Genomic DNA, 136156 nt, shown 5'->3' with positions numbered 1-136156 from the left:
GAGGAACCGCAGGCCTCTGGGCATGCAGTCTGCTTCCAGGGAACTCAGGCCGGCGGGTGCCTCTGGCCCCACAGCTTCCCCAGCCGTGCCCCACGGCTGCCCCGCAAGTGCTCCCCGAGGAACCGCAGGCCTCTGGGTCACATCTGCCCCACAAGCGCTGCCCCAGCGCAGCCCCACGGCTGCCCCTCCAGTGCTCCCCGAGGAACCGCAGGCCTCTGGGCCTGCCGTCTCCCCCCAGGGAAGACAGACCCGTGGGTGCCCCTGGCCCCACAGCTGCCCCGCAGTGCCCCACAGCTGCTCCGCAGGTGCTCCCCGAGGAACAGCAGGCCTTGGGCCTGCCGTCTCCACCCAGGAAAGACAGGCCTGCGGGTGCCCCTGGCCCCACAGCTGCCCCGCAGGGCCCCACGGCTGCCCCGCAAGTGCTCCCCGAGGAACAGCATGCCTTGGGCCTGCCGTCTCCCCCCAGGGAAGACAGACCTGCCGGTGCCCCTGGCCCCGCAGCTGCCCCGCAGTGCCCCACAGCTGCTCCGCAGGTGCTCCCTGAGGAACCGCAGGCCTTGGGCCTGCCGTCTCCCCTCAGGAAAGACAGGCCTGCGGGTGCCCCTGGCCCCACAGCTTCCCCACCAGTGCCCCACAGCAGCCTTGCAAGTGCTCCCCGAGGAACAGCAGGCCTCTGTGTCACATCTGCCCCACAAGTGCTGCCCCGCGGCTGCCCCGCGGCTGCCCTGCAAGTGCTCCCCGAGGAACCACAGGCCTCTGTGTCACATCTGCCCCACAAGTGCTGCCCCGCGGCTGCCCCACGGCTGCCCCTCCAGTGCTCCCCGAGGAACCGCAGGCCTCTGGGCCTGCCGTCTGCCCCCAGGGAAGACAGACCCGTGGGTGCCCTTGGCCCCACAGCTGCCCCGCAGGGCCCCACGGCTGCCCCGCAAGTGCTCCCCGAGGAACAGCAGGCCTTGGGCCTGCCGTCTCCCCCCAGGGAAGGCAGGCCTGCGGGTGCCCCTGGCCCCACAGCTGCCCCGCAGTGCCCCGCGGCTGCCCCGCAAGTGCTCCCCGAGGAGCCGCAGGCCTCTGGGTCACAGCTGCCCCTCAAGTACTGCCCCAGTGCTGCCCCACGGCTGCTCCGCAAGTGCTCCCCGAGGAACAGCATGCCTTGGGCCTGCCGTCTCCCCCGAGGAAAGAGAGGCCTGCGGGTGCCCCTGGCCCCACACCTGCCCCTCCAGTGCTCCCTGAGGAACAGCGGGCCTCTGGGTCACATCTGCCCCACAAGTGCTGCCCCACAGCTGCCCTGCAAGTGCTCCCCGAGGAACCGCAGGCCTCTGGGCCTGCCGTCTCCCCCCAGGGAAGACAGGCCTGCGGGTGCCCGTCGCCACACAGCTGCCCCGCAAGTGCTCCCCGAGGAACCGCAGGCCTCTGGGTCACATCTGCCCCACAAGTACTGTCCCAGAGCAGCCCCAGGGCTGCCCCGCAAGTGCTCCCCGAGGACCCGCAGGCCTCTGGGCCTGCCGTCTCCCCCCAGGGAAGACAGGCCTGCGGGTGCCCCTGGCCCCGCAGCTGCCCCTCCAGTGCTCCCTGAGGAACAGCGGGCCTCTGGGTCACATCTGCCCCACAAGTGCTGCCCCACAGCTGCCCCGCAAGTGCTCCCCGAGGAGCCGCAGGCCTCTGGGCCTGCAGTCTGCCCCCAGGGAACCCAGGCCTGCGGGTGCCTCTGGCCCCACAGCTTCCCAAACAGTGCCCCACGGCTGATCCGCAAGTGCTCCCCGAGGAACAGCAGGCCTCTGGGTCACAGCTGCCCCGCAAGTGCTGCCCCACGGCTGCCCCTCCAGCGCTCCCCGAGGAACCGCAGGCCTCTGGGCCTGCCGTCTCCCCCCAGGGAAGACAGGCCTGCGGGTGCCCCTGGCCCCACAGCTGCCCCGCAGTGCCCCACGGCTGCCCCGCAAGTGCTCCCCGAGGAACCGCAGGCCTCTGGGCCTGCCGTCTCCCCCCAGGGAAGACAGGCCTGCGGGTGCCCGTCGCCACACAGCTGCCCCGCAAGTGCTCCCCGAGGAACCGCAGGCCTCTGGGTCACATCTGCCCCACAAGTACTGTCCCAGAGCAGCCCCAGGGCTGCCCCGCAAGTGCTCCCCGAGGACCCGCAGGCCTCTGGGCCTGCCGTCTCCCCCCAGGGAAGACAGGCCTGCGGGTGCCCCTGGCCCCGCAGCTGCCCCTCCAGTGCTCCCTGAGGAACAGCGGGCCTCCGGGTCACATCTGCCCCACAAGTGCTGCCCCACAGCTGCCCCGCAAGTGCTCCCCGAGGAGCCGCAGGCCTCTGGGCCTGCAGTCTGCCCCCAGGGAACCCAGGCCTGCGGGTGCCTCTGGCCCCACAGCTTCCCAAACAGTGCCCCACGGCTGATCCGCAAGTGCTCCCCGAGGAACTGCAGGCCTCTGGGTCACAGCTGCCCCGCAAGTGCTGCCCCACGGCTGCCCCTCCAGCGCTCCCCGAGGAACCGCAGGCCTCTGGGCCTGCCGTCTCCCCCCAGGGAAGAGAGGCCTGCGGGTGCCCCTGGCCCCACAGCTGCCCCGCAGTGCCCCACGGCTGCCCCGCAAGTGCTCCCCGAGGAACCGCAGGCCTCTGGGTCACATCTGCCCCACGACTACCGGTCCAGCGCTGCCCCACGGCTGCCCTGCAGCTGCTCCTCAGGGAATAGTGGGACTCTGGGCCTGCCTTCTCCCCCCAGGGAAGGCAGGCCTGCGGGTGCCCCGGCCCCACAGCTGCCCCGCAGAGCCCCACGGCTGCCCCGCAAGTGCTCCCCGAGGAACAGCAGGCCTCTGGGTCACATCTGCCCCACAAGTACTGCCCCAGCCCTGCCCCACGGCTGCCCTGCAGGTGCTCCCCAGGGAATAGCGGGTCTGTGGGCCTGCCCTCTCCCCCCAGGGAAGACAGGCCTGCGGGTGCCGCTGGCACCACAGCTGCCCCACAAACGCCTCACGGCTGCCCCAGCTGTGCCCCCCGGCTGCCCCGCAAGTGCTCCCCAAGGCACCCAGGCATCTGGGTCACATCTGCCCCACACCAACTGCGCGCACACCGTGGCACTTGCACACGGCTGCACCATCTCCCCCGGCCCTTCCCATTCCCCCCTTCGCCTCTCACCCCCCCCCCCCAGCAGGCCTCTCCCCCAGCCCCAAAGCCGCGTCTGCCGCCGCACGCACACGTGCACACAACACCCACCCCACCCCCTCCAACGGGCCCGAACCTCTCGCGTGCGGCAGACGCAGACGCAGACGCAGACAGAGCGTCTCCCCCCAAGCCCTGCCGCCGCCACCGAATTACCACCCACCGCCCCGCCACACCCCGCTGTCCCCCTTCCCCCCCCCTCCCCCGCCTCTCTTCACCACCCGGTTCACTGCGAATCCGGCCGCCCCCTCCCCACGCTGCCCTCGTGCAGGTTTGCCACCCACCCCCCCCACCCCCCCCCCCCCCGGCAAGGACGGCGGGAGACTTTAGGACCCAGCGGAGTCCCTGCCGGCTCCGTGCCCGGGCGGGTTAAGGGATTCCCGGTGGCGAGCGGGGATCTAACCCCGGCTGCCGAGTCTCTACCCTGCCGCGCCCCTGCCCGTGCCCGTGCCCCGGCGCTCCCGCCTTCCTTTCTCAGCCGCTCGCTCGCTCGCTCGCTCGCTCTCTCTGCTGCGCGCCTGCCCGCCCCTGCCGCGGCTGGAGAACCCACTGAAACCCACCCCCCCCGCCCCCAGCACACACAACGCCGCCCCCCCCCCACCTTACCGACCCAAAACCTACTCCGAAAAGAGGCACCGCGTGCCTGCCGCCCTCTCCCCGGCCCACCTCTGCGCCGTGATCCCCGCCCGCTCGCCGCCCGCTCTCGCCTGCCTCCGCACCGGCACCCCTTCCCCGCCGCTGCCGCTTGCCGGGCAGTGGTCTGCTCGCGCGCCCGCGCAGGGCGCGAAGCCGCGGACCGCCACGCCCCACCCCCACCCCCGCCCCCGACCTGATCCGGCTCAGGGTGGCGGCTCTGCCGGTGGCGCTTAAATCACGAACGAAAAAAAGGTAAAACTTATTTTTTCGCCCCCCCCCCATCCCCCCCCTTGCCCGACAGCCCCCCGCCCCCCGCCCGGACGATCCGGGTCAGGCTGGCGGCTATGCCAGTGACGCTGCAACCGTGAACGAAAAAAAGATCAAAATACACAGCTTTTTCTCAAGAGTAACGTAATCCAGATCGACATCTATGAAATCACTGACATTTCCATGTCATTTACATGAGAGGGAAGAAGTTACCAGCAGGAAGAGATCTCTCCTTCTTGGAAAGGAATTCCGGCCTTTATTTTCAGAAGAAAGAACTGTCTCCTCTGCATTAGGCCTTGCCTCCTCTAATCTTTGTGCTCTTTCAAGACGAGTAATTTCATTGCACAGCACTACGTCTGTGCACCAAGGGCCATCACTAGTGCTCTCCCGGCCAAAGTCACGTGTTATTGAGCCAAAAATGCAAGCGATTCCATAGCCAAACAGGGCATTAACAGTTTCTATTATGCCACACAGGCGCATTGGTATAAACTCATAAACAACGGGGCACATTTTCACAATTCACACAGTCTGCGTTCAAACAAATTAGATTGCGCTCTCCACTGCACATATACTACAATTTATGAAATTGTGCAGCATTCGCAGAATGGTTCTGTGACTACCGTCACTAGAAATTCAAAAACAGTGACGCAGTTGTCCACGTTACAGAAACGCTTCTCTTTTGGCTGTTCAAAACCCCCCCTTAAATGTCCACAGCTTACAGACAAATCAAGTCTTCCGTAAAAACTGTGTTAGTTTCCAATGCAAAATTAACAAAACTTACTAAAAACGGTAGACAGCTAAAGCGCTTCTTCTCAGTGTCCTGAAGAAGACCAATACTACAACGTCATCTTGAGGCTGATAAGGTACTCTCCTTTTATCTTCCAAAATGGGAACTACTCTTTACAGGATGGTATCAAAATATACACACATTTTAAAGTTAAAATTAATACTTTAAATTAGTAGAAATTTTATTAAAGTCTTGTTCAAATTACAAGTGCTAGCCAGATACAGATGACAGTATAAGATGTAAAAGTACAAAGAAAATGCTTTTTTAAGTATTTGACGAGAATATTCATATACCTTAGTAATCTGGGCCGCAGAAATAGATGCAGAAGAGTCACCAATCTGTTCACGAGAAAAGAAACACATATTCAAGTTCTACAATCAAAACACGGCAATAGCTAACCTCTACTGTAGTCCCAAAGCCTGCACTATAGCCTCTGACTGTCACTGAAAGCGGCATTTGTATTTGTTCAAAGCAAAGCCCAGACCTACGACAGCTTAAGAGCGTGGTTAATGCGGTTAATGAGAAGAAACTACAATTACCAAACCCGTTTGAGATCAACTTACTGCTCCGGAATATCTCAGAGAGGGACCCTTCTCAAATGCTCACGACTGCTTAAAAGTCAAAGGGGTAAGGGAGCTGTCAGTTTTCAGCTAAAAAGCATGTAGAAAATATATTTAAGTTTATTCAAGAAGGAAGCAGCACTACAGGAAACTTCAGTGTAGTTTGAAAATTAATCAGTTCGTGTCTCATCATTTAGAAATGCACACGGTTACACTTTGATGAAGACAGCAGGTGCCTGTCAAAATAAAGCACCGGCATATCAGCCCCGAAACGTGAACTCTGCCTCTCCTGTCACTACGTTTAAAAATGCCAAACTCACCATACCCCACAAAACCCAAATAAGAACACCAGTCCAAAACATCAGCCATAAAAGTAACACACCACCTAGTCTAGAAAAAAATTTACTGCTCCACTTATTGAAATAAAGGTGTTTACCAGGACGGAGCAGTCTACAGAAACAGAAAACTGATTTCTTGTATTTTATTAGACCGCAAGCCATACTACCCAAATCAGTTTGGGAAGTGTGAGAAATTAGTCTAGTCCGCCAATGAGTCGCTTTTTGTAAAATATAAAAGCTTACAATGTGTAAGCCAAGGTGTGCTGGCTTTGTGGAGCTCCCCCCAGCCCCCACCGCTGCGCAGACACGAAATAAACACCCGTCTCCACTCCGTGTGTGGCTCAGCTCTTCGCACACCCAGATTTGGGCCAACACCTTCAGGCTCCGTCTGCCACTCTTTTTCCCATGCGCAAAACAGGCCCGTGCTCTCTCACGGCAGGCACAATCACCACCGCTTTGCAGTTTTTCAGAGAGTGGGAAGGTGCTCTGTTGGAGTCTAGCATTAAACAGTCCTGTACTGACCAGGAACTGAAACATAACGCTTCATAAACTATTAAGTAGTTCCTGCATTTTTTTAGGAAGCAGTTATTATATGGCCTGCAGGCAACAGTCTGATTTCTTAAAGGTGGCGATAGCACTCCTTTCTACTAAACAGTTATCAAACGCAGGCGATAGATAATTCGTGTACTAGTTAGTACATCTGCCCAACAGCCATCTTCCTCTTCCAATGATCCTACATTCTCGTGACTTTTTTCCCCTCTAAATTTCTACTGAGGTATTTCCTGCCAGTCCCTCAAATCAATCACGCAGAAGAAACTTGTACACAGCCCTAAGGTAATACTGCAGAAGAACTGGGGGGACAAAATCCAAACCCAACCAGCCAACCCAACCCTCAAAAACCAAGAACTGACAGTAAATTTATTAACTCCCATTTCAAACACAAGACTAGACAGAAACTAACATGAAGCACGTGGGAAAGGGCACCAAAAATAGGAGGAAAAGGCTAGTCTCACTGCTGGAACGTTACGTGTAAATTACAGCCGTTTCCTAAAATCTGATTGTTTGGCTGAACTAAACATTCAGCCAGGACGGATCACAGTTGTGCCTGACGGTGCTATAACAATGGGCCCGGCGCTGCGTTTCTGCAGCCTTTAAGGACAAGCCCTTACTAGAAATCCTCGCAGTTACCAAAACAGTAATACTAAACCAAAACGGAGGCACTTTCTTGCTTTGGCTGTAGTAACAGTAGGACAGCAGCGCAAATTTGGACGTATAGAATGACAGCTAATACAAGAGCAAGACAAGGAAGAAATACTCAAAGTAAAACCTTTTGTGCGTCCTGTTCAAAAAAAACATGACTAATTTTAATTTTGCTGCTTTACTGTTCAACAGTAATTGGCAAGCTTTTTGGTGATTTATTCCTCCCACACTAAGATCCAGGTTCGTCTTTGAAATACATGCAGAAATACAGGTATTTAAAAAACCAAATCAAAACAAAAAGCCCACGCTTTGAACCAAGAGTGAGTTAGCTTTAAGAATAAAGTTAATTGTGTCTCCAACACCAGAAGCACCCGAGGCTGCAGTGCTTTTACAGGGAGAGAGAGAGAGAGGATTTGTAAAGAGCGATGCAAGGCTTCCACCCTCCCCATGGCTACCCACAACCCAAATCAGGTCCAGGCAGAGCAAACTAGAAGGGAACATTTCTGCTTCATCTTTCATTTACTTTAAGTAGTTCTAGCTAACGCTGAGGCTTCCCTCCCACTCCGGGAGTTTTCCTTTTCTTGGAGACATCTGTGCTAGCGGATGGCGAGATGCTACTTAGAAACGTGACACAGACACGCCAGGGAAGACGAGAGGCTAAAAGAACGTTAACCTGCTTTTGGAACATGTGATTTGTGTTTATGCACATGCTAGTAAACAACAAGAAAAATAACCCTTTTCAAGAAATAAAAACTCGACTGAATTAGATGAAATACTATAAACATGGTTTACATAAATGCATAAAATTAACTCCTTGGATCACTGGGCCAGTAAACTAACTCAAACTCACAATGCGAGGCATTCATGCATTCATGGCCAAAAAGGAATTCGAACCACTCGGTGACAGAATTACAGGTGTCAGATTAAGACGTAGCGTTTTTAGACCTACATACAAAAAATTTACAATTTTAAGTTGATTGGATACTATTCCATGAGGATCAGAGGCTGCATTCTTCACAGAACACAGAGCCAGAGTTCATCTGTTTCTAGATTTAGCTGATCCTAACAGCTTATCAAGGCATCAGATCCAGTGGTCCAGGGTCAGTGGAATGCCTCACACCGTAGCAGTGAAGTACTTAAAATAAAGATGAAAAATAAAAACCACCAAATAGTGATTTTTATACTGTAAGGACTATTTTGAAATGTGTAGTTACGCACAGCAGTCAACCCAAGTGGCAAATCAAGATCTAGACCATCACCAGTCAAGTATTTCCTTGTGTTAATTATATTTTAGCAGCCGAATGACAGTGTTTTCAAACCCGAAGAAAAATGCTGCTCTTTTTCCAAACGTAAAAAAAGAAAAAAGGGTGAGACTGTGATTTTACATACCGCTTTTGATGTTTCACTCACTGGCTCAGTTTGACTTCTAGAAGAAGAAAGAAAGGTGATCAGAATTTAAAATAAAGCACTTGTACCCAGCAAAAAGCAGCAAAAACAGATTATAAGAATGGATTGTCAAAACATTATGTTCGGATAGTCTACTGAATGTGGAAATTTATTCATATACATAAACTGTTCTCTCTTGTACACTCAGTGCAAAGAAAAAAAAACCAAATGACATTTCACCTTTGTCACAAATTACTCCAAGACTTACAGATACAGAACACAACAGCACAAGAGGAAGTCCTCAGGTATTTTGTCTCTGCTACCTAAGTATCAAAACCATCATGTCTGTACTATATTTTGTGTTCTTAAATAATCAACCATCAAAACAGGAAGGTAACGTTAGCCAGTCTGTATATCCCTAGTATGACAAATAGGGCCATACACAGTACTTTAATTTCTAAGCAAGAACAGTGATGGTCTAGACACTTCAAAGCGCACCTTTACTGAAGCGAACCAAAAATCAGTCATCCGACAAAGACATAACAAAAACGTCAGCAGCAGAGTCTTTACAAGAGCGTTTCTTTGTGGAAGCCCAAGCACTGTGCTCAGACGGCTACCATATTTAGCCACTAAACGTGTTACATATGCTATGTGGATTCAAAATAGTACTAGAAATGTCACCTGACAGCAGTTTCTAGAATTTTGTTCAACTGAGGAGTCCCGTGACAAAAGAAAATAGCGGCCTTGATTGCCAGAATTTGTTTTAAGATGATCCTGAAAATGCTACAATATTTTAGGAACTATTTATTACATTTGAAAACTTGCTGAGATTCCACATACTCATTGATCGGTATCGCAGAGGCAATTCAAAGGCTGCTGTGGAATTCACGTGCAAAGAGAAAGGCTCGCGCTTCCTGCCACTGCTAGACCACCACCAGGCTCACAATTACAGCCACACAGCTCCCGAAGGGGAGCAAGTACAAGGAAACACTGTCAATGACCACCCAATGGTTTCTTCATCCATTTACCTCGAAGAACATACTACAAGGTGAGTAACACATTTTTGAAGGCCTCTCCACCAGTACAGCATACGTTCTTCATTCCCAAACTTTAGCCGCTCTGCCAGTGGCTTCTGCAATGTTTCCAGCGGGAGGAGCAGAAAGCTCATCTGCCTGGTGAATTGTCAATGCTAGAACAGCAGTGCCGTTCTTCCCTTATCCCCACATACAGGTATTTACCTGATCTTTGAAGCTAGCAGCATCTATCCTCTCATTGCGGGGCAGCATTACAATACCAGGAGAGGGTGCCGGAGGAAACGGAGGATGCACGGACAACGCAGCACTAAGCATACATATTTTAATTAACCCCCAGTGTTTGGAAGCACAACTCTGTGGCCTCCAGAATTACTAGGGAGTACCTGAAAGCACTGCAACAACTACGGCAGTAACATGCCCAAAGCTGACATGCAGAGCCACATAAATTCAGGGGGTTTGGCTTGCAGACACTTCACGAGTACCAGGATGCTGCTGTACTGTTGGTGCGAGACACAACAGTATCATCGTACTCGCACAAAAGGCTTTAGGACACTGTTCTTTTTCTCTTGCCTTAAACGGACATTGTCTTTAGGAAACTACTAGGAATCCTTTATGAATGAAACTTCTTGGTTGCATTGTTTGCCAGCTGGCAACCCTGGGTCTTTCCTCTATAGCTAGTACGCAAAAAACCCAGATTTGGGCCGTAAGAATACCCTCCAGCCCAAGTGCAAGAAATAGTCAAACACTGAGACTCAGGCTCTTCTGAGATGGGAACAAATCCTAAGATTACACTACAATGTGTAAAAGCAACACATAAAATAAGGAATTTCTCCATATGGAGATCCATGTAGAGACCATGGGTCTCAGAACAATCAGCCCCAAGAACAAACCCAACAGAGTCACCTTAAAAGTTGTAATTGATGGAGTTTGAACCCCATGTCCCAACAGGACTAAAAATGTCAGCCTGCTTTGGGGCAGATACATTAAAATCTAGCCCAGGACAACAAAAATTAACAGCAGCTTTAACAAGAAAGATACAAGCTGAAAGCCCTGTAAGCTAATATAAATTTAAAAAGTTAACACACCAAAACCCCTAACAAAGAATACAACGGTTCGTGGATACTTACCTAACAGATGTTTTGCTGGTAGCTTTAACTCCTCCAACAGGGATTCTTCTGACAATCACCGATGAGTTCTTAGGAATCAGGGCATTGTCATCGGTGTATGCTGAAAACAAAAGAAATACAGAAAAAAACCCTAGTCCGTTCATAAGGATTAAGTATTAAGTATAAATACGTAATTCCACAGCACTTCAGAGAATCCCCTGACAGATAGAAAGTCTGTCTAGCTTGCCCTGCAACAAAACAGGCACCGAGCTAAAGCATGAAAACGCCATTGCTTCCAGAGCTGTTAACTCAAACAATTCACCTAATGCCACCAGTGCTCAAGACTGAGGGAACGCAGAAGAGACCCTGCCGTCTCTGCCTATTTCTTGGAGCTTCTTCCACCAACAACCACACTTCTCGGCCTCTCAGTGCTTTACATTTGAATGGAGCCAAAACTGGCAGTGCTAGAATTTGCATCACAGAACTTTTGGCCTTTTTTGAGCTTGCTTTCACAAGTAGGCACAATTGGCTCAAACTAAAGTGGCGTCTCCCCTCTGAAGCTAATCATCTCCTTTGAATTAAACGTGAAGGGACGTTAATTCTTTCAATTCCCTTCTTGCAGAGCAGAGAGACTCAAACAAAACTACATACGAAGACAGCCTCTAAAAGCCTTTAGAAAACAGTGTGTGCCTGAAGCTACCCGTGCTTTGCCTTGGCTTACACCATGTCAGTCTTTTGAAACGGAGGAAAGCCTTCTGACCTTTTACATACGACCCAAAAAAACCTGCCCTTACTACCTGAGACACTTGGACTGAGCAAGCTTAAAATGCAAAGACTTTCCCATGAGAATGGTTTTATATTGTACTTACACCAGCTGGATATGAGTAACTCTTTTAAAGTGCTACCAGCAGCCATTCCCTGTAATCTGCCTACGGTTTCAAATGCTAAAAGCCCTTAGCTTTGCAGAACGATGGTCTGAAAACCAAAGGTACTGGATATCAAGCCAAGCTCTGTCAGGGAGATTTTGCTCAGGGATCAGACACAAAATAGGAATAGTTCACAATTTAGGCATCATTTTTCAGTATATTCTTCCTATGGGCATGACTTCCTTTGGAGTTAGCGGGAGTTTGTTTTGAAGACATCGCATCACAGCATTACTAAAACCGTCAAGCGCATGCTGTAACACTGAACTCGAGCAAGTTCCGAGCTGCAGAGACAGTCTTAGAAGAGCACTCCTCTTCCTTAAAACTAATCACCCAAGAGCAGTTCAGAGTCCCATTTTTGGTTTTGTACTTTTTTGTCTTTTGCCTGATAAGCAGAATAGCACATTCTCCAAGGGGCTTGAGACAGAATGGTACAGGCAGGAAAGAGTACTCAAGAAACCCTAGTTCTGGAGTTTACCGTTCTACCACGATATTGTGAGAACATCTATGATAAGAAATTCAGATCAAATTAAAAGGAGGCAAGTCTAAATGCACTCTTCTTGAGTATGGGCTTTTTGAAGGGAATTCTGCCCTTACAGAACACGCCTCTGGAGTAAACGTGGAAGAGGACATCCCCCCACCCCCTGTGTAAAATAGGTCCCAACCATCCCTTTGCCTTCCTGGCATCTCTAAAAGCATCATCTCATATTTTTCCACTGATCTTTAAAATCCTGTTTACTTTTACCTCATATTAGCTTTGCTTCTAGTACTAGATTTCCATTGTGAAAAGTAACAGTCACTGAACTGTAAAAGCTTGGAGTACTCAGAAGAATCTGAACAAGGAGGCCATCTTCACTCAACCTTCACTTTGTTCTTTCCAAGATCATTTCAACATTTTGTCAGGACTGCTGCACAGACAAAGGTATAAAATGCAATACTGTATGTCCACACATAGGAATTCCAAACATCCCACTTAGGCAGAAAATCCTGGTCTGTTTTTTTTTCCCTTTTTCTTCTGAAGGTGAGTTTAAGCATCTACATCTGACGAATAACAACTGCAAGTCACGGTTATGCATATAAACCCAAAAGTTGGCATTCATACATATTACACCAAAACGTATTCCCTAGCTGTGCTCTGAAAACCACTGGGGTATTTTTGTGTTTTCGCATGGAAAACACCCTTACCTTCACTATGTATCTGTGCAAAACCAGTATCTTATGAAACACAACAAATTTATTGATGAACTGGGTGCGGAGAGCACAGCCCCGCAGCTCGGGGACATTGCTCCTCTTCAGGAACAGAGGGGAAGGCTCTGGGACACAAAGGATGCCAGGACACGCTCCAGAAAGAAGATCAGCGCCAGTCCCCCCACCTGAGTGCAAAGAAATAGTTGCACCCCAACAAAATAGTTAAGAAAAGAACCCCAAGCCAAACCCACAGCACAGCATCCCCCTCTACAACGGTTTCAGCGGTAGTTACAACCGCTGCACAGCTGCAGGCTGATGGCCCTCCTGGCCCTGTCACAGGACTCTCACTGACAGCAGTTACCAAGGCCCTTTGGGAAGGCTGCACTGTGCGTCACCTTCACGGAAGAGGACCTGCTGCTTCCCTGTGGCTGCCTTTAGCAGCAGAGCCCTCTGGTTCTCCAGCCCACACTTTCCCACCTTGGATGCAGGAGGCACTGGCTTTCAGCCGCTCCTTTAACAGCTGCCTTTGCTGTGCTCCTCTGCTGTCTCCCTTCCCACCGCATCAGTCAGGGTGGGCTTCTTGTCATTCCAGACCGAGCCCCCAGCACATGCTAAAGAAACAACAATTAGCAAATAGGAACTCTACCCATAGCGCATACCTGGACAGCCTATCAAGGTGTAATAGCTCATCCTACCCTTCCCAAGGTAGAGAACAGCCTATACTTTGATCCCGTATCTACCTACTGTACCATCTGTCCTAAAGTTCAAATCGTAATTACCTTTGCAAGAGGATGGCTGTTGAGGAGAAGTGGGCAGTAAACCATCAACGGTTGGAAAAAAGTAGCCAAGCAAGTGGCAAAGGAAGGAGCCGAGTTATCCCGAAGGCCAGCTCAGCCCAACAAAGCTCAGGGAGCTTTGGTCCTCTCTGTCTCCTTTGTAAAGCGAGAAATGGCGCTTTCACCATCAAGCTCCTGTGGGATAGAAGGCAAACTTTTGATGCAGCAGCTGTGTCCTGCCGCGTAGGCTCTGAACTAGCCCTGCTGAAAAAGCTGACCAGCGCACTGGGCTACAAAGAAAAAGCTCCTCTGTAAAGATGGCTTCTGAGACACGCGCAAGAGAACTTGACCAGCAGTGAGCTCACCTGTGCAAGCGGGTCTGTTGTTACAAGAAACCAGACAGAAACAAGGTGAAAGCCACCAAGGTGCAACGAAAGAGGGCAAACTCAGCTACTAAATATGAATGAAGCGTGCTTGCAAAGCGGGTCACGTCAACAACTCCTCCAAAGTGAATGGTAACAGGCGACCTCATGGCCAAAGCCGATAGGTTTCCTAGACTGTAACAATGCATATGTGAATCGCCTTAGGGTGGCACATAAGGGAGCAAGAATTGTAACACGGGGTCCTTCTCGGGCTCCCAGCCGAGAGGCGCCTTTACCGCCAGCAATAAAAAGGGGGTTTAGCCAATGTGTACGTCTGCTGCCTTCTTCCCTGTACCCACGCATGAACTAGAAGAGAACTGCAAGCGTTTTACCGTTTCTGTAGAAGTTCAGGTCAACATTTAAACAGCCAAAGCTCTGAAGAGTTACGCTGACCCTTACTTAGGCACTTACTTTGTCTCCTTTTGAGAGATAACTAAGCACATTCCCTCCTAGCCACAGTCCAGCATCCAGAAGCATCCAGAACACGCAGACAAACCTCCACCATTTTTTCAGCAATGTTTCAAGTCATGCGATACTTAGCCCAGGACTTCACCAAATGTCACTAAACTCGGAGACTTTGACCCAGCCAGCCATGGCCACGGGGCTTCAGCTCACCATTTCTGTGTCAGAGCCATCAGACAGATGACCCCGTCCTCCTTGAGACACCCCTTGGGGCAGCCGTACCGGGTGCTGCGTGGCTGGATATGGCCTTTGCTCCATGGGGAGGCGCTTCCTGGGAGCAGGATCTCTCACTGGGGCACTGGGAAGCCCTCCTGAGGCCTGCATGCCTGAGAGACGGCTCTGCACTGCTCCCTCGCTCACTAAAACCAGGGGCGGAGGAAGGCTGCCCTGGTGGCCTCCAAAGGAATCAGCTCCCCTGGGCTCCTCTGCGGCCACTGGGCACCTTTGCTGTCAGGAGGCTCTCAGCGCTGCTCTGCCATCGGCCGTCGCCTCCCTGCAGGATGCTCTCCAGCACATGCTACATCTCTGCTTGGTCTCCCTGGGGGGCAAAGATCGAAAGGGAGAGATGGGGTTTGCCTGGCCCCCATTCCCAGGGTGCCACAAGAGAGAGCTGCCACCCCCAAACCGCTGTGTGATGCAGACGCCACACACGAGCTGCAGACATGGGTCAGGACAGCTTTGGGGAGCAGGAGAGCCATTCTGCGGTGCCCTCAGAGCTGGCAGAAAGCAGAGCTGCAGACAACGGGGGGGAAGCCCAGGGCAGCCAACGGCAGGGTGCGGCACCTGCAGAAATGCCCGGCTCCTGCAGCCTCGGCCCCGGGGCTGCAGCTCGGGGCTGGCACCGGCTGGGGCTTTGCTGGGAAAAACCAGGCGAGAGTCACCCTGACGTCCCACACACGTACCTCGTGCCGGGACCTGCCAACCCGTCCCTCTGCCCAGCGCCGCCACAGGATGCAGAAAGCAGCGCTGCTGGCCCTGGTGTGGTCCTGAGCCATGTCTCAGCAGACGAGTCCTTAACCAGCATCTCTTGCCCTCCATCTCTTGCCCGCTCCTCACCAGCACTTCTCCTCCCTCCCCTCCCTGACCAGCTCCCCTCTGCTCTCCCTGGCCCTCTGGCCCTTCCCGCCCCTCTCCCCCAACCCCGCCGCCCTCTCCCCACCTTCTCTCCCTCCCAGCCGTGCTCCAGGGCCTGGCCCTGGGCCAGGGCAGCCCCGGGGAGGCGGCCATGTTTCCCGCGGGGTCAGAGGGCAGGAGGGGGCGCCCCGGGGCACGCTGGGAGTTGTGGACCCGGCAGGAGGCTCCCGGCGGCCATCTTGTGTCGGCTGAGGGGAGGCTGGCACAGGCCGACAGGACAGATCTGCAGAGCCGGGAGCTGTGGTGAGTCCTGGGCCCTTGGGCTCCTGTCAGCCCTTTTCTGCCTCCCTGTTCCTCCCTGCCCTTCCCCTTTCCCTCTGGGTCCTGTTTTTCGCCTCCCTGTACCTCCCTTCCTCTCTCCTGCTGTGCTCTGCTCCCTGTCCGCCCTTTCTCTTTTCTCCAAGCCCCTCTCTCTCTCTGTCATCCTTCCTCTCCCTCTACTTTCCCCGTCACCCTTCTTTCCTGCTCCCTGGGCCTCTTGGTTTCTCTTTCTCTCCTCTGCACAGAGGCCCCAGGCTGAGTGTGCAGCTCGCACCGTGCAGTGGGGTCAAACCCATGTGGCTACTGGACAGACCTCTCTCTCCCTGCTGAGCACAGAGTAACTAGGATTGGGGTTTTTTTAGCCGCCTCAATTAAGCGACTCCAGTTAGATAGGATGAACCCCGGCTTCAAAGTTTTACTCTGGTTTTTTTTGTTTACTCTGGGACCAGTTAATGAAGATATGCCACTACTATGTACTGGTAAACAGTGGGTTCACTCATTTGTCTTCCTGTTATGTCCACAATGAACAAACAGGCTCTGTTAAGACTAGCTATATAACATGAGCTTGACAAACTATCTTGTTTAGTCACTGTGAACCAAATCATGCTTGCTTTACTTCCAGGATTGTCCCCCCAATCATTCTGCTTGCATGAGAGGCCCTTCAGATGAGCTTCTGTTTTTGCATTTTCCCTGGGCTATGCCATTAGCTGGGATTTGATTGTTAAGTAGAAGATTAATGTCAGGCAATTTTAACACGTAATCTGATCTGGAATACTTGTTTACTGGAATTGTTTACCCAATAGTAGATCGTGGAGAAGATCAAGTCATTTATTGTTGTATTCAAAAAAAAAAAAAAAGGTTCTGAATGTGAATTGAAAACCGTTTTCTATATTTACTTACCTTTCTGTTCTGATGTATTTACTGATGCCTGTCTTTATTCCCAGTCATGGAATTCATAGAGTCGGTTCTGTGTGAGTAGCACGCAGTCAGTTTGGTTTGAACTAAGCCGTGTGCACAGCACTAGCTTAAGGTTTGGACCCAGAAATGTGCACTCTTGTGGGCCTTGTGTCAAATCATCTATTTGTGCACAGAAATAAACCACACAAAATTATTTTCTAAGAAATTTCAGGCTGCCCTTAGTTTCACCTTTGCCTCTTCTCCGCTAACCAGCATTATTTTCCCTGCTACACGGTACACAAGGAGTTACATTCTGGGTAAGAGCTAGAGTCAGGGGGATTTGTGTTTTCATTGCTGTTTTGCCATCAGAGGGCTGCTGAGAGTCATGGTCACTGTCTTTTCAATCTTCTCAACCTCTCCTCTTCTGGGGAGGAGCAAGTAAGCGAGCCAGTATCAGGATGTCGTTTTAAGGGAAGAAGCTTAGTTGAAGACAAGAGGATGTATTTACACCGAGACTGATACAGGCCCTTTTCTGTGCCTTCATTAACTTCAACAAAGTCTGAGCTGAGCGGAACAGAGCATGTGCCTCTCATGTTCCTGCACAGGGGCTATAGGGTAGAAATGCATGGAGTTCACAGCACCAGGAGGGACAGTGCCTCACAAGAGAGTGGGATTTTCCTGAAAAGGGAGGAACGAGCTGAGAAAATAAATAAAAGTGGAGGGAAGGATGGGGCTACTCCTGCAAAAAACCTTTCCCTTTTGTCAGATCTACGGGTGCAAGTAAACAAAACCCAAATCCTTTGGCAAGTTGGAAGACACCTTGTGACCTTTCACTTCCACAAGTTTTATGCAGAGTTTTGACTTACTTAGGGGGTGGATGATGAGAGGGAGTAGACAGCTGAGATAAAATTTAATTTACTTATTAATTACTTGCTAAACTTTGTGTCAATTAAGAAATAGCGCTGTTGTGAAGACAGAGGGGTCTTGTGGCCAGAGAGGAGACTGCTAAACTAGGTTGATAGTCTCTCCCAATCGGTCTTCCTTGTCCGTTTCTCCTTTTCACTGATTTCTTTGACTCTTCCTTGTGCTACTTCCCTCTTCTTAAAGCAAGGATAATTTGAATTCATATTCTTGCAATGCCGGTACCTCTTTCTGTGATGTTCTTCAGTGGAAGGGTTTGAGGCAAGTGACAAATACCAACACGAAAAGTATATATGCAGTGGTGTTATGCACATGCCTGGAATATTGTTGCCATTTCTGTCATGATAGGTACTAGATATGGGGAGTGTGTGTTGCCAAGATCATATGCATAGTTAGCATCTTATATTTTGCCTGTAACCAATCATCTGTCCTAGGAGAGTATTGCCTGGACCTTTCCAGTGCGTCTCTAATTGTGGTGTTTAAAGCCTGGATAGCTCTCTGTTGGAACGGGAGCCATCACTGGCAGAGCAATCACTACCTTTGTTCGATATTATTTGCGCTTGACATTAGGATGAAGGGAATTTGTTTGGAATTTCTCGCCAGCTGGTTGTGTTAGAAGTGTGGACAGCTGTAATGTGGTGGTGCAAGCATAAGAAACTGAGAAGTTGTTTTGTTTGTTATAGCAACTGCGTGAGCTGATGGCTGAGCACAAGCCTCCTATAGATAAGATGAACAAAACTGGGCCTCAGTTGCGGGAGCTGAGCCCAGGGGAAGGTTTTTCTATCCAAGAGGAATATGTGGCAGCTGACACCCTTTAGAGTAAAATTAAGGAAGAAGTCAAAAAGCGCGCACTGGCACTGGATGAAGCCATTTCTCAGTGTACCCAGGTATCAATTGAAGTTTAAAGTATAATTGGGTTCATTCAAATGGAAAGATACGCAGACATTGTCATCTTACATGTCTGTATCAAGACTAAATTTCTGTTTTCTCTGTATTTTTCAACCTAAAGGCCTGTGAATGTTCGTATCACTGCTTATGGCCTTGATTTTTCTATTTCTTGAGGGGTTATAATTTGATATATTAGTATTAAGACTGCTGCAGTTGAAAAATGGTATTGCTTCTTAATTTTGAAGTAAAAAAAAAGGAACATTTGGTCTAAAAATGTGGGATTTTATTTTCACTTTATTCTTTTTTCTCTTGCTGGTCCGTTACTAGCTGATGCTTCCTTTGTATATGGATGTCACTGTTGATCAGTTAACTTGAATACAGTCGTGTCTCGACCTTGGCAGCTTTAGTTACAGTCCGTTACCAACGGAACCAGAGGGTAGTTTGGCAGCGGTACCAGCATTTGGTCTTCGTTGCAGACCCACAAGAACTTAACGTAACGTGTGCTTAAGCTGTTATGTAAAAGTATTGCGAGCAAAATTAGACCTCACAAAATGTTGTCGTGAGCATAAAATTCAGATCACGTCCATAAAAGCCGCCCATCTTAGATTCATCAGCCTATGCAGTGAACCTCGGCAGAGGATTGTTAGGTATCACGTTTTGGAGACTTTTAAATATTGAGTTAATTGTCATTAAACCCAAGCTGAAATTCTTTTACTCAACCCCAAGCTGAAATTCTTTTACTCAACCCCAAATTCAGAAAAGAGCTCAGTAAAACTGTACATGAACCCATACAAAAACCGGAATAAAAATGGTTTGTTCTATACCGCTCCTTTGATAGGAAGCTCCCCCTTTTCTGTGTTCACTGGAAATTAAGTGCTATATTCTGCTCAGGTCCAAAATACTAACTAAAGAAATACACCTTAAAGTTCTCATCAAGTCGACATTCTAAATCATTTTTGTCGTAGGTCATTGTACTTCATGTCATATTCCTAGCCCCTACGGACTGAGTTTAAGAAGCTAAGGAAGAGAAGTGACATATTATCCTGCTTTTGAACTTGTTATAGACATTATGTTTTACTTTAGTCATTCTAAACACCTTCCTTATTCACACCTCTGAAAGATGCATGGAGCTGCACATTTGAAAATCAAGATATTTACTTAGCATTGGAGTCCCTGCTTTGTATGCGGTAGACGTTAACATGTTGTACTGGCTAAGTACAGAAAGCAAGAATAAAAATGCATTCTTTGGTAACAGGTAGAGTATAATCAGATGTTGAGAAAATGCTTAATTATTTACGCAATACATTAAGGTTCATTTTCTGTACATTAAGGTATACGCAGATGGCAAAGCAAAACATTGTAACGCCCGGAATGTAATTTTATATAATCTTTTTTTTTATCAAGATACATAAATATATATTATTAGGGCTCTGCACTACGATGGTTTACGTCAGTGTTTGTCTAGACAGTCCTGGAAGAAGAATTATTTAACTCTTCAGGTTTTAAATTATTTTAAGTTGCACTCCGCATCAAAGGTACCACATAACCTATGGAGCCATGTTACATGTTAACCTATGGAATCATGTTAGAGAGCTGTAATTGAGTTTCTGGACACCTCCCTGGGCTCAGTCAACTGTGGGTCAACATAACACACGCCGTTGTGTGCTTTTAGTTGCAGAAAGTAACGTTCCTTTACTGCAGTAACAAGCATCGCCTGGGCACTAACAAACATCTTTTTGAATGACCCTACATATCGAATCTTAACCAGTGGTTCTATGCCAGTATATTGGTCCTGATATGAAAAAGTATGCATATACTACTCAGGTAAACAGCTTGCTAAAATGATGAAATGGCTCATGAAAGAGCCGATGAGTCATGGCTCTCCATCTTCAGATGGAATGTCTCAGGACTGAAACCAGACTTCATAGTAAAATTCTTCCATCTGAGAGGAAGTACCATTTTGCAAGGTCATTTTTGTAATTTAGATATTGAAAGAGGGGAAGAACCACGAAGGGCAGTATTGCAAGTGGCACATACATATGTTGGCTAGAGATGTTAAATATGTTAATTTTAAAGTAGCTTTTTCCAAGAGAATTTCAAATGCCATTTTTCAGTTGTTTTTTTTTTTCCTAATTTCTCTGCCACTTTTTTCTGTCCTTTACCACCCTACCAGTTTCATGACAAGACAGATCCAACTCTTGAGAGTCTGAAGGGCATAGTTGAACGTCTGAGGCAGCCACCTTCAATCTCAGCAGAGGTTGAGAAGATTAAAGAGCAAATCAGTGAAAATAAGAACGTGTCAGTGGATCTGGAAAGACTTCAGCTGGTGTATGAGACGCTTAAACAGAGAGGGAAGGAAATGATTGCTCGCTCAGAAGGAGTCGATAAGGATATATCTGCTAAAGGTAATAGAGGGAGGAAAGTTTCATGTAGTGGAAATGCAGCAAGCTGCAGCATATAAAAATCTTCATTTCTGATGACCACTGATCCGGGGATTGTGTTCTCCTGGAGAAGCTGGAGATGATGTATAAAAGCAAAGTATTTGTTTAAAATAATTCATCGTGGATATGACCGTTGTTTTATTTTTTAGGGTTATGGTGGTTGTTTCCACTTAAGATTATAAGGAGTGCTGTAAGGAAACAATTTTACAGTCTAAATTTTAAAAGATACCCATATGTTTCTGCTGTAGAACTGTAGGGAGATTTATGGCCAAGAATCGTTTGCCAAGGTAGTAATCTAGTTCCTCTGTTGTTTAGCTGTTCAAGATAAACTAGACCAAATGGTCCTCATTTGGGAAGACATCTGGAGCTTGACTGAGGAGAGGGAGGCCAAATTGTTGGATGTAATGAAACTAGCCGCGAAGTTATGGTGTAGTCACGTGGCTCTTGCAGCTACTATTAAAGATACTCAGGAGCTCACTGGAGAACTGGAGGGACCTGGAGTTGACCCATCTGTAGTCAAGCAAGAGCAAGAAGATGCTGAGGTCAGTAGAAAGTATTTTGTTGACTTATTTTATTTACAGTATGCGGAGAAAAGACAGAATTACTATGAAATACCACAGGAGGCTATTTTTTTAGAAACCAAGAGGGATAATTGTGTAGAAATTTACACTAGTGATATCTCAAGAGTCTGTGGTAAATAACGTGTACCAGTTCTGAATTGCAATGAGCATGCAACATGTGCCTGTCCTTATATTTGCATATCTGCTTACAAACGTGTATATAATAAGCACGTCACTGAGACTTTTAAAAGTTATACGTACTTTAGATTCCCTGAGTAATAGGGAACATCTAAATGAAAGGTGTACGCATGTATCCTGCTCTATGTATTATGCTTTAAGCCTGTAATTATTCATGCTGATAGTTAAAGATTTGAGGGTTGACTGACAACCTCTGAAAAAGAAATCACTCTGATTAAAGAAATCTAATTGAAAACTTCCTGTTTATTTTTTTTCATCTCATGCAAAATGACATCATAAGCCATTGTTGTAATTTAGACTGGTGTCAGTTGATTTCACTCTGACCCTGCAAAAGGATGATTGTGTTTGAAGCGTCAGATTGTGAGTCCAAGGGACTTTAAAGAAACCACAGGCCGAATCCTGCCATGTCCTCTCTTGAAAACAAGCTGTACATCGATTATTAAAGTTAGTGTTAGCGGCATTGAATTTTTTTCTCTTTGTAGGCTGCTAAAGAAGAAACTGATGGACTACAAGAGGAACTAGCAACAGTTCTGAGCCTTGGCTCTGAGCTTAGAGCTGCTTGTGGAGAGCCTGACAAACCTGTTGTCAACAAGAGTATAGATGAGGTATGGGAAATATCCCATCCCCTCCCTGCCCCCAACAAATTTTGAAAATAAACTTTTTGTGGCAAATGTAAGATACCCCTGAAGCTTTTATGATAACATAAGGTTTGCTTTTCAAGTAAATGGATCTTGGCTCGTATTAGTTTAGAATGTATAGAGAATTTTATTTTACTGATTTATGGGTTAAAAGTTCTGTAAAAGACAGAAAGGTTTTTTGTGAAAGAGTCACTGATTAATGTAACAGATGGCTTCTTTTTTGCAATAGGGGTGCTAGAATAAATTTGAAACGTGTCTGGTTTATGCCAAGTGCAACATCTTGACTGAGACAATCCTGCTTGGATGACTACAGAGTACTGACAATTTCTCCAGTGTTCAGCAGTGTATGTTTCTTTTAAGCTACCTTTTTGATAAGGATGCAGTTCCAAATGATTTAATAATACTATTTCCCATATTGACTGTAATCCGTAGGTTAAGAAAACTATTCAATAATCAGTATTGAATTTTACAGCTTTTGTCATCCAGAACGTCGAGTGTGTTCTGAAGGAAAGTAACTATGCAGTGATAAGGAGAACAAGAGTTTTAACATGGAATTAATATGAACTATTCATGCTTAGTTTATTGGTGTTATTGATGAGTGAATAATTAGCGAACGCACATTATACAGCAGTAACATTCTTTTGTCCACTGGAGTAAACTTCACCTATTTGCAGCTGAATTCTGCCTGGGATGCCTTAAGCAAAACACGGAAAGAACGGGCAGATAAGCTTGTTGAAGCTCTGCAGGCAGCTGTTCCGTACCAAGATGGACTGCAGGTAAGATGGTGTGATACACCTAACCCAATCTTGAGTCAATAGGATTTGATGTGGTTGTAGTCAAAAATGTTACGTGATTGGGAAGGTGACACGTGTCACTGATTCTAGCGACTATTTTCTTCAGTAGGCAGATATTTTTTCTCGGGCTTGGTTGGGTTGGAGGTTTTTCTTCCATTAAAGACTAAATCTGTTTGGGTTGTTTTCTTCATGTAGTTGTTCATATACTCCTCTATGTATAGATTCGAAATTGATGTCCCCTTTATTGGTAAGACACAAGTTTAGAGTAATCCTGCTCACATTTTCTGGTGGTAGTCGGTACTTAACATAATAGGCGAGTTGAAGGTGTGACATGTTTACATGATCTGAAAGGAATAGAATACAGGTCCGTATACTCACTTGCTGCTGTTTTCTTTGAGTGGAGGACAGTGAAAGAACTTCAATTTTATTCCACCTTTTTTATAAGTCAAATATTTCAGTTTGACTATTTTAAGCCCAAAATATTAATGTAATGTTACTGGACCACTACCCGAATTCTTAGCGTAATAATACTAAGAATATAGACATACTGGACCATCATACTAACTCTTACCGTAATTTATCCAATCACAATACTTTGGAAGATGATTCACTTTTCAAATGGGTAGGTGAACTTTCCAGCAGTTTTTTAAGATATCTTTTCTCTATATGTGCTGTATTTTATTTCATTTTTTTGCCTATTCTTTGCAAGTTTTGGCTGAGTGGCAGGCCTCATGTCTTTTGTCAGTGAACAGCTGGAAAATGAAAACATTTGAAAAGTTTTCACGGTCAGATTTTGCAAAACTCTCTTTTTGCCCAGTGGAATTACTGTCTTTCTTGGTTCATTAGATCTTTAAAAACAGTTTCACATGACACTGAGGGCAGTTGCTTGTGTGTTCAGTGCAGACCAAGCAGCAGAACACATCTTAATAACAATGCAACATCTTGTTTTCCGGTGCGCCCTGGCTATGTATTTTTCTCCAAGTTCTCTTATTTTCATACTGCACAGAGGTCGACTTGTAGGGTTACATTAGGAACATTGCCGTTGCTTTAAGAGCTTTGTATTTCCTGGGGCTGCACGTTGTACCTCCTGCAAGCTTGGTACTTTGTAAAAGAACTGTATTTAACTGCCGTCTTACGCTCATTTCAATAGACACTATTAAAAGTATTGTGGGCAGATTGTTAGCTACAGCTGCCTCACCCTGTTGAGCGTGTTGGGGGCGTTAGTTCTCCTTTTGCCAAGGAGCTGTGTAGCAGTGGGCAGCTCTGAGAAGCCGTCCTAAGCCCTTCTCCGTAATGAATCACAGATAACAGGCAGGAGGAAAAAGGGCCTGGCAGAGGTGTTTCTTCCTCTATGTAATTAATTGCCCAGAGTGCTATAGGTGTTCTTAATCTTTAACTGGAGTGTTCTTGAGGTTGTTCTGCATTATATCAGGAGTAAAAGAAGTACCCACAAAGCCTCAGAACTGGGGAGACTTCGTTTGTTTTTTGAAGTTCCAACTGCCTTATCCTGAGGAGATTCAGTCACGCTCAGGTGTTGGCCATCACTGTCTAATCTGTACTGAATGGGTCGTGTTCCATCTTCCTGATACAGATAGCGTTATCCTTCAACAGAAGTTCTTTTGTCATCATCATTTAAAGTGTGTTATCATTTAGCTGCCACCTTCCATCTTTGCTCCGAAGGAGTGCAGAACAGAGTTTGTCTTGTATTTACCTTCCAGAAGTAGAGTACTAGTCAGCATGAATAGTACTGGCAGGATATTGCTGCTAATAGGAGTTCAGTCTTGCAGCATGTACATTCTCGTAACCATTACGTGGAATACTTCAGTTAATACTTGATCCCCTGTATTGCAAAAAACCCTAGGTTCCGCTGAAGCAAGCGGTTTGGTTTGGTTTTGTTTTGTTTTTCAAAGCGCACAGCAATCTTGTTCTCTGGAGTAAAAAATTCTGGTATTTTACTTGTAATGGCACTCCTTGGCTTTCACAGGCTGTAAGGTTATTATGTGCAGGCTTCTTCTGCTGTGACTTTTACGTGTTCTGGTTTCTACCGTGAACAGCTTCCTTGAGGCTCCGAAAGAATGCCTCCACAGCTTCACTTCTGCAATTATAGGCTTTATCTAAATGCTCACGCAGATCACAACATTCCCAGTACATTAGTAAGGTGAAAATCAAAATTTCAGGGTAACTTAGACCTGGCGAATTCCACAGGCGAATTCCATGGACTGGTCGTTGGGACTATATGGCCTTCTCGGAGCTGTTCTTCAACTAGCTGATGAAGGTGGCGCAACTTTTCGCGTGACAAGGGCCACTGTTCCACCCAAACAGGGTTATTAGATTTCCAGGTTAAGTTTAAGGTGGCTTGCACCTCAGTGGCCCCTAAGACAAATGTGACCCAATCTGTATTCCCCATTGGCTCATACGGTCTCAGCCCCATAAAGTAATTGGCGTAGTTAACACAAAAGGATGGACTGAGGCAACACGATTTTCGGGCCCCTGGGTCTGAATTATGTGTTTGCTCTGTAAAGGCAAAGCATTCCCGCCAATGCCCATTAATGCCTTCCCCATTTGTACTAACGGCCAGTTCACAGGCCATCTGTCTTTAGAGATGACTCTGACATCCGCTCCGGTGTCCGGAATACCGCTCATGCAAACAGGATCTTTCCTTGCATCGTTAATGTGCACTGCATCAACGGTCGGCCAGCACTGACGGATTGCGTCCGTAGTATCTGTGGGTTCCTGGCTGAGCCAAAGCCTCGGTTCCCCCTTTGTGTTTGAACAACTTTCGGGGGACAGGCACCAAAATACAGCAATTGGGCTATCCTGGAGCCGCAGGGTATTGTGCAGAGCGGTGCTGGGGTCCATTTAGTCTCGCAGGGTATAACACAGAGTAATTTACCAGGGCATGCAATAACATATAGGAAAAACACAAAAACATATCTCTATGGTACTGCTTTGAATCAGGTGTCCTATTTCTCTTTTTCTGCTGCTTTCTCGTAGCGCGTATGGCATACTTTTGTGCTAATGTGGCACATTCCCCGTCTAATTGTTCCTGTTTGGGTTTCTCTTTTCCTTTTTTCTTTTTTTTTCTTTTTTTCTTTTTTTCTTTTTTTTCTCTTTTTTCTTTTTTTTCTTTTGTTTTCTTTTTTCTTTTTTTTTTTCTTTCTTTTTTTTTTCATCACTTACGACTGACATAAAAGTTTGCCTTTGCAACAAGAGCTCACCCTGAAGTTCCTCATTTTCCTACAGAGCATCCTATAGATTTTGGCTCAGCTCCTTCTCCTGATCAACCATGATCTTATAGACAAACAACGAACAGCCAGCCATACGCCCTGCATGGGCGAGCCGTTCCCAAGAGCGTAAGCGTGTCGGCTGGTGAAAACTCCACCAATATTTCAGGACTTCCATCGGTTCTACGGCCCACCCTGGTCTATCTACCTGGGGCAACCTTGTCCACCTTCGTGGCTCTGGCCCAAAGTTTAACCCCTCCTGCGTCCCACATTTTTATACTAAAAATAGCGATTGCACTGACACCATCGCAATTAACAGAGACCCATTTCAGTATCTTTTTTAAGGTCTGGAGGCTCGTATATACGTGATGTTTCCGCAAGAGTCCCTCCATTAGCCCTAGTCCCGATTTTTCTTCTGAAGATTTGTTACTCCCCATAACTCCCCACAGCTCACCTCTCGTGACGAGATGATTGAAGCCGGCTCCTGCTTCCTTTCAGCAGCACTTAAGTTCTGTGGGGCTCGCCACTGGTCAAACCTCGTTAATCGCTCTGTCTCACACAGGGCACCATTTGTGGGAATTAGGCATGGACTCCGTTCGGTGCACAAACGAAATCGCTTTATTTTAGGCAGCAGCCTCCTTAAATACCCTCTGCAACAGAGCTAGCAATTTCCCACTGCTACATCCTTATCATGTGATTACACAGCACATAGCACACATACCACATACCATACATGGTGTAAACCAAGACAAGCTAGTCATCTTTAGCAACCCGGCTGGCCTTCAGCGCTCTCTCCTTTTCTTCCTCTTATCATGGCCCAGGTGCTGTGTAGCTAGGGCTTGTTTACTTATCCCACGGTTTGCCGCCAGTGAGAGCGATGAGAACTCCAGGGCTCGTTCCGGGTGCCGCGTCCGCAGGTCCTTCGGCATCCACAATTAGTAGCCACAACTTCAAAGACTCCATTGTCAATGGTGAGGAGGGTGAGTGTTCCACCACCCAGGTCAAACCCAGGATGTTCTTCTCGACCTCGCTCTTGTCCAGTCCATAAGCAATGGCAGCAGCGGTTGGCTCATTGATGATTCTCATCACATTCAGCCCAGCAAAGGTACCAGCATCCTTTGTAGCCTGACGCTGAGCATCATTGAAGTGGGCTGGCACAGTAACAACAGCATGGGTAACTTTCTTCCCCAGGTAAGCCTCTGCAGTTTCCTTCATCTTTGTCAGGACCATAGCAGAAATTTCTTCAAGAGCAAAGATTTTTGTCTGTCCACCTCCAACATCGACTTGAATATGGGGCTTGGCTTTCTGCTCAACAGCCTTGAACGGCAGGTACTCAATGTCCTGCTGCACAGAAGGGCCATTCCAGGTGCAGCCGATGAGCCACTTGGCATCAAACACAGTGTTCTCGGGTTTGGATGTAAGCTGGTTCTTGGTGGCGTCCCCGATCAAGTGCTCCCCATCGGGCGTGAATGCCACGTAGGATAGGACGGCGTGATACGGTTCCCCTGGTCGTTGGAGATGATTTCCAGCCGGCCATTCTTGAAGATGCCCACACAGGCAGGAGTAGGTGGTGCCCAGGTCGATGCCCACCACCGTGCCCACATCCTCCTCCTCCTCGTCGTCCGCCCACACGGCACCCAACAGCAGCAGCACCAACAGGAGGTGCCTCATGCCGACCGCTCGCCTGCACCGTCCGCCACCGACCAACCGCAGGAGATGAGAACTAAGTGGCTTGCAAATAGGAGGAAAAGAACTTTTTCCTCTGATTCCCAGGGCAAGAGCCCAAACTCAGCATTGTCTCTGGGCTAAGAGATACTGCACAGGGGGTTGCACCTGGTCACAGAGGAGAGCAAAGCAGGAAGCAGGTTCAACCAGGAGCTAAGATTTTAACAGGACAGAAAGCTTCCTCGCTTTCTTTCTGAGGACTATGAAAAGTGGTGTCACCTAGACTGCGTCCTCCCATGCTCCCAACCTCCCTACGGTGTTTCTGCTTTCCATGGCTCCCCAGAGCACCTTCCTTCGCTGCAGCACCAGAACCCCTCAGAAGTAAACGCAGGGAGCAGCGCAGCACAGGTGAGACATGGCACGGCAGGAGCGACCCCAGACACTGAGGCTGGGCTCAGCCTAAGAGAGGGACTCATCACAGTGGTTAATTCTGCAGCAGTCACACTCTTCAGAGGGTAGGAGCAATTAAAGTTATTTTCGAGGAGGAACGGAGAAAAACGACTGTTTTAAGAAAAGAAGAGGAACGCTCCAGCAGCACTGGGACAACCAAAGAGGCCTCTTTTTAAGCCCCTTCCCTGCTGGTGTCCTGTAACGTCTCTTCGTCTCTTTTGTTTGCTTGGAACTGCCTTAGCTGGAAATGCTGCCCGGTCTCAACTCCATTTGTGAACTGATTATGGTTGAGGGCTCTCTTATTCAGATCTGTAGAAACAGAGCTCATACTCAAGAAGATGGCTCATGGCATTATTTCCAATGAGAAAGAAATCAAAATAGAGTGCAAAGCTTTCTTCTCCCGTTTCATGTCACAAATTAACACGGTTTGTATCACTTAGGGGCAACTTTGAATTTAGAATTTAGGATAAATAGTACTCAACACGACGAGTGGCCTCAACGTTTCAGAGAACTTCCACACATTTGCACAGATTTACTGAGGTGTAACTAAACTGAAATCAAGTCCTAGTTTTTAAAGTAAGAAAGGCGCATTTTTGACTTTTTTTTGGTCTTTCTTTCTGAGACAAAGAGAGAAGGATTGGGGGGGCTGAAAACTACAAGGTTATTTCTATGTTTGGTCCTAGTTTCCTGTCATAACTCATTTTAAAGCTGTAAATTATTTTCTTTCTTAAAAATAGTTACTGGTAAACATCTTGGTACCATCCATGACAACGAATTTGCCAGCAGGGAAGGAGGTGGGTGGTGATTTTAGTGATTTTTGAGTGTATTCAGCAAAAATCCCGTGCTGGAATGGCTTCTGTGAGCCACCGGTCACCACTTTAGGCGCTCAGCATCACACCTCCCTTAAAATACCCCCAATTCTATTCAGATAACGCAGCAGGAATGGGTTTGGTGGTAATTAACACTATTGGTAACAGACTTGGTAAAGGTTCCAGGGGCCTGTTGGTGGAATTTATGGGAAATACTTAACCTGTTAATCACTTTGGAGTTGCGGTTAAAGTTCCTCCTAAACCCACGACCTGATTTGATTGTGCGACATTGTTTGGGGTATAAACTTAATCAAAGCGTTAAAAACGCGCAATTCAAAATACTTGAGGATGGCAAGAAAGGCTAAAGGATGGTCTTGGCGGAATGATTTACCTCTCGGGTGGTTTTTTTGATACCTTCCGGGCAGAATGGCCAGGGATTTGGGGGGTTTTGGCTGATGAAAGACTAAAATGTGCGCCCAGCCATTGGAAGAAGAGCAAACTCTGGGAAAAGCGGGGACAAGGGAACCCCTGTTGAGGAGTCAGCGTGTGGTTGGTGCAAGGCCCAGGCTGCGTAGGCCCTTGCAGCTGACGTTGACCTTGTCCCAGTGGCTCGGCCAGTCCTCAATGGCAGGTTTTTTGAGCCAAAGTTGGCTAGAAATGTGCCGAAATGCCCGGCGAAGCGCTGTCATGGAGCGTTGCCGGCCTCCTACGTTCTACACAACATTCTGAAGAACTTGGTGCTCGGTGGTGGTAGCTTTTGCATCTGGCTGATCTTCTTGGAGCTGAGCCGGGCTGGGCCGGGGCGCTCCGGAAGCTGAGGGGGCCGGGGGAGAACGGCAGCCGCCTGGAAATGAATGCGGGGCGGTCTGGGGGGAAAGCGTGGCTCGGCGGACGGGTGGTGGGTCAGGCCGGGCCGGGCCCGCGGGGCTCCCGCGAGCACGTGGTGAGGCAGCTGGAGCGCGTCAAGGTGAGTGGGCGGCCCCGAGGGGTGGTGGGGTGGGGCGGGAGGGCCCTGAGTGGGGCTGGGGGCACGGGGGGCCTGAGCGGGGGGCCTTGGCGGGTGTGAGGGGGGTGGCTGGGCCCGGCTCCCCGCGGGGTGCCTATGTCCTGGGGGGTTTGGGGTGCTGTGGGGTGGCTGCGCTCCCTCAGTGTTGCCCAGGGGGGCTGCAGAGGGGCTGAGGAAGCAGAGGGGGGAGCTGGTTTGGGGCCTGCCAGGGAGAGCGGGACTCCTGCTGGCGGGGCTGGCAAAGGGGCTGGCGTGGCTGGTTTGGGGGCTGAGAAAGAGAGGGAGTTGTGTGGCTTTGGGCTGAGGAAGAGGGCTCGAGATGAAATCCGCGCCAGGCCCCTTCTCTCTGCGGGGAGGGTCCGTCCTGGTCCCGCTGCCGAGGTCAGAGGTGGGGTGGGGGCCCCCCAGCTCGTCCCCCTTGGCTGGGACGATCATCAGCCAGATCGTGTCCTCCATCACGGCCTCCCTGCGCTTCGATGGGGCCCTCAGTGTCAACCTGGCGGAGTTCCAGACCAAGCTGGTGCCATACCCTCGCACCCACGTCCCATGGGCTGCCTACGCCCCCATCATCTCGGCCAAGAAGGCTTATCATGAGCAGCTGTTGGTGGCCGAGATCACCAACGCCTGCTTGGAGCCGGCCAACCAGATGGTGAAGTGTGACCCGCGGCACGGCAAGTACATGGCGTGCTGCCTGCTGTACCACGGGGACGTGGTGCCCAAGGATGTCAAGGCCGCCATCGCCACCATCAAAAGCAAGCGTAGCATCCAGTTTGTGGACTGGTGCCCCACCGGTTTCAAGGTGGGCATCAACTACCAGCCGCCGACGGTGGTGCCCGGGGGGCACCTGGCCAAGGTGCAGCGCGCTGTGTGTGTGCTGAGCAACACCACGGGCATTGCCGAGGCCTGGGCCCTCCTGGACCACAACTTTGACGTGATGTATGCCAAGAAATATTTGTCATTTTTTGGTGGTAGAAACGCGGCGGCCGTGCCGCTTCGTTTCTTCAGAATTCCACATTTTGGATAGATTTTTGGGGAGGAAAGCGCTTTCTGCTTAAAATAGAGAAATAATACAGTTTTTCTTTCAAGGTCTGGTTCTCCCAGTCGAACTAAAGTGGTTTTTTTCGACCGTTTAGTTTTCAGAGTCCACCCGGGTGGGGTTGGGCTGGTAAAACGCGGTACCTCTGTCGCAAAAAACTCTAATTCTTTTGCCGCCCGCAGCTGTTTCAAGCTATTTTTCATCTGATTTACAGGCCCTTTGCAGCACAAAGAAGAGGCACCGCGTCATGCCCAACGAAAATCCAAAGCCGGGGAGTCGAGAAGCGCAACAGCGACGGCAGCTCCTCCACCGATCCCAGTCCTTTCTGGTGCTGGGACGGCAGCGCCGGAGACCCGGGTTTTTTCCCCTGCGGCGAGTGTGGAAGGTCAGCTCTTCATTTTTCTTCTAAATCCCGTCTGTTTTGAGACTCAAAAACGACCCGGGGGGGGCAGAGGGGGAGGGCTGCTTGAGGATTCCCCTTGCCCTGGGGCCGCTTGGCGGTTTTATTTGGCTTTCAACCCCAAAAAATCAGTGTTTTCAGAGTCGGGGAGGCCCTCCACCGAGTCCTGAGGTTCAGACCGGCCCCTCCTTGCGCAAGAATCACAGCGTTTCTCCATTTTGACCAAAAAACCCTCGAGCTTCGTAGGGATTTGCAGCCTGAGGCTTCCCCACTCCACTCACTCATGCCAAGCAAAATGCCTCGAGTTTCAATTCAACCTCATTTTAAGCGATCGCACAATTAATTCTAATATTTTAATCCCCCACGATCTGCCTTGTTGAGCCACCAACGTCCAAAATTCTGTCAAACTATGCAGCAAAGCATAAGAATTCCCAAAAGTAGGAATAACGAAGCTTGGTCTAACAAATTTAACAAAAAAAAAAAAAAAAAGACTTAAAAATCCCTGTCTTTTCTAACTTTCAGGGTGTTTGAGAAGATCCAGGGGCGAAACGCCCACATAAAACTCCATCGCCCACAAGATGTTTAAAAGGTCCCCGGGAGCGTTTTTAAAGGGTGGCGAAGCCACAAACCCCCCGCATTCCGCTGACCTCCTCCCGTAACACCCGGGAACTGACACCAAACCAACCACGAGGCCAGTTTTTACCGTTTCTCTTAAAAAACCCCACCTTTTTCTCCGCATCTGGGCAGCGGCTGGGCTTTGAGGATTCGAGAACACGCTGTCGCCCCCGCTCTAAAAAGAGAGGGAATAGGGGAAATCGTCCCAAAACGTTCATCATATCTAACAACGTTTTTCCCTGATGGTCGTGTGCAGCGTTTAAGATGTGGACTGCAGCACCCTTTTGATAGAGATAAGGTTAGTTTTCACGTGTGGTTTTTTGTTTACTTATTAAATTTGGTTCATCAGTTTTAAAGTTCTTGCCCAGCTCTAGCTCTTTGCGCGATAATTCAATGATTTAAAACTCGTTCCGCTGGTTCTGGGGCAGCAGAATTGGGGTGGTTAAAGCTGTTGGGTGGCCATGAGGTGTCTCGATCATATGTAAAGCACCCGTTGCGTGTTTATTTTATTAATTGGTGCTTATTTGCATAAATTAACGTGGCGGTTGGGAGGGAGCATGGAGGGTTCGATTAGTTGAAGGAAGGAAATGGGAAGAAAGGTGTCTTGTCTCTACTGACAGTATAAAAAAGGCTGATTTTTTTTGTTTCCGGGCCACCACATTCATGAATGTCTTTGTTTAATTTTTGTAGAATATTCACGTCCAGTAGAAAAAAAAAAATCTATAGGTTGGTTCCGTTTTTCTCTTGAAAGGCCCAATGCTCAGGTCTGGGCCTCCACAAACTCCTTTCCCCAAAGCAGAAGGCGGGTGGGAACGTTCTCCTTTGGCTTCTCAAGGCTTGTATTTTTAAAAATAGACCTCAGAGTAACGTTTTTCTCTTGCCCTTAACGATTCCAAAGGGAAACCGGCTGCCTCCCGAAATCGAAGACAGGCCTCCCAGTGAGGCCGGAGTCAGCGGCAGCCCTGCCAGCTGGGAGGACTGGGAGTTTTTAACCAAAAGAACCTGGGGGCTGTTTCCTTTTCAAAAAAGAAAAGGAGGTGGGAAGTTGCAGCGCTGAGTGATTTTCTAATTCCATAGAAAGGGATGAGTTTTGAGCAGTTTGGCTCCGGAGGCAGGGTGAGAAAGCGAGTGCCAGGAGGCAGCGGCGTGTTCACGCCTCCTCGCTGCCAAAGAGATGCCGAAACCGCAGGAATTTGGCAAAATAGTTGGCGTCCCAAATCCCTGCCACGGGTCTGGATTTAAACCCCCGCCGACCCCCGGAATGGCTGGGCATGGAGATTCCTGCTCCGCGCCTCGTTGCTGTTCCTGATTGATTCTAAAATATGCAAGTTTTGGTGCAAGAAGAGCATTTGGTCCAGGTTCTCCGGCGCCAGGACGGCTCACCGATACTCCAGGCCGCTCTGGCTGGCGGCGAAGGCCTGCTTGGGCGAGACTGCGGTGGCTGGGATGGGCAGGTCCTGCCGGCTCAGCCGCCCCGCCATTCCCCCTCTGCCCACCTCTTCTCTCCCCGGCTCTCCATCCCCCGGCCCCCACGGCGGAGGAGCAGGCGAGGGGGGCATGTGGGGGTTACGCGGAGTTCCCCCAAAAGAGGCGGCTCACGGCCCCAAAATGTCTGGAAGTTGGGCGGGGGGTGTGGTGGTTAAAAACCGTTCAAACCTGCACAAAAGACGGCATGCTGGGATCCAGGCCCTCAACGTGCCGCATTCATCCCTGCAGTGTTTGTTCTTCTTTTTGGAGATGTACTGAGTATTTTGGGGTTGAGTAAGTGAGTATTTATTTTAGAAATGAGAAAGCCCGCAGGGTAAGACTATGGAGGAGGGAAATTTCAGACAATATATTAACAACAAGAACTTTTAAAATTATTCCTGTGTCTTTTTTTCTGCTTTTTTCTAGCAAAATGTTTTGAAATTTGATAGGCTTGTGTTACCATCAGAAGACTTACAAAATTGAAACAAATGCATTCACCACCTCTGTCAAAACCTTAACTGCTTCTCTCTGTTCATGTGTCATATGCCATCAATTAACCTCAGGTGCTTGAGCTAATTAGAAGAAGGTAGCATTATTCTTTCTTTAGATGCATTGAAATACACACAACGAATGCGAAAAGGTTCATGTCAAGCAGCCTGTTAAAAGTGGTGGTTGTTGTTGTTGTAGTTTTACATTTGGGCTACGTCGCCTACTAACCGCTAAAGGAACGTTCAAAACTTCACGTCATGAAAATTGTCCATAGTGACTCAGAGCAGTATTTCAGATTGCCAGTGAATGTTGCTGTGATGATCGTATTCTCAGCTGTGTGTTACCTAAAGCCAGACCTTATCTGCAGTAGTGACAATTGGGAAAAAACTTTTTTCTTTTTTTTTCCCCCTGCGTAGGGAACACCAATTGAAGGAAGTAACCTCAGAGTGCCAGGATATGTGTCAGGGAAGGGATTCCACTCTGGAGAGGGCAGCGGCATCCTGTCAACAGCAGCTGCCAGAGTTAGAGCTTGGTTTGCAGGTGAGTGTCTGCACTTCAGAGTTTGATCTTGTTGCATGAAAAGGGGCCAAGCGGTTTTGGCAGAACATAAACCCCCTTGCATTCTAACACTCCTCACTGAGGTGGGAGGCCAGGTGTGGCTAGGTTTAAATTCTGAGTGATGCCCAATTCAGCACTATCAGTCCAATCGCGTTTGATATGTATTAAACTATTATGATTTGGATACACTAATAGTGGACTGCACCTTCAGTCTAGTCGTGCTCCTGAACTAGCACGGCCTCTCTCGAGTCTTTGGTCGCGTTCAGTGAGAAACCGAAATAACCAGCTACTTAGACAGTGCAGTTTATTTAAACTCTGGCTCTGAGGACAGCCTCGGCGAGGAGCCCACCGAGGGGCTCAGACAGCCACCCCTGAAACCAAAAAAGGGGTTGGACTTGATGGACCTTTAAAGGTCTCCTCCATCCCAAACCATTCTGTGATTCTATGGTTTTCCAAGCCAGCAAGAGCCCGTTCCCCAGCCCCGAATGCTCATCGTTCATCACCACCCAACAGCGGTGAGGGCAGCTCCCAGAAGGGTGGGATGGGGGCTGCTGGGACCCCCAATTTCACTGGGATGGGTCTTCTGCAGACCTTCAGGAGAACCTCAGCGTGGCCTGGGCACATGGGGGCAGCCGTGTGTCAGCCGAGGGTGCCAGCTCAGAGGGTTTCCTCACCTGAGCTGCCGGTGGCTGTGCCAAGAGACACATGGCTCATGACGGGAGAAGCAGGATGCGACCCCAAAGCCATCGTGTGCTCAGGTAGACCTCTCTCCTTGTGTCCTTCCAGGCAGCAGTCGGTGACGACAGGGGACGAGACTGCCAAAGAGCAGGCTGTGACTGGCCAACAAAAGGGCAAACGCGTGTCCAAAGGCAGAGCAGCAAAGAAGAACCCAGAGCAGGCAGCGAAAACCCTGAGCTCTGGAGGAGGACAAGTGTCGTGGTTTAGCCTCAGACGGCAACAAAGAACCACGTGCCGCTCGCTCACGCCTTCCTAATACAGGAAGAATCGTAAGAAAAGACAAGACTCTTGGGTTGAGACAAAGCCAGTTTAACAGGACAGCAAAGGGAACAGGCAAACAACAACAACAACAACAACAACAACAACACGGATAGGGGAATATACAAACGCGATTACGGAACCGCCGCTCGCCGGCCGGACCCGGGACGCCCCAGCCCGCTTTTAAGCAGCAACTTCCTGCCCCCTCCCCCGGCAGCTCAGGGTGGGCGTGGCTCACATGGCATGGAATACCAGGGAAAATTAACCCTATCCCCACCGGAACCAGGACAACAAGGAAGAGGAAGACAAGGAGGAGAAGGAGGAGGACAAGCAGAAAAAGAAGGAGCAGGAGGAGAAGGAGCAGGAGGAGAAACAGTGGGGAAAATCCTTGCGGAACGCGCAGTGATGAAGAAGGTGAAGGCCAAGCCAGGAAGCGAAGCCTCGACCTTCGTAACACCCGTCTCAGCAAGCTCTGAGGCCAGCCTGGGCGAGGAGCCCACCGAGGGGCTCGGACAGCCACTGCTGAGACCCAAAAAAACAAATAAATGAGGTGGAGTCCTGAGGAATCCTGGACAGTGCTGGAATACCCCAAATACCTCTGAGTTTGGCCCAACCAATGGCCGAGGGGACCAGCTCAACACCACCCCGGCACTGAAGAAATGCTCCCTGGGCTGGGGAGACCCTCTTTGGAATCATTAGGAAAGAGCTGAATAAAAACATAGGAGAGACGTGTCAGAAGAGCGTCGACTTTTTTAATTGCTCACAGCTGGAACGGGGAAGAAGGGTTTTACAGTTGGCCATGGCTCTGAGATCAGCCCAGCCTGGTCCTGGAAGCGGGGGGCCACCTGAGGGACCTTTTCCATGGCCGCTACGGAAAGGAACCTGATTTTGGGGGCACGAGTGAACAAGCGGGCACTTGGAGCCATGTGGGGAAGATGTGGGTGTCCCTGGAGGAGGAAGCAGAGGACGTTAAGTACCCTTTACCATAAGTTGTCCTATACCTGTTGTTAAGTAACACAATGCACACCTCACCATTTGCCATAATTTGTTGTATACCTAACCAATTATCGTGGACTTGTTAAGACCTATACTAACCATTTTGGTAAGCCAATAAATGTTTCTATATGGACCTTGAGATTTATCTCACCTTAGTCCGCACCGTTGAGAATTTACGAATCTGAAGTCACTTACCCCCCTCTTTACTGGGAGTGGGATGTGACAGTGGTCTAACAAGTGCTGAGCCGGGGGAGACAATTGTGCGCCTCACTCTTTTGGCAAGGCTCCTCTTTCTGTGCTCCAGGACACTGCTGGCCGACTTTGCTACCACTTTGCATGGTGGGCCCATGGTTTGCCTTCTGTCCCCCAGCACCACCAGGGCCTTCTCTGCAGAGCTACTCCCCAGCCAGGAAGTCCACAGGCCCTGCAACTGCAGGCTGCCAGGCTGGGCCAGCTGCAGCGTCTGGCCTTTGTCCTTCTTGTACCTGATGAAGCTCCTGACAGGACAGTCACCCCACCTGTCAGGTTTCCCCTCAGTGGCATCCCTAAGACATAGGAACGGTCCTCCCCATTTAGTGCCATCGACAAATGTCGGGAGAGTTGCCTCCTCCGGGTCACGCGTGCAGGTGTTAAACTGCACAGAGCCCAGCAGAGTCCCCTCTGCAGCCCCCCAACGCCCCAGTATGTCCCAGTGGCCTCAAGGTAGGGGATGAGCCCTTCGCCACTGCTCCCTCAGCCTGATCATGCAACTGCTGTTTTACCCATCTCTTTCTCTGCCCATCCAGGCTGTAATACCCTACCTTGGCTAAAAGAGTATTGAGGGAGATCATGCAAAGCGTTTTGCTGAAGCTGACCCACGCTATCACAGAATGGTAGGGGTTGGAAGGGGCCGCTAGAGATCATCTCTAGTCCAACCTCCCTGACAAAACGTAGGTTCACCTGCAGGAGGTTGCACAGCATTGTGTCCAGGCGGGTTTGGAAGATCTCCAGAGAAGGAGACTCCACCACCTCTCTGGGCAGCCTCTACCAGCGCTGTCACCATCCCTCCCACATTGCAGCTTCCTTCAGAGCCGTGACGCTGCGCCCTCTCAAAGCAGCCCACCTAGGTCCATCCCATCTGTCCGCCTTTGGCCCTTCTGCCCTTGCAGCGCTCTAGGATAACCTTTGGGACGTCCTTAGCTGTCCCCTCCCAGATCTTCTGGGGTTTCCTCACTGTTCTGCTCCTTTCAGAGCAGGAGGAAAGGGCAGGACCTTTTCACAGCTCTCTCTGCAGGACGTGGCGCTGGGCACGGAGGGCTCTCCAGAGGACAGCAGCTGCTCCGCAAAAGCCAGCCCAGCCAGCGAAGGTGGGCAGGTGCACAGGCGGCATCTGCAGGCTGGCCAGGCAGAAGGCAACGTGACTGCCGGGTGCCCTGTCAGCCACGTGACCCTGTGCCGCACAAGGTGCGGGAACGGAACAAAGAGAAGCAGTTCATAGAAGCAGTCCAACAAGCAGGTGAAAAAGTACCTAATTGGTCAAAAGTCCTAGAATGTAGAATGTTTTCACCACGGGTGACCCTGCTCCCCATAGATAGCTGGACTGAGCGGTGCCACCGGCAGGTAGCTCTGGATGGCCCCGCGAATCCCTGGGAATGGAGGGAAACGCTCAGCATAGTACTGCCCTCTTTCTGCCTCCTTCTGGATGCTGCTTGCGGGTTCACGGTGGGTCTCCTCAGCGTCAGCTACCGGAGATTCTGCGTAAGCCTTTGGGCAAGGGCGTTTCCCGCAGCTCAGTGCTCTCCTTTCTCCCTCCTCCAGGCAGCCGCATCTGTCACCGCAGCTCCGGAGGACTTTGTGAGACCTGAGCAGCTGGATGGCACAAACTGCTTTAAATGCAGCCAGTAAGACGATCACTAAGGACATGTTAATACTAGATCCTGTCTTAAGGTTTTGCATGCGATGGAGCATGAGTTAGCTGTTCCCGTAGGTTGCACGCACAATAATGAGACGCACCTTTTTTAAAATATGGTATGGTGGTACTGAATAATCTTAAAATAGCGTAAGGATGTGTGAGACGTGAAAGGTTGTCTGGCTTTCTGGGGGGAAAAAAGGGTGCGTTTCACGGGCGCCTTCCGGCATGTGTCTCTGTGCTTGTTTTCAAGGTGTTACAAGATGGTTGCCGCCTCCAAGAGGTTCACATTCCATCGTGTGCCCAAGGTTCTCACACTGTGCCGGAAAAGGTTTGGAGGTTTCACCTGCAGGAAGATCAGAAAGGTGCGTACAGACTTGGAGCGCAGCTTTCTCTTCCTGGAAAGCAGTGCACTCTTTCTCAAGCTTTTCCTGTTGAGTTTTGTGTGTTCCCTCCTGGAGAGAGGAGAGTTCCCGTGGGAAGACAAGCATGCACTCTGCTGTGATGGAGCTGCTTTGGCCGAGAACAGTTTCCTGCCGCCCAAGCCATACATGTTGCTTTAGGGAAAATCCGGGGATCGTTTCTCAGCCCTCTTGGTCTCTCTGCAGGTTGTGAAGTATCCCGAGTGCTTGGATCATCGCCCATACTTCGCCCATACTTCGCCCATACTTCGCCCAGGGCTACAGTGGGTGGCCTCCTGCCTCTTTCCCAGAGAAATAAGCATCTCCTTGACCCCGTGCTGCCCTGTCTGCGCCGGGAGCTGGAGGCAGTATTTCGGGAACAGTGGTGGCTGGCAACAGGAGCAGAAAGCCAGATCCTGCAGGCCCTGTGCTTCTGCGGGCTGGAGGAGGAGGCCATGGTCCAGCAGATTTAGGCTGGCCTGCAGGAACATGCGGCGCCACTGGTCCATGGCCTCGTCGATGTCATCGTGCAGCAGTGCAGCAAGGAGGCCCGAAGGATGCTGCGCACCCTTGCTGCTGGGGAGGAGGAGGACAACGGCCATGCGGCCAGCCCCAGCCCCACCAGCCCCAGCCCCACCAGCTCCAGCAGCTCCCCAGAGACTCCTGCCCCACAGCTGGCCTCCTCCAGCAGCCCTGCGGACTCCGGCGTGGAGGAGCACCCCAGCATATCACAAGCCACTCTGCACAGGGCTCCCGGCTGCCCCCCATCTGCCCCCATCCCTGCGGAGCAGGGGCACCGTCAGGAGGAGCCAGGGGAGGCGACGGTGGCAGGTCCCTCTGCCCAGGGCGGCAGCCGCAGCCCCTCCACTCCCAGCTGGAGCAGGAACCACTTGCCCGGGGGGCCCCGGTGCCCCCAACAGAGGAAGGCCCTCAGCCTTCCGGACTCTCCCCAGCCCTGCAAGAGGCCACGCCATCAGCGCCACTAGCGGAGCTCCAGCAACCCTCCCTTCCCCAGAGAGGAAAATAACCCATTTCCACAACACAATCTCTGCGTGCTGCTTTCTGCCCCTTCTCCTGCTGCCTCTCCCTGTCCCCACTGCAGGTGGCACCAGTCTGCTGGAGGGCACGGCCACGGGCCCCCACAGTCCCCGGGCCATGTTGCCGGTGCCTTCTTCCTACACAAATCTTGCTGCAGCCGCGCAGCTGCAGCGCAGCCGGTGCCGAGGGAGAGCGGGAAGCAGGGGAAGCTGCTTTGGCCGCAGATCCCACGCCCTCAGCCTCCATCCACACCCTCTCTCTGCACCTGAAATGCCTTACGTCTGGGGACACTAACCACAGACCGAGGCTGGATGGCACTGGCTGAGGAAGGCAGGACCCGCTTCACGTGCCCCGCCATTATGCACATCATGCAGAAACCTTGCTGACGACCTGAAGAGGGAGGGATGGAGGGAGGGAGGGAGGGTAGGAGGGAAACAAGCTTCTCAGGGCAGCAAAATATCCATAGCAACGGGAAACCTCATGGAGATCTTGAAGTTAGAAGAACAGTCTCCACTGCTCTTCTCGCGAGCTGCCAATGTCCCAACAAGCCCGGGACATTTTAATGCATAGAAGACCTTCTTCAGAGGGACGCTGAACTAACAGAAGGTTTCTGTGCAATACGCAAAAAGAGTTTAACTTGCAGAAATAGGGAACGAGACCCGTGGTGAGAAAGAGGCGCCTTTCTGGGGATGAACCCACCCTGAAGATGGGAGAAGCGGTTTCTAGGCTTGAGTGTTCAAAGAACACCCGCTTTGGGGCTTTCCAAAGAAGGGCTGCTTTTCTCCCAAATCAAATCCCAGAGACTGGGAAGCCTTGGGAAGTGCCCAAGAGATTTGCAAGGAGATGGTCCCAAAAGTACTCACGCTGTGGGCTGTGCTCACGAGAGAGCAGGTGGTTGGCCAGAGCGGGGTGTACGTCAGGCACTGCAGCACGCAGGTGAGGAAGCACGTATTGCCCAGGCTGTGGAGTGCCGCTCCAGCTCCCTGTCTTTCTGCCAGTCCATGCAAGTCTTCTCCGGGGGAAGGAGGATCCTTTGCGGGGGAGCCACTCCCTCGGGAGTGACTGCAGGGGAATGACATTTGAGAAGCGATGAGACCCCAGTGGGACTTTCACTCCTTTCCGCTCTTCTGGCACCTCCCTCACAGGCTAACGTGACCGTAAGTGTTCCGGTGGAAAACAAAGCAAGCGGTGGGTCGAGCTCTGAAGTGCAGACACTCACCTGCAAACCGAGCTCTAACTCTGGCAGCTGCTGTTGACAGGATGCCGCTGCCCTCTCCAGAGTGGAATCCCTTCCCTGACACATATCCTGGCACTCTGAGGTTACTTCCTTCAATTGGTGTTCCCTACGCAGGGGGAAAAAAAAAGAAAAAAGTTTTTTCCCAATTGTCACTACTGCAGATAAGGTCTGGCTTTAGGTAACACACAGCTGAGAATACGATCATCACAGCAACATTCACTGGCAATCTGAAATACTGCTCTGAGTCACTATGGACAATTTTCATGACGTGAAGTTTTGAACGTTCCTTTAGCGGTTAGTAGGCGACGTAGCCCAAATGTAAAACTACAACAACAACAACCACCACTTTTAACAGGCTGCTTGACATGAACCTTTTTGCATTCTTTGTGTGTATTTCAATGCATCTAAAGAAAGAATAATGCTACCTTCTTCTAATTAGCTCAAGCACCTGAGGTTAATTGATGGCATATGACACATGAACAGAGAGAAGCAGTTAAGGTTTTGACAGAGGTGGTGAATGCATTTGTTTCAATTTTGTAAGTCTTCTGACGGTAAAACAAGCCTATCAAATTTCAAAACATTTTGCTAGAAAAAAGCAGAAAAAAAGACACAGGAATAATTTTAAAAGTTCTTGTTGTTAATATATTGTCTGAAATTTCCCTCCTCCATAGTCTTACCCTGCGGGCTTTCTCATTTCTAAAATAAATACTCACTTACTCAACCCCAAAATACTCAGTACATCTCCAAAAAGAAGAACAAACACTGCAGGGATGAATGCGGCACGTTGAGGGCCTGGATCCCAGCATGCCGTCTTTTGTGCAGGTTTGAACGGTTTTTAACCACCACACCCCCTGCCCAACTTCCAGACATTTTGGGGCCGTGAGCCGCCTCTTTTGGGGGAACTCCGCGTAACCCCCACATGCCCCCCTCGCCTGCTCCTCCCCCGTGGGGGCCGGGGGATGGAGAGCCGGGGAGAGAAGAGGTGGGCGGAGGGGGAATGGCGGGGGCGGCTGAGCCGGCAGGACCTGCCCATCCCAGCCACCGCTGTCTCGCCCAAGCAGGCCTTCGCCGCCAGCCAGAGCGGCCTGGAGTATCGGTGAGCCGTCCTGGCGCCGGAGAACCTGGACCAAACGCTCTTCTTGCACCAAAACTTGCATATTTTAGAATCAATCAGGAACAGCAACGAGGCGCGGAGCAGGAATCTCCATGCCCAGCCATTCCGGGGGTCGGCGGGGGTTTAAATCCAGACCCGTGGCAGGGATTTGGGACGCCAACTATTTTGCCAAATTCCTGCGGTTTCGGCATCTCTTTGGCAGCGAGGAGGCGTGAACACGCTGCTGCCTCCTGGCACTCGCTCTCTCACCCTGCCTCTGGAGCCAAACTGCTCAAAACTCATCCCTTTCTATGGAATTAGAAAATCACTCAGCGCTGCAACTTCCCACCTCCTTTCCTTTTTTGAAAAGGAAACAGCCCCCAGGTTTTTTTGGTTAAAAACTCCCAGTCCTCCCAGCTGGCAGGGCTGCCGCTGACTCCGGCCTCACTGGGAGGCCCGTCTTCGATTTCGGGAGGCAGCCGGTTTCCCTTTGAAATCGTTAAGGGCTAGAGAAAAACGTTACTCTGAGGTTTATTTTTAAAAATACAAGCCTTGAGAAGCCAAAGGAGAACGTTCCCACCCGCCTGCTGCTTTGGGGAAAGGAGTTTGTGGAGGCCCAGACCTGAGCATTGGGCCTTTCAGGAGAAAAACGGAACCAAACTATAGATTTTTTTTTTTCTACTGGACGTGAATATTCTGCAAAACTTAAACAAACTCATTCATGAATCTGGTGGCCCGGAAACAAAAAAAATCAGCCTTTTTTATACTGTCAGTAGAGACAAGACACCTTTCTTCCCATTTCCTTCCTTCAACTAATCGAACCCTCCATGCTCCCTCCCAACCGCCACGTTAATTTATGCAAATAAGCACCAATTAATAAAATAAACACGCAACGGGTGCTTTACATATGATCGAGACACCTCATGGCCACCCAACAGCTTTAACCACCCCAATTCTGCTGCCCCAGAACCAGTGGAACGAGTTTTAAATCATTGAATTATCGCGCAAAGAGCTAGAGCTGGGCAAGAACTTTAAAACTGACGAACCAAATTTAATAAGTAAACAAAAAACCACACGTGAAAACTAACCTTATCTCTATCAAAAGGGTGCTGCAGTCCACATCTTAAACGCTGCACACGACCATCAGGGAAAAACGTTGTTAGATATGATGAACGTTTTGGGACGATTTCCCCTATTCCCTCTCTTTTTAGAGCGGGGGCGACAGCGTGTTCTCGAATCCTCAAAGCCCAGCCGCTGCCCAGATGCGGAGAAAAAGGTGGGGTTTTTTAAGAGAAACAGTAAAAACTGGCCTCGTGGTTGGTTTGGTGTCAGTTCCCGGGTGTTACGGGAGGAGGTCAGCGGAATGCGGGGGGTTTGTGGCTTCGCCACCCTTTAAAAACGCTCCCGGGGACCTTTTAAACATCTTGTGGGCGATGGAGTCTCATGTGGGCGTTTCACCCCTGGATCTTCTCAAACACCCTGAAAGTTAGAAAAGACAGGGATTTTTTAGTCTTTTCTTTTTTTTTTAAAATTTGTTAGACCAAGCTTCGTTATTCCTACATTTGGGAATTCTTATGCTTTGCTGCATAGTTTGACAGAATTTTGGACGTTGGTGGTTCAACAAGGCAGATCGTGGGGGATTAAAATATTAGAATTAATTGTGCGATCGCTTAAAACGATTATTAGAATCGTTAATTGTTATTAACGAATATTAGAATCGTTAATCGTTAATTGATATTAGAATTAATTGTGCGATCGCTAAAACCAGGAGCCATTTAATAAGGGAAACGCGGCAGTAAACTATCTGAGGGGCACATCGACGAGGATTCTCTCCCCCAGCGCACAAGCAAGCTGAAGTGTTTGAAGCAGACGTTTTGTGGATGTGCTACAGCGACAGAAGGAACCCAGCATTTAGTATTCCTCCCCTTCCTCCTCTCTCTCCCCTTCCACTGAATCCACCCCCAGCTCCTCATAATCCTTCTCCAGGGCAGCCGTGTCCTCCCGGGCCTCTGAGAGCTCCCCCTCCTCCATGCCCTCCCCCACGTACCAGTGCACGAACACCCGCTTGGCATACATCACGTCAAAGTTGTGGTCCAGGAGGGCCCAGGCCTCGGCAATGCCCGTGGTGTTGCTCAGCACACACACAGCGCGCTGCACCTTGGCCAGGTGCCCCCCGGGCACCACCGTGGGCGGCTGGTAGTTGATGCCCACCTTGAAACCGGTGGGGCACCAGTCCACAAACTGGATGCTACGCTTGCTTTTGATGGTGGCGATGGCGGCCTTGACATCCTTGGGCACCACGTCCCCGCGGTACAGCAGGCAGCATGGCATGTACTTGCCATGCCGCGGGTCACACTTCACCACCTGGTTGGCCAGCTCCAAGCAGGCTTTGGTGATCTCGGCCACCAACAGCTGCTCATGATAAGCCGCCTTGGCCGAGATGACGGGGGCGTAGGCAGCCAGTGGGACGTGGGTGTGAGGGTATGGCACCAGCTTGGTCTGGAACTCCGCCAGGTTGACACTGAGGGCCCCATCGAAGCGCAGGGAGGCCGTGATGGAAGACACGATCTGGCTGACGATCGTCCCAGCCAAGGGGGACGAGCTGGGGGACCCCCACCCCACCTCTGCCCTCGGCAGCGGGGCCAGGACGGACCCTCCCCGCAGAGAGAAGGGGCCTGGCGCGGATTTCATCTCGAGCCCTCTTCCTCAGCCCAAAGCCACACAACTCCCTCTCTTTCTCAGCCCCCAAACCAGCCACGCCAGCCCCTTTGCCAGCCCCGCCAGCAGGAGTCCCGCTCTCCCTGGCAGGCCCCAAACCAGCTCCCCCCTCTGCTTCCTCAGCCCCTCTGCAGCCCCCCTGGGCAACACTGAGGGAGCGCAGCCACCCCACAGCACCCCAAACCCCCCAGGACATAGGCACCCCGCGGGGAGACGGGCCCAGCCACCCCCCTCACACCCGCCAAGGCCCCCCCTCAGGCCCCCCGTGCCCCCAGCCCCACTCAGGGCCCTCCCGCCCCACTCCACCACCCCTCGGGGCCGCCCACTCACCTTGACGCGCTCCAGCTGCCTCACCACGTGCTCGCGGGAGCCCCGCAGTCCCGGCCCGACCCACCACCCGTCCGCCGAGCCACGCTTTCCCCCCAGACCGCCCTGCATTCATTTCTAGGCGGCTGCCGTTCTCGCCCGGCCCCCTCAGCTTCCGGAGCGCCCCGGCCCGGCCACGACGGGCACCCATTGGCCACCGCCGCCCCACCGCCCGCCCCTTCCTCCTTGGGCAGCCCCGCTCCACTGGTCCGTCGCTGCCGTCAATCCCCGCTGTGCCCCACCCCCACTGAGACGATCCGACCAATTGGAGGGCGCGCAGGGACCCGACCAATGGGAGGGCGCCGTGGCGATCCCAGCAATGGGAGCGAGTTCCGGGGGGTGGGGGGTGTCTGCGCATGCGCAGTGCAGCCGTACGGCAGGCGGGCGCCTTCCACGCGCTGTCTGGAGACACGGGGATTTTGAGGCCTGAATAGCGCTTTCTAAAGAAATCTTTCCACGGTCTTTTCCTAGCCTGAACTCCTTCACCTAAGAAAAAAATCATAGGATCCGTAGAGAGAGAAACAGGCTTTCTTTGCCTTTTAGGAACCGCCTACGGCACAGGCGTTGCCCCTTCTGTATCTATTCACAGCCAGATCTCTCAGAGAACACAAATGGGCTGTTTACACTTCTACGGAATAGCTGCTAAACAGAGGCACATCTCTTTACGCTGAGATGTTGACACTGAGGATACAGAACAGCTAATTAGACTGGCTCTCTGTTTAGACGTAGGTTCTGACGCTGGAATAGCTCTTTATAAATGCGGCTTTTCCAAATCTTTTCCTAGCCTGAGCTCCTTGACAGCGTCCAGAATCAGAGCATCCTTAGAGAGAGCTTGTTATTTGCTGGGGGGCACGGCCATGGGACCCACACAGTCCCCGGGCCATGTTGCCGGTGCCTTCTTCCTACACAAATCCTGCTGCAGCCGCGCACCTGCAGTGCAGCTGGTGCCGAGGGAGAGCGGGCAGCAGGGGAAGCTGCTTTGGCCGCAGATCCCACGCCCTCAGCCTCCATCCACACCCTCTCCCTGCCCAGCTGCCGGCACTTGTGCTCTGCTTTCTCTCCACTCTCTCTGACATCAGCCAGGCCAACCTCGCTACAGGGAGGGCTGTTGATAAGGCACAGACATTGGGCAGAGTTCAAGGAAGAGTTCACTTGGAAGAGTTCAAGGCCAGGTTGGACGGGGTTGGGACCAACCTCATCTAGCAGAAGGTCTCCTGGCCAGTGGCGGGGATTGGACTAGATGGACCTTCAAAGGTCCCTTCCAACCTCAAACCATTCCATGAATCTATGATGGGAAGGGTTCAAGGTCGGGTTGGATGGGGCTTGGAGCATCCTGGTCTGGTTGAAGATCTCCCTGTTCGTTGAAGGGGGAAGGGGAGGGTTGGGCTTGATGGACCTTTAAAGGTCTCCTCCATCCCAAACCATTCTGTGATTCTATGGTTTTCCAAGCCAGCAAGAGCCCGTTCCCTAGTCCCGAACGCTCATCGTTCATCACCACCCAACAGCGGTGAGGGCAGCGCCCAGAGGGGTGGGATGGGGGCTGCTGGGACCCCCAATTTCACTGGGATGGGTCTTCTGCAGACCTTCAGGAGAACCCCAGCGTGGCCTGGGCACATGGGGGCAGCCGTGTGTCAGCCGAGGGTGCCAGCTCAGAGGGTTTCCTCACCTGAGCTGCCGGTGGCTGTGCCAAGAGACACGTGGCTCATGACGGGAGAAGCAGGATGCGACCCCAAAGCCATCGTGTGCTCAGGTAGACCTCTCTCCTTGTGTCCTTCCAGGCAGCAGTCGGTGACAACAGAGGACGACTCTGCCAAAGAGCAGGCTGTGACTGGCCAACAAAAGGGCAAACGCGTGTCCAAAGGCAGAGCAGCAAAGAAGAACCCAGAGCAGGCAGCGAAAACCCTGAGCTCTGGAGGAGGACAAGGAGGAGAAGGAGGAAAAGAAGGAGGAGAAGGAGGAGAAGGAGCAGGAGGAGAAACAGTGGAGAAAATCCTTGTGGAACACGCAGTGATGAAGAAGGTGAAGGCCAAGCCAGGAAGCGAAGCCATGACCTTCGTAACACCCATCTAAGTGAGCTCTGAGACCAGCCTGGGCAAGGAGCCCACCGAGGGGCTCGGACAGCCACTGCTGAGACCCAAAAAAACAAATAAATGAGGTGGAGTCCTGAGGAATCCTGGACAGTGCTGGAATACCCCAAATACCTCTGAGTTTGGCCCAACCAATGGCCGAGGGGACCAGCTCAACACCACCCCGGCACTGAAGAAATGCTCCCTGGGCTGGGGAGACCCTCTTTGGAATCATTAGGAAAGAGCTGAATAAAAACATAGGAGAGATGTGTCAGAAGAGCGTCGACTTTTTTAATTGCTCACAGCTGGAACGGGGAAGAAGGGTTTTACAGTTGGCCATGGCTCTGAGATCAGCCCAGCCTGGTCCTGGAAGCGGGGGGGCCACCTGAGGGACCTTTTCCATGGCCGCTACGGAAAGGAACCTGATTTTGGGGGCAAGAGTGAACGAGCGGGCACTTGGAGCCATGTGGGGAAGATGTGGGTGTCCCTGGAGGAGGAAGCAGAGGATGAGAGGCCTGGAGGGCACCTACCTGCAGGGGCAGTGGAGAGCACCCGAGCTTCCAGCCAGGGCCAGAAGGGACCAGGGAAGGAGACAGAGCAAGGCTGAGCGCCTGGTTGAACCTCATGAGGTTGGCACGGAGCCACTTCTGCAGCCTGCCCAGGTCCCTCGCGATGGTGTCCCCTCCCTTGGGCGTGTCACGCCTCCACTCATCCCGGTGTCCTAAGGAGGTCCTTATTCCAACAGCTGACTGTTTTCCGTTATTCTCCTGCCCAGCACCAGCACCACCGTTAGAAGACTGGCTTCATCTTCCTGAAAACCTCCCCACAGGGACTAGCAGGTCACTATGAGGTTCCCAAGGCCACCTTTTCTGCAGCTTCAACAAGGCCCTTTCACTCAAGTTCTCCTCCCAGGCAAGTGCCCCAGCCCCTGAGCATTCAAAGGACTCTCCACTGAACTCGCTCCCACTTACACCCATCTTCCTTGCTCTGGTGACTTCTCTCTGCTCTGACCAGTAGCCCAGCAGCCACCCAGCTGCTCCCTCCCTCCTTCCCTTCCCCAGTGGAGGCCCAACAATTAACACAGTAGCGTACAGATGGTTGTAAGGGACGGACTGTAAATTCCCTGACGAGGGGCAGGAGGCCCTCCAAGCCTTCAATGGAATGCCTCAAACACTCGCAAGGAAATAAATAATGCAGGCCTGGCCTTCAAAGAACTGATAAGGCTCACACTTCTGGCGCCTGAAAGTGTGGGAGAACTGTCTTGTGAAGACAGGATAGCTCTGCCACTCGTGTGGTGAGCTTGCTAGTTCTCAGTTCTCAAGGCCATTGTGTCCGATGAGTGACCTTTGCTTCATTATCCGCGAAATGCATATGAAAGCGCACTCCCCTGCATATGCTAATGAAGATTATAGAGATCATGCTAAACGTGTATGAGTATGGCACTCGTCTCTCCACCCAAATGATGGCACACGTCACCTGGGAAAAGGGAGAAACCTGAGACGAGGCTGTCCTCAGCAAGGGGGGGTGGACCATGCTAATTCAGCAAACATAAAAGGGGAAATAAGTGCCCCTAGGGGGAACAAAGAAGAAACAATAGAAGAAGATAGTGCCTGGGAAGATTCTTCCCAAGAAAGAAGATTATGCCTGGGAAGAATCCTTGAAAAAGACGCTGGAACCAGGACTGGCGCTCTCTTTATCTCTGTCTTTTTCTCCATCTTTTCCTTTCTCTATCCCTCAGTTTCTCTTTTCTCTTAGAATTGTTAAGTAACGGTTAGACGACCTTAAGTGGGACCTTAAGTACCCTTTACCATAAGTTGTCCTATACCTGTTGTTAAGTAACACAATGCACACCTCACCACTTGCCATAATTTGTTGTATACCTAACCAATTATCGTGGACTTGTTAAGACCTATACTAACCATTTTGGTAAGCCAATAAATGTTTCTATATGGACCTTGAGATTTATCTCACCTTAGTCCGCACCGTTGAGAATTTACGAATCTGAAGTCACTTACCCCGCTCTTTACTGGGAGTGGGATGTGACAGTGGTCTAACGAGTGCTGAGCCGGGGGAGACAATTGTGCGCCTCACTCTTTTGGCAAGGCTCCTCTTTCTGTGCTCCAGGACACTGCTGGCCGACTTTGCTACCACTTTGCATGGTGGGCCCATGGTTTGCCTTCTGTCCCCCAGCACCACCAGGGCCTTCTCTGCAGAGCTACTCCCCAGCCAGGAAGTCCACAGGCCCTGCAACTGCAGGCTGCCAGGCTGGGCCAGCTGCAGCGTCTGGCCTTTGTCCTTCTTGTACCTGATGAAGCTCCTGACAGGACAGTCACCCCACCTGTCAGGTTTCCCCTCAGTGGCATCCCTAAGACATAGGAACGGTCCTCCCCATTTAGTGCCATCGACAAACGCCGGGAGAGTTGCCTCCTCCGGGTCACGCGTGCAGGTGTTAAACTGCACAGAGCCCAGCAGAGTCCCCTCTGCAGCCCCCCAACGCCCCAGTATGTCCCAGTGGCCTCAAGGTAGGGGATGAGCCCTTCGCCACTGCTCCCTCAGCCTGATCATGCAACTGCTGTTTTACCCATCTCTTTCTCTGCCCATCCAGGCTGTAATACCCTACCTTGGCTAAAAGAGTATTGAGGGAGATCATGCAAAGCGTTTTGCTGAAGCTGACCCACGCTATCACAGAATGGTAGGGGTTGGAAGGGGCCGCTAGAGATCATCTCTAGTCCAACCTCCCTGACAAAACGTAGGTTCACCTGCAGGAGGTTGCACAGCATTGTGTCCAGGCGGGTTTGGAAGATCTCCAGAGAAGGAGACTCCACCACCTCTCTGGGCAGCCTCTACCAGCGCTGTCACCATCCCTCCCACATTGCAGCTTCCTTCAGAGCCGTGACGCTGCGCCCTCTCAAAGCAGCCCACCTAGGTCCATCCCATCTGTCCGCCTTTGGCCCTTCTGCCCTTGCAGCGCTCTAGGATAACCTTTGGGACATCCTTAGCTGTCCCCTCCCAGAGCTTCTGGGGTTTCCTCACTGTTCTGCTCCTTTCAGAGCAGGAGGAAAGGGCAGGACCTTTTCACAGCTCTCTCTGCAGGACGTGGCGCTGGGCACGGAGGGCTCTCCAGAGGACAGCAGCTGCTCCGCAAAAGCCAGCCCAGCCAGCGAAGGTGGGCAGGTGCACAGGCGGCATCTGCAGGCTGGCCAGGCAGAAGGCAACGTGACTGCCGGGTGCCCTGTCAGCCACGTGACCCTGTGCCGCACAAGGTGCGGGAACGGAACAAAGAGAAGCAGTTCATAGAAGCAGTCCAACAAGCAGGTGAAAAAGTACCTAATTGGTCAAAAGTCCTAGAATGTAGAATGTTTTCACCACGGGTGACCCTGCTCCCCATAGATAGCTGGACTGAGCGGTCCCACCGGCAGGTAGCTCTGGATGGCCCTGCGAATCCCTGGGAATGGAGGGAAACGCTCAGCATAGTACTGCCCTCTTTCTGCCTCCTTCTGGATGCTGCTTGCGGGTTCACGGTGGGTCTCCTCAGCGTCAGCTACCGGAGATTCTGCGTAAGCCTTTGGGCAAGGGCGTTTCCCGCAGCTCAGTGCTCTCCTTTCTCCCTCCTCCAGGCAGCCGCATCTGTCACCGCAGCTCCGGAGGACTTTGTGAGACCTGAGCAGCTGGATGGCACAAACTGCTTTAAATGCAGCCAGTAAGACGATCACTAAGGACATGTTAATACTAGATCCTGTCTTAAGGTTTTGCATGCGATGGAGCATGAGTTAGCTGTTCCCGTAGGTTGCACGCACAATAATGAGACGCACCTTTTTTAAAATATGGTATGGTGGTACTGAATAATCTTAAAATAGCGTAAGGATGTGTGAGACGTGAAAGGTTGTCTGGCTTTCTGGGGGGAAAAAAGGGTGCGTTTCACGGGCGCCTTCCGGCATGTGTCTCTGTGCTTGTTTTCAAGGTGTTACAAGATGGTTGCCGCCTCCAAGAGGTTCACATTCCATCGTGTGCCCAAGGTTCTCACACTGTGCCGGAAAAGGTTTGGAGGTTTCACCTGCAGGAAGATCAGAAAGGTGCGTACAGACTTGGAGCGCAGCCTTCTCTTCCTGGAAAGCAGTGCACTCTTTCTCAAGCTTTTCCTGTTGAGTTTTGTGTGTTCCCTCCTGGAGAGAGGAGAGTTCCCGTGGGAAGACAAGCATGCACTCTGCTGTGATGGAGCTGCTTTGGCCGAGAACAGTTTCCTGCCGCCCAAGCCATACATGTTGCTTTAGGGAAAATCCGGGGATCGTTTCTCAGCCCTCTTGGTCTCTCTGCAGGTTGTGAAGTATCCCGAGTGCTTGGATCATCGCCCATACTTCGCCCATACTTCGCCCATACTTTGCCCAGGGCTACAGTGGGTGGCCTCCTGCCTCCTTCCCAGAGAAATAAGCATCTCCTTGACCCCGTGCTGCCCTGTCTGCGCCGGGAGCTGGAGGCAGTATTTCGGGAACAGTGGTGGCTGGCAACAGGAGCAGAAAGCCAGATCCTGCAGGCCCTGTGCTTCTGCGGGCTGGAGGAGGAGGCCATGGTCCAGCAGATTTAGGCTGGCCTGCAGGAACATGCGGCGCCACTGGTCCATGGCCTCGTCGATGTCATCGTGCAGCAGTGCAGCGAGGAGGCCCGAATGATGCTGTGCACCCTTGCTGCTGGGGAGGAGGAGGACAACGGCCATGCGGCCAGCCCCAGCCCCACCAGCCCCAGCCCCACCAGCTCCAGCAGCTCCCCAGCTCCAGCAGCTCCCCAGAGCTCCCCACTGCTCTTCGCGCGAGCTGCCAATGTCCCAACAAGCCCGGGACATTTTAATGCATTGAAGACCTTCTTCAGAGGGACGCTGAACTGACAGAAGGTTTCTGTGCAATACACAAAGAGAGTTTAACTTGCAGAAATAGGGAACGAGACCCGTGGCTAGAAAGAGGCGCCTTTCTGGGGATGAACCCACCCTGAAGATGGGAGAAGCGGTTTCTAGGCTTGAGTGTTCAAAGAACACCCGCTTCGGGGCTCTCCATAGAAGGGCTGCTTTTCTCCCAAATCAAATCCCAGAGACTGGGAAGCCTTGGGAAGTGCCCAAGAGATTTGCAAGGAGATGGTCCCAAAAGTACTCACGCTGTGGGCTGCGCTCACGAGAGAGCAGGTGGTTGGCCAGAGCGGGGTGTACGTCAGGCACTGCAGCACGCAGGTGAGGAAGCACGTATTGCCCAGGCTGTGGAGTGCCGCTCCAGCTCCCTGTCTTTCTGCCAGTCCATGCAAGTCTTCTCCGGGGGAAGGAGGATCCTTTGCGGGGGAGCCACTCCCTTGGGAGTGACTGCAGGGGAATGACATTTGAGAAGCGATGAGACCCCAGTGGGACTTTCACTCCTTTCCGCTCTTCTGGCACCTCCCTCACAGGCTAACGTGACCGTAAGTGTTCCGGTGGAAAACAAAGCAAGCGGTGGGTCGAGCTCTGAAGTGCAGACACTCACCTGCAAACCGAGCTCTAACTCTGGCAGCTGCTGTTGACAGGATGCCGCTGCCCTCTCCAGAGTGGAATCCCTTCCCTGACACATATCCTGGCACTCTGAGGTTACTTCCTTCAATTGGTGTTCCCTACGCAGGGGGAAAAAAAAAGAAAAAAGTTTTTTCCCAATTGTCACTACTGCAGATAAGGTCTGGCTTTAGGTAACACACAGCTGAGAATACGATCATCACAGCAACATTCACTGGCAATCTGAAATACTGCTCTGAGTCACTATGGACAATTTTCATGACGTGAAGTTTTGAACGTTCCTTTAGCGGTTAGTAGGCGACGTAGCCCAAATGTAAAACTACAACAACAACAACCACCTCTTTTAAAAGGCTGCTTGACATGAACCTTTTCGCATTCTTTGTGTGTATTTCAATGCATCTAAAGAAAGAATAATGCTACCTTCTTCTAATTAGCTCAAGCACCTGAGGTTAATTGATGGCATATGACACATGAACAGAGAGAAGCAGTTAAGGTTTTGACAGAGGTGGTGAATGCATTTGTTTCAATTTTGTAAGTCTTCTGACGGTAACACAAGCCTATCAAATTTCAAAACATTTTGCTAGAAAAAAGCAGAAAAAAAGACACAGGAATAATTTTAAAAGTTCTTGTTGTTAATATATTGTCTGAAATTTCCCTCCTCCATAGTCTTACCCTGCGGGCTTTCTCATTTCTAAAATAAATACTCACTTACTCAACCCCAAAATACTCAGTACATCTCCAAAAAGAAGAACAAACACTGCAGGGATGAATGCGGCACGTTGAGGGCCTGGATCCCAGCATGCCGTCTTTTGTGCAGGTTTGAACGGTTTTTAACCACCACACCCCCCGCCCAACTTCCAGACATTTTGGGGCCGTGAGCCGCCTCTTTTGGGGGAACTCCGCGTAACCCCCACATGCCCCCCTCGCCTGCTCCTCCGCCGTGGGGGCCGGGGGATGGAGAGCCGGGGAGAGAAGAGGTGGGCAGAGGGGGAATGGCGGGGCGGCTGAGCCGGCAGGACCTGCCCATCCCAGCCACTGCCGTCTCCCCCAAGCAGGCCTTCGCCGCCAGCCAGAGCGGCCTGGAGTATCGGCGAGCCGTCCTGGCGCCGGAGAACCTGGACCAAACGCTCTTCTTGCACCAAAACTTGCATATTTTAGAATCAATCAGGAACAGCAATGAGGCGCGGAGCAGGAATCTCCATGCCCAGCCATTCCGGGGGTCGGCAGGGGTTTAAATCCAGACCCGTGGCAGGGATTTGGGACGCCAACTATTTTGCCAAATTCCTGCGGTTTCGGCATCTCTTTGGCAGCGAGGAGGCGTGAACACGCTGCTGCCTCCTGGTACTCGCTCTCTCACCCTGCCTCCGGAGCCAAACTGCTCAAAACTCATCCCTTTCTATGGAATTAAAAAATCACTCAGCGCTGCAACTTCCCACCTCCTTTCCTTTTTTGAAAAGGAAACAGCCCCCAGGTTTTTTTGGTTAAAAACTCCCAGTCCTCCCAGCTGGCAGGGCTGCTGCTCACTCCGGCCTCACTGGGAGGCCCGTCTTCGATTTCGGGAGGCAGCCGGTTTCCCTTTGAAATCGTTAAGGGCTAGAGAAAAACGTTACTCTGAGGTCTATTTTTAAAAATACAAGCCTTGAGAAGCCAAAGGAGAACGTTCCCACCCGCCTGCTGCTTTGGGGAAAGGAGTTTGTGGAGGCCCAGACCTGAGCATTGGGCCTTTCAGGAGAAAAACGGAACCAAACTATAGATTTTTTTTTTTCTACTGGACGTGAATATTCTGCAAAACTTAAACAAACTCATTCATGAATCTGGTGGCCCGGAAACAAAAAAAATCAGCCTTTTTTATACTGTCAGTAGAGACAAGACACCTTTCTTCCCATTTCCTTCCTTCAACTAATCGAACCCTCCATGCTCCCTCCCAACCGCCATGTTAATTTATGCAAATAAGCACCAATTAATAAAATAAACACGCAACGGGTGCTTTACATATGATCGAGACACCTCATGGCCACCCAACAGCTTTAACCACCCCAATTCTGCTGCCCCAGAAGCAGCGGAACGAGTTTTAAATCATTGAATTATCGCGCAAAGAGCTAGAGCGGGGCAAGAACTTTAAAACTGACGAACCAAATTTAATAAGTAAACAAAAAACCACACGTGAAAACTAACCTTATCTCTATCAAAAGGGTGCTGCAGTCCACATCTTAAACGCTGCACACGACCATCAGGGAAAAACGTTGTTAGATATGATGAACGTTTTGGGGCGATTTCCCCTATTCCCTCTCTTTTTAGAGCGGGGGCGACAGCGTGTTCTCGAATCCTCAAAGCCCAGCCGCTGCCCAGATGCGGAGAAAAAGGTGGGGTTTTTTAAGAGAAACGGTAAAAACTGGCCTCGTGGTTGGTTTGGTGTCAGTTCCCGGGTGTTACAGGAGGAGGTCAGCGGAATGCGGGGGGTTTGTGGCTTCGCCACCCTTTAAAAACGCTCCCGGGGACCTTTTAAACATCTTGTGGGCGATGGAGTTTTATGTGGGCGTTTTGCCCCTGGATCTTCTCAAACACCCTGAAAGTTAGAAAAGACAGGGATTTTTAAGTCTTTTTTTTTTTTTTTTGTTAAATTTGTTAGACCAAGCTTCGTTATTCCTACTTTTGGGAATTCTTATGCTTTGCTGCATAGTTTGACAGAATTTTGGACGTTGGTGGTTGAACAAGGCAGATCGTGGGGGATTAAAATAGTAGAATTAATTGTGCGATCGCTTAAAACGAGGTTGAATTGAAACTCGAGGCATTTTGCTCGGCGTGAGTGAGTGGAGTGGGGAAGCCTCAGGCTGCAAATCCCTACGAAGCTCGAGGGTTTTTTGGTCAAAATGGAGAAACGCTGTGATTGTTGCGCAAGGAGGGGCCGGTCTGAACCTCAGGGCTCGGTGGAGGGCCTCCCCGACTCTGAAAACACTGATTTTTTGGGGTTGAAAGTCAAATAAAACCGCCAAGCGGCCCCAGGGCAAGGGGAATCCTCAAGCGGCCCTCCCCCTCTGCCCCCCCCGGGTCGTTTTCGAGCCTCAAAACAGCCGGGATTTAGAAGAAAAATGAAGAGCTGACCTTCCACACTCGCCGCAGGGGAAAAAACCCGGGTCTCCGGCGCTGCCGTCCCAGCACCAGAAAGGACCGGGATCGATGGAGGAGCTGCCGTCGCTGTTGCGCTCCTCTTCTTGACTCCCTGGCTTTGGATTTTCGTTGGGCATGACGCGGTGCCTCTTCTTTGTGCTGCAAAGGGCCTGTAAATCAGATGAAAAATAGCTTGAAACAGCTGCGGGCGGCAAAAGAATTAGAGTTTTTTGCGACAGAGGTACTGCGTTTTACCAGCCCAACCCCACCCGGGTGGACTCTGAAAACTAAACGGTCGAAAAAAACCACTTTAGTTCGACTGGGAGAACCAGACCTTGGAAGAAAAACTGTATTATTTCTCTATTTTAAGCAGAAAGCGCTTTCCTCCCCAAAAATCTATCCAAAATGTGGAATTCCGAAGAAACGAAGCGGCGCGGCCGCCCCGTTTCTACCACCAAAAAATAACAAATATTTCTGTGAACCAAATCCGCTGTTGAGACACGGTTTTAGTCTGCATCTGCTGGGAGGAAAACCAGGAGCCACTTCATAAGGGAAACGCGGCAGTAAAATATCCAAGGGGCAAATTGACGAGGATTCTCTCCCCCAGCGCACAAGCAAGCTGAAGTGTTTGAAGCAGATGTTTTGTGGATGTGCTACAGCGACAGAAGGAACCCAGCATTTAGTATTCCTCCCCTTCCTCCTCTCTCTCCCCTTCCACTGAATCCACCCCCAGCTCCTCATAATCCTTCTCCAGGGCAGCCATGTCCTCCCGGGCCTCTGAGAGCTCCCCCTCCTCCATGCCCTCCCCCACGTACCAGTGCACGAACACCCGCTTGGCATACATCACGTCAAAGTTGTGGTCCAGGAGGGCCCAGGCCTCGGCAATGCCCGTGGTGTTGCTCAGCACACACACAGCGCGCTGCACCTTGGCCAGGTGCCCCCCGGGCACCACCGTGGGCGGCTGGTAGTTGATGCCCACCTTGAAACCTGTGGGGCACCAGTCCACAAACTGGATGCTACGCTTGCTTTTGATGGTGGCGATGGCGTCGTTGACATCCTTGGGCACCACGTCCCCGCGGTACAGCAGGCAGCACGCCATGTACTTGCCGTGCCGCGGGTCACACTTCACCATCTGGTTGGCCGGCTCCAAGCAGGCGTTGGTGATCTCGGCCACCAACAGCTGCTCATGATAAGCCTTCTTGGCCGAGATGACGGGGGCGTAGGCAGCCAGTGGGACGTGGGTGTGAGGGTATGGCACCAGCTTGGTCTGGAACTCCGCCAGGTTGACACTGAGGGCCCCATCGAAGCGCAGGGAGGCCGTGATGGAGGACACGATCTGGCTGACGATCGTCCCAGCCAAGGGGGACGAGCTGGGGGACCCCCACCCCACCTCTGCCCTCGGCAGCGGGGCCAGGACGGACCCTCCCCGCAGAGAGAAGGGGCCTGGCGCGGATTTCATCTCGAGCCCTCTTCCTCAGCCCAAAGCCACACAACTCCCTCTCTTTCTCAGCCCCCAAACCAGCCACGCCAGCCCCTTTGCCAGCCCCGCCAGCAGGAGTCCCGCTCTCCCTGGCAGACCCCACACCAGCTCCCCCTCTCTGCTGCCTCAGCCCCTCTGCAGCCGCCCTGGCCAACACTGAGGGACCGCAGCCACCCCACAGCACCCCAAACCCCCCAGGACATAGGCACCCCGCGGGGAGCCGGGCCCAGCCACCCCCCTCACACCCGCCAAGGCCCCCCCTTGGGCCCCCCGTGCCCCCAGCCCCATTCAGGGCCCTCCCGCCCCACCCCACCACCCCTCGGGGCCGCCCACTCACCTTGACGCGCTCCAGCTGCCTCACCACGTGCTCGCGGGAGCCCCGCGGGCCCGGCCCGGCCTGACCCACCACCCGTCCGCCGAGCCACGCTTTCCCCCCAGACCACCCCGCATTCATTTCCAGGCGGTCGCCGTTCTCCCCCTGCCCCCTCAGCTTCCGGAGCGCCCCGGCCCGGCCACGACGGGCACCCATTGGCCGCCGCCGCCCCACCGCCCGCCCCTTCCTCCTTGGGCATCCCCGCTCCACTGGTCCGTCGCTGCCGTCAGTCCCCGCTGTGCCCCACCCCCGCTGAGACGATCCGACCAATTGGCGGGCGCGCAGGGACCCGACCAATGGGAGGGCGCCGTGGCGATCCCAGCAATGGGAGCGAGTTCCGGGGGGTGGGGGGTGTCTGCGCATGCGCAGTGCAGCCGTACGGCAGGCGGGCGCCTTCCACGCGCTGTCTGGAGAGACGGGGATTTTGAGGCCTGAATAGCGCTTTCTAAAGAAATCTTTCCACGGTCTTTTCCTAGCCTGAACTCCTTCACCTGAGAAAAAAATCATAGGATCCGTAGAGAGAGAAACAGGCTTTCTTTGCCTTTTAGGAACCGCCTACGGCACAGGCGTTGCCCCTTCTGTATCTATTCACAGCCAGATCTCTCAGAGAACACAAATGGGCTGTTTACACTTCTACAGAATAGCTGCTAAACAGAGGCACATCTCTTTACGCTGAGATGTTGACACTGAGGATACAGAACAGCTAATTAGACTGGCTCTCTGTTTAGACGTAGGTTCTGACGCTGGAATAGCTCTTTATAAATGCGGCTTTTCCAAATCTTTTCCTAGCCTGAGCTCCTTGACAGCGTCCAGAATCAGAGCATCCTTAGAGAGAGCTTGTTATTTGCTGGGGGGCACGGCCATGGGACCCACACAGTCCCCGGGCCATGTTGCCGGTGCCTTCTTCCTACACAAATCCTGCTGCAGCCGCGCACCTGCAGTGCAGCCGGTGCCGAGGGAGAGCGGGCAGCAGGGGACGCTGCTTTGGCCGCAGATCCCACGCCCTCAGCCTCCATCCACACCCTCTCCCTGCCCAGCTGCCGGCACTTGTGCTCTGCTTTCTCTCCACTCTCTCTGACATCAGCCAGGCCAACCTCGCTACAGGGAGGGCTGTTGATAAGGCACAGACATTGGGCAGAGTTCAAGGAAGAGTTCACTTGGAAGAGTTCAAGGCCAGGTTGGACGGGGTTGGGACCAACCTCATCTAGCAGAAGGTCTCCTGGCCAGTGGCGGGGATTGGACTAGATGGACCTTCAAAGGTCCCTTCCAACCTCAAACCATTCCATGAATCTATGATGGGAAGGGTTCAAGGTCGGGTTGGATGGGGCTTGGAGCATCCTGGTCTGGTTGAAGATCTCCCTGTTCGTTGAAGGGGGAAGGGGACGGTTGGGCTTGATGGTCCTTTAAAGATCTCCTCCATCCCAAACCATTCTGTGATTCTATGGTTTTCCAAGCCAGCAAGAGCCCGTTCCCCAGTCCCGAACGCTCATCGTTCATCACCACCCAACAGCGGTGAGGGCAGCGACCAGAGGGGTGGGATGGGGGCTGCTGGGACCCCCAATTTCACTGGGATGGGTCTTCTGCAGACCTTCAGGAGAACCCCAGCGTGGCCTGGGCACATGGGGGCAGCCGTGTGTCAGCCGAGGGTGCCAGCTCAGAGGGTTTCCTCACCTGAGCTGCTGGTGGCTGTGCCAAGAGACACGTGGCTCATGACGGGAGAAGCAGGATGCGACCCCAAAGCCATCGTGTGCTCAGGTAGACCTCTCTCCTTGTGTCCTTCCAGGCAGCAGTCGGTGACGACAGGGGACGACTCTGCCAAAGAGCAGGCTGTGACTGGCCAACAAAAGGGCAAACGCGTGTCCAAAGGCAGAGCAGCAAAGAAGAACCCAGAGCAGGCAGCGAAAACCCTGAGCTCTGGAGGAGGACAAGGAAGAGGAAGACAAGGAGGAGAAGAAGGAGGACAAGCAGAAAAAGAAGGAGCAGGAGGAGAAGGAGCAGGAGGAGAAACAGTGGTGAAAATCCTTGCGGAACGCGCAGTGATGAAGAAGGTGAAGGCCAAGCCAGGAAGCGAAGCCATGACCTTCGTAACACCCATCTAAGTGAGCTCTGAGGCCAGCCTGGGCGAGGAGCCCACCGAGGGGCTCGGACAGCCACTGCTGAGACCCAAAAAAACAAATAAATGAGGTGGAGTCCTGAGGAATCCTGGACAGTGCTGGAATACCCCAAATACCTCTGAGTTTGGCCCAACCAATGGCCGAGGGGACCAGCTCAACACCACCCCGGCACTGAAGAAATGCTCCCTGGGCTGGGGAGACCCTCTTTGGAATCATTAGGAAAGAGCTGAATAAAAACATAGGAGAGATGTGTCAGAAGAGCGTCGACTTTTTTAATTGCTCACAGCTGGAACGGGGAAGAAGGGTTTTACAGTTGGCCATGGCTCTGAGATCAGCCCAGCCTGGTCCTGGAAGCGGGGGGGCCACCTGAGGGACCTTTTCCATGGCCGCTACGGAAAGGAACCTGATTTTGGGGGCAAGAGTGAACGAGCGGGCACTTGGAGCCATGTGGGGAAGATGTGGGTGTCCCTGGAGGAGGAAGCAGAGGATGAGAGGCCTGGAGGGCACCTACCTGCAGGGGCAGTGGAGAGCACCCGAGCTTCCAGCCAGGGCCAGAAGGGACCAGGGAAGGAGACAGAGGAAGGCTGAGCGCCTGGTTGAACCTCATGAGGTTGGCACGGAGCCACTTCTGCAGCCTGCCCAGGTCCCTCGCGATGGTGTCCCCTCCCTTGGGCGTGTCACGCCTCCACTCATCCCGGTGTCCTAAGAAGGTCCTTATTCCAACAGCTGACTGTTTTCCGTTATTCTCCTGCCCAGCACCAGCACCACCGTTAGAAGACTGGCTTCATCTTCCTGAAAACCTCCCCACAGGGACTAGCAGGTCACTATGAGGTTCCCAAGGCCACCTTTTCTGCAGCTTCAGCAAGGCCCTTTCACTCAAGTTCTCCTCCCAGGCAAGTGCCCCAGCCCCTGAGCATTCAAAGGACTCTCCACTGAACTCGCTCCCACTTACACCCATCTTCCTTGCTCTGGGGACTTCTCTCTGCTCTGGCCAGTAGCCCAGCAGCCACCCAGCTGCTCCCTCCCTCCTTCCCTTCCCCAGTGGAGGCCCAACAATTAACACAGTAGCGTACAGATGGTTGTAAGGGACGGACTGTAAATTCCCTGACGAGGGGCAGGAGGCCCTCCAAGCCTTCAATGGAATGCCTCAAACACTCGCAAGGAAATAAATAATGCAGGCCTGGCCTTCAAAGAACTGATAAGGCTCACACTTCTGGCGCCTGAAAGTGTGGGAGAACTGTCTTGTGAAGACAGGATAGCTCTGCCACTCGTGTGGTGAGCTTGCTAGTTCTCAGTTCTCAAGGCCATTGTGTCCGATGAGTGACCTTTGCTTCATTATCCGCGAAATGCATATGAAAGCGCACTCCCCTGCATATGCTAATGAAGATTATAGAGATCATGCTAAACGTGTATGAGTATGGCACTCGTCTCTCCACCCAAATGATGGCACACGTCACCTGGGAAAAGGGAGAAACCTGAGAAGAGGCTGTCCTCAGCAAGGGGGGGTGGACCATGCTAATTCAGCAAACATAAAAGGGGAAATAAGTGCCCCTAGGGGGAACAAAGAAGAAACAATAGAAGAAGATAGTGCCTGGGAAGATTCTTCCCAAGAAAGAAGATTATGCCTGGGAAGAATCCTTGAAAAAGACGCTGGAACCAGGACTGGCGCTCTCTTTATCTCTGTCTTTTTCTCCATCTTTTCCTTTCTCTATCCCTCACTTTCTCTTTTCTCTTAGAATTGTTAAGTAACGGTTAGACGACCTTAAGTGGGACCTTAAGTACCACTTACCATAAGTTGTCCTATACCTGTTGTTAAGTAACACAATGCACACCTCACCACTTGCCATAATTTGTTGTATACCTAACCAATTATCGTGGACTTGTTAAGACCTATACTAACCATTTTGGTAAGCCAATAAATGTTTCTATATGGACCTTGAGATTTATCTCACCTTAGTCCGCACCGTTGAGAATTTACGAATCTGAAGTCACTTACCCCCCTCTTTACTGGGAGTGGGATGTGACAGTGGTCTAACGAGTGCTGAGCCGGGGGAGACAATTGTGCGCCTCACTCTTTTGGCAAGGCTCCTCTTTCTGTGCTCCAGGACACTGCTGGCCGACTTTGCTACCACTTTGCATGGTGGGCCCATGGTTTGCCTTCTGTCCCCCAGCACCACCAGGGCCTTCTCTGCAGAGCTACTCCCCAGCCAGGAAGTCCACAGGCCCTGCAACTGCAGGCTGCCAGGCTGGGCCAGCTGCAGCGTCTGGCCTTTGTCCTTCTTGTACCTGATGAAGCTCCTGACAGGACAGTCACCCCACCTGTCAGGTTTCCCCTCAGTGGCATCCCTAAGACATAGGAACGGTCCTCCCCATTTAGTGCCATCGACAAATGCCAGGAGAGTTGCCTCCTCCGGGTCACGCGTGCAGGTGTTAAACTGCACAGAGCCCAGCAGAGTCCCCTCTGCAGCCCCCCAACGCCCCAGTATGTCCCAGTGGCCTCAAGGTAGGGGATGAGCCCTTCGCCACTGCTCCCTCAGCCTGATCATGCAACTGCTGTTTTACCCATCTCTTTCTCTGCCCATCCAGGCTGTAATACCCTACCTTGGCTAAAAGAGTATTGAGGGAGATCATGCAAAGCGTTTTGCTGAAGCTGACCCACGCTATCACAGAATGGTAGGGGTTGGAAGGGGCCGCTAGAGATCATCTCTAGTCCAACCTCCCTGACAAAACGTAGGTTCACCTGCAGGAGGTTGCACAGCATTGTGTCCAGGCGGGTTTGGAAGATCTCCAGAGAAGGAGACTCCACCACCTCTCTGGGCAGCCTCTACCAGCGCTGTCACCATCCCTCTCACATTGCAGCTTCCTTCAGAGCCGTGACGCTGCGCCCTCTCAAAGCAGCCCACCTAGGTCCATCCCATCTGTCCGCCTTTGGCCCTTCTGCCCTTGCAGCGCTCTAGGATAACCTTTGGGACGTCCTTAGCTGTCCCCTCCCAGAGCTTCTGGGGTTTCCTCACTGTTCTGCTCCTTTCAGAGCAGGAGGAAAGGGCAGGACCTTTTCACAGCTCTCTCTGCAGGACGTGGCGCTGGGCACGGAGGGCTCTCCAGAGGACAGCAGCTGCTCCGCAAAAGCCAGCCCAGCCAGCGAAGGTGGGCAGGTGCACAGGCGGCATCTGCAGGCTGGCCAGGCAGAAGGCAACGTGACTGCCGGGTGCCCTGTCAGCCACGTGACCCTGTGCCGCACAAGGTGCGGGAACGGAACAAAGAGAAGCAGTTCACAGAAGCAGTCCAACAAGCAGGTGAAAAAGTACCTAATTGGTCAAAAGTCCTAGAATGTAGAATGTTTTCACCACGGGTGACCCTGCTCCCCATAGATAGCTGGACTGAGCGGTGCCACCGGCAGGTAGCTCTGGATGGCCCCGCGAATCCCTGGGAATGGAGGGAAACGCTCAGCATAGTACTGCCCTCTTTCTGCCTCCTTCTGGATGCTGCTTGCGGGTTCACGGTGGGTCTCCTCAGCGTCAGCTACCGGAGATTCTGCGTAAGCCTTTGGGCAAGGGCGTTTCCCGCAGCTCAGTGCTCTCCTTTCTCCCTCCTCCAGGCAGCCGCATCTGTCACCGCAGCTCCGGAGGACTTTGTGAGACCTGAGCAGCTGGATGGCACAAACTGCTTTAAATGCAGCCAGTAAGACGATCACTAAGGACATGTTAATACTAGATCCTGTCTTAAGGTTTTGCATGCGATGGAGCATGAGTTAGCTGTTCCCGTAGGTTGCACGCACAATAATGAGACACACCTTTTTTAAAATATGGTATGGTGGTACTGAATAATCTTAAAATAGCGTAAGGATGTGTGAGACGTGAAAGGTTGTCTGGCTTTCTGGGGGGAAAAAAGGGTGCGTTTCACGGGCGCCTTCCGGCATGTGTCTCTGTGCTTGTTTTCAAGGTGTTACAAGATGGTTGCCGCCTCCAAGAGGTTCACATTCCATCGTGTGCCCAAGGTTCTCACACTGTGCCGGAAAAGGTTTGGAGGTTTCACCTGCAGGAAGATCAGAAAGGTGCGTACAGACTTGGAGCGCAGCTTTCTCTTCCTGGAAAGCAGTGCACTCTTTCTCAAGCTTTTCCTGTTGAGTTTTGTGTGTTCCCTCCTGGAGAGAGGAGAGTTCCCGTGGGAAGACAAGCATGCACTCTGCTGTGATGGAGCTGCTTTGGCCGAGAACAGTTTCCTGCCGCCCAAGCCATACATGTTGCTTTAGGGAAAATACGGGGATCGTTTCTCAGCCCTCTTGGTCTCTCTGCAGGTTGTGAAGTATCCTGAGTGCTTGGATCATCGCCCATACTTCGCCCATACTTCGCCCATACTTCGCCCAGGGCTACAGTGGGTGGCCTCCTGCCTCCTTCCCAGAGAAATAAGCATCTCCTTGACCCCGTGCTGCCCTGTCTGCGCCAGGAGCTGGAGGCAGTATTTCGGGAACAGTGGTGGCTGGCAACAGGAGCAGAAAGCCAGATCCTGCAGGCCCTGTGCTTCTGCGGGCTGGAGGAGGAGGCCATGGTCCAGCAGATTTAGGCTGGCCTGCAGGAACATGCGGCGCCACTGGTCCATGGCCTCGTCGATGTCATCGTGCAGCAGTGCAGCGAGGAGGCCCGAAGGATGCTGCGCACCCTTGCTGCTGGGGAGGAGGAGGACAACGGCCATGCGGCCAGCCCCAGCCCCACCAGCCCCAGCCCCACCAGCTCCAGCAGCTCCCCAGAGGAGACTCCTGCCCCACAGCTGGCCTCCTCCAGCAGCCCTGCGGACTCCGGCGTGGAGGAGCACCCCAGCATATCACAAGCCACTCTGCACAGGGCTCCCGGCTGCCCCCCGTCTGCCCCCATCCCTGCGGAGCAGGGGCACCGTCAGGAGGAGCCAGGGGAGGCGACGGTGGCAGGTCCCTCTGCCCAGGGCGGCAGCCGCAGCCCCTCCACTCCCAGCTGGAGCAGGAACCACTTGCCCGGGGGGCCCCGGTGCCCCCAGAAGAGGAAGGCCCTCAGCCTTCCGGACTCTCCCCAGCCCTGCAAGAGGCCACGCCATCAGCGCCACTAGCGGAGCTCCAGCAACCCTCCCTTCCCCAGAGAGGAAAATAACCCATTTCCACAACACAATCTCTGCGTGCTGCTTTCTGCCCCTTCTCCTGCTGCCTCTCCCTGTCCCCACTGCAGGTGGCACCAGCCTGCTGGAGGGCACGGCCACGGGCCCCCACAGTCCCCGGGCCATGTTGCCGGTGCCTTCTTCCTACACAAATCTTGCTGCAGCCGCGCACCTGCAGCGCAGCCGGTGCCGAGGGAGAGCGGGAAGCAGGGGAAGCTGCTTTGGCCGCAGATCCCACGCCCTCAGCCTCCATCCACACCCTCTCTCTGCACCTGAAATGCCTTACGTCTGGGGACACTGACCACAGACCGAGGCTGGATGGCACTGGCTGAGGAAGGCAGGACCCGCTTCACGTGCCCCGCCATTATGCACATCATGCAGAAACCTTGCTGACGACCTGAAGAGGGAGGGATGGAGGGAGGGAGGGAGGGTAGGAGGGAAACAAGCTTCTCAGGGCAGCAAAATATCCATAGCAACGGGAAACCTCATGGAGATCTTGAAGTTAGAAGAACAGTCTCCACTGCTCTTCTTGCGAGCTGCCAATGTCCCAACAAGCCCGGGACATTTTAATGCATAGAAGACCTTCTTCAGAGGGACGCTGAACTAACAGAAGGTTTCTGTGCAATACGCAAAAAGAGTTTAACTTGCAGAAATAGGGAACGAGACCCGTGGCGAGAAAGAGGCGCCTTTCTGGGGATGAACCCACCCTGAAGATGGGAGAAGCGGTTTCTAGGCTTGAGTGTTCAAAGAACACCCGCTTTGGGGCTTTCCAAAGAAGGGCTGCTTTTCTCCCAAATCAAATCCCAGAGACTGGGAAGCCTTGGGAAGTGCCCAAGAGATTTGCAAGGAGATGGTCCCAAAAGTACTCACGCTGTGGGCTGCGCTCACGAGAGAGCAGGTAGTTGGCCAGAGCGGGGTGTACGTCAGGCACTACAGCACACAGGTGAGGAAGCATGTATTGCCCAGGCTGTGGAGTGCCGCTCCAGCTCCCTGTCTTTCTGCCAGTCCATGCAAGTCTTCTCCGGGGGAAGGAGGATCCTTTGCGGGGGAGCCACTCCCTCGGGAGTGACTGCAGGGGAATGACATTTGAGAAGCGATGAGACCCCAGTGGGACTTTCACTCCTTCCCGCTCTTCTGGCACCTCCCTCACAGGCTAACGTGACCGTAAGTGTTCCGGTGGAAAACAAAGCAAGCGGTGGGTCGAGCTCTGAAGTGCAGACACTCACCTGCAAACCGAGCTCTAACTCTGGCAGCTGCTGTTGACAGGATGCCGCTGCCCTCTCCAGAGTGGAATCCCTTCCCTGACACATATCCTGGCACTCTGAGGTTACTTCCTTCAATTGGTGTTCCCTACGCAGGGGGAAAAAAAAAGAAAAAAGTTTTTTCCCAATTGTCACTACTGCAGATAAGGTCTGGCTTTAGGTAACACACAGCTGAGAATACGATCATCACAGCAACATTCACTGGCAATCTGAAATACTGCTCTGAGTCACTATGGACCATTTTCATGACGTGAAGTTTTGAACGTTCCTTTAGCGGTTAGTAGGCGACGTAGCCCAAATGTAAAACTACAACAACAACAACCACCACTTTTAACAGTCTGCTTGACATGAACCTTTTTGCATTCGTTGTGTGTATTTCAAGGCATCTAAAGAAAGAATAATGCTACCTTCTTCTAATTAGCTCAAGCACCTGAGGTTAATTGATGGCATATGACACATGAACAGAGAGAAGCAGTTAAGGTTTTGACAGAGGTGGTGAATGCATTTGTTTCAATTTTGTAAGTCTTCTGAGGGTAAAACAAGCCTATCAAATTTCAAAACATTTTGCTAGAAAAAAGCAGAAAAAAAGACACAGGAATAATTTTAAAAGTTCTTGTTGTTAATATATTGTCTGAAATTTCCCTCCTCCATAGTCTTACCCTGCGGGCTTTCTCATTTCTAAAATAAATACTCACTTACTCAACCCCAAAATACTCAGTACATCTCCAAAAAGAAGAACAAACACTGCAGGGATGAATGCGGCACGTTGAGGGCCTGGATCCCAGCATGCCGTCTTTTGTGCAGGTTTGAACGGTTTTTAACCACCACACCCCCCGCCCAACTTCCAGACATTTTGGGGCCGTGAGCCGCCTCTTCTGGGGGAACTCCGCGTAACCCCCACATGCCCCCCTCGCCTGCTCCTCCGCCGTGGGGGCCGGGGGATGGAGAGCCGGGGAGAGAAGAGGTGGGCGGAGGGGGAATGGCGGGGGCAGCTGAGCCGGCAGGACCTGCCCATCCCAGCCACCGCCGTCTCGCCCAAGCAGGCCTTCGCCACCAGCCAGAGCGGCCTGGAGCATCGGCGAGCTGTCCTGGAGCCAGAGAACCTGGACCAAACGCTCTTCTTGCACCAAAACTTGCATATTTTAGAATCAATCAGGAACAGCAATGAGGCGCGGAGCAGGAATCTCCATGCCCAGCCATTCCGGGGGTCGGCGGGGGTTTAAATCCAGACCCGTGGCAGGGATTTGGGATGCCGAGTATTTTGCCAAATTCCTGCGGTTTTGGCATTGCTTTGGCAGCGAGGAGGCGTGAACACGCCGCTGCCTTCTGGCACTTGCTCTCTCACCCTGCCTCCGGAGCCAAACTGCTCAAAACTCATCCCTTTCTATGGAATTAGAAAATCACTCAGCGCTGCAACTTCCCACCTCCTTTTCTTTTCTGAAAAGGAAACAGCCCCCAGTTTTTTTTGGTTAAAAACTCCCAGTCCTCCCAGCTGGCAGGGCTGCTGCTGACTCCGGCCTCACTGGGAGGCCCGTCTTCGATTTCGGGAGGCAGCCGGTTTCCCTTTGGAATCGTTAAGGGCTAGAGAAAAATGTTACTCTGAGGTCTATTTTTAAAAATACAAGCCTTGAGAAGCCAAAGGAGAACGTTCCCACCCACCTTCTGCTTTGGGGAAAGGAGTTTGTGGAGGCCCAGACCTGAGCATTGGGCCTTTCAAGAGAAAAACGGAACCAAACTATAGATTTTTTTTTTCTACTGGACGTGAATATTCTACAAAAATTAAACAAACTCATTCATGAATTTGGTGGCCCGGAAACAAAAAAAATCAGCCTTTTTTATACTGTCGGTAGAGACAAGACACCTTTCTTCCCATTTCCTTCCTTCAACTAATCGAACCCTCCATGCTCCCTCCCAACCGCCACGTTAATTTATGCAAATAAGCACCAATTAATAAAATAAACACGCAACGGGCGCTTTACATATGATCGAGACACCTCATGGCCACCCAACAGCTTTAACCACCCCGATTCTGCTGCCCCAGAAGCAGCGGAACGAGTTTTAAATCATTGAATTATCGCGCAAAGAGCTAGAGCGGGGCAAGAACTTTAAAACTGACGAACCAAATTTAATAAGTAAACAAAAAACCACACGTGAAAACTAACCTTATCTCTATCAAAAGGGTGCTGCAGTCCACATCTTAAACGCTGCACACGACCATCAGGGAAAAACGTTGTTAGATATGATGAACGTTTTGGGGCGATTTCCCCTATTCCCTCTCTTTTTAGAGCGGGGGCGACAGCGTGTTCTCGAATCCTCAAAGCCCAGCCGCTGCCCAGATGTGGAGAAAAAGGTGGGTTTTTTTAAGAGAAACAGTAAAAACTGGCCTCGTGGTTGGTTTGGTGTCAGTTCCCGGGTGTTACGGGAGGAGGTCAGCGGAATGCCGGGGGTTTGTGGCTTCGCCACCCTTTAAAAACGCTCCCAGGGACCTTTTAAACATCTTGTGGGCGATGGAGTTTTATGTGGGTGTTTCGCCCCTGGATCTTCTCAAACACCCTGAAAGTTAGAAAAGACAGGGATTTTTAAGTCTTTTTTTTTTTTTTTTGTTAAATTTGTTAGACCAAGCTTCGTTATTCCTACTTTTGGGAATTCTTATGCTTTGCTGCATAGTTTGACAGAATTTTGGACGTTGGTGGTTCAACAAGGCAGATCGTGGGGGATTAGAATTAGAGTTTTTTGCGACAGAGGTACCGCGTTTTACCAGCCCAACCCCACCCGGGTGGACTCTGAAAACTAAACAGTCGAAAAAAAACACTTTAGTTCGACTGGGAGAACCAGACCTTGAAAGAAAAACCGTATTATTTCTCTATTTTAAGCAGAAAGCGCTTTCCTCCCCCAAAATCTAACCAAAATGTGGAATTCCGAAGAAACGAAGCGGCGCGGCCGCTCCGTTTCTACCACCAAAAAATGACAAATATTTCTGTGAACCAAATCCGCTGTTGAGACACGGTTTTAGTCTGCATCTGCTGGGAGGAAAACCAGGACCATTTAATAAGGGAAACGCAGCAGTAAAATATCCAAGGGGCACATCAACGAGGATTCTCTCCCCCAGCGCACAAGCAAGCTGAAGTGTTTGAAGCAGATGTTTTGTGGACGTGCTACAGCGACAGAAAGAACCCAGCATTTAGTATTCCTCCCCTTCCTCCTCTCTCTCCCCTTCCACTGAATCCACCCCCAGCTCCTCAAAATCCTTCTCCAGGGCAGCCATGTCCTCCCGGGCCTCTGAGAGCTCCCCCTCCTCCATGCCCTCCCCCACGTACCAGTGCACGAACACCCGCTTGGCATACATCACGTCAAAGTTGTGGTCCAGGAGGGCCCAGGCCTCGGCAATGCCCGTGGTGTTGCTCAGCACACACACAGCGCGCTGCACCTTGCCCAGGTGCCCCCCGGGCACAACCGTGGGCGGCTGGTAGTTGATGCCCACCTTGAAACCTGTGGGGCACCAGTCCACAAACTGGATGCTACGCTTGCTTTTGATGGTGGCGATGGCGGCCTTGACATCCTTGGGCACCACGTCCCCGCGGTACAGCAGGCAGCATGCCATGTACTTGCCGTGCCGCGGGTCACACTTTACCACCTGGTTGGCCAGCTCCAAGCAGGCGTTGGTGATCTCGGCCACCAACAGCTGCTCATGATAAGCCTTCTTGGCCGAGATGACGGGGGCGTAGGCAGCCAGTGGGACGTGGGTGTGAGGGTATGGCACCAGCTTGGTCTGGAACTCCGCCAGGTTGACACTGAGGGCCCCATCGAAGCACAGGGAGGCCGTGATGGAAGACACGATCTGGCTGACGATCGTCCCAGCCAAGGGGGACGAGCTGGGGGACCCCCACCCCACCTCTGCCCTCGGCAGCGGGGCCAGGACGGACCCTCCCCGCAGAGAGAAGGGGCCTGGCGCGGATTTCATCTCGAGCCCTCTTCCTCAGCCCAAAGCCACACAACTCCCTCTCTTTCTCAGCCCCCAAACCAGCCACGCCAGCCCCTTTGCCAGCCCCGCCAGCAGGAGTCCCGCTCTCCCTGGCAGGCCCCAAACCAGCTCCCCCCTCTGCTTCCTCAGCCCCTCTGCAGCCCCCCTGGCCAACACTGAGGGAGCGCAGCCACCCCACAGCACCCCAAACCCCCCAGGACATAGGCAACCCGTGGGGAGCCGGGCCCAGCCACCCCCCTCACACCCGCCAAGGCCCCCCCTCAGGCCTCCCGTGCCCCCAGCCCCACTCAGGGCCCTCCCGCCCCACCCCACCACCCCTCGGGGCCGCCCACACACCTTGACGCGCTCCAGCTGCCTCACCACGTGCTCGCAGGAGCCCCGCGGGCCCGGCCCGACCCACCACCCGTCCGCCGAGCCACGCTTTCCCCCCAGACCACCCCGCATTCATTTCTAGGTGGCTGCCATTCTCCCCCGGCCCCCTCAGCTTCCGGAGCGCCCCGGCCCAGCCCGGCTCAGCTCCAAGAAGATCAGCCAGATGCAAAAGCTACCACCACCGAGCACCAAGTTCTTCAGAATGTTGTGTAGAACGTAGGAGGTCGGCAACGCTCCATGACAGCGCTTCGCTGGGCATTTCGGCACATTTCTAGCCAACTTTGACTCAAAAAACGTGCCGTTGAGGACTGGCCGAGCCACTGGGACAAGGTCAACGTCAGCTGCAAGGGCCTACGCAGCCTGGGCCTTGCACCAACCACACGCTGACTCCTCAACAGGGGTTCCCTTGTCCCCGCTTTTCCCAGAGTTTGCTCTTCTTCCAATGGCTGGGCGCACATTTTAGTCTTTCATCAGCCAAAACCCCCCAAATCCCTGGCCATTCTGCCCGGAAGGTATCACAAAAAACACCCGAGAGGTAAATCATTCCGCCAAGACCATCCTTTAGCCTTTCTTGCCATCCTCAAGTATTTTGAATTGTGCATTTTTAACGCTTAGATTAAGTTTATACCCCAAACAATGTCGCACAATCAAATCAGGTCGTGGGTTTAGGAGGAACTTAAACCGCAACTCCAAAGTGATTAACAGGTTAAGTATTTCCCATAAATTCCACCAACAGGCCCCTGGAACCTTTACCAAGTCTGTTACCAATAGTGTTAATTACCACCAAACCCATTCCTGCTGCGTTATCTGAATAGAATTGGGGGTATTTTAAGGGAGGTGTGATGCTGAGCGCCTAAAGTGGTGACCGGTGGCTCACAGAAGCCATTCCAGCACGGGATTTTTGCTGAATACACTCAAAAATCACGAAAATCACCACCCACCTCCTTCCCTGCTGGCAAATTCGTTGTCATGGATGGTACCAAGATGTTTACCAGTAACTATTTTTGAGAAAGAAAATAATTTACAGCTTTAAAATCAGTTATGACAGGAAACTAGGACAAAACATAGAAATAACCTTGTAGTTTTCAGCCCCCCCAATCCTTCTCTCTTTGTCTCAGAAAGAAAGACCAAAAAAAAGTCAAAAATGCGCCTTTCTTACTTTAAAAACTAGGACTTGATTTCAGTTTAGTTACACCTCAGTAAATCTGTGCAAATGTGTGCAAGTTCTCTGAAACGTTGAGGCCACTCGTCGTGTTGAGTACTATTTATCCTAAATTCTAAATTCAAAGTTGCCCCTAAGTGATACAAACCGTGTTAATTTGTGACATGAAACGGGAGAAGAAAGCTTTGCACTCTATTTTGATTTCTTTCTCATTGGAAATAATGCCATGAGCCATCTTCTTGAGTATGAGCTCTGTTTCTACAGATCTGAATAAGAGAGCCCTCAACCATAATCAGTTCACAAACGGAGTTGAGACCGGGCAGCATTTCCAGCTAAGGCAGTTCCAAGCAAACAAAAGAGACGAAGAGACGTTACAGGACACCAGCAGGGAAGGGGCTTAAAAAGAGGCCTCTTTGGTTGTCCCAGTGCTGCTGGAGCGTTCCTCTTCTTTTCTTAAAACAGTCGTTTTTCTCCGTTCCTCCTCGAAAATAACTTTTAATTGCTCCTACCCTCTGAAGAGTGTGACTGCTGCAGAATTAACCACTGTGATGAGTCCCTCTCTTAGGCTGAGCCCAGCCTCAGTGTCTGGGGTTGCTCCTGCCGTGCCATGTCTCACCTGTGCTGCGCTGCTCCCTGCGTTTACTTCTGAGGGGTTCTGGTGCTGCAGCGAAGGAAGGTGCTCTGGGGAGCCATGGAAAGCAGAAACACCGTAGGGAGGTTGGGAGCATGGGAGGACGCAGTCTAGGTGACACCACTTTTCATAGTCCTCAGAAAGAAAGCGAGGAAGCTTTCTGTCCTGTTAAAATCTTAGCTCCTGGTTGAACCTGCTTCCTGCTTTGCTCTCCTCTGTGACCAGGTGCAACCCCCTGTGCAGTATCTCTTAGCCCAAAGACAATGCTGAGTTTGGGCTCTTGCCCTGGGAATCAGAGGAAAAAGTTCTTTTCCTCCTATTTGCAAGCCACTTAGTTCTCATCTCCTGCGGTTGGTCGGTGGCGGATGGTATGGGCAAGCGGTCTGCATGAGGCACCTCCTGTTGGTGCTGCTGCTGCTGGGTGCCGTATGGGCAGACGACAAGGAGGAGGAGGAGGACGTGGGCACGGTGGTGGGCATCGACCTGGGCACCACCTATTCCTGTGTGGGCATCTTCAAGAATGGCCGGCTGGAAATCATCTCCAATGACCAGGGGAACCGTATCACGCCGTCCTATCCTACGTGGCATTCACGCCCGATGGGGAGCGCTTGATCGGGGACGCCACCAAGAACCAGCTTACATCCAAACCCGAGAACACTGTGTTTGATGCCAAGCGGCTCATCGGCTGCACCTGGAATGGCCCTTCCGTGCAGCAGGACATTGAGTACCTGCCATTCAAGGCCGTTGAGCAGAAAGCCAAGCCCCATATTCAAGTCGATGTTGGAGGTGGACAGACAAAAATCTTTGCTCTTGAAGAAATTTCTGCTATGGTCCTGACAAAGATGAAGGAAACTGCAGAGGCTTACCTGGGGAAGAAAGTTACCCATGCTGTTGTTACTGTGCCAGCCCACTTCAATGATGCTCAGCGTCAGGCTACAAAGGATGCTGGTACCTTTGCTGGGCTGAATGTGATGAGAATCATCAATGAGCCAACGGCTGCTGCCATTGCTTATGGACTGGACAAGAGCGAGGTCGAGAAGAACATCCTGGGTTTGACCTGGGTGGTGGAACACTCACCCTCCTCACCATTGACAATGGAGTCTTTGAAGTTGTGGCTACTAATTGTGGATGCCGAAGGACCTGCGGACGCGGCACCCGGAACGAGCCCTGGAGTTCTGATCGCTCTCACTGGCGGCAAACCGTGGGATAAATAAACAAGCCCTAGCTACACAGCACCTGGGCCATGATAAGAGGAAGAAAAGGAGAGAGCGCTGAAGGCCAGCCGGGTTGCTAAAGATGACTAGCTTGTCTTGGTTTACACCATGTATGGTATGTGGTATGTGTGCTATGTGCTGTGTAATCACGTGATAAGGATGTAGCAGTGGGAAATTGCTAGCTCTGTTGCAGAGGGTATTTAAGGAGGCTGCTGCCTAAAATAAAGCGATTTCGTTTGTGCACCGAACGGAGTCCATGCCTAATTGCCACAAATGGTGCCCCGTGTGAGACGGAACGATTAATGAGGTTTGACCAGTGGCGAGCCCCACAGAACTTAAGTGCTGCTGAAAGGAAGCAGGAGCCGGCTTCAATCACCTCGTCAAGAGAGGTGAGCTGTGGGGAGCTATGGGGAGTAACAAATCTTCAGAAGAAAAATCGGGACTAGGGCTAATGGAGGGACTCTTGCGGAAACATCACGTATATACGAGCCTCCAGACCTTAAAAAAGATACTGAAATGGGTCTCTGTTAATTGCGATGGTGTCAGTGCAATCGCTATTTTTAGTATAAAAATGTGGGACGCAGGAGGGGTTAAACTTTGGGCCAGAGCCACGAAGGTGGACAAGGTTGCCCCAGGTAGATAGACCAGGGTGGGCCGTAGAACCAATGGAAGTCCTGAAATATTGGGGGAGTTTTCACCAGCCGACACGCTTACGCTCTCGGGAACGGCTCGCCCGTGCAGGGCGTATGGCTGGCTGTTCGTTGTTTGTCTATAAGATCATGGTTGATCAGGAGAAGGAGCTGAGCCAAAATCTATAGGATGCTCTGTAGGAAAATGAGGAACTTCAGGGTGAGCTCTTGTTGCAAAGGCAAACTTTTATGTCAGTTGTAAGTGATGAAAAAAAAAAAGAAAGAAAAAACAAAAAAAAAGAAAAAAGAAAACAAAAGAAAAAAAAAGAGAAAAAAAAGAAAAAAGAAAAAAAAAGAAAAAAAGAAAAAGAGAAACCCAAACAGGAACAATTAGACGGGGAATGTGCCACATTAGCACAAAAGTATGCCATACGCGCTACGAGAAAGCAGCAGAAAAAGAGAAATAGGACACCTGATTCAAAGCAGTACCATAGAGATATGTTTTTGTGTTTTTCCTATATGTTATTGCATGCCCTGGTAAATTACTCTGTGTTATACCCTGCGAGACTAAATGGACCCCAGCACCCCTCTGCACAATACCCTGCGGCTCCAGGATAGCCCAATTGCTGTATTTTGGTGCCTGTCCCCCGAAAGTTGTTCAAACACAAAGGGGGAACCGAGGCTTTGGCTCAGCCAGGAGCCCACAGATACTACGGACGCAATCCGTCAGTGCTGGCCGACCGTTGATGCAGTGCACATTAACGATGCAAGGAAAGATCCTGTTTGCATGAGTGGTATTCCGGACACCGGAGCGGATGTCAGAGTCATCTCTAAAGACAGATGGCCTCTGAACTGGCCGTTAGTACAAATGGGGAAGGCATTAATGGGCATTGGCGGGAATGCTTTGCCTTTACAGAGCAAACACATAATTCAGACCCAGGGGCCCGAAAATCGTGTTGCCTCAGTCCGTCCTTTTGTGTTAACTACGCCAATTACTTTATGGGGCTGAGACCGTATGAGCCAATGGGGAATACAGATTGGGTCACATTTGTCTTAGGGGCCACTGAGGTGCAAGCCACCTTAAACTTAACCTGGAAATCTAATAACCCTGTTTGGGTGGAACAGTGGCCCTTGTCACGCGAAAAGTTGCGCCACCTTCATCAGCTAGTTGAAGAACAGCTCCGAGAAGGCCATATAGTCCCAACGACCAGTCCATGGAATTCGCCTGTGGAATTCGCCAGGTCTAAGTTACCCTGAAATTTTGATTTTCACCTTACTAATGTACTGGGAATGTTGTGATCTGCGTGAGCATTTAGATAAAGCCTATAATTGCAGAAGTGAAGCTGTGGAGGCATTCTTTCAGAGCCTCAAGGAAGCTGTTCACGGTAGAAACCAGAACACGTAAAAGTCACAGCAGAAGAAGCCTGCACATAATAACCTTACAGCCTGTGAAAGCCAAGGAGTGCCATTACAAGTAAAATACCAGAATTTTTTACTCCAGAGAACAAGATTGCTGTGCGCTTTGAAAAACAAAACAAAACCAAACCAAACCGCTTTCTTCAGCGGAACCTAGGGTTTTTTGCAATACAGGGGATCAAGTATTAACTGAAGCATTCCACGTAATGGTTACGAGAATGTACATGCTGCAAGACTGAACTCCTATTAGCAGCAATATCCTGCCAGTACTATTCATGCTGACTAGTACTCTACTTCTGGAAGGTAAATACAAGACAAACTCTGTTCTGCACTCCTTCGGAGCAAAGATGGAAGGTGGCAGCTGAATGATAACACACTTTAAATGATGATGACAAAAGAACTTCTGTTGAAGGATAACGCTATCTGTATCAGGAAGATGGAACACGACCCATTCAGTACAGATTAGACAGTGATGGCCAACACCTGAGCGTGACTGAATCTCCTCAGGATAAGGCAGTTGGAACTTCAAAAAACAAATGAAGTCTCCCCAGTTCTGAGGCTTTGTGGGTACTTCTTTTACTCCTGATATAATGCAGAACAACCTCAAGAACACTCCAGTTAAAGATTAAGAACACCTACAGCACTCTGGGCAATTAATTACATAGAGGAAGAAACACCTCTGCCAGGCCCTTTTTCCTCCTGCCTGTTATCTGTGATTCATTACGGAGAAGGGCTTAGGATGGCTTCTCAGAGCTGCCCACTGCTACACAGCTCCTTGAGAAAAGGAGAACTAACCCCCCCAACACGCTCAACAGGGTGAGGCAGCGGTACCTAACAATCTGCCCACAATACTTTTAATAGTGTCTATTGAAATGAGCGTAAGGTGGCAGTTAAATACAGTTCTTTTACAAAGTACCAAGCTTGCAGGAGGTACAACGTGCAGCCCCAGGAAATACAAAGCTCTTAAAGCAACGGCAATGTGCCTAATGTAACCCTACAAGTCGACCTCTGTGCAGTATGAAAATAAGAGAACTTGGAGAAAAATACATAGCCAGGGCGCACCGGAAAACAAGATGTTGCATTGTTATTAAGATGTGTTCTGCTGCTTGGTCTGCACTGAACACACAAGCAACTGCCCTCAGTGTCATGTGAAACTCTGTTTTTAAAGATCTAATGAACCAAGAAAGACAGTAATTCCACTGGGCAAAACGAGAGTTTTGCAAAATCTGACCGTGAAAACTTTTCAAATGTTTCCATTTTCCAGCTGTTCACTGACAAAAGACGTGAGGCCTGCCACTCAGCCAAAACTTGCAAAGAATAGGCAAAAAAATGAAATAAAATACAGCACATATAGAGAAAAGATATCTTAAAAAACTGCTGGAAAGTTCACCTACCCATTTGAAAAGTGAATCATCTTCCAAAGTATTGTGATTGGATAAATTACGGTAAGAGTTAGTATGATGGTCCAGTATGTCTATATTCTTAGTATTATTACGCTAAGAATTCGGGTAGTGGTTCAGTAACATTACATTAATATTTTGGGCTTAAAATAGTCAAACTGAAATATTTGACTTATAAAAAAGGTGGAATAAAATTGAAGTTCTTTCACTGTCCTCCACTCAAAGAAAACAGCAGCAAGTGAGTATACGGACCTGTATTCTATTCCTTTCAGATCATGTAAACATGTCACACCTTCAACTCGCCTATTATGTTAAGTACTGACTACCACCAGGAAATGTGAGCAGGATTACTCTAAACTTGTGTCTTACCAATAAAGGGGACATCAATTTCAAATCTATACATAGAGGAGTATATGAACAACTACATGAAGAAAACAACCCAAACAGATTTAGTCTTTAATGGAAGAAAAACCTCCAACCCAACCAAGCCCGAGAAAAAATATCTGCCTACTGAAGAAAATAGTCGCTAGAATCAGTGACACATGTCACCTTCCCAATCACGTAACATTTTTGACTACAACCACATCAAATCCTATTGACTCAAGATTGGGTTAGGTGTATCACACCATCTTACCTGCAGTCCATCTTGGTATGGAACAGCTGCCTGCAGAGCTTCAACAAGCTTATCTGCCCGGTCTTTCCGTGTTTTGCTTAAGGCATCCCAGGCAGAATTCAGCTGCAAATAGGTGAAATTTACTCCAGTGGACAAAAGAATGTTACTGCTGTATAATGTGCGTTCGCTAATTATTCACTCATCAATAACACCAATAAACTAAGCATGAATAGTTCATATTAATTCCATGTTAAAACTCTTGTTCTCCTTATCACTGCATAGTTACTTTCCTTCAGAACACACTCGACGTTCTGGATGACAAAAGCTGTAAAATTCAATACTGATTATTGAATAGTTTTCTTAACCTACGGATTACAGTCAATATGGGAAATAGTATTATTAAATCATTTGGAACTGCATCCTTATCAAAAAGGTAGCTTAAAAGAAACATACACTGCTGAACACTGGAGAAATTGTCAGTACTCTGTAGTCATCCAAGCAGGATTGTCTCAGTCAAGATGTTGCACTCGGCATAAACCAGACACGTTTCAAATTTATTCTAGCATCCCTATTGCAAAAAAGAAGCCATCTGTTACATTAATCAGTGACTCTTTCACAAAAAACCTTTCTGTCTTTTACAGAACTTTTAACCCATAAATCAGTAAAATAAAATTCTCTATACATTCTAAACTAATACGAGCCAAGATCCATTTACTTGAAAAGCAAACCTTATGTTATCATAAAAGCTTCAGGGGTATCTTACATTTGCCACAAAAAGTTTATTTTCAAAATTTGTTGGGCGCAGGGAGGGGATGGGATATTTCCCATACCTCATCTATACTCTTGTTGACAACAGGTTTGTCAGGCTCTCCACAAGCAGCTCTAAGCTCAGAGCCAAGGCTCAGAACTGTTGCTAGTTCCTCTTGTAGTCCATCAGTTTCTTCTTTAGCAGCCTACAAAGAGAAAAAAATTCAATGCCGCTAACACTAACTTTAATAATCTATGTACAGCTTGTTTTCAAGAGAGGACATGGCAGGATTCGGCCTGTGGTTTCTTTAAAGTCCCTTGGACTCACAATCTGACGCTTCAAACACAATCATCCTTTTGCAGGGTCAGAGTGAAATCAACTGACATCAGTCTAAATTATAACAATGGCTTATGATGTCATTTTGCACGAGATGAAAAAAAAAATAAAAAGGAAGTTTTCAATTAGATTTCTTTAATCAGAGTGATTTCTTTTTCAGAGGTTGTCAGTCAACCCTCAAATCTTTAACTATCAGCATGAATAATTACAGGCTTAGAGCATAATACATAGAGCAGGATACATGCGTACACCTTTCATTTAGATGTTCCCTATTACTCAGGGAATCTAAAGTACGTATAACTTTTAAAAGTCTCAGTGACGTGCTTATTATATACACGTTTATAAGCAGATATGCAAATATAAGGACAGGCACATGTTGCATGCTCATTGCAATTCAGAACTGGTACACGTTATTTACCACAGACTCTTGAGATATCACTAGAGTAAATTTCTACACAATTATCCCTCTTGGTTTCTAAAAAAATAGCCTCCTGTGGTATTTCATAGTAATTCTGTCTTTTCTCCATATACTGTAAATAAAATAAGTCAACAAAATACTTTCTACTGACCTCAGCATCTTCTTGCTCTTGCGTGACTACAGATGGGTCAACTCCAGGTCCCTCCAGTTCTCCAGTGAGCTCCTGAGTATCTTTAATAGTAGCTGCAAGAGCCACGTGACTACACCATAACTTCGCGGCTAGTTTCATTACATCCAGCAATTTGGCCTCCCTCTCCTCAGTCAAGGTCTGGATGTCTTCCCAAATGAGGACCATTTGGTCTAGTTTATCTTGAACAGCTAAACAACAGAGGAACTAGATTACTACCTTGGCAAACGATTCTTGGCCATAAATCTCTCTACAGTTCTACAGCAGAAACATATGGGTATCTTTTAAAATTTAGACTGTAAAATTGTTTCCTTACAGCACTCCTTATAATCTTAAGTGGAAACAGCCACCATAACCCTAAAAAATAAAACAACGGTCATATCCACGATGAATTATTTTAAACAAATACTTTGCTTTTATACATCATCTCCAGCTTCTCCAGGAGAACACAATCCCCGGATCAGTGGTCATCAGAAATGAAGATTTTTATATGCTGCAGCTTGCTGCATTTCCACTACATGAAACTTTCCTCCCTCTATTACCTTTAGCAGATATATCCTTATCGACTCCTTCTGAGCGAGCAATCATTTCCTTCCCTCTCTGTTTAAGCGTCTCATACACCAGCTGAAGTTTTTCCAGATCCACTGACACGTTCATATTTTCACTGATTTGCTCTTTAATCTTCTCAACCTCTGCTGAGATTGAAGGCGGCTGCCTCAGACGTTCAACTATGCCCTTCAGACTCTCAAGAGTTGGATCTGTCTTGTCATGAAACTGGTAGGGTGGTAAAGGACAGAAAAAAGTGGCAGAGAAATTAGGAAAAAAAAAAACAACTGAAAAATGGCATTTGAAATTCTCTTGGAAAAAGCTACTTTAAAATTAACATATTTAACATCTCTAGCCAACATATGTATGTGCCACTTGCAATACTGCCCTTCGTGGTTCTTCCCCTCTTTCAATATCTAAATTACAAAAATGACCTTGCAAAATGGTACTTCCTCTCAGATGGAAGAATTTTACTATGAAGTCTGGTTTCGGTCCTGAGACATTCCATCTGAAGATGGAGAGCCATGACTCATCGGCTCTTTCATGAGCCATTTCATCATTTTAGCAAGCTGTTTACCTGAGTAGTATATGCATACTTTTTCATATCAGGACCAATATACTGGCATAGAACCACTGGTTAAGATTCGATATGTAGGGTCATTCAAAAAGATGTTTGTTAGTGCCCAGGCGATGCTTGTTACTGCAGTAAAGGAACGTTACTTTCTGCAACTAAAAGCACACAACGGCATGTGTTATGTTGACCCACAGTTGCCTGAGCCCAGGGAGGTGTCCAGAAACTCAATTACAGCTCTGTAACATGATTCCATAGGTTAACATGTAACATGGCTCCATAGGTTATGTGGTGCCTTTGATGCGTAGTGCAACTTAAAATAATTTAAAACCTGAAGAGTTAAATAATTCTTCTTCCAGGACTGTCTAGACAAACACTGACGTAAACCATCGTAGTGCAGAGCCCTAATAATATATATTTATGTATCTTGATAAAAAAAAAGATTATATAAAATTACATTCCGGGCGTTACAATGTTTTGCTTTGCCATCTGCATATACCTTAATGTACAGAAAATGAACCTTAATGTATTGCGTAAATAATTAAGCATTTTCTCAACATCTGATTATACTCTACCTGTTACCAAAGAATGCATTTTTGTTCTTGCTTTCTGTACTTAGCCAGTACAACATGTTAATGTCTACCGCATACAAAGCAGGCACTCCAATGCTAAGTAAATATCTTGATTTTCAAGTGTGCAGCTCCATGCATCTTTCAGAGGTGTGAATAAGGAAGGTGTTTAGAATGACTAAAGTAAAACATAATGTCTATAACAAGTTCAAAAGCAGGATAATATGTCACTTCTCTTCCTTAGCTTCTTAAACTCAGTCCGTAGGGGCTAGGAATATGACATGAAGTACAATGACCGACGACAAAAATGATTTAGAATGTCGACTTGATGAGAACTTTAAGGTGTATTTCTTTAGTTAGTATTTTGGACCTGAGCAGAATATAGCACTTAATTTCCAGTGAACACAGAAAAGGGGGAGCTTCCTATCAAAGGAGCGGTATAGAACAAACCATTTTTATTCCGGTTTTTGTATGGGTTCATGTACAGTTTTACTCAGCTCTTTTCTGAATTTGGGGTTGAGTAAAAGAATTTCAGCTTGGGTTTAATGACAATTAACTCAATATTTAAAAGTCTCCAAAACGTGATACCTGACAATCCTCTGCCGAGGTTCACTGCATAGGCTGATGAATCTAAGATGGGCAGCTTTTATGGACGTGATCTGAATTTTATGCTCACGACAACATTTTGTGAGGTCTAATTTTGCTCGCAATACTTTTACATAACAGCTTAAGCACACGTTACGTTAAGTTCTTGTGGGTCTGCAACGAAGACCAAATGCTGGTACCGCTGCCAAACTACCCTCTAGTTCCATTGGTAACGGACTGTAACTAAAGCTGCCAAGTTCGAGACACGACTGTATTCAAGTTAACTGATCAACAGTGACATCCATATACAAAGGAAGCATCAGCTAGTAACGGACCAGCAAGAGAAAAAAGAATAAAGTGAAAATAAAATCCCACATTTTTAGACCAAATGTTCCTTTTTTTTACTTCAAAATTAAGAAGCAATACTATTTTTCAACTGCAGCAGTCTTAATACTAATATATCAAATTATAACCCCTCAAGAAATAGAAAAATCAAGGCCATAAGCAGTGATACGAACATTCACAGGCCTTTAGGTTGAAAAATACAGAGAAAACAGAAATTTAGTCTTGATACAGACATGTAAGATGACAATGTCTGCGTATCTTTCCATTTGAATGAACCCAATTATACTTTAAACTTAAATTGATACCTGGGTACACTGAGAAATGGCTTTGTGTGGTTTATTTCTGTGCACAAATAGATGATTTGACACAAGGCCCACAAGAGTGCACATTTCTGGGTCCAAACCTTATGCTAGTGCTGTGCACACGGCTTAGTTCAAACCAAACTGACTGCGTGCTACTCACACAGAACCGACTCTATGAATTCCATGACTGGGAATAAAGACAGGCATCAGTAAATACATCAGAACAGAAAGGTAAGTAAATACAGAAAATGGTTTTCAATTCACATTCAGAACCTTTTTTTTTTTTTGAATACAACAATAAATGACTTGATCTTCTCCACGATCTACTATTGGGTAAACAATTCCAGTAAACAAGTATTCCAGATCAGATTACGTGTTAAAATTGCCTGACATTAATCTTCTACTTAACAATCAAATCCCAGCTAATGGCATAGCCCAGGGAAAATGCAAAAACAGAAGCTCATCTGAAGGGCCTCTCATGCAAGCAGAATGATTGGGGGGACAATCCTGGAAGTAAAGCAAGCATGATTTGGTTCACAGGGACTAAACAAGATAGTTTGTCAAGCTCATGTTATATAGCTAGTCTTAACAGAGCCTGTTTGTTCATTGTGGACATAACAGGAAGACAAATGAGTGAACCCACTGTTTACCAGTACATAGTAGTGGCATATCTTCATTAACTGGTCCCAGAGTAAACAAAAAAAAACAGAGTAAAACTTTGAAGCCGGGGTTCATCCTATCTAACTGGAGTCGCTTAATTGAGGCGGCTAAAAAAACCCCAATCCTAGTTACTCTGTGCTCAGCAGGGAGAGAGAGGTCTGTCCAGTAGCCACATGGGTTTGACCCCACTGCATGGTGCGAGCTGCACACTCAGCCTGGGGCCTCTGTGCAGAGGAGAGAGAGAGAAACCAAGAGGCCCAGGGAGCAGGAAAGAAGGGTGACGGGGAAAGTAGAGGGAGAGGAAGGATGACAGAGAGAGAGAGGGGCTTGGAGAAAAGAGAAAGGGCGGACAGGGAGCAGAGCACAGCAGGAGAGAGGAAGGGAGGTACAGGGAGGCGAAAAACAAGACCCAGAGGGAAAGGGGAAGGGCAGGGAGGAACAGGGAGGCAGAAGAGGGCTGACAGGAACCCAAGGGCCCAGGACTCACCGCAGCTCCCGGCTCTGCAGATCTGTCCTGTCGGCCTGTGCCAGCCTCCCCTCAGCCGACACAAGATGGCCGCCGGGAGCCTCGTGCCGGGTCCACAACTCCCAGCGTGCCCCGGGGCGCCCCCTCCTGCCCTCTGACCCCGCGGGAACCATGGCCGCCTCCCCGGGGCTGCCCTGGCCCAGGGCCAGGCCCTGGAGCACGGCTGGGAGGGAGAGAAGGTGGGGAGAGGGCGGCGGGGTTGGGGGAGAGGGGCGGGAAGGGCCCGAGGGCCGGGGAGAGCAGGGGGGAGCTGGTCAGGGAGGGGAGGGAGGAGAAGTGCTGGTGAGGAGCGGGCAAGAGATGGAGGGCAAGAGATGCTGGTTAAGGACTCGTCTGCTGAGACATGGCTCAGGACCACACCAGGGCCAGCAGCGCTGCTTTCTGCATCCCGTGGCGGCGCTGGGCAGAGGGACGGGTTGGCAGGTCCCGGCACGAGGTACGTGTGTGGGACGTCAGGGTGACTCTCGCCTGGTTTTTCCCAGCAAAGCCCCAGCCGGTGCCAGCCCCGAGCTGCGGCCCCGGGGCCGAGGCTGCAGGAGCCGGGCATTTCTGCAGGTGCCGCACCCTGCCGTTGGCTGCCCTGGGCTTCCCCGCCGTTGTCTGCAGCTCTGCTTTCTGCCAGCTCTGAGGGCACCGCAGAATGGCTCTCCTGCTCCCCAAAGCTGTCCTGACCCATGTCTGCAGCTCGTGTGTGGCGTCTGCATCACACAGCGGTTTGGGGGTGGCAGCTCTCTCTTGTGGCACCCTGGGAATGGGGGCCAGGCAAACCCCATCTCTCCCTTTCGATCTTTGCCCCCCAGGGAGACCAAGCAGAGATGTACCATGTGCTGGAGAGCATCCTGCAGGGAGGCGACGGCCGATGGCAGAGCAGCGCTGAGAGCCTCCTGACAGCAAAGGTGCCCAGTGGCCGCAGAGGAGCCCAGGGGAGCTGATTGCTTTGGAGGCCACCAGGGCAGCCTTCCTCCGCCCCTGGTTTTAGTGAGCGAGGGAGCAGTGCAGAGCCGTCTCTCAGGCATGCAGGCCTCAGGAGGGCTTCCCAGTGCCCCAGTGAGAGATCCTGCTCCCAGGAAGCGCCTCCCCAATGGAGCAAAGGCCATATCCAGCCACCCGGCGCTGGGTACGGCTGCCCCAAGGGGTGTCTCAAGGAGGACGGGGTCATCTGTCTGATGGCTCTGACACAGAAATGGTGAGCTGAAGCCCCGTGGCCATGGCTGGCTGGGTCAAAGTCTCCGAGTTTAGTGACATTTGGTGAAGTCCTGGGCTAAGTATCGCATGACTTGAAACATTGCTGAAAAAATGGTGGAGGTTTGTCTGCGTGTTCTGGATGCTTCTGGATGCTGGACTGTGGCTAGGAGGGAATGTGCTTAGTTATCTCTCAAAGGGAGACAAAGTAAGTGCCTAAGTAAGGGTCAGCGTAACTCTTCAGAGCTTTGGCTGTTTAAATGTTGACCTGAACTTCTACAGAAACGGTAAAACGCTTGCACTTCTCTTCTAGTTCATGCGTGGGTACAGGGAAGAAGGCAGCAGACGTACACATTGGCTAAACCCCCTTTTTATTGCTGGCGGTAAAGGCGCCTCTCGGCTGGGAGCCCGAGAAGGACCCCGTGTTACAATTCTTGCTCCCTTACATGCCATCCTAAGGCGATTCACATATGCATTGTTACAGTCTAGGAAACCTATTGGCTTTGGCCATGAGGTCGCCTGTTACCATTCACTTTGGAGGAGTTGTTGACGTGACCCGCTTTGCAAGCACGCTTCATTCATATTTAGTAGCTGAGTTTGCCCTCTTTCGTTGCACCTTGGCGGCTTTCACCTTGTTTCCGCCTGGTTTCTTGTAACAACAGACCCACTTGCACAGGTGAGCTCACTGCTGGTCAAGTTCTCTTGCGCGTGTCTCGGAAGCCATCTTTACAGAAGAGCTTTTTCTTTGTAGCCCAGTGCGCTGGTCAGCTTTTTCAGCAGGGCTAGTTCAGAGCCTACGCGGCAGGACACAGCTGCTGCATCAAAAGTTTGCCTTCTATCCCACAGGAGGTTGATGGTGAAAGCGCCATTTCTAGCTTTACGAAGGAGACAGAGAGGACCAAAGCTCCCTGAGCTTTGTTGGGCTGAGCTGGCCTTCGGGATAACTCGGCTCCTTCCTTTGCCACTTGCTTGGCTACATTTTTCCAACCGTTGATGGTTTACTGCCCACTTCTCCTCAACGGCCATCCTCTTGCAAAGGTAATTACGATTTGAGCTTTAGGACAGATGGTACAGTAGGTAGATACGGGATCAAAGTATAGGCTGGTCTCTACCTTGGGAAGGGTAGGATGAGCAATTACACCTTGATAGGCTGTCCAGGTATGCGCTATGGGTAGAGTTCCTATTTGCTAATTGTTGTTTCTTTAGCATGTGCTGGGGGCTCGGTCTGGAATGACAAGAAGCCCACCCTGACTGATGCGGTGGGAAGGGAGACAGCAGAGGAGCACAGCAAAGGCAGCTGTTAAAGGAGCGGCTGAAAGCCAGTGCCTCCTGCATCCAAGGTGGGAAAGTGTGGGCTGGAGAACCAGAGGGCTCTGCTGCTAAAGGCAGCCACAGGGAAGCAGCAGGTCCTCTTCCGTGAAGGTGACGCACAGTGCAGCCTTCCCAAAGGGCCTTGGTAACTGCTGTCAGTGAGAGTCCAGTGACAGGGCCAGGAGGGCCATCAGCCTGCAGCTGTGCAGCGGTTGTAACTACCGCTGAAACCGTTGTAGAGGGGGATGCTGTGCTGTGGGTTTGGCTTGGGGTTCTTTTCTTAACTATTTTGTTGGGGTGCAACTATTTCTTTGCACTCAGGTGGAGGGACTGGCGCTGATCTTCTCTTTCTGGAGCGTGTCCTGGTATCCTTTGTGTCCCAGAGCCTTCCCCTCTGTTCCTGAAGAGGAGCGATGTCCCCGAGCTGCGGGGCTGTGCTCTCCGCACCCAGTTCATCAATAAATTTGTTGTGTTTCATAAGATACTGGTTTTGCACAGATACATAGTGAAGGTAAGGGTGTTTTCCATGCGAAAACACAAAAATACCCCAGTGGTTTTCAGAGCACAGCTAGGGAATACGTTTTGGTGTAATATGTATGAATGCCAACTTTTGGGTTTATATGCATAACCGTGACTTGCAGTTGTTATTCGTCAGATGTAGATGCTTAAACTCACCTTCAGAAGAAAAAGGGAAAAAAAAACAGACCAGGATTTTCTGCCTAAGTGGGATGTTTTGAATTCCTATATGCGGACATACAGTATTGCATTTTATACCTTTGTCTGTGCAGCAGTCCTGACAAAATGTTGAAATGATCTTGGAAAGAACAAAGTGAAGCTTGAGTGAAGATGGCCTCCTTGTTCAGATTTTTCTGAGTACTCCAAGCTTTTACAGTTCAGTGACTGTTACTTTTCACAATGGAAATCTAGTACTAGAAGCAAAGCTAATATGAGGTAAAAGTAAACAGGATTTTAAAAATCAGTGGAAAAATATGAGATGATGCTTTTAGAGATGCCAGGAAGGCAAAGGGATGGTTGGGACTTATTTTACAAAGGGGGTGGGGGGATGTCCTCTTCCACGTTTACTCCAGAGGCGTGTTCTGTAAGGGCAGAATTCCCTTCAAAAAGCCCATACTCAAGAATAGTGCATTTAGACTTGCCTCCTTTTAATTTGATCTGAATTTCTTATCATAGATGTTCTCACAATATCGTGGTAGAACGGTAAACTCCAGAACTAGGGTTTCTTGAGTACTCTTTCCTGCCTGTACCATTCTGTCTCAAGCCCCTTGGAGAATGTGCTATTCTGCTTATCAGGCAAAAGACAAAAAAGTACAAAACCAAAAATGGGACTCTGAACTGCTCTTAGGTGAATAGTTTTAAGGAAGAGGAGTGCTCTTCTAAGACTGTCTCTGCAGCTCGGAACTTGCTCGAGTTCAGTGTTACAGCATGCGCTTGACGGTTTTAGTAATGCTGTGATGCGATGTCTTCAAAACAAACTCCCGCTAACTCCAAAGGAAGTCATGCCCATAGGAAGAATATACTGAAAAATGATGCCTAAATTGTGAACTATTCCTATTTTGTGTCTGATCCCTGAGCAAAATCTCCCTGACAGAGCTTGGCTTGATATCCAGTATCTTTGGTTTTCAGACCATCGTTCTGCAAAGCTAAGGGCTTTTAGCATTTGAAACCGTAGGCAGATTACAGGGAATGGCTGCTGGTAGCACTTTAAAAGAGTTACTCATATCCAGCTGGTGTAAGTACAATATAAAACCATTCTCATGGGAAAGTCTTTGCATTTTAAGCTTGCTCAGTCCAAGTGTCTCAGGTAGTAAGGGCAGGTTTTTTTGGGTCGTATGTAAAAGGTCAGAAGGCTTTCCTCCGTTTCAAAAGACTGACATGGTGTAAGCCAAGGCAAAGCACGGGTAGCTTCAGGCACACACTGTTTTCTAAAGGCTTTTAGAGGCTGTCTTCGTATGTAGTTTTGTTTGAGTCTCTCTGCTCTGCAAGAAGGGAATTGAAAGAATTAACGTCCCTTCACGTTTAATTCAAAGGAGATGATTAGCTTCAGAGGGGAGACACCACTTTAGTTTGAGCCAATTGTGCCTACTTGTGAAAGCAAGCTCAAAAAAGGCCAAATGTTCTGTGATGCAAATTCTAGCACTGCCAGTTTTGGCTCCATTCAAATGTAAAGCACTGAGAGGCCGAGAAGTGTGGTTGGTGGTGGAAGAAGCTCCAAGAAATAGGCAGAGACGGCAGGGTCTCTTCTGCGTTCCCTCAGTCTTGAGCACTGGTGGCATTAGGTGAATTGTTTGAGTTAACAGCTCTGGAAGCAATGGCGTTTTCATGCTTTAGCTCGGTGCCTGTTTTGTTGCAGGGCAAGCTAGACAGACTTTCTATCTGTCAGGGGATTCTCTGAAGTGCTGTGGAATTACGTATTTATACTTAATCCTTATGAACGGACTAGGGTTTTTTTTCTGTATTTCTTTTGTTTTCAGAATACACCGATGACAATGCCCTGATTCCTAAGAACTCATCGGTGATTGTCAGAAGAATCCCTGTTGGAGGAGTTAAAGCTACCAGCAAAACATCTGTTAGGTAAGTATCCACGAACCGTTGTATTCTTTGTTAGGGGTTTTGGTGTGTTAACTTTTTAAATTTATATTAGCTTACAGGGCTTTCAGCTTGTATCTTTCTTGTTAAAGCTGCTGTTAATTTTTGTTGTCCTGGGCTAGATTTTAATGTATCTGCCCCAAAGCAGGCTGACATTTTTAGTCCTGTTGGGACATGGGGTTCAAACTCCATCAATTACAACTTTTAAGGTGACTCTGTTGGGTTTGTTCTTGGGGCTGATTGTTCTGAGACCCATGGTCTCTACATGGATCTCCATATGGAGAAATTCCTTATTTTATGTGTTTGCTTTTACACATTGTAGTGTAATCTTAGGATTTGTTCCCATCTCAGAAGAGCCTGAGTCTCAGTGTTTGACTATTTCTTGCACTTGGGCTGGAGGGTATTCTTACGGCCCAAATCTGGGTTTTTTGCCTACTAGCTATAGAGGAAAGACCCAGGGTTGCCAGCTGGCAAACAATGCAAACAAGAAGTTTCATTCATAAAGGATTCCTAGTAGTTTCCTAAAGACAATGTCCGTTTAAGGCAAGAGAAAAAGAACAGTATCCTAAAGCCTTTTGTGCGAGTACGATGATACTGTTGTGTCTCGCACCAACAGTACAGCAGCATCCTGGTACTCATGAAGTGTCTGCAAGCCAAACCCCCTGAATTTATGTAGCTCTGCATGTCAGCTTTGGGCATGTTACTGCCGTAGTTGTTGCAGTGCTTTCAGGTACTCCCTAGTAATTCTGGAGGCCACAGAGTTGTGCTTCCAAACACGGGGGGTTAATTAAAATATGTATGCTTAGTGCTGCGTTGTCCGTGCATCCTCCATTTCCTCCGGCACCCTCTCCTGGTATTGTAATGCTGCCCCACAATGAGAGGATAGATGCTGCTAGCTTCAAAGATCAGGTAAATACCTGTACGTGGGGATAAGGGAAGAACGGCACTGCTGTTCTAGCATTGACAGTTCACCAGGCAGATGAGCTTTCTGCTCCTCCCGCTGGAAACATTGCAGAAGCCACTGGCAGAGCAGCTAAAGTTTGGGAATGATGAACGTATGCTGTACTGGTGGAGAGGCCTTCAAAAATGTGTTACTCACCTTGTAGTATGTTCTTCGAGGTAAATGGATGAAGAAACCATTGGGTGGTCATTGACAGTGTTTCCTTGTACTTGCTCCCCTTCGGGAGCTGTGTGGCTGTAATTGTGAGCCTGGTGGTGGTCTAGCAGTGGCAGGAAGCGCGAACCTTTCTCTTTGCACGTGAATTCCACAGCAGCCTTTGAATTGCCTCTGCAATACGGATCAATGAGTATGTGGAATCTCAGCAAGTTTTCAAATGTAATAAATAGTTCCTAAAATATTGTAGCATTTTCAGCATCATCTTAAAACAAATTCTGGCAATCAAGGCCGCTATTTTCTTTTGTCACGGGACTCCTCAGTTGAACAAAATTCTAGAAACTGCTGTCAGGTGACATTTCTAGTACTATTTTGAATCCACATAGCATATGTAACACGTTTAGTGGCTAAATATGGTAGCCGTCTGAGCACAGTGCTTGGGCTTCCACAAAGAAACGCTCTTCTAAAGACTCTGCTGCTGACGTTTTTGTTATGTCTTTGTCGGATGACTGATTTTTGGTTTGCTTAAGTAAAGGTGCGCTTTGAAGTGTCTAGACCATCACTGTTCTTGCTTAGAAATCAAAGTACTGTGTATGGCCCTATTTGTCATACTAGGGATATACAGACTGGCTAACGTTACCTTCCTGTTTTGATGGTTGATTATTTAAGAACACAAAATATAGTACAGACATGATGGTTTTGATACTTAGGTAGCAGAGACAAAATACCTGAGGACTTCCTCTTGTGCTGTTGTCTTCTGTATCTGTAAGTCTTGGAGTAATTTGTGACAAAGGTGAAATGTGATTTGCGTAAGTATGGAATTAATTGGACTACCAAAAACTGAAGGAGAGAAACCACGAGTAAATGTCTGAGTGGCAATGCAGCCAAGTTGGCCGGCATCTGTAATTGCAGGGGAGGAAGCATTGTCACCGTATCTTAACCTTAAAATCTGCCATACTTTCTAATATGAAAATAGGCTGGTCCTACTGTTCGTGCCCCTGGAAGTTGGTTAAACGTGTGGTAGGCTGAGAATCTGTTTCTGCAAAACATTTCCGTAGTGTTTACAGTTGGAGTCGTTCTCTCAGAAAGCTCATTTTGCATCTGGTTTCTGTTTCAAAGGCTTCTTGCAAAATTTATCGAATTGGACTATTGGGCTGAGATTTCCTTCCCCTCTGACTTTTATCAAATTTCACGTGTGAAACAGACTGAAGTTTTCCTGCTGCTCCAAACTAAAAATGCTACTGTGTGCTGACAAGAGTGGTTCTTTTAAAAAGGAATCGGTAGCACTTCTCTTTTTCTGTCATGGATCTCCTTTGGTAGAAGCTGGAACATAGACTTCTTTCACTTATAAAATGCAATTATTCGAAGACCAGCTCTATCCTGAGCCTGCAATTTATATTTACCCTCTGGCAAAGGAGACCTGGGATTCATTTCCTGTGATTTCTAACCATCAAAAAATGATTTTTCTAGTCTGAGCTAATTTCTTAGTTGATCCAATGAACGGGAGAGTTCTGCAGAAGGAAAATTGTTCCCCCCTCCCTTCTCTGGCAGTTGAAACTAAATGCCTGCGTTTTAGAAGGCTAATGCGGAGTGAGAATAATTCCATCTGTTATCTTCCTTTGATAAAGTTAAAAGCTTGGAAAAGTTTTCATATCCACATCTTTAACGTTTTTCTTTTTCTTTCCCCACCCCACCCTCCAGGGAAGCTTCTGCTAGAGGAAAGAAGGAAAAGCCTCCCTTTTTACCAGAGGAGCTGTTCTCCTCCTCCTCCGATGATCCGATTCCGGATGAGTTGCTGTGTCCCATTTGTAGAGATACGATAACCGATGCAGTTGTTATTCCCTGCTGCGGAAACAGTTATTGTGACGAATGTAAGTGTTACTCCCCTGTTAATTCAAAACCTGCTCTTCTGAAAGCAGAAATAGGAGAGAACTAAATGAGTGTGTTACCACATCTGTTTAATACTTAAGTATCCCCTGAGTAGGAAAAGAGTTTTCTCGTATAAAGGAAAGAAAAATAAGGCAGAAAGCTTTTTTTGCTTTTTATGCATTTAGTTAAATCCTCTTTACACGCGGAGGGATGATTATGAGAAGAGTGCGTAATTGTGCAGGTGATTACAGGATTAGATAGTGAATGCATTTAGTTTCTTTCTCTCACACAAAATTATATGGCCAGCTCTGGTGACTTGCTGTGGTCTGCAACAAGCGGATAGTTAGGCATTTAATCCACATTCTTCTCCGCAGGGGAGTTGGTTAAAGCCGGCAGAACTCAACCCTACTATCGTTTTTTTGAGATGAGTTTTATTCAAGAACCTTGAGGTTAGTGACTTGTCACCGTAGAGCCTGGAAAAAAACAGGAGTTGAACCGTCAAGACGCAGCCTGCCCTACATCTTCAAATGTTCAATAGTGAAGTACCAAAACTGCGTAGCTATTTATTGCATACTCGGAATTTTTTACACTCTTGAACATTTATAGCTTGATGCTCTCAGGTCAAGAGCAGATTCACCCATTAAGCATATACATCTTTTTATAAATGATTAGAACCCTCAAAATTTCCTTAGTTTGTCTAAAAACTATTTTGATGATTCTAATGATTCACAGTCATTAGAACAGCATTACTGGAATCGGAGGAACATGCGTGCCCAACATGTCATCAGGCAGATGTTTCTCCTGATGCTTTAGTTGCCAACAAGTGCCTACGTCAGGTAACGTGATGACTTTGATGTAAACTGTTTGCATGAAAAGTCTGTTTCTAAAAAGCTGGAAGGGAAGAAAATAATAATTGACGACGCCTTAAGAAAGGCTAAATTGAATAAGGCTAAATTTACTTTTCAAATGCTTCATCTGTTATTACAGAAGCTTACACCTTTAGAGACAATCTGGCAAATTTGGGTCACGCTTTTGTTTAACATGATTGCCTCACTGTCAAATTCGATGTTAACAGAGAATTACTTTAAGTGCAGATACTCTGAGGTGCCAATCATTACTGACACTGTTTAACGTGATGTGTTTGTATATCTGCACATTGATTTATTTCAGGGTTGGTAGCATTTCCAGAAATATACCAGTAATTTTACTTTGTGGAGGTTTTTGTTCGCCTATCTACTAACGTTTCGTAGTGCGTGTTTGTAAATGTTTTTCTGCCTCTAGGCTGTGAACAACTTCAAAAGTGGAACTGGCTACAGAAAGCGGATTCAGCAGCAACAGCAGCGGCAGCCGCCACCGCCTTCACCACCACTCGTGAGACAAGCAATAACACGCAGCCTGCAGCCTCTGCTCCAGCCAAAAATGTCCAGACAGCAGGAGCCACTAATGATTTCGTTAGCTTCTCTGGCTTCTCCTTCTGCTGCTGCTTTGGCATCGTTGGCCCCTGGTCCGTCACCTGTGGCAGCCTGGCTGCCAGTAAGTCCCTCTTCTGTCATTGTCTCTGATCTCCCTCCAGCAGCCTCCCTATCTCTCCGTGCTGAAAAGCCAGATAGACCTTCTCGGTAAGTAAAGCTATAGAGAACATGCATATGAAACGCTGAAGTTACATTCTTCTTCTTGAGCTCCTCTGCTAGCGAGTGACATTTAGTGACGTTCATTAGTGACAGCAGTGACAGTTCCAGCTATTTTATTTTACTTTGAGTGAGGACACTTTGATAAGTTGGAAGTACACCTCATGCAAGAAGCTTCTCAGAAGTATTTGTTGTTTGGTTCCCTTATCAGTCGTTCAGTCCAGGTTTACCCCGAGAGAGGAACCTTTCTTCCCCAGGAGCCCTCTGATTTGAAGTAGCTAGGAATTCCTAAAGTAACCATTCGGTTATGTCAGACCTTCTTGAGTGCATTCATTTCTGTGTAGTACTGAGGATCTCATGTTCTCATGACAAGCGTAAAACCAGCTGGAGGTAACATTGATCAGGTGTTTTCATGTTACTTTTTTCTACAGTATTTCTGTCATCGATGGTACGATAAGTCAGAGCCATCCTCAGTAGTACACCGGGTAGTCAGTGATGCATGCAGATTGGATAACAAACACTGAAACACTACATTTGAAGTATTTACAAACACGACAGTCTAACTTTGCAACCCAGTGAATTAATATGAAAACACATGAAAAATCTGAACTCTAGTTTAGGGTTTATCTTCTTTCAGCTCGATGCCTTGAATGCAAACAGCCACTCTGTCCAGAAGGCTGTCAGGCTCCGCCGTACCGTTGAATACAGGGGCTCACAATTCAAAAGAGCCTCTAAGGCAGCCTCCGAACTAGAACACAACCATTTCCTAATAGAATTTCCGTTCTTGCATCTTCCAAAACTGAGGTTCAGCATGTGGGTTATATGTACTCTAATCCTCCCATGTGCAGCCAGCTTAATAAATTCTGTTTCCAGTGAGCTGTCTCTTTGAATGCCGGTATTCCACATAGACTTCTCTTCAGCGCTTCATTTGGAATCGCCCAACTTCAGATTGGTAAATCTGGTGAAGATTATTTTTTCTTCATTTGTTTCCATTTACAGTAGTCAGCCTTTTCTCACCTTGGACTTTATATTCCCAGTAGCACATCAAAACACTGAATAATAAAAATTCATGTTTTTTGTAGCGATGCTGATACTGTTGTACCTCCTGGTGCTCTGGTGACTGCTGCTGAGCTTTCTAACTCTTCCTCTCTGTCAGTCAGCAATTTGTTGGAAGAGAAGGTAAATTTTATTTCAACGTATGCAGTGAGTCTTGTATTTTAGTAGAGCTTATTTTCCAGCTGTTTGCGTTTATTCACAAGGGCTGTCAGATTCCTGTACTAAGACAACCAGCATTACCAAGTCTTCTGGGCCCCCAAGGGCAATCAGTGCCCACAACTGGTAAGTAACTAAAACTTTAGAATTTCTTTTAAGAAATTATCATCAGATAAACTGGACGGGATTTTTTTCTGTTTCCTCTCCCCACTCTGAAAGGTCATCCAACGAGAGCCAGTACACCTCGCTCAGTGGGTGGCAGACCAGGCTGGGACCTGTAAGTGTTCTACAGAAATTCAGTATATTACTGCTCGTAACCTGTTAAATGAGGCCGTAGCACGTAACTTAGATAACAGCTGATTTATAATGAGGTAAGTGTGCCCAGATAGCTGTGGAGAGTACAAGTGGTAATCGGGAGACCTTATTGTGGCCTTCCAGTACCTGAAGGGGGCCTACAGGGAAGCTGGGGAGGGGCTGTTTGCAAGGGCATGTAGCGATGACGGGCAATGGTTTAAACTAGAGCAGGGCAGGTTTAGATTAGACATTAGGGAGAAGTTCTTTAAAATGAGGGTGGTGAGACACTGGCCCAGGTTGCCCAGAGAGGTGGTGGAGGCCCCATCCCTGGAGACATTCAAGGCCAGGCTGGATGAGGCTCTGGGCAACCTGATCTAGTTGTGGATGTCCCTCCTCACTGCAGGGGGTTGGACTAGATGGCCTTTAAAGATCCCTTCCGACCCAACACATTCTATGATTCAATGATTCTAATTAGTTTTTAAATGGCTTGATTTTAATTGTCTTTGAGAAAGGGCATATGTGATGGCACGAAGATGATTTAAAGTAAAACTCCAGTACACGATTGAAAAGAGGACTCTGAAAAATTAACACTTTTTGAGGAAACCGTAAGTACATCTAAAAATGAAATATAATTAAAGAATCAGGTGGAAAGATGCCCTCTTGATTACTGGCTGAATCGGTCTGAAGAAATTGATTTCCCAACAGAATTCGGCCTCCAGCATCCTTTTTTTAACAACCTAGTTGATACTGATTGAGCAAATTATTGGAAAAGTCAACGTTCTTATATGATGGCAATTTTGAATTCCTTCCATTTAGTCATCTCAAATAGCCAAGCTGCTTTCTGTCAGTTGGAGAGAGAGAGGAGTCTGTTTGATCTATTACTGCCGCGTCAAGTTAGTCCTTCCTTTTGGTATGTATTTGTTCTAGACAGATTGTAAGGGTGCATTGTGTTTATAAAATCTTGAAGAAAAATGAAAACAAAAGCCAGGATCCATGCCACAGATTATCTAAAATCTCAAATTCAGTAAGCAAGAAAATAACAATTTGGGGGTGAGAACAGCGTTGAAGAAAAACCTCAGGGTAGCTGACGTTTTCTGTCCCAAAAGATCACTTGGGCAGGTGTCTGAATAGCTCTTTAGTAGCAATGCTGTCCGTATCTTTCCTAGAGGAATGGCATTGAGTCGTATTACTAGAGGCTGAGTTTAGAAGCTTTTAGGTATGATTTTTCTTGAAATGTAGTCACTACCCTTGGTTAGAGCTAGAGGCACGTGCAAAATTTTGCTAGGACGTCCGTCTGGAGGTCTTGATTGAATAGTCCTGTATGTAAGATTGCAGTACGAGGAGCATTTTGCATCCTTGCCAAATAAGCAGTGAGGTTAAATCGACTAAGCTGGCATTTTAAAATTAAGCTTTCCTGGCGTCAGGCTAAATCGTGTTTTCTTGATGTTTGATGCTGCACTGTAGCCATGAAGACTTGCACTTCTGCATCTTGCTGCCACAAAAGTGATTTGCACTGCACGTGGTTGCTGGGTAGTGAAAAGTGTGCGTGCTCACATACCAGTATAGGCCAGTATACATCACCTTACGTCGATCAATAGCTACAGTAGATCATGTGGTAGAAGTGAGCGGAAATAGATTTCCCCTTCCGGTATGTTTTTACACTAACAAGGCAGCAGGCGTTCTGTCTTGTAAGCAGAAACTTCTACATGTTATCAAGTTCTTCAATTCACAGTAGCGTTTTGTCAGCAGCTGAAAAAAGCTTTGCCGTAAGCATATGGAGAGGTGAAAAAAAAAATAAATCAAATTTGGGAGGAAAAAAACTGGGGAGAGTGACTGTTTTGAATTAACTTTTTTTTTTTTAGTGTTATGTTTTAAGGTCCAGGTCTCCCTGTGGTGCTTCATCTTACTCCAGAAGTTCATATACCTACTCCAAGTCAAGATGGGGTTTTTCCTACTCTTCCTCCTACTCTCGATCATGTAGATGTTCCCATTCTTGTTCCTACTCGCGATCGCCACCCTGTCCAAGAAGAGGCAAAGGGAAGACTTGTAACTATCGTTCTAGATCAAGGTCCCATAGTTATCACTGTTCAAAGTCAAGGTCACCCCCCATACCGAAGATACTATTCTGATGCAAAACCTGAAAAAAGGAAAAGAAAAGTAGATGAAAAGGTTGATAAAGATCATGAAGCCACCTACATAAAGGCCTCTAAACCAGAAACTGCTGAATCGAAAACATGGCCGAAGGAGAAGACTGAGCCTGATGGTGAAAAAGGAGAGCGACCTCCAGAAGGGGGTAAATCTGCTTTTCTTAACAACCCTGCAAAAAAGATTGAACTTAACCAAGAACCTGGCAAAACGATGGTGAGTGGAGAAAATGTGCCACCTGCAAAAAACCTGCTGAGAAACCCGAGCCGAGCAGCAGCAAAGTTAAACAAAAGAAAGCAAAGGGAGAAGTGAGAAGAAAAGTAACAGCAGCTGATGGATCTAGTTCAGCTCTTGTAAATTACATCACGTACCTCATCATTTCTTTTCCTATTCTTTCTTTCCTCCTCCTCGCACCCCAAAAATGTCAAGTTATTTATGGTGACTAATGAAAGGAACAGCTACATCCGTGCTATGTGAGTGAATAATCCCTGACTTTTCCTGTTAAGTGGTCCTTGGGTCAGAATCAAATTTTGTTAAAGAAAACAAACAGTCTGTACTGTGCAGAAAGCTCATGAAGTTAATTCATTGCTGACGTGTTTGACCCTTCCTCTGCGACTTTTTCCCCCCTCTTCTTATTCATTACGTGATGACTCTTTGAGGAATCCTCCCCATGTCTTCCTTCCCATCCAGCTTACTGCTAAAGGCAAGGATAACAGACACGTCTATACCGTGCAATACTTTGACATTAAAAATTGCAAGGTGCTGTAATGATCTGCCTTTGTCAGTATGACATGAAATCGTACCTTGCAGAAATAGCAGCTTGGTTGCCAATACACTGCACTGATTTTAGCTTTGAGCACAGTGCCACGGCGACACAGCTGCACTGCTTCCAGCTCAGTGCTGACTCTTTTGGCTCTTACCTTGGATATTCCAAGGTAAGATATACCTTCTATATTCCATTGTGCCACATGTGAAAAACAGGAAAGTGATCTGGTGTGGGGCTGCTATTCCTTACATTTCAGCACCTAAAGAAGCACAACAAAGCAAACTCAAAATATTGAAGACGTCGCTGTAGGCTTGAGACAGTGTCTTGATATTCTAAGAAGTTTCTAATACATAATTTTTTCTAAAGAAGAACATGGGACTTGAGGATAAAATTTGGGTTGTGTATACCTCTCCGTAATTGCTTGCTTCCACGTTGAAACGGGAACATGTATCTAATTCATCTACCATTGGTAGAAGTGGGATGTGAAGGAATTAGCAGCTCAGACAGACCCCAATCCGATAATCCTGTGTCTTTGTTAATTAAATGTAGAGTAGGAAGACACTAAATTAATTGATTGCTCCTCGTGGTAGCTAGTGGACTCACTCCTTCTCTTGCCTGTTCCCCTAATTGAACATCATTTGAAGAAATGCTGCAGACAGAGAATGGAAAGAAAAGCTCTTTTAGAAATGTTACACAAGATCATGTATCCCAGCCATTATTGATGTACGCTTTTTTCCTCTTAGCAGTAGTTCTACTGGAGGAAGTGCCGTTAGAAAGACCGAAGAAGAGCCAGATACAAAAGGAAGCGTCGTTGAGGCAATGGAGGAGGACGGTAAAGATATCCCAGCCCCAGCTGAAGACGTCGTGAAGCTGAAGTCTGAAGCAAGGGGAAGTCAAAGTCTAAGCAGTCCCCGTGTTAGCTGCAGCCGCGGTCAAAGCCCTTCTGAGAGTCAGACTCGAAGCCACAGGGGCAATGCCAGCTCAGCAGCGAATCAAGGCAGCAAGAAAAAGGAAAAAGAGAAGCAGCAGCACAAGAAGCATAAGAAACACATTGGAAACAGCATGGAATTGGGAAAGAGGCAAAAACACAAGCACAAGAAGAAAAAAATGAAGAAGAGCAAAGAGGAAGAGAAAGAGGACCAAAAAGTGAGATCCATCACTACACAGAATGACAGATAATTTAAAAAAGACTGAATTCCCAAGTGATCTGTACTAATTTTTCCTAAAATGTAAACAAATTTGGGTGTTGCAAATAATGACACGAAAGAGCCTGTGCTGAACTTCCAATTTTGCTGCTTGATTATTTCATTTTTACATCAGAGCTTTGTAAAAGTGAATATTTTGTACAGAGTTGTTAGTCGTGACCATGTAACACGAAAGGTTTACTGGGGCATCTTATTTTTAGCCACCGTTCATTAGTTTAGTTGTTTTCTGTACTGTGAAAATTTTCCTAGTTGAAGGTTTTTTTAGTTGCCTGGCAGAAGCAGCTGGTATCAGTTATAAAATATCAGCGGGATGATTTGCAGAAACATTACAGCCCTCTTATGTCACTTTTTGATGACAATAAAACGCTTTCAGTAAACTGTCCAATGTGAGGAGATTTCCAGTGATAGCTGAACATTAGCAAAGGTCAGTGACAGGAAAAAGCTGCCAGTAAAAGCTTGCTGGTAGCTAACGCGTGTGAAAAATAACATATCAATGGGTTTAGTTTTGAAAAGATTGGCAGGACGTTAAATCTTTGGAACTGATGCAACGTGGGGAGGCGTTGGCAGGAGGTGCACGTTTTCCATGTGCCAAGTGGCCTTGTTTTCATCTTGTCGGAGGTAGTATATGGCCCCAAACATCTAGCCGCTCGTAACAGCCGGGACTGATGAGGGAAGCCAAGGCCTCCTTGGAACTAAACCTGGCAAGGGAGGTCAAGGCCAACAGGAAAAGTTTCTTCAGGTGTATTGGAGGCAAAAGGGGAACTAGAGAAAATGTGGGCCCGCTGTTGAATGAGACAGGAGCCACAGGGACAGAGGATGCAGAGAAGGTGGAGTTACTGAATGCCTTCTTTGCTTTGGTCTTTACTGCCCAGGCCAGCGCTCAGGAGTCCCAGACTTTGGAATTGACGGGAAGTCTAGAGGAAGGAGGACTTCCCCTCGGGTGAGGAGAATTAAGTCAGAGATCAGTGAAGTAAGCTGGATATCCACAAGTCCACGGGAGCTGATGGGATGCACCCGAGAGTGCCGAGGGAGCTGGCGGAAGTTGTTGATGGGCTGCTCTCCATCACCTTTGCAAGGTCCCGGAGAACAGGCGAGGTGCCTGAGGACTGAAGGAAAGCCAATGTCCCTCCAGTCTTGAAAAAGGGCAAGAAGGAGGACCCAGGGAACTACAGGCCGGTCAGCCTCACCTCCATCCCTGGAAAGATGATGGAACAGCTCGTTGTGGGCGTCACCTCAAGGCATGTGGAGGAAAAGAAAGCTATGGGCAGTAGTCAACATGGATTCACCAAGGGGAAATCCTGTGTGACTAACCCAATAGCCTTCTGGGATGGCATGACTGGATGGACAGATGAGGGGAGGGCAGTGGACGGTGTCTACCTTGACTTCAGCGAGGCTTTCGACACCGTCTCCCACAGCATCCTCCTAGGGAAGCTTAGGAAGTGTGGGTTAGATGAGGGGACAGTGGGGTGGATTGAAAACTGGTTGAAAGGCAGAGCTCAGAGGGTGGTGATTAGGGGCACAGAGTCTAGTTGGAGGTCAGTGAGGAGTGGTGCTCCCCAGGGGTCAGTGCTGGGTCCAGTCCTGTTCCATATCTTCATCAGCGACCTGGATGAAGGCAGAGAGTGCACCCTCAGCAAGTTTGCTGATGACACAAAGCTGGGAGGGGTGGCTGACACGCCAGAAGGCCGTGCCGCAATCCAGCGAGCCCTGGACAGGCTGGAGAGTTGGGCAGAGAGAAACCTTATGAAATTCAACCAGGGCAAGTGTAGGGTGCTGCACCTGGGGAGGACTAACCCCGTGCACCAGGATGGGTTGGGGGCTGACCTGATGGAGAGCAGCTCTGTGAAAGAGAGCTGGGAGTTCTGGTGGACAACGGGAGGACCATGAGCCAGCAATGTGGCCTTGTGGCCAAGGGCATCCTGGGGTGCATCAAGAAGAGTGTGGCCAGCAGGTGGAGGGAGGTCATCCTCCCCCTCTACTCTGCCCTGCTGAGGCCGCACCTGGAGTGCTGTGTCCAGTTCTGGGTTCAAGCAGGACAGGGAACTGCTGGAGAGGGGACAGCAAAGGGCTGCAAAGATGACCAGGGGACTGGAACATCTCTCTTATGCGGAAAGGCTGAGGGACCTGGGTCTTTTCAGTCTGGTAAAAAGGTGCTTATAAATACTTCAAGGGTGGGTGTCAGGAGGATGGGGTCAAGACTCTTGTCAGTGGTGCCCAGTGACAGGACAAGGGGCAATGGGAACAAACTGGAAGATGGGCAGTTCCATCTGAACATAAGGAAAAACTTCTTTACCTTGATGGTGACAGCGCTGGTAGAGGCTGCCCAGAGAGGTGGCGGAGTCTCCTTCTCTGGAGATCTTCCAAACCCGCCTGGACACAATGCTGTGCAACCTCCTGCAGGTGAACCTACGTTTTGTCAGGGAGGTTGGACTAGAGATGATCTCTAGCGGCCCCTTCCAACCCCTACCATTCTGTGATAGCGTGGGTCAGCTTCAGCAAAACGCTTTGCATGATCTCCCTCAATACTCTTTTAGCCAAGGTAGGGTATTACAGCCTGGATGGGCAGAGAAAGAGATGGGTAAAACAGCAGTTGCATGATCAGGCTGAGGGAGCAGTGGCGAAGGGCTCATCCCCTACCTTGAGGCCACTGGGACATACTGGGGCGTTGGGGGGCTGCAGAGGGGACTCTGCTGGGCTCTGTGCAGTTTAACACCTGCACGCGTGACCCGGAGGAGGCAACTCTCCCGGCATTTGTCGATGGCACTAAATGGGGAGGACCGTTCCTATGTCTTAGGGATGCCACTGAGGGGAAACCTGACAGGTGGGGTGACTGTCCTGTCAGGAGCTTCATCAGGTACAAGAAGGACAAAGGCCAGACGCTGCAGCTGGCCCAGCCTGGCAGCCTGCAGTTGCAGGGCCTGTGGACTTCCTGGCTGGGGAGTAGCTCTGCAGAGAAGGCCCTGGTGGTGCTGGGGGACAGAAGGCAAACCATGGGCCCACCATGCAAAGTGGTAGCAAAGTCGGCCAGCAGTGTCCTGGAGCACAGAAAGAGGAGCCTTGCCAAAAGAGTGAGGCGCACAATTGTCTCCCCCGGCTCAGCACTCGTTAGACCACTGTCACATCCCACTCCCAGTAAAGAGGGGGGTAAGTGACTTCAGATTCGTAAATTCTCAACGGTGCGGTCTAAGGTGAGATAAATCTCAAGGTCCATATAGAAACATTTATTGGCTTACCAAAATGGTTAGTATAGGTCTTAACAAGTCCACGATAATTGGTTAGGTATACAACAAATTATGGCAAGTGGTGAGGTGTGCATTGTGTTACTTAACAACAGGTATAGGACAACTTATGGTAAGTGGTACTTAAGGTCCCACTTAAGGTCGTCTAACCGTTACTTAACAATTCTAAGAGAAAAGAGAAACTGAGGGATAGAGAAAGGAAAAGATGGAGAAAAAGACAGAGATAAAGAGAGCGCCAGTCCTGGTTCCAGCGTCTTTTTCAAGGATTCTTCCCAGGCATAATCTTCTTTCTTGGGAAGAATCTTCCCAGGCACTATCTTCTTCTATTGTTTCTTCTTTGTTCCCCCTAGGGGCACTTATTTCCCCTTTTATGTTTGCTGAATTAGCATGGTCCACCCCCCCTTGCTGAGGACAGCCTCGTCTCAGGTTTCTCCCTTTTCCCAGGTGACGTGTGCCATCATTTGGGTGGAGAGACGAGTGCCATACTCATACATGTTTAGCATGATCTCTATAATCTTCATTAGCATATGCAGGGGAGTGCGCTTTCATTTGCCGAGGAGATCAGCTCCAGTGCAGGTAAGTCTGTGCTGGGGAAGGAAATCGCGGCAAAGAAACGGCCAGGGGCTCATTTTTGAGGCTTTTAAAGCCAGGAAAAGGGACCAGCCCGAGCCGGTACCCGGCCCTTCTGGGAGGCGGGGGCAGCTGAGGAGCCGAGGGCGGAGCCACCACCCCCGGCGGCAGGTGTTAACGAGCAGAGGGTGGGACCACTCTCTCCCCTCATAAAAGAAACCCTTTGGGAGCACAGCGACCAGGTAGCTGCGCACTGAGCAAACACTGAGCAAGCGAACTGCAAGTGGGCGTTCCCTGGGTGTGACCCGAGGTATCACCCAGGTGCACCACAACGAGAGTGTACTTCCTGGGCTGGAGAAGGGGGCGGCCAAGCAGGGTGTGACACACCAGTCCAATCACAGCGGTCTGCACAGCAGTTCGTGCAGGACAGAGCTGAAAGACTGCTAACCCGGCTAGGTAGTGATGGTAACTACTCGCAAGATGACTGTGGCGTCCATGAGCTCCACAACCACCAGGTCTGATGCCGCCTCTCAGACGGAGCTCTTGTGGGAACATGCTACCACACAGACATCGGGCTGTAGGGTATGCCCTGCTCTTACGCCAGTGTCGGATGGCAATGATGGGCATACCTGCAGGAGATGTGCTCAGGTAGAGGATCTTCTCCAATTAGTCATGGAGCTCAGGGAGGAGGTAAGTAGGTTGAGGAGCATCAGGGAATGCGAGAAGGAGATAGATTCCTGGAGCAGAATCCTGCATCCCATGACAGAAACCCAGCAGGCAGATAGAACCCCTGCAACAGAGAGCTCCATATCCTCTCTCACCTCAACTGAAGGCGGTAACCTGGAGGACAGGGGGCAATGGCAGGAAGTTCCTGCGCGGCGCAACAGGCGCTGCACTCGAGACTGCCCGATGACTACCCCATCTTCCCAGGTGCCATTACTTAACAGGTACAGTGCTCTACAGAGGAACCTGGATGATGACGAGCACAATACTTCTCCTATTTCTCCTACCCTGGAGCCGTCAGCAAGGTCTAGTCAGACCTCCCCCTGCATCAAAACCTCTGCGGTAAAGAAGAAAAGACGGGTCCTTGTCATAGGTGACTCATTACTGAAGGGAACAGAAGGCCCAATATGCAGGCCGGACCCGGTACATAGGGAGGTCTGCTGCCTCCCTGGGGCCCGGGTCAAGGACGTGAAGAGGATGCTTCCTTCCCTGGTATGGCCCTCAGACTACTATCCACTTTTGCTCTTTCAGGTAGGCAGCGACGAGGTAATGAGAAGAAGTCCAAGGGCAATGAAGAAAGATTTCAAGACCCTGGGATGCCTGGTCAAGGGATCGGGAGCGCAAGTTGTGTTCTCGTCTATTCCCCCAGTTGCGGGGAATGATGAGGGGCTAAATAGAAGGACCCAGCAGATCAATGCCTGGCTTCGAGCTTGGTGCTGCCGGCAGGACTTTGGGTTCTTTGATCATGGCCTGATCTATAAAACGCCTGGCCTGCTGGTAACAGGCAGGAATACCGTGACCTCCAGGGGAAAAAGGGTTCTAGGACAAGAGTTATCGGGGCTCATTGAGAGGGCTTTAAACTAGATCTGAAGGGGGGTGGGGATGGTACTGGGCTTGCTGGTGAGGTGCCAGGGTGTAGTTGCTCAGCGCTCGTGGGCCAGTGTGCCAGTATTTCTGAAAGCCAGAAGGCACACCACATCTCAAGGGTCAAAACTACACACACAACTCCCTCTCTGAAATGCTTATACAACAATGCACGCAGCATGGGGAATAAGCAGGAAGAGCTGGAGGTCTGTGTGCGGTTGCGGGGCCATGATCTCATTGCAATTACTGAGACGTGGTGGGACAACTCGCATGACTGGAATGCTGTCATGGATGGCTATGTCCTTTTCAGGAAAGACAGACCAGCGAGGCGTGGTGGTGGAATTGCACTCTATGTGAGAGAGCATTTGGAATGCATCGAGCTCTCACTAGGGGCGGATGAAGAGCGGGTTGAGAGCTTATGGGTGAGGATTAAGGGACAGGCAAATATGAGGGACACTGTTGTGGGTGTTTATTACAGGCCACCTGATCAGGATGGGGAGACTGATGAGGCTTTCTACAGACAACTGAAGGTAGCCTCGCAAGCGCAGGCCCTGGTTCTCATGGGGGACTTCAATCACCCCGATATCTGCTGGGAAGACCACACAGCCAGGCATGCACAGTCCAGGAGGCTCCTCCAGTGCATTGATGACAACTTTTTGACACAGGTGGTACAGGAGCCAACAAGGAGAGGAGCACTCCTGGACCTGGTACTGACAAACACAGAGGGATTGGTGGAGGACATTAAGGTTGGGGGCACCCTAGGTTGTAGTGATCATGAAATGATTGAGTTCAGGATCATGGGTACTATCCACAAAACAACAACAAGAAGTAAAATTACAACCTTGGATTTCAGGAGGGCTAACTTCGACCTCTTCAAGAAACTGCTTGGAGAGATCCCGTGGGCTAGGGCTCTGGAAGGCAAAGGGGCTCAAGAAAGCTGGTTGATATTCAAAGACCACTTCCTCCAAGCTCAGGATCGGTGCATCCCTAAGAGAAAGAAATCGGCCAAGGGACGCAGGAGACCTGCATGGTTGAGCAGGGAGCTTCAGAAAAAGCTCAAGTGGAAGAAGGAAGTTTATAATAAGTGGAAGAAGGGACTGACCCCTTGGGAGGATTACAAGAATGCCACCAGAGCGTGCAGGGATGAAACAAGGAAAGCCAAGGCCGCCTTGGAATTAGACCTGGCTAGGGACATCAAGCACAACAAAAAGAGCTTCTACAAGTATATTGGAAGCAAAAGGAAGACCAGAGAAGTTGTAGGCCCACTGCTGAATGAGGCAGGAGTCATGGTGACGGAGGATGTGGAGAAGGCAGAGTTACTGAATGCCTTCTTTGCTTCGGTCTTTTCTGCTCGGCCCAGCCCTCAGGAGTCCCAGGCATTGAATAAACTAACAGGGAAAGAAGACGGCTTCCCTTGAGTTGAGGAGGAGCGAGTGAGGGACCAATTAGATCATCTAGATATTCACAAGTCCATGGGCCCTGATGGGATGCACCCGAGAGTGCTGAGGGAGCTGGCAGAAGTCATTGCTGGGCCGCTCTCCATCATCTTTGAAAGGTCCTGGAGAACAGGCGAGGTGCCTGCGGACTGGAGGAAAGCCAATGTTACTCCAGTCTTCAAGAAAGGCAAGAAGGAGGAGCCGGGGAACTACAGGCCGGTCAGCCTCACCTCCATCCCTGGAAAGATGATGGAACAGCTCGTTCTGGGTGTCATCTCAAGGCACGTGGAGGAAAGGAAAGCTATCAGAAGTACTCAGCATGGATTCACCAAGGGGAAATCATGTCTGACTAACCTGATAGCCTTCTACGATGGCATGACTAGATGGATAGATGAGGGGAGGGCGGTAGATGTGGTCTACCTTGACTTAAGCAAGGCGTTTGACACGGTCTCCCACAGCATCCTCATAGGGAAGCTTAGGAAGTGTGGGTTAGATGAATGGACAGTGGGGTGGATAGAAAACTGGTTGAAAGATAGAGCTCAGAGGGTTGTGATTAGGGGCACAGAGTCTAGTTGGAGACCAGTGACGAGTGGTGTTCCCCAGGGGTCAGTACTGGGTCCAGTCCTGTTCAACATATTCATCAATGACCTGGATGAGGGGATAGAGTGCACCCTCAGCAAGTTTGCTGATGACACCAAGCTGGGTGGGGTGGCTGACACACTGGAAGGCTGTGCCGCCACACAGAGAGACCTGGACAGGTTGGAGATCTGGGCAGAGAGAAACCTTATGAAGTTCAACAAGGGCAAGTGTAGGGTGCTGCACCTGGGGAGGAACAACCCCATGCACCAGTACAGGTTGGGTGCTGACCTGCTGGAGAGCAGCTCTGTGGAAAGAGACCTGGGAGTCCTGGTGGACAACAGGATGACCATGAGCCAGCAATGTGCCCTTGTGGCCAAGAAGGCCAATGGCATCCTGGGGTGCATCAAGAGGAGCGTGGCCAGCAGGTCAAGGGAGGTCATCCTCCCCCTCTACTTTGCCTTGGTGAGGCCGCACCTGGAGTACTGTGTCCAGTTCTGGGCTCCCCGGTTCAAGAGGGACAGGGAACTGCTGGAAAGGGTGCAGCGGAGGGCTACGAGGATGATTAGGGGACTGGAACACCTCTCTTATGAGGAAAGGCTGAGGGATTTGGGTCTCTTCAGTCTGGAAAAAAGACGTCTGAGGGGTGACCTTATCAACGCTTATAAATACTTAAAGGGTGGGTGTCAGGACGATGGGGCGAGGCTCTTTTCAGTGGTGCCCGGGGACAGGACAAGAGGCAATGGGCACAAACTCGAACATAGGAAGTTCCACCTAAACATGAGGAGGAACTTCTTTACCCTGAGGGTGGCAGAGCACTGGAACAGGCTGCCCAGAGAGGTGGTGGAGTCTCCATCTCTGGAGACATTCAAAACCCACCTGGACGTGTTCCTGTGTAACCTGCTCTAGGTGACCCTGCTCTGGCAGGGGGGTTGGACTAGATGATCTCCAGAGGTCCCTTCCAACCCTATGATTCTATGATTCTATGATTCTATGATATGCATTTCGCGGATAATGAAGCAAAGGTCACTCATCGGACACAATGGCCTTGAGAACTGAGAACTAGCAAGCTCACCACACGAGTGGCAGAGCTATCCTGTCTTCACAAGACAGTTCTCCCACACTTTCAGGCGACAGAAGTGTGAGCCTTATCAGTTCTTTGAAGGCCAGGCCTGCATTATTTATTTCCTTGCGAGTGTTTGAGGCATTCCATTGAAGGCTTGGAGGGCCTCCTGCCCCTCGTCAGGGAATTTACAGTCCGTCCCTTACAACCATCTGTACGCTACTGTGTTAATTGTTGGGCCTCCACTGGGGAAGGGAAGGAGGGAGGGAGCAGCTGGGTGGCTGCTGGGCTACTGGCCAGAGCAGAGAGAAGTCCCCAGAGCAAGGAAGATGGGTGTAAGTGGGAGCGAGTTCAGTGGAGAGTCCTTTGAATGCTCAGGGGCTGGGGCACTTGCCTGGGAGGAGAACTTGAGTGAAAGGGCCTTGTTGAAGCTGCAGAAAAGGTGGCCTTGGGAACCTCATAGTGACCTGCTAGTCCCTGTGGGGAGGTTTTCAGGAAGATGAAGCCAGTCTTCTAACGGTGGTGCTGGTGCTGGGCAGGAGAATAACGGAAAACAGTCAGCTGTTGGAATAAGGACCTTCTTAGGACACCGGGATGAGTGGAGGCGTGACACGCCCAAGGGAGGGGACACCATCGCGAGGGACCTGGGCAGGCTGCAGAAGTGGCTCCGTGCCAACCTCATGAGGTTCAACCAGGCGCTCAGCCTTCCTCTGTCTCCTTCCCTGGTCCCTTCTGGCCCTGGCTGGAAGCTCGGGTGCTCTCCACTGCCCCTGCAGGTAGGTGCCCTCCAGGCCTCTCATCCTCTGCTTCCTCCTCCAGGGACACCCACATCTTCCCCACATGGCTCCAAGTGCCCGCTCGTTCACTCTTGCCCCCAAAATCAGGTTCCTTTCCGTAGCGGCCATGGAAAAGGTCCCTCAGGTGGCCCCCCCGCTTCCAGGACCAGGCTGGGCTGATCTCAGAGCCATGGCCAACTGTAAAACCCTTCTTCCCCGTTCCAGCTGTGAGCAATTAAAAAAGTCGACGCTCTTCTGACACATCTCTCCTATGTTTTTATTCAGCTCTTTCCTAATGATTCCAAAGAGGGTCTCCCCAGCCCAGGGAGCATTTCTTCAGTGCCGGGGTGGTGTTGAGCTGGTCCCCTCGGCCATTGGTTGGGCCAAACTCAGAGGTATTTGGGGTATTCCAGCACTGTCCAGGATTCCTCAGGACTCCACCTCATTTATTTGTTTTTTTGGGTCTCAGCAGTGGCTGTCCGAGCCCCTCGGTGGGCTCCTTGCCCAGGCTGGCCTCAGAGCTCACTTAGATGGGTGTTACGAAGGTCATGGCTTCGCTTCCTGGCTTGGCCTTCACCTTCTTCATCACTGCGTGTTCCACAAGGATTTTCTCCACTGTTTCTCCTCCTGCTCCTTCTCCTCCTTCTCCTCCTTCTTTTCCTCCTTCTCCTCCTCCAGAGCTCAGGGTTTTCGCTGCCTGCTCTGGGTTCTTCTTTGCTGCTCTGCTTTTGGACGCGCTTTTGCCCTTTTGTTGGCTGGTCACAGCCTGCTCTTTGGCAGAGTCGTCCTCTGTTGTCGTCGACTGCTGCCTGGAAGGACACAAGGAGAGAGGTCTACCTGAGCACACGATGGCTTTGGGGTCGCATACTGCTTCTCCCGTCATGAGCCATGTGTCTCTTGGCACAGCCACCAGCAGCTCAGGTGAGGAAACCCTCTGAGCTGGCACCCTCGGCTGACACACGGCTGCCCCCATGTGCCCAGGCCACGCTGGGGTTCTCCTGAAGGTCTGCAGAAGACCCATCCCAGTGAAATTGGGGGTCCCAGCAGCCCCCATCCCACCCTTCTGGGAGCTGCCCTCACCGCTGTTGGGTGGTGATGAACGATGAGCGTTCGGGGCTGGGGAACGGGCTCTTGCTGGCTTGGAAAACCATAGAATCACAGAATGGTTTGGGATGGAGGAGACCTTTAAAGGTCCATCAAGTCCAACCCCTTTTTTGGTTTCAGGGGTGGCTGTCTGAGCCCCTCGGTGGGCTCCTCGCCGAGGCTGTCCTCAGAGCCAGAGTTTAAATAAACTGCACTGTCTAAGTAGCTGGTTATTTCGGTTTCTCACTGAACGCGACCAAAGACTCGAGAGAGGCCGTGCTAGTTCAGGAGCACGACTAGACTGAAGGTGCAGTCCACTATTAGTGTATCCAAATCATAATAGTTTAATACATATTAAACGCGATTGGACTGATAGTGCTGAATTGGGCATCACTCAGAATTTAAACCTAGCCACACCTGACCTCCCACCTCAGTGAGGAGTGTTAGAGGGGGTTTATGTTCTGCCAAAACCGCTTGGCCCCTTTTCATGCAACAAGATCAAACTCTGAAGTGCAGACACTCACCTGCAAACCGAGCTCTAACTCTGGCAGCTGCTGTTGACAGGATGCCGCTGCCCTCTCCAGAGTGGAATCCCTTCCCTGACACATATCCTGGCACTCTGAGGTTACTTCCTTCAATTGGTGTTCCCTACGCAGGGGGAAAAAAAAAGAAAAAAGTTTTTTCCCAATTGTCACTACTGCAGATAAGGTCTGGCTTTAGGTAACACACAGCTGAGAATACGATCATCACAGCAACATTCACTGGCAATCTGAAATACTGCTCTGAGTCACTATGGACAATTTTCATGACGTGAAGTTTTGAACGTTCCTTTAGCGGTTAGTAGGCGACGTAGCCCAAATGTAAAACTACAACAACAACAACCACCACTTTTAACAGGCTGCTTGACATGAACCTTTCCGCATTCGTTGTGTGTATTTCAATGCATCTAAAGAAAGAATAATGCTACCTTCTTCTAATTAGCTCAAGCACCTGAGGTTAATTGATGGCATATGACACATGAACAGAGAGAAGCAGTTAAGGTTTTGACAGAGGTGGTGAATGCATTTGTTTCAATTTTGTAAGTCTTCTGACGGTAACACAAGCCTATCAAATTTCAAAACATTTTGCTAGAAAAAAGCAGAAAAAAAGACACAGGAATAATTTTAAAAGTTCTTGTTGTTAATATATTGTCTGAAATTTCCCTCCTCCATAGTCTTACCCTGCGGGCTTTCTCATTTCTAAAATAAATACTCACTTACTCAACCCCAAAATACTCAGTACATCTCCAAAAAGAAGAACAAACACTGCAGGGATGAATGCGGCACGTTGAGGGCCTGGATCCCAGCATGCCGTCTTTTGTGCAGGTTTGAACGGTTTTTAACCACCACACCCCCCGCCCAACTTCCAGACATTTTGGGGCCGTGAGCCGCCTCTTTTGGGGGAACTCCGCGTAACCCCCACATGCCCCCCTCGCCTGCTCCTCCCCCGTGGGGGCTGGGGGATGGAGAGCCGGGGAGAGAAGGGGTGGGCGGAGGGGGAATGGCGGGGCGGCTGAGCTGGCAGGACCTGCCCATCCCAGCCACCGCAGTCTCGCCCAAGCAGGCCTTCGCCACCAGCCAGAGCGGCCTGGAGCATCAGAGAGCCGTCCTGGTGCCGGAGAACCTGGACCAAACGCTCTTCTTGCACCAAAACTTGCAGTTTTTAGAATCAATCAGGAACAGCAACGAGGCACGGAGCAGGAATCTCCATGCCCAGCCATTCCGGGGGTCGGCGGGGGTTTAAATCCAGACCCGTGGCAGGGATTTGGGACGCCAACTATTTTGCCAAATTCCTGCGGTTTTGGCATTGCTTTGGCAGCGAGGAGGCGTGAACGTGCCGCCGCCTCCCGGCACTTGCTCTCTCACCCCGCCTCCGGAGCCAAACTGCTCAAAACTCATCCCTTTCTATGGAATTAAAAAATCACTCAGCGCTGCAACTTCCCACCTCCTTTTCTTTTCTGAAAAGGAAACAGCCCCCAGGTTTTTTTGGTTAAAAACTCCCAGTCCTCCCAGCTGGCAGGGCTGCCGCTGACTCCGGCCTCACTGGGAGGCCCGTCTTCGATTTCGGGAGGCAGCCGGTTTCCCTTTGGAATCGTTAAGGGCTAGAGAAAAACGTTACTCTGAGGTCTATTTTTAAAAATACAAGCCTTGAGAAGCCAAAGGAGAACGTTCCCACCCGCCTTCTGCTTTGGGGAAAGGAGTTTGTGGAGGCCCAGACCTGAGCATTGGGCCTTTCAGGAGAAAAACGGAACCAAACTATAGATTTTTTTTTTTCTACTGGACGTGAATATTCTGCAAAACTTAAACTCATTCATGAATCTGGTGGCCCGGAAACAAAAAAAATCAGCCTTTTTTATACTGTCAGTAGAGACAAGACACCTTTCTTCCCATTTCCTTCCTTCAACTAATCGAACCCTCCATGCTCCCTCCCAACCGCCACGTTAATTTATGCAAATAAGCACCAATTAATAAAATAAACACGCAACGGGTGCTTTACATATGATCGAGACACCTCATGGCCACCCAACAGCTTTAACCACCCCAATTCTGCTGCCCCAGAACCAGCGGAACGAGTTTTAAATCATTGAATTATCGCGCAAAGAGCTAGAGTGGGGCAAGAACTTTAAAACTGATGAACCAAATTTAATAAGTAAACGAAAAACCACACGTGAAAACTAACCTTATCTCTATCAAAAGGGTGCTGCAGTCCACATCTTAAACGCTGCACACGACCATCAGGGAAAAACGTTGTTAGATATGATGAACGTTTTGGGGCGATTTCCCCTATTCCCTCTCTTTTTAGAGCGGGGGCGACAGCGTGTTCTCGAATCCTCAAAGCCCAGCCGCTGCCCAGATGCGGAGAAAAAGGTGGGGTTTTTTAAGAGAAACGGTAAAAACTGGCCTCGTGGTTGGTTTGGTGTCAGTTCCCAGGTGTTACGGGAGGAGGTCAGCGGAATGCGGGGGGTTTGTGGCTTCGCCACCCTTTAAAAACGCTCCCGGGGACCTTTTAAACATCTTGTGGGCGATGGAGTTTTATGTGGGCGTTTCGCCCCTGGATCTTCTCAAACACCCTGAAAGTTAGAAAAGACAGGGATTTTTAAGTCTTTTCTTTTTTTTTTTTAAATTTGTTGGACCAAGCTTCGTTATTCCTACTTTTGGGAATTCTTATGCTTTGCTGCATAGTGTGACGGAATTTTGGACGTTGGTGGTTCAACAAGGCAGATCGTGGGGGATTAAAATAGTAGAATTAATTGTGCGATCGCTTAAAACGAGGTTGAATTGAAACTCGAGGCATTTTGCTTGGCGTGAGTGAGTGGAGTGGGGAAGCCTCAGGCTGCAAATCCCTACGAAGCTCGAGGGTTTTTTGGTCAAAATGGAGAAACGCTGTGATTCTTGCGCAAGGAGGGGCCGGTCTGAACCTCAGGGCTCGGTGGAGGGGGCCTCCCCGACTCTGAAAACACTGATTTTTTTGGGTTGAAAGCCAAATAAAACCGCCAAGCGGCGCCAGGGCAAGGGGAATCCTCAAGCTGCCCTCCCCCTCTGCCCCCCCGGGTCGTTTTCGAGCCTCAAAACAGCCGGGACTTAGAAGAAAAATGAAGAGCTGACCTTCCACACTCGCCGCAGGGGAAAAAACCCGGGTCTCCGGCGCTGCCGTCCCAGCACCAGAAAGGACCGGGATCGATGGAGGAGCTGCCATCGCTGTTGCGCTTCTCGACTCCCCGGCTTTGGATTTTCCTTGGGCATGACGCGGTGCCTCTTCTTTGTGCTGCAAAGGGCCTGTAAATCAGATGAAAAATAGCTTGAAACAGCTGCGGGCGGCAAAAGAATTAGAGTTTTTTGCGACAGAGGTACTGCGTTTTACCAGCCCAACCCCACCCGGGTGGACTCTGAAAACTAAACAGTCGAAAAAAAACACTTTAGTTCGACTGGGAGAACCAGACCTTGGAAGAAAAACTGTATTATTTCTCTATTTTAAGCAGAAAGCGCTTTCCTCCCCCAAAATCTATCCAAAATGTGGAATTCCGAAGAAACGAAGCGGCGCGGCCGCCCCGTTTCTACCACCAAAAAATAACAAATATTTCTGTGAACCAAATCCGCTGTTGAGACACGGTTTTAGTCTGCATCTGCTGGCAGGAAAACCAGGAGCCACTTCATAAGGGAAACGCGGCAGTAAAATATCCAAGGGGCAAATTGACGAGGATTCTCTCCCCCAGCGCACAAGCAAGCTGAAGTGTTTGAAGCAGACGTTTTGTGGATGTGCTACAGCGACAGAAAGAACCCAGCATTTAGTATTCCTCCCCTTCCTCCTCTCTCTCCCCTTCCACTGAATCCGCCCCCAGCTCCTCATAATCCTTCTCCAGGGCAGCCGTGTCCTCCCGGGCCTCTGAGAGCTCCCCCTCCTCCATGCCCTCCCCCACGTACCAGTGCACGAACACCCGCTTGGCATACATCACGTCAAAGTTGTGGTCCAGGAGGGCCCAGGCCTCGGCAATGCCCGTGGTGTTGCTCAGCACACACACAGCGCGCTGCACCTTGCCCAGGTGCCCCCCGGGCACCACCGTGGGCGGCTGGTAGTTGATGCCCACCTTGAAACCGGTGGGGCACCAGTCCACAAACTGGATGCTACGCTTGCTTTTGATGGTGGCGATGGCGGCCTTGACATCCTTGGGCACCACGTCCCCACGGTACAGCAGGCAGCATGCCATGTACTTGCCATGCCGCGGGTCACACTTCACCACCTGGTTGGCCGGCTCCAAGCAGGCTTTGGTGATCTCGGCCACCAACAGCTGCTCATGATAAGCCGCCTTGGCCGAGATGACGGGGGCGTAGGCAGCCAGTGGGACGTGGGTGTGAGGGTATGGCACCAGCTTGGTCTGGGACTCCGCCAGGTTGACACTGAGGGCCCCATCGAAGCGCAGGGAGGCCGTGATGGAGGACACGATCTGGCTGATGATCGTCCCAGCCAAGGGGGACGAGCTGGGGGACCCCCACCCCACCTCTGCCCTCGGCAGCGGGGCCAGGACGGACCCTCCCCGCAGAGAGAAGGGGCCTGGCGCGGATTTCATCTCGAGCCCTCTTCCTCAGCCCAAAGCCACACAACTCCCTCTCTTTCTCAGCCCCCAAACCAGCCACGCCAGCCCCTTTGCCAGCCCCGCCAGCAGGAGTCCCGCTCTCCCTGGCAGGCCCCACACCAGCTCCCCCCTCTGCTGCCTCAGCCCCTCTGCAGCCCCCCTGGCCAACACTGAGGGAGCGCAGCCACCCCACAGCACCCCAAACCCCCCAGGACATAGGCACCCCGCGGGGAGACGGGCCCAGCCACCCCCCTCACACCCGCCAAGGCCCCCCCTCAGGCCCCCCGTGCCCCCAGCCCCACTCAGGGCCCTCCCGCCCCACCCCACCACCCCTCGGGGCCGCCCACTCACCTTGACGCGCTCCAGCTGCCTCACCACGTGCTCGCGGGAGCCCCGCAGTCCCGGCCCGACCCACCACCCGTCCGCCGAGCCACGCTTTCCCCCCAGACCGCCCCGCATTCATTTCCAGGCGGCCGCCGTTCTCCCCCGGCCCCCTCAGCTTCCGGAGCGCCCCGGCCCGGCCACGACGGGCACCCATTGGCCGCCGCCGCCCCACCGCCCGCCCCTTCCTCCTTGGGCAGCCCCGCTCCACTGGTCCGTCGCTGCCGTCAATCCCCGCTGTGCCCCACCCCCGCTGAGACGATCCGACCAATTGGAGGGCGCGCAGGGACCCGACCAATGGGAGGGCGCCGTGGCGATCCCAGCAATGGGAGCGAGTTCCGGGGGGTGGGGGGTGTCTGCGCACGCGCAGTGCAGCAGCCGTACGGCAGGCGGGCGCCTTCCACGCGCTGTCTGGAGACACGGGGATTTTGAGGCCTGAATAGCGCTTTCTAAAGAAATCTTTCCACGGTCTCTTCCCAGCCTGAACTCCTTCACCTAAGAAAAAAATCATAGGATCCGTAGAGAGAGAAACAGGCTTTCTTTGCCTTTTAGGAACCGCCTACGGCACAGGCGTTGCCCCTTCTGTATCTATTCACAGCCAGATCTCTCAGAGAACACAAATGGGCTGTTTACACTTCTACAGAATAGCTGCTAAACAGAGGCACATCTCTTTACGCTGAGATGTTGACACTGAGGATACAGAACAGCTAATTAGACTGGCTCTCTGTTTAGACATAGGTTCTGATGCTGGACTAGCTCTTTATAAATGTGGCTTTTCCAAATCTTTTCCTAGCCTGAGCTCCTTGACAGCGTCCAGAATCAGAGCATCCTTAGAGAGCTTGTTATTTGCTGGGGGGCACGGCCATGGGACCCACACAGTCCCCGGGCCACGTTGCCGGTGCCTTCTTCCTACACAAATCCTGCTGCAGCCGCGCACCTGCAGTGCAGCTGGTGCCGAGGGAGAGCGGGCAGCAGGGGAAGCTGCTTTGGCCGCAGATCCCACGCCCTCAGCCTCCATCCACACCCTCTCCCTGCCCAGCTGCCGGCACTTCTGCTCTGCTTTCTCTCCACTCTCTCTGACATCAGCCAGGCCAACCTCGCTACAGGGAGGGCTGTTGATAAGGCACAGACATTGGGCAGAGTTCAAGGAAGAGTTCACTTGGAAGAGTTCAAGGCCAGGTTGGACGGGGTTGGGACCAACCTCATCTAGCAGAAGGTCTCCTGGCCAGTGGCGGGGATTGGACTAGATGGACCTTCAAAGGTCCCTTCCAACCTCAAACCATTCCATGAATCTATGATGGGAAGGGTTCAAGGTCGGGTTGGATGGGGCTTGGAGCATCCTGGTCTGGTTGAAGATCTCCCTGTTCGTTGAAGGGGGAAGGGGAGGGTTGGGCTTGATGGACCTTTAAAGGTCTCCTCCATCCCAAACCATTCTGTGATTCTATGGTTTTCCAAGCCAGCAAGAGCCCGTTCCCCAGTCCCGAACGCTCATCGTTCATCACCACCCAACAGCGGTGAGGGCAGCGCCCAGAGGGGTGGGATGGGGGCTGCTGGGACCCCCAATTTCACTGGGATGGGTCTTCTGCAGACCTTCAGGAGAACCCCAGCGTGGCCTGGGCACATGGGGGCAGCCGTGTGTCAGCCGAGGGTGCCAGCTCAGAGGGTTTCCTCACCTGAGCTGCCGGTGGCTGTGCCAAGAGACACGTGGCTCATGACGGGAGAAGCAGGATGCGACCCCAAAGCCATCGTGTGCTCAGGTAGACCTCTCTCCTTGTGTCCTTCCAGGCAGCAGTCGGTGATGACAGGGGACGACTCTGCCAAAGAGCAGGCTGTGACTGGCCAACAAAAGGGCAAACACGTGTCCAAAGGCAGAGCAGCAAAGAAGAACCCAGAGCAGGCAGCGAAAACCCTGAGCTCTGGAGGAGGACAAGGAAGAGGAAGACAAGGAGGAGAAGAAGGAGGACAAGCAGAAAAAGAAGGAGCAGGAGGAGAAGGAGCAGGAGGAGAAACAGTGGAGAAAATCCTTGCGGAACGCGCAGTGATGAAGAAGGTGAAGGCCAAGCCAGGAAGCGAAGCCATGACCTTCGTAACACCCATCTAAGTGAGCTCTGAGGCCAGCCTGGGCGAGGAGCCCACCGAGGGGCTCGGACAGCCACTGCTGAGACCCAAAAACACAAATAAATGAGGTGGAGTCCTGAGGAATCCTGGACAGTGCTGGAATACCCCAAATACCTCTGAGTTTGGCCCAACCAATGGCCGAGGGGACCAGCTCAACACCACCCCGGCACTGAAGAAATGCTCCCTGGGCTGGGGAGACCCTCTTTGGAATCATTAGGAAAGAGCTGAATAAAAACATAGGAGAGATGTGTCAGAAGAGCGTCGACTTTTTTAATTGCTCACAGCTGGAACGGGGAAGAAGGGTTTTACAGTTGGCCATGGCTCTGAGATCAGCCCAGCCTGGTCCTGGAAGTGGGGGGGCCACCTGAGGGACCTTTTCCATGGCCGCTACGGAAAGGAACCTGATTTTGGGGGCAAGAGTGAACGAGCGGGCACTTGGAGCCATGTGGGGAAGATGTGGGTGTCCCTGGAGGAGGAAGCAGAGGATGAGAGGCCTGGAGGGCACCTACCTGCAGGGGCAGTGGAGAGCACCCGAGCTTCCAGCCAGGGCCAGAAGGGACCAGGGAAGGAGACAGAGCAAGGCTGAGCGCCTGGTTGAACCTCATGAGGTTGGCACGGAGCCACTTCTGCAGCCTGCCCAGGTCCCTCGCGATGGTGTCCCCTCCCTTGGGCGTGTCACGCCTCCACTCATCCCGGTGTCCTAAGAAGGTCCTTATTCCAACAGCTGACTGTTTTCCGTTATTCTCCTGCCCAGCACCAGCACCACCGTTAGAAGACTGGCTTCATCTTCCTGAAAACCTCCCCACAGGGACTAGCAGGTCACTATGAGGTTCCCAAGGCCACCTTTTCTGCAGCTTCAACAAGGCCCTTTCACTCAAGTTCTCCTCCCAGGCAAGTGCCCCAGCCCCTGAGCATTCAAAGGACTCTCCACTGAACTCGCTCCCACTTACACCCATCTTCCTTGCTCTGGGGACTTCTCTCTGCTCTGGCCAGTAGCCCAGCAGCCACCCAGCTGCTCCCTCCCTCCTTCCCTTCCCCGGTGGAGGCCCAACAATTAACACAGTAGCGTACAGATGGTTGTAAGGGACGGACTGTAAATTCCCTGACGAGGGGCAGGAGGCCCTCCAAGCCTTCAATGGAATGCCTCAAACACTCGCAAGGAAATAAATAATGCAGGCCTGGCCTTCAAAGAACTGATAAGGCTCACACTTCTGGCACCTGAAAGTGTGGGAGAACTGTCTTGTGAAGACAGGATAGCTCTGCCACTTGTGTGGTGAGCTTGCTAGTTCTCAGTTCTCAAGGCCATTGTGTCCGATGAGTGACCTTTGCTTCATTATCCGCGAAATGCATATGAAAGCGCACTCCCCTGCATATGCTAATGAAGATTATAGAGATCATGCTAAACGTGTATGAGTATGGCACTCGTCTCTCCACCCAAATGATGGCATACGTCACCTGGGAAAAGGGAGAAACCTGAGACGAGGCTGTCCTCAGCAAGGGGGGGTGGACCATGCTAATTCAGCAAACATAAAAGGGGAAATAAGTGCCCCTAGGGGGAACAAAGAAGAAACAATAGAAGAAGATAGTGCCTGGGAAGATTCTTCCCAAGAAAGAAGATTATGCCTGGGAAGAATCCTTGAAAAAGACGCTGGAACCAGGACTGGCGCTCTCTTTATCTCTGTCTTTTTCTCCATCTTTTCCTTTCTCTATCCCTCAGTTTCTCTTTTCTCTTAGAATTGTTAAGTAACGGTTAGACGACCTTAAGTGGGACCTTAAGTACCACTTACCATAAGTTGTCCTATACCTGTTGTTAAGTAACACAATGCACACCTCACCACTTGCCATAATTTGTTGTATACCTAACCAATTATCGTGGACTTGTTAAGACCTATACTAACCATTTTGGTAAGCCAATAAATGTTTCTATATGGACCTTGAGATTTATCTCACCTTAGTCCGCACCGTTGAGAATTTACGAATCTGAAGTCACTTACCCCCCTCTTTACTGGGAGTGGGATGTGACAGTGGTCTAACGAGTGGTGAGCCGGGGGAGACAATTGTGCGCCTCACTCTTTTGGCAAGGCTCCTCTTTCTGTGCTCCAGGACACTGCTGGCCGACTTTGCTACCACTTTGCATGGTGGGACCATGGTTTGCCTTCTGTCCCCCAGCACCACCAGGGCCTTCTCTGCAGAGCTACTCCCCAGCCAGGAAGTCCACAGGCCCTGCAACTGCAGGCTGCCAGGCTGGGCCAGCTGCAGCGTCTGGCCTTTGTCCTTCTTGTACCTGATGAAGCTCCTGACAGGACAGTCACCCCACCTGTCAGGTTTCCCCTCAGTGGCATCCCTAAGACATAGGAACGGTCCTCCCCATTTAGTGCCATCGACAAACGCCGGGAGAGTTGCCTCCTCCGGGTCACGCGTGCAGGTGTTAAACTGCACAGAGCCCAGCAGAGTCCCCTCTGCAGCCCCCCAACGCCCCAGTATGTCCCAGTGGTCTCAAGGTAGGGGATGAGCCCTTTGCCACTGCTCCCTCAGCCTGATCATGCAACTGCTGTTTTACCCATCTCTTTCTCTGCCCATCCAGGCTGTAATACCCTACCTTGGCTAAAAGAGTATTGAGGGAGATCATGCAAAGCGTTTTGCTGAAGCTGACCCACGCTATCACAGAATGGTAGGGGTTGGAAGGGGCCGCTAGAGATCATCTCTAGTCCAACCTCCCTGACAAAACGTAGGTTCACCTGCAGGAGGTTGCACAGCATTGTGTCCAGGCGGGTTTGGAAGATCTCCAGAGAAGGAGACTCCACCACCTCTCTGGGCAGCCTCTACCAGCGCTGTCACCATCCCTCCCACATTGCGGCTTCCTTCAGAGCCGTGACGCTGCGCCCTCTCAAAGCAGCCCACCTAGGTCCATCCCATCTGTCCGCCTTTGGCCCTTCTGCCCTTGCAGCGCTCTAGGATAACCTTTGGGACGTCCTTAGCTGTCCCCTCCCAGAGCTTCTGGGGTTTCCTCACTGTTCTGCTCCTTTCAGAGCAGGAGGAAAGGGCAGGACCTTTTCACAGCTCTCTCTGCAGGACGTGGCGCTGGGCACGGAGGGCTCTCCAGAGGACAGCAGCTGCTCCGCAAAAGCCAGCCCAGCCAGCGAAGGTGGGCAGGTGCACAGGCGGCATCTGCAGGCTGGCCAGGCAGAAGGCAACGTGACTGCCGGGTGCCCTGTCAGCCACGTGACCCTGTGCCGCACAAGGTGCGGGAACGGAACAAAGAGAAGCAGTTCATAGAAGCAGTCCAACAAGCAGGTGAAAAAGTACCTAATTGGTCAAAAGTCCTAGAATGTAGAATGTTTTCACCACGGGTGACCCTGCTCCCCATAGATAGCTGGACTGAGCGGTGCCACCGGGAGGTAGCTCTGGATGGCCCCGCGAATCCCTGGGAATGGAGGGAAACGCTCAGCATAGTACTGCCCTCTTTCTGCCTCCTTCTGGATGCTGCTTGCGGGTTCACGGTGGGTCTCCTCAGCGTCAGCTACCGGAGATTCTGCGTAAGCCTTTGGGCAAGGGCGTTTCCCGCAGCTCAGTGCTCTCCTTTCTCCCTCCTCCAGGCAGCCGCATCTGTCACCGCAGCTCCGGAGGACTTTGTGAGACCTGAGCAGCTGGATGGCACAAACTGCTTTAAATGCAGCCAGTAAGACGATCACTAAGGACATGTTAATACTAGATCCTGTCTTAAGGTTTTGCATGCGATGGAGCATGAGTTAGCTGTTCCCGCAGGTTGCACGCACAATAATGAGACACACCTTTTTTAAAATATGGTATGGTGGTACTGAATAATCTTAAAATAGCGTAAGGATGTGTGAGACGTGAAAGGTTGTCTGGCTTTCTGGGGGGAAAAAAGGGTGCGTTTCACGGGCGCCTTCCGGCATGTGTCTCTGTGCTTGTTTTCAAGGTGTTACAAGATGGTTGCCGCCTCCAAGAGGTTCACATTCCATCGTGTGCCCAAGGTTCTCACACTGTGCCGGAAAAGGTTTGGACGTTTCACCTGCAGGAAGATCAGAAAGGTGCGTACAGACTTGGAGCGCAGCCTTCTCTTCCTGGAAAGCAGTGCACTCTTTCTCAAGCTTTTCCTGTTGAGTTTTGTGTGTTCCCTCCTGGAGAGAGGAGAGTTCCCGTGGGAAGACAAGCATGCACTCTGCTGTGATGGAGCTGCTTTGGCCGAGAACAGTTTCCTGCCGCCCAAGCCATACATGTTGCTTTAGGGAAAATCCGGGGATCGTTTCTCAGCCCTCTTGGTCTCTCTGCAGGTTGTGAAGTATCCCGAGTGCTTGGATCATCGCCCATACTTCGCCCATACTTCGCCCATACTTCGCCCAGGGCTACAGTGGGTGGCCTCCTGCCTCCTTCCCAGAGAAATAAGCATCTCCTCGACCCCGTGCTGCCCTGTCTGCGCCGGGAGCTGGAGGCAGTATTTCGGGAACAGTGGTGGCTGGCAACAGGAGCAGAAAGCCAGATCCTGCAGGCCCTGTGCTTCTGCGGGCTGGAGGAGGAGGCCATGGTCCAGCAGATTTAGGCTGGCCTGCAGGAACATGCGGCGCCACTGGTCCATGGCCTCGTCGATGTCATCGTGCAGCAGTGCAGCGAGGAGGCCCGAAGGATGCTGCGCACCCTTGCTGCTGGGGAGGAGGAGGACAACGGCCATGCGGCCAGCCCCAGCCCCACCAGCCCCAGCCCCACCAGCTCCAGCAGCTCCCCAGAGGAGACTCCTGCCCCACGGCTGGCCTCCTCCAGCAGCCCTGCGGACTCCGGCGTGGAGGAGCACCCCAGCATATCACAAGCCACTCTGCACAGGGCTCCCGGCTGCCCCCCGTCTGCCCCCATCCCTGCGGAGCAGGGGCACCGTCAGGAGGAGCCAGGGGAGGCGACGGTGGCAGGTCCCTCTGCCCAGGGCGGCAGCCGCAGCCCCTCCACTCCCAGCTGGAGTAGGAACCACTTGCCCGGGGGGCCCCGGTGCCCCCAGAAGAGGAAGGCCCTCAGCCTTCCGGACTCTCCCCAGCCCTGCAAGAGGCCACGCCATCAGCGCCACTAGCGGAGCTCCAGCAACCCTCCCTTCCCCAGAGAGGAAAATAACCCATTTCCACAACACAATCTCTGCGTGCTGCTTTCTGCCCCTTCTCCTGCTGCCTCTCCCTGTCCCCACTGCAGGTGGCACCAGCCTGCTGGAGGGCACGGCCACGGGCCCCCACAGTCCCCGGGCCATGTTGCCGGTGCCTTCTTCCTACACAAATCTTGCTGCAGCCGCGCAGCTGCAGCGCAGCCGGTGCCGAGGGAGAGCGGGAAGCAGCGGAAGCTGCTTTGGCCGCAGATCCCACGCCCTCAGCCTCCATCCACACCCTCTCTCTGCACCTGAAATGCCTTACGTCTGGGGACACTGACCACAGACCGAGGCTGGATGGCACTGGCTGAGGAAGGCAGGACCCGCTTCACGTGCCCCGCCATTATGCACGTCATGCAGAAACCTTGCTGACGACCTGAAGAGGGAGGGAGGGAGGGAGGGAGGGAGGGAGGGAGGGTAGGAGGGAAACAAGCTTCTCAGGGCAGCAAAATATCCATAGCAACGGGAAACCTCATGGAGATCTTGAAGTTAGAAGAACAGTCTCCACTGCTCTTCTCGCGAGCTGCCAATGTCCCAACAAGCCCGGGACATTTTAATGCATAGAAGACCTTCTTCAGAGGGACACTGAACTAACAGAAGGTTTCTGTGCAATACGCAAAAAGAGTTTAACTTGCAGAAATAGGGAACGAGACCCGTGGTGAGAAAGAGGCGCCTTTCTGGGGATGAACCCACCCTGAAGATGGGAGAAGCGGTTTCTAGGCTTGAGTGTTCAAAGAACACCCGCTTCGGGGCTTTCCAAAGAAGGGCTGCTTTTCTCCCAAATCAAATCCCAGAGACTGGGAAGCCTTGGGAAGTGCCCAAGAGATTTGCAAGGAGATGGTCCCAAAAGTACTCACGCTGTGGGCTGTGCTCACGAGAGAGCAGGTAGTTGGCCAGAGCGGGGTGTACGTCAGGCACTGCAGCACACAGGTGAGGAAGCACGTATTGCCCAGGCTGTGGAGTGCCGCTCCAGCTCCCTGTCTTTCTGCCAGTCCATGCAAGTCTTCTCCGGGGGAAGGAGGATCCTTTGCAGGGGAGCCATTCCCTCGGGAGTGACTGCAGGGGAATGACATTTGAGAAGCGACGAGACCCCAGTGGGACTTTCACTCCTTCCCGCGTTTCTGGCACCTCCCTCACAGGCTAACGTGACCGTAAGTGTTCCGGTGGAAAACAAAGCAAGCGGTGGGTCGAGCTCTGAAGTGCAGACACTCGCCTGCAAACCGAGCTCTAACTCTGGCAGCTGCTGTTGACAGGATGCCGCTGCCCTCTCCAGAGTGGAATCCCTTCCCTGACACATATCCTGGCACTCTGAGGTTACTTCCTTCAATTGGTGTTCCCCACGCAGGGGGAAAAAAAAAGAAAAAAGTTTTTTCCCAATTGTCACTACTGCAGATAAGGTCTGGCTTTAGGTAACACACAGCTGAGAATACGATCATCACAGCAACATTCACTGGCAATCTGAAATACTGCTCTGAGTCACTATGGACCATTTTCATGACGTGAAGTTTTGAACGTTCCTTTAGCGGTTAGTAGGCGACGTAGCCCAAATGTAAAACTACAACAACAACAACCACCACTTTTAACAGGCTGCTTGACATGAACCTTTTCGCATTCTTTGTGTGTATTTCAATGCATCTAAAGAAAGAATAATGCTACCTTCTTCTAATTAGCTCAAGCACCTGAGGTTAATTGATGGCATATGACACATGAACAGAGAGAAGCAGTTAAGGTTTTGACAGAGGTGGTGAATGCATTTGTTTCAATTTTGTAAGTCTTCTGACGGTAAAACAAGCCTATCAAATTTCAAAACATTTTGCTAGAAAAAAGCAGAAAAAAAGACACAGGAATAATTTTAAAAGTTCTTGTTGTTAATATATTGTCTGAAATTTCCCTCCTCCATAGTCTTACCCTGCGGGCTTTCTCATTTCTAAAATAAATACTCACTTACTCAACCCCAAAATACTCAGTACATCTCCAAAAAGAAGAGCAAACACTGCAGGGATGAATGCGGCGCGTTGAGGGCCTGGATCCCAGCATGCCGTCTTTTGTGCAGGTTTGAACGGTTTTTAACCACCACACTCCCCGCCCAACTTCCAGACATTTTGGGGCCGTGAGCCGCCTCTTTTGGGGGAACTCCGCGTAACCCCCACATGCCCCCCTCGCCTGCTCCTCCGCCGTGGGGGCCGGGGGATGCAGAGCCGGGGAGAGAAGGGGTGGGCGGAGGGGGAATGGCGGGGCAGGACCTGCCCATCCCAGCCACCGCTGTCTCGCCCAAGCAGGCCTTCGCCGCCAGCCAGAGCAGCCTGGAGCATCGGCGAGCCGTCCTGGCACCGGAGAACCCGGACCAAACGCTCTTCTTGCACCAAAACTTGCATATTTTAGAATCAATCAGGAACAGCAACGAGGCGCGGAGCAGGAATCTCCATGCCCAGCCATTCCGGGGGTCGGCGGGGGTTTAAATCCAGACCCGTGGCAGGGATTTGGGACGCCAACTATTTTGCCAAATTCCTGCGGTTTCGGCATCTCTTTGGCAGCGAGGAGGCGTGAACACGCTGCTGCCTCCTGGCACTCGCTCTCTCACCCTGCCTCCGGAGCCAAACTGCTCAAAACTCATCCCTTTCTATGGAATTAAAAAATCACTCAGTGCTGCAACTTCCCACCTCCTTTCCTTTTTTGAAAAGGAAACAGCCCCCAGGTTTTTTTGGTTAAAAACTCCCAGTCCTCCCAGCTGGCAGGGCTGCTGCTCACTCCGGCCTCACTGGGAGGCCCGTCTTCGATTTCGGGAGGCAGCCGGTTTCCCTTTGAAATCGTTAAGGGCTAGAGAAAAACGTTACTCTGAGGTCTATTTTTAAAAATACAAGCCTTGAGAAGCCAAAGGAGAACGTTCCCACCCGCCTTCTGCTTTGGGGAAAGGAGTTTGTGGAGGCCCAGACCTGAGCATTGGGCCTTTCAAGAGAAAAACGGAACCAAACTATAGATTTTTTTTTTCTACTGGACGTGAATATTCTACAAAAATTAAACAAAGTCATTCATGAATTTGGTGGCCCGGAAACAAAAAAAATCAGCTTTTTTTATACTGTCAGTAGAGACAAGACACCTTTCTTCCCATTTCCTTCCTTCAACTAATCGAACCCTCCATGCTCCCTCCCAACCGCCACGTTAATTTATGCAAATAAGCACCAATTAATAAAATAAACACGCAACGGGCACTTTACATATGATCGAGACACCTCATGGCCACCCAACAGCTTTAACCACCCCAATTCTGCTGCCCCAGAACCAGCGGAACGAGTTTTAAATCATTGAATTATCGCGCAAAGAGCTAGAGCGGGGCAAGAACTTTAAAACTGATGAACCAAATTTAATAAATAAACAAAAAACCACACGTGAAAACTAACCTTATCTCTATCAAAAGGGTGCTGCAGTCCACATCTTAAACGCTGCACACGACCATCAGGGAAAAACGTTGTTAGATATGATGAACGTTTTTTGGGCAATTTCCCCTATTCCCTCTCTTTTTAGAGCGGGGGCGACAGCGTGTTCTTGAATCCTCAGATGAAAAATAGCTTGAAACAGCTGCGGGCGGCAAAAGAATTAGAGTTTTTTGCGACAGAGGTACCGCGTTTTACCAGCCCAACCCCACCCGGGTGGACTCTGAAAACTAAACAGCCGAAAAAAAACACTTTAGTTCGACTGGGAGAACCAGACCTTGAAAGAAAAACTGTATTATTTCTCTATTTTAAGCAGAAAGCGCTTTCCTCCCCCAAAATCTATCCAAAATGTGGAATTCCGAAGAAACGAAGCGGCGCGGCCGCCCCGTTTCTACCACCAAAAAATAACAAATATTTCTTGGCATACATCACGTCAAAGTTGTGGTCCAGGAGGGCCCAGGCCTCGGCAATGCCCGTGGTGTTGCTCAGCACACACACAGCGCGCTGCACCTTGGCCAGGTGCCCCCCGGGCACCACCGTCGGCGGCTGGTAGTTGATGCCCACCTTGAAACCGGTGGGGCACCAGTCCACAAACTGGATGCTACGCTTGCTTTTGATGGTGGCGATGGCGGCCTTGACATCCTTGGGCACCACGTCCCCGTGGTACAGCAGGCAGCACGCCATGTACTTGCCGTGCCGCGGGTCACACTTCACCATCTGGTTGGCCGGCTCCAAGCAGGCGTTGGTGATCTCGGCCACCAACAGCTGCTCATGATAAGCCTTCTTGGCCGAGATGATGGGGGCGTAGGCAGCCCATGGGACGTGGGTGCGAGGGTATGGCACCAGCTTGGTCTGGAACTCCGCCAGGTTGACACTGAGGGCCCCATCAAAGCGCAGGGAGGCCGTGATGGAGGACGCGATCTGGCTGACGATCGTCCCAGCCAAGGGGGACGAGCTGGGGGACCCCCACCCCACCTCTGCCCTCGGCAGCGGGGCCAGGACGGACCCTCCACGCAGAGAGAAGGGGCCTGGCGCGGATTTCATCTCGAGCCCTCTTCCTCAGCCCAAAGCCACACAACTCCCTCTCTTTCTCAGCCCCCAAACCAGCCACGCCAGCCCCTTTGCCAGCCCCGCCAGCAGGAGTCCCGCTCTCCCTGGCAGGCCCCACACCAGCTCCCCCCTCTGCTGCCTCAGCCCCTCTGCAGCCCCCCTGGGCAACACTGAGGGACCGCAGCCACCCCATAGCACCCCAAACCCCCCAGGACATAGGCACCCCGCGGGGAGCCGGGCCCAGCCACCCCCCTCACACCCGCCAAGGCCCCCCCTCAGGCCCCCTGTGCCCCCAGCCCCACTCAGGGCCCTCCCGCCCCACCCCACCACCCCTCGGGGCCGCCCACTCACCTTGACGCGCTCCAGCTGCCTCACCACGTGCTCGCGGGAGCCCCGCAGGCCCGGCCCGACCCACCACCCGTCCGCCGAGCCACGCTTTCCCCCCAGACCGCCCCGCATTCATTTCTAGGCGGCTGCCGTTCTCCCCCGGCCCCCTCAGCTTCCGGAGCGCCCCGGCCCAGCCCGGCTCAGCTCCAAGAAGATCAGCCAGATGCAAAAGCTACCACCACCGAGCACCAAGTTCTTCAGAATGTTGTGTAGAACGTAGGAGGCCGGCAACGCTCCATGACAGCGCTTCGCCGGGCATTTCGGCACATTTCTAGCCAACTTTGGCTCAAAAAACCTGCCGTTGAGGACTGGCCGAGCCACTGGGACAAGGTCAACGTCAGCTGCAAGGGCCTACGCAGCCTGGGCCTTGCACCAACCACACGCTGACTCCTCAACAGGGGTTCCCTTGTCCCCCCTTTTCCCAGAGTTTGCTCTTCTTCCAATGGCTGGGCGCACATTTTAGTCTTTCATCAGCCAAAACCCCCCAAATCCCTGGCCATTCTGCCCGGAAGGTATCAAAAAAAACACCCGAGAGGTAAATCATTCCGCCAAGACCATCCTTTAGCCTTTCTTGCCATCCTCAAGTATTTTGAATTGCGCGTTTTTAACACTTAGATTAAGTTTATACCCCAAACAATGTCGCACAATCAAATCAGGTCGTGGGTTTAGGAGGAACTTAAACCGCAACTCCAAAGTGATTAACAGGTTAAGTATTTCCCATAAATTCCACCAACAGGCCCCTGGAACCTTTACCAAGTCTGTTACCAATAGTGTTAATTACCACCAAACCCATTCCTGCTGCGTTATCTGAATAGAATTGGGGGTATTTTAAGGGAGGTGTGATGCTGAGCGCCTAAAGTGGTGACCGGTGGCTCACAGAAGCCATTCCAGCACGGGATTTTTGCTGAATACACTCAAAAATCACGAAAATCACCACCCACCTCCTTCCCTGCTGGCAAATTCGTTGTCATGGATGGTACCAAGATGTTTACCAGTAACTATTTTTGAGAAAGAAAATAATTTACAGCTTTAAAATCAGTTATGACAGGAAACTAGGACAAAACATAGAAATAACCTTGTAGTTTTCAGCCCCCCCAATCCTTCTCTCTTTGTCTCAGAAAGAAAGACCAAAAAAAAGTCAAAAATGCGCCTTTCTTACTTTAAAAACTAGGACTTGATTTCAGTTTAGTTACACCTCAGTAAATCTGTGCAAATGTGTGGAAGTTCTCTGAAACGTTGAGGCCACTCGTCGTGTTGAGTACTATTTATCCTAAATTCTAAATTCAAAGTTGCCCCTAAGTGATACAAACCGTGTTAATTTGTGACATGAAACGGGAGAAGAAAGCTTTGCACTCTATTTTGATTTCTTTCTCATTGGAAATAATGCCATGAGCCATCTTCTTGAGTATAAGCTCTGTTTCTACAGATCTGAATAAGAGAGCCCTCAACCATAATCAGTTCACAAACGGAGTTGAGACCAGGCAGCATTTCCAGCTAAGGCAGTTCCAAGCAAACAAAAGAGACGAAGAGACGTTACAGGACACCAGCAGGGAAGGGGCTTAAAAAGAGGCCTCTTTGGTTGTCCCAGTGCTGCTGGAGCGTTCCTCTTCTTTTCTTAAAACAGTCGTTTTTCTCCGTTCCTCCTCGAAAATAACTTTAATTGCTCCTACCCTCTGAAGAGTGTGACTGCTGCAGAATTAACCACTGTGATGAGTCCCTCTCTTAGGCTGAGCCCAGCCTCAGTGTCTGGGGTCGCTCCTGCCGTGCCATGTCTCACCTGTGCTGCGCTGCTCCCTGCGTTTACTTCTGAGGGGTCCTGGTGCTGCAGCGAAGGAAGGTGCTCTGGGGAGCCATGGAAAGCAGAAACACCGTAGGGAGGTTGGGAGCATGGGAGGAAGCGGTCTAGGTGACACCACTTTTCATAGTCCTCAGAAAGAAAGCGAGGAAGCTTTCTGTCCTGTTAAAATCTTAGCTCCTGGTTGAACCTGCTTCCTGCTTTGCTCTCCTCTGTGACCAGGTGCAACCCCCTGTGCAGTATCTCTTAGCCCAAAGACAATGCTGAGTTTGGGCTCTTGCCCTGGGAATCAGAGGAAAAAGTTCTTTTCCTCCTATTTGCAAGCCACTTAGTTCTCATCTCCTGCAGTTGGTCGGTGGCGGATGGTGTGGGCAAGCGGTCTGCATGAGGCACCTCCTGTTGGTGCTGCTGCTGCTGGGTGCCGTGTGGGCAGACGACAAGGAGGAGGAGGAGGATGTGGGCACGGTGGTGGGCATCGACCTGGGCACCACCTACTCCTGCCTGTGTGGGCATCTTCAAGAATGGCCGGCTGGAAATCATCTCCAACGACCAGGGGAACCGTATCACGCCATCCTATCCTACGTGGCATTCACGCCCGATGGGGAGCGCTTGATCGGGGACACCACCAAGAACCAGCTTACATCCAAACCCGAGAACACTGTGTTTGATGCCAAGCGGCTCATCGGCCGCACCTGGAATGGCCCTTCCGTGCAGCAGGACATTGAGTACCTGCCATTCAAGGCTGTTGAGCAGAAAGCCAAGCCCCATATTCAAGTCGATGTTGGAGGTGGACAGACAAAAATCTTTGCTCTTGAAGAAATTTCTGCTATGGTCCTGACAAAGATGAAGGAAACTGCAGAGGCTTACCTGGGGAAGAAAGTTACCCATGCTGTTGTTACTGTGCCAGCCCACTTCAATGATGCTCAGCGTCAGGCTACAAAGGATGCTGGTACCTTTGCTGGGCTGAATGTGATGAGAATCATCAATGAGCCAACGGCTGCTGCCATTGCTTATGGACTGGACAAGAGCGAGGTCGAGAAGAACATCCTGGGTTTGACCTGGGTGGTGGAACACTCACCCTCCTCACCATTGACAATGGAGTCTTTGAAGTTGTGGCTACTAATTGTGGATGCCGAAGGACCTGCGGACGCGGCACCCGGAACGAGCCCTGGAGTTCTCATCGCTCTCACTGGCGGCAAACCATGGGATAAGTAAACAAGCCCTAGCTACACAGCACCTGGGCCATGATAAGAGGAAGAAAAGGAGAGAGCGCTGAAGGCCAGCCGGGTTGCTAAAGATGACTAGCTTGTCTTGGTTTACACCATGTATGGTATGTGGTATGTGTGCTATGTGCTGTGTAATCACATGATAAGGATGTAGCAGTGGGAAATTGCTAGCTCTGTTGCAGAGGGTATTTAAGGAGGCTGCTGCCTAAAATAAAGCGATTTCGTTTGTGCACCGAACGGAGTCCATGCCTAATTGCCACAAATGGTGCCCCGTGTGAGACGGAGCGATTAACGAGGTTTGACCAGTGGCGAGCCCCACAGAACTTAAGTGCTGCTGAAAGGAAGCAGGAGCCGGCTTCAATCATCTCGTCAAGAGAGGTGAGCTGTGGGGAGCTATGGGGAGTAACAAATCTTCAGAAGAAAAATCGGGACTAGGGCTAATGGAGGGACTCTTGCGGAAACATCACGTATATACGAGCCTCCAGACCTTAAAAAAGATACTGAAATGGGTCTCTGTTAATTGCGATGGTGTCAGTGCAATCGCTATTTTTAGTATAAAAATGTGGGACGCAGGAGGGGTTAAACTTTGGGCCAGAGCCACGAAGGTGGACAAGGTTGCCCCAGGTAGATAGACCAGGGTGGGCCGTAGAACCGATGGAAGTCCTGAAATATTGGGGGAGTTTTCACCAGCCGACACGCTTACGCTCTCGGGAACGGCTCGCCCGTGCAGGGCGTATGGCTGGCTGTTCGTTGTTTGTCTATAAGATCATGGTTGATCAGGAGAAGGAGCTGAGCCAAAATCTATAGGATGCTCTGTAGGAAAATGAGGAACTTCAGGGTGAGCTCTTGTTGCAAAGGCAAACTTTTATGTCAGTTGTAAGTGATAAAAAAAAAAGAAAGAAAAAACAAAAAAAAAGAAAAAAGAAAAGAAAAGAAAAAAAGAAAAAAAGAAAAAAAAAAGAAAAATAAAGAAAAAAAGAAAAAGAGAAACCCAAACAGGAACAATTAGACGGGGAATGTGCCACATTAGCACAAAAGTATGCCATACGCGCTACGAGAAAGCAGCAGAAAAAGAGAAATAGGACACCTGATTCAAAGCAGTACCATAGAGATATGTTTTTGGTTTTTTCCTATATGTTATTGCATGCCCTGGTAAATTACTCTGTGTTATACCCTGCGAGACTAAATGGACCCCAGCACCCCTCTGCACAATACCCTGCGGCTCCAGGATAGCCCAATTGCTGTATTTTGGTGCCTGTCCCCCGAAAGTTGTTCAAACACAAAGGGGGAACCGAGGCTTTGGCTCAGCCAGGAACCCACAGATACTACGGATGCAATCCGTCAGTGCTGGCCGACCGTTGATGCAGTGCACATTAACGATGCAAGGAAAGATCCTGTTTGCATGAGCGGTATTCCGGACACCAGAGCGGATGTCAGAGTCATCTCTAAAGACAGATGGCCTCTGAACTGGCCGTTAGTACAAATGGGGAAGGCATTAATGGGCATTGGCGGGAATGCTTTGCCTTTACAGAGCAAACACATAATTCAGACCCAGGGGCCCGAAAATCGTGTTGCCTCAGTCCGTCCTTTTGTGTTAACTACGCCAATTACTTTATGGGGCTGAGACTGTATGAGCCAATGGGGAATACAGATTGGGTCACATTTGTCTTAGGGGCCACTGAGGTGCAAGCCACCTTAAACTTAACCTGGAAATCTAATAACCCTGTTTGGGTGGAACAGTGGCCCTTGTCACGCGAAACGTTGCGCCACCTTCATCAGCTAGTTGAAGAACAGCTCCGAGAAGGCCATATAGTCCCAACGACCAGTCCATGGAATTCGCCTGTGGAATTCGCCAGGTCTAAGTTACCCTGAAATTTTGATTTTCACCTTACTAATGTACTGGGAATGTTGTGATCTGCGTGAGCATTTAGATAAAGCCTATAATTGCAGAAGTGAAGCTGTGGAGGCATTCTTTCGGAGCCTCAAGGAAGCTGTTCACGGTAGAAACCAGAACACGTAAAAGTCACAGCAGAAGAAGCCTGCACATAATAACCTTACAGCCTGTGAAAGCCAAGGAGTGCCATTACAAGTAAAATACCAGAATTTTTTACTCCAGAGAACAAGATTGCTGTGCGCTTTGAAAAACAAAACAAAACCAAACCAAACCGCTTGCTTCAGCGGAACCTAGGGTTTTTTGCAATACAGGGGATCAAGTATTAACTGAAGTATTCCACATAATGGTTACGAGAATGTACATGCTGCAAGACTGAACTCCTATTAGCAGCAATATCCTGCCAGTACTATTCATGCTGACTAGTACTCTACTTCTTGAGTAAATCAGCAATTTTTATGAATACCCCGAAAGGTAAATACAAGACAAACTCTGTTCTGCACTCCTTCGGAGCAAAGATGGAAGGTGGCAGCTGAATGATAACACACTTTAAATGATGATGACAAAAGAACTTCTGTTGAAGGATAACGCTATCTGTATCAGGAAGATGGAACACGACCCATTCAGTACAGATTAGACAGTGATGGCCAATACCTGAGCGTGACTGAATCTCCTCAGGATAAGGCAGTTGGAACTTCAAAAAACAAATGAAGTCTCCCCAGTTCTGAGGCTTTGTGGGTACTTCTTTTACTCCTGATATAATGCAGAACAACCTCAAGAACACTCCAGTTAAAGATTAAGAACACCTACAGCACTCTGGGCAATTAATTACATAGAGGAAGAAACACCTCTGCCAGGCCCTTTTTCCTCCTGCCTGTTATCTGTGATTCATTACGGAGAAGGGCTTAGGACGGCTTCTCAGAGCTGCCCACTGCTACACAGCTCCTTGAGAAAAGGAGAACTAACCCCCCCAACACGCTCAACAGGGTGAGGCAGCGGTAGCTAACAATCTGCCCACAATACTTTTAATAGTGTCTATTGAAATGAGCGTAAGACGGCAGTTAAATACAGTTCTTTTACAAAGTACCAAGCTTGCAGGAGGTACAACGTGCAGCCCCAGGAAATACAAAGCTCTTAAAGCAACGGCAATGTTCCTAATGTAACCCTACAAGTCGACCTCTGTGCAGTATGAAAATAAGGGAACTTGGAGAAAAATACATAGCCAGGGCGCACCGGAAAACAAGATGTTGCATTGTTATTAAGATGTGTTCTGCTGCTTGGTCTGCACTGAACACACAAGCAACTGCCCTCAGTGTCATGTGAAACTCTGTTTTTAAAGATCTAATGAACCAAGAAAGACAGTAATTCCACCGGGCAAAACGAGAGTTTTGCAAAATCTGACCGTGAAAACTTTTCAAATGTTTCCATTTTCCAGCTGTTCACTGACAAAACACATGAGGCTTGCCACTCAGCCAAAACTTGCAAAGAATAGGCAAAAAAATGAAATAAAATACAGCACATATAGAGAAAAGATATCTTAAAAAACTGCTGGAAAGTTCACCTACCCATTTGAAAAGTGAATCATCTTCCAAAGTATTGTGATTGGATAAATTACGGTAAGAGTTAGTATGATGGTCCAGTATGTCTATATTCTTAGTATTATTACGCTAAGAATTCGGGTAGTGGTCCAGTAACATTACATTAATATTTTGGGCTTAAAATAGTCAAACTGAAATATTTGACTTATAAAAAAGGTGGAATAAAATTGAAGTTCTTTCACTGTCCTCCACTCAAAGAAAACAGCAGCAAGTGAGTATACGGACCTGGATTCTATTCCTTTCAGATCATGTAAACATGTCACACCTTCAACTCGCCTATTATGTTAAGTACTGACTACCACCAGAAAATGTGAGCAGGATTACTCTAAACTTGTGTCTTACCAATAAAGGGGACATCAATTTCGAATCTATACATAGAGGAGTATATGAACAACTACATGAAGAAAACAACCCAAACAGATTTAGTCTTTAATGGAAGAAAAACCTCCAACCCAACCAAGCCCGAGAAAAAATATCTGCCTACTGAAGAAAATAGTCGCTAGAATCAGTGACACGTGTCACCTTCCCAATCACGTAACATTTTTGACTACAACCACATCAAATCCTATTGACTCAAGATTGGGTTAGGTGTATCACACCATCTTACCTGCAGTCCATCTTGGTATGGAACAGCTGCCTGCAGAGCTTCAACAAGCTTATCTGCCCGGTCTTTCCGTGTTTTGCTTAAGGCATCCCAGGCAGAATTCAGCTGCAAATAGGTGAAGTTTACTCCAGTGGACAAAAGAATGTTACTGCTGTATAATGTGCGTTCGCTAATTATTCACTCATCAATAACACCAATAAACTAAGCATGAATAGTTCATATTAATTCCATGTTAAAACTCTTGTTCTCCTTATCACTGCATAGTTACTTTCCTTCAGAACACACTCGACGTTCTGGATGACAAAAGCTGTAAAATTCAATACTGATTATTGAATAGTTTTCTTAACCTACGGATTACAGTCAATATGGGAAATAGTATTATTAAATCATTTGGAACTGCATCCTTATCAAAAAGGTAGCTTAAAAGAAACATACACTGCTGAACACTGGAGAAATTGTCAGTACTCTGTAGTCATCCAAGCAGGATTGTCTCAGTCAAGATGTTGCACTTGGCATAAACCAGACACGTTTCAAATTTATTCTAGCATCCCTATTGCAAAAAAGAAGCCATCTGTTACATTAATCAGTGACTCTTTCACAAAAAACCTTTCTGTCTTTTACAGAACTTTTAACACATAAATCAATAAAATAAAATTCTCTATACATTCTAAACTAATACGAGCCAAGATCCATTTACTTGAAAAGCAAACCTTATGTTATCATAAAAGCTTCAGGGGTATCTTACATTTGCCACAAAAAGTTTATTTTCAAAATTTGTTGGGGGCAGGGAGGGGATGGGATATTTCCCATACCTCATCTATACTCTTGTTGACAACAGGTTTGTCAGGCTCTCCACAAGCAGCTCTAAGTTCAGAGCCAAGGCTCAGAACTGTTGCTAGTTCCTCTTGTAGTCCATCAGTTTCTTCTTTAGCAGCCTACAAAGAGAAAAAAATTCAATGCCGCTAACACTAACTTTAATAATCTATGTACAGCTTGTTTTCAAGAGAGGACATGGCAGGATTCGGCCTGTGGTTTCTTTAAAGTCCCTTGGACTCACAATCTGACGCTTCAAACACAATCATCCTTTTGCAGGGTCAGAGTGAAATCAACTGACATCAGTCTAAATTATAACAATGGCTTATGATGTCATTTTGCATGAGATGAAAAAAAAATAAACAGGAAGTTTTCAATTAGATTTCTTTAATCAGAGTGATTTCTTTTTCAGAGGTTGTCAGTCAACCCTCAAATCTTTAACTATCAGCATGAATAATTACAGGCTTAGAGCATAATACATAGAGCAGGATACATGCGTACACCTTTCATTTAGATGTTCCCTATTACTCAGGGAATCTAAAGTACGTATAACTTTTAAAAGTCTCAGTGACGTGCTTATTATATACACGTTTATAAGCAGATATGCAAATATAAGGACAGGCACATGTTGCATGCTCATTGCAATTCAGAACTGGTACACGTTATTTACCACAGACTCTTGAGATATCACTGGAGTAAATTTCTACACAATTATCCCTCTTGGTTTCTAAAAAAATAGCCTCCTGTGGTATTTCATAGTAATTCTGTCTTTTCTCCACATACTGTAAATAAAATAAGTCAACAAAATACTTTCTACTGACCTCAGCATCTTCTTGCTCTTGCGTGACTACAGATGGGTCAACTCCAGGTCCCTCCAGTTCTCCAGTGAGCTCCTGAGTATCTTTAATAGTAGCTGCAAGAGCCACGTGACTACACCATAACTTCACGGCTAGTTTCATTACATCCAACAATTTGGCCTCCCTCTCCTCAGTCAAGCTCCAGATGTCTTCCCAAATGAGGACCATTTGGTCTAGTTTATCTTGAACAGCTAAACAACAGAGGAACTAGATTACTACCTTGGCAAACGATTCTTGGCCATAAATCTCTCTACAGTTCTACAGCAGAAACATATGGGTATCTTTTAAAATTTAGACTGTAAAATTGTTTCCTTACAGCACTCCTTATAATCTTAAGTGGAAACAACCACCATAACCCTAAAAAATAAAACAACGGTCATATCCACGATGAATTATTTTAAACAAATAC

The 136156-nt window shown here is 50.1% G+C and overlaps 8 protein-coding genes across 8 annotated transcripts; 3 read left to right on the top strand and 5 right to left on the bottom strand.

Annotated features, from left to right (window-relative positions):
- The first annotated feature begins 20134 nt into the window (after positions 1 to 20134).
- On the top strand, positions 20135 to 31146 carry LOC134509161 (tubulin alpha-3 chain-like). The gene is made up of 7 exons (XM_063321645.1): positions 20135 to 20161; positions 20511 to 20742; positions 21094 to 21320; positions 22019 to 22141; positions 22849 to 22950; positions 23870 to 23898; positions 30552 to 31146. Exons 1-7 carry the CDS (start codon positions 20135 to 20137, stop codon positions 31144 to 31146), a joined length of 1335 nt encoding a protein of 444 aa, XP_063177715.1.
- Positions 31147 to 44247: 13101 nt separating this feature from the next.
- LOC134509160 (tubulin alpha chain-like) lies at positions 44248 to 45027 on the bottom strand. The gene has a single exon (XM_063321644.1). It carries the CDS (start codon positions 45025 to 45027, stop codon positions 44248 to 44250), a length of 780 nt encoding a protein of 259 aa, XP_063177714.1.
- Positions 45028 to 56794: 11767 nt separating this feature from the next.
- On the bottom strand, positions 56795 to 57574 carry LOC134509159 (tubulin alpha chain). The gene has a single exon (XM_063321643.1). The coding sequence runs from the start codon at positions 57572 to 57574 to the stop codon at positions 56795 to 56797; it is 780 nt and encodes a 259-aa protein (XP_063177713.1).
- A 12075-nt stretch (positions 57575 to 69649) lies between these two features.
- LOC134509158 (tubulin alpha chain-like) lies at positions 69650 to 72219 on the bottom strand. The gene is made up of 3 exons (XM_063321641.1): positions 72133 to 72219; positions 72028 to 72050; positions 69650 to 70319 (listed from the first exon to the last, which is right to left on the bottom strand). Exons 1-3 carry the CDS (start codon positions 72217 to 72219, stop codon positions 69650 to 69652), a joined length of 780 nt encoding a protein of 259 aa, XP_063177711.1.
- Positions 72220 to 73002: 783 nt separating this feature from the next.
- Positions 73003 to 73825, top strand: LOC134509157 (endoplasmic reticulum chaperone BiP-like). Its single transcript, XM_063321640.1, is given in 3 exon segments — positions 73003 to 73188; positions 73191 to 73662; positions 73665 to 73825. Coding segments are annotated over 3 exon segments (819 nt in total).
- Positions 73826 to 113667: 39842 nt separating this feature from the next.
- LOC134509156 (tubulin alpha chain-like) lies at positions 113668 to 114447 on the bottom strand. Its single transcript, XM_063321639.1, has one exon. The coding sequence runs from the start codon at positions 114445 to 114447 to the stop codon at positions 113668 to 113670; it is 780 nt and encodes a 259-aa protein (XP_063177709.1).
- An 11418-nt stretch (positions 114448 to 125865) lies between these two features.
- On the bottom strand, positions 125866 to 128360 carry LOC134509155 (tubulin alpha chain-like). Its single transcript, XM_063321638.1, has 3 exons — positions 128274 to 128360; positions 128169 to 128191; positions 125866 to 126460 (listed from the first exon to the last, which is right to left on the bottom strand). Exons 1-3 carry the CDS (start codon positions 128358 to 128360, stop codon positions 125866 to 125868), a joined length of 705 nt encoding a protein of 234 aa, XP_063177708.1.
- A 782-nt stretch (positions 128361 to 129142) lies between these two features.
- On the top strand, positions 129143 to 130774 carry LOC134509154 (endoplasmic reticulum chaperone BiP-like). Its single transcript, XM_063321637.1, is given in 4 exon segments — positions 129143 to 129259; positions 129261 to 129332; positions 129335 to 129806; positions 129809 to 130774. Coding segments are annotated over 4 exon segments (822 nt in total). The 3' UTR covers positions 129970 to 130774.
- The last annotated feature ends 5382 nt before the right edge of the window (positions 130775 to 136156 follow it).

The sequence above is a fragment of the Chroicocephalus ridibundus genome, unplaced genomic scaffold (assembly GCF_963924245.1).
Source record: "Chroicocephalus ridibundus unplaced genomic scaffold, bChrRid1.1 SCAFFOLD_274, whole genome shotgun sequence".
In the NCBI taxonomy this organism is placed as follows: domain Eukaryota; kingdom Metazoa; phylum Chordata; class Aves; order Charadriiformes; family Laridae; genus Chroicocephalus; species Chroicocephalus ridibundus.
This window is presented reverse-complemented; position numbering and strand designations above follow the sequence as displayed.

Bases quoted from the DNA above. Each gene is read 5' to 3' on its own strand.
- LOC134509161 (XM_063321645.1), top strand. From the start codon at position 20,135: ATGAAAAAGTATGCATATACTACTCAG. The intron at 20,743-21,093 runs GTAATAGAGGGA...TCTGTTGTTTAG, and splicing joins TAAGGATATATCTGCTAAAG to CTGTTCAAGATAAACTAGAC. The intron at 22,142-22,848 runs GTATGGGAAATA...ACCTATTTGCAG, and splicing joins TCAACAAGAGTATAGATGAG to CTGAATTCTGCCTGGGATGC.
- LOC134509160 (XM_063321644.1), bottom strand. From the start codon at position 45,027: ATGAAATCCGCGCCAGGCCCCTTCTCTCTGCGGGGAGGGTCCGTCCTG.
- LOC134509159 (XM_063321643.1), bottom strand. From the start codon at position 57,574: ATGAAATCCGCGCCAGGCCCCTTCTCTCTGCGGGGAGGGTCCGTCCTG.
- LOC134509158 (XM_063321641.1), bottom strand. From the start codon at position 72,219: ATGGCTCATGGCATTATTTCCAATGAGAAAGAAATCAAAATAGAGTGC. The intron at 72,051-72,132 runs GTTTGTATCACT...TCAACGTTTCAG, and splicing joins TCATGTCACAAATTAACACG to AGAACTTGCACACATTTGCA. The intron at 70,320-72,027 runs ATTTACTGAGGT...CTTGGCTGGGAC, and splicing joins ACTTGCACACATTTGCACAG to GATCGTCAGCCAGATCGTGT.
- LOC134509156 (XM_063321639.1), bottom strand. From the start codon at position 114,447: ATGAAATCCGCGCCAGGCCCCTTCTCTCTGCGGGGAGGGTCCGTCCTG.
- LOC134509155 (XM_063321638.1), bottom strand. From the start codon at position 128,360: ATGGCTCATGGCATTATTTCCAATGAGAAAGAAATCAAAATAGAGTGC. The intron at 128,192-128,273 runs GTTTGTATCACT...TCAACGTTTCAG, and splicing joins TCATGTCACAAATTAACACG to AGAACTTCCACACATTTGCA. The intron at 126,461-128,168 runs ATTTACTGAGGT...CTTGGCTGGGAC, and splicing joins ACTTCCACACATTTGCACAG to GATCGTCAGCCAGATCGCGT.